Raw genomic sequence first — 130,071 nt, 5'->3', positions numbered from 1 at the left:
CATTAATTTTTAGTAATTTTCATTCATGTGGGGATTGTTAGAAATTTAATAATTTAAATATTAGTATTATTAATATTTAAAATATTAAATATTCAAGTGAATGAAAATTAAAGTGGAAAAGTGGTTTAGTCATGAACTGCCTATATGTTGCAGTTTGCAATTGTACCGACTGCCTATATAAATTGCAGTCAACAATTGTACCTTTTAATTTTATTTTATTATGAAAATGGTCATGGAAAGGTGTGACTGGCAGATTTCACAAAGGTTATGTATGTTTGAACAAAGGTTGCATTCTTTCTGCCTTGGAAACAGACGCATCCTTTGTGCAGACGGATCCTTTGTCTTTTGGAAAGCAGACGCAATCTTTGAAAATGGGACATGTCAATGCCTATAAATAGACCACCAAGTCAAGCATTTTAGATATAATTTTGCATCCAGAAATCATATAGAAATTAGAGTAGTTTAGTGTTCAATAAAGAGAGAGTTTTAAACACTTTTGGTTCGCTATTCTTTGTGGATTGGAGTGCTACTTCCGCGAAGAGAAAGATCGTTGTATCCTAGGAGACATTTGCCAACGCAAACCTCGAGGCACCACTGAGGGGCAATCTTGTCTTAAGGCTATAGAATCAAATTCTAGCCTCGATCTCTTAAGGTTATTCTATTCCTTGTTTTTCTTGCATTTATAGAGATTCTATTGTGTGTTATTTAATAGTTTATAATAAAATATATAGCAGTTTTTTCATAGCTTTTTCCAACACAATATACCGTTAAGGACCTACAAAAGTTTCCCTCTAACCAGGAGGCCAATCATAACGAGAAATGTGTCGATATCAGAGGCCAATCACAGTACGACACGTGTCAATGTCAGAACAAAGCTAGAAACTTTCTTCTATAAAAGGGGATCATTCTCCCACAATAATCCCTAATGTCATTTGTACTAAACTATTCACTAGAACTCACTAAAGGAGAGCTTGAACCTATGTATTTATGTAAACCTTTCACAACTAATGAGAACTCCTCTATTCCATGGATATAGCCAATCTAGGTGAACCACATACATCTTGTGTTGTTTACTTCCCTGTCTCTATCCATTTACATACTTATCCACACTGATGACCAGACAATCTAGCGAATGTCACAAACTTGACACTTTCTGTTGTACCAAAGTCCTCGCTAATTTTGTGTATCAACATTTGGCGCTGTCTGTAGGAATCGCACTTATTCTTACTCTCTTCAGCTTTGTCAAGCTGGTTTCCACCATTCGTACATTTTCTTTTAACCAGGCACCCCTCTCCAACATGGGGAGTGAAGGGAGCCACAACACGCAGAACGACACCCCCCTCGCACTTAGTGCGAAACAATGAAAGAAGGAACGAAAGAAGTTTGCTCTTCAGGCTAAAGTCGATGAGCTAGAGGCTCAGAACAACAAGATAGCGATAAAGAATAAGATCCTCTATGAGTAGTATGAGAAGCTTTTCGAGATGCTTCATGAAGCTAGGCATACTCAAACACACGAACTCAGCGCCCCCGTGGAAGTCAACCACCACTTGGATGCCCCTTAACACGAGGGATCACATGCCTTCAACATGGATATCCCTAATGGGGAGCGAGCTACTCATCAAGGTGTTGATCAACATGAGACCTTTCTTGACCCCGCTGCTTCGACCCGAAGCAGGAGAAGTGGAGGAAGGCACCTTCTTGCAGAATGAGCGAAAGGATCGAAAGCCGTTTATCCCGACTGTCGGGACTTCCTGAGGCAACGTCGAAAGAACCCCATCCACATAAGCTCAAAGGTCAATGACCCAAGGGTTTCTGAAAGATTCGGTCCCCTCCCATGTCCCAATCTAGCTGCCAATCTAGAGAATGAGTGACAGGTCCTAGAGGAATATGAGGGTACGGAGGACTCAGGGGTGTTTTGACGGGCTCGCCCTGGAAGTTAGTACGGTGAGTCCAAAGAAAAATCTAATGCTCTTGATCAAGCTTTCCTACTTCCAAGAGGTGATGGAGACTTACGGAAGAAGGATCTAGCAGTACCTGACTCTACTCAAGACCCTCTTGTCTTACAGCTCCTTGAGGAAGTAAACAAGTTGAAGGCCGAACGTCAGGCTGAAATACTTGACTGGAACCAACCCAGGCCTGGCCCTCTTACAAGGAGGATCCTCGACACCCTCTCCAAGCAAAGACAAAGCAGAAGCTTGGCTTACAACTCTACACTAGAAGGGAGGACCCGGTTAAACACTTTAACCTCTTTGAGTCCACCATGGTATACCGGATGCACATTGACGAAGAGCGATGTCTTCTTTTCCCCTCTTCCCTCTTTGGCATAGCTTTGAATTGGTATTGCCGTTTTCCACCTGAGATGGTAGACTCATTTAAGGAACTGAGGAAACTGTTTGTCTATCAACACATCTTCTAGACATATTTCTTGCATTCTGCAGATGACTTGTACACTATTCGCCAGAAGCCAAATGAGTCACTACGAAAGTATGTCGGTCGCTTCAGCCATGAGTATTCTTGCTGCGTTGAGGTAGATGACAAGACCGTCCTTAAAGTCTTCACGGCAGGCCTACGCGACTGTTTCTTCAAGTACATGATCAATGCTAACACTTAGAAGACTTACTCTGAAGTGATGGCACAGGCTTACAACCATGCCTCCGCCGAGGCAAGGACATATCAAGGGAAACTCCCTATAACTATCCCTTATTAACAATTGGGAAGTGGAAGCCAGATCCAACCGAATGAGAATACCTCAACCTTCCAAACGACAACGACGCTTCCCTTTGCCCTACCTAATACCTCGCCAAGTCAACAAGCGTATCATTCTCAGAGCAAGAGGAAAGACTTCCATCCTCACCAGTCTTATTTTAGTAAAAAGAGTAAAGGGCATTATCGCAATAACCAAGGGTATCGCCATGCTAATGCCTGCCCCCAGGCAGTCAACACAGTGGGCCAAACAAGTATTAAGATGGGTCATACCCCGAGGTATGAGACATACACACCTTTGAACGCCACATGCATGGCCATTTACCCCAGTATAACTCACTTGATACCGAAGCCAAGGCCGAGGGAGCTAGATTACAAGTCCACGAAGAACACATGCATGTTTTGTGGTAACCACGAGTATAATGGCCATGACAACAAGAAGTGTGTTACCCTTCGTGATCATATTGAAGCTTTGGCACGTGAAGGAAAAATTGACTAGTTCTTCCCCCACCCTTCAAGGGATAACCGCAACCAACGCCACGTGAATGTGATATATTCCATAAACAGTAGCACACCCATATCTGAATCTTCCAACAGGGCCATGAAAAACAATGAACAAACGTTGAAGCCTGGCCACCAAGTGTTTCACGTGGAAGACATTAGGGGAGGCAAGTATCAAAAGCCTAACTGGGATCCAATATGTTTCTACCCTAAGGAAGAAAGAGGTATCATCTATCTTCACAATGACCCACTGATTGTGGAGGCTCAAATAGCCAACTTTGACGTACGACGGATCCTGGTAGACACAAGGGCGTCGGTCAATATCATGTTTGCTGAAGGTTTCAAAACACTTAATGTAGCTGAACACTTGCTTGATCACTCGATTTCTCCTCTGATAAGCTTCTCTGGTGATGTCGTGCAACCTTTAGGGAGCGTACATTTACCCTTTACCATCGGTGCAGGCTTGTACACAGCCACCATCACCACTAACTTCTTGGTGGTTGACTGCCCAACGGCATACAATGTCATCTTTGGGCGCACAGGCATCAATGATCTCAAGGCCATGGTATCCACACATATGTTGTTGATGAAATTTCCAACCCCCTATGGAAATGGTTACATCAGAGGAGATCAACTTAGTGCAGGATCATGTTACAACACTTCAGTCAAGCAACAACACTTGCATGTGCCCAAAGAAACACTTTCTATACATGACCAAGTTATAAATACCAGCTTGAACAAAGCCAACTTGGATTTTCACGGTGGTAACAGTTAACCCGACGATCCCCGAGATGATTCTTTCACCCAACAAGCACAACCTGCTGAAGAGTTGGAGAAGGTCTCTATCTCAAAAGATTATCCAGACCGCATAGTGAAAATTGGCACCACTTTGTCACCACCCATTCGGTTGGCATTGATCTCTTTTTTGCAAAAGAACACTGAAGTCTTCGCCTGGTCATACGAGGACATGTCAAGCATCTATCCCGATATCATCTGTCATCACTTGAGTATTGATCCCAAGACCAAGTCAGTGAGACAGAAGCGAAGATCTTATAACGCTGAACGATACGAAGCAATAAAGGCAGAAGTTGAAAAACAAAAGCATAGGCTTCGTCTGTGAAGTCAATTATCCAACGTGGATAGCAAATGTGGTCCTTACTAAGAAAAATCTGACCAAGGAAAGTCTCTTGCTTCAAAAGATCTTGTGGAAAATGTGTGTTGACTACATCGACTTAAACAAAGGATGCTCGAAGGATAGTTTTCCTCTTCCTCTCATTGATAGACTTATAGACACTACAACAGGGTGCGAATTCTTGAGCTTCATGGATGCTTACTCAGGGTACAACCAAATCCTCATGAACCCTTCGGACCAAGAACACACGGCCTTCACTACTGACAGAGGACTATATTGTTATAAAGTCATGCCATTCGACCTAAAAAATGCAAGGGCGACTTACCAAAGATTAGTCAATTTGATGTTCGCTGAACAGATTGGGAAGAACATGGAAGTTTATGTCGATGATATGTTAGTAAAAAGCAAACATGCTGACCAACATATCACCAACTTGTCTGAAACCTTCTCTATCCTGAAGAAGTACCGAATGAGGTTAAACCCCAACAAATGCACCTTCGGCGTGGGCTCTGGAAAATTCTTGGGCCTTATGATTAGCCAACGAGGCATTGAAGCTAACCCCGAGAAGATCAAAGCAATCATTGACATGAAAGAACCGGTAACTTTAAAAGACATCCAAAACCTTATTGGCAAAGTGGCAGCCTTGACTAGGTTCATCTCTAAGGCCACAGACAAATACGCTCCCTTTTTCAAAGCACTAAGGGAAGTAAGAAGTACATTACGTGGACTGATGAATGTGCTGAAGCATTTAAGAACCTCAAGGAGTACATGAGTAAAGCCCATCTGCTCTCCAAACCTGAAGTTGGTGACACCCTAATTGTCCATCTGTCTGTCTCAGCTTCAGCCGTTAGTTCTGTCTTCATTCGAAGGGATGTAGTATTGAACGACCTGTCTACTATGCTAGCAAAGCTCTACAAGATGCGGAGACACGATACTCTAACATTGAGAAATTAGCTCTAGCATTAGTCATGTCTGCTTGGAAACTTCGCCCCTACTTCTAAGCACACTTCATCATCGTGCTTACCAATCACCCCATTCGACAAATACTTCAAAGTCCTGACACTTCGGGGTGAATGATCAAATAGGCGATAGCACTGGGTGAGCTTGATATCTCCTACCACCCAAAACCAGCTGAGAAGGGCCAAGCAGTTGTAGATTTCATCGTCGAATTCACTTATCCTGTTGACATTTCTCCTACACTTAAGGCGGTGGCTTCATTACCTCCGGAAACTCGAAAGGTAGAACCAACACTCCTAGTATGGACTCTATATGTTGATGGCTCATCCAACCAACAGGGCTATGGAGCAGGACTACTCCTGACTACCCTCGACAAAGTGGTAATGGAGTATGCTCTTCGCTTCAAATTCAAGGCGTCAAATAATGAGGCCGAGTATGAGGCCCTTTTAGCAGGCTTACGTTTGGCCAAACACATTGGAGTTAAACAAATTAATATCTTAAATGACTCCCGATTGGTGGTTAACTAGGTCATGAACAACTTTGACGCTAAGGATAACTCTATGGCAGTATATCTTGCGCAAACGCAGCTTTTGCTCAAACACTTCCATTACCAGATCACCCAAGTCCCTTGATCGGCAAACAGTCATGTAGATGCTTTGGCTCGCCTCACCTCAGCAATGGAAGACAAGATTGGGAGAAAAATTCATGTCGAATTGTTGGCAGCACCAAGCACTATGGTCGCAGAAGTGTGCAACTTGCAACATGGGGGTAGTTGGATCACCTCGATTTATAAATTCTTTGCTCATGGCACCCTCCCAAATGATAAAGTCTAAGCTAAGCAGATTCGATATAAGTCTACCCGCTACTTAATCATTAATGACCAACTTTACAAGCGAGGTTTTAACCTACCATACTTATGGTGCCTCACACCTGCGGAAGCTGAAATTGTCTTTCGAGAAATACATGAAGAAGTCTGCAGAGATCATGCTGCATCTCGATCCCTAGCACATAAGGTTTTTCGCCCAAGATATTACTGGCCAACACTCCACCAAGATGCCATCAGAATATCCTGCTTATGTGATAAGTGTCAACGCTATGCAAATATTCATTATTCCCCTCCCAAGCCTTTTATTCCTATGATCAGCCCTTGGCCCTTCGCTCAATAGGGACTTGATTTGGTCGGCCTAATGCCTGCAGGGAAGGGCAAGGTCTGCTATGCAATCGTTGCAGTTGACTACTTCACAAAGTGGGCCAAAGTAGAACCCTTGGCAACCATTACCGAGGAAAAAATAGAAGACTTCGTATGGAAGAACATCCTTTGCAGATTTGGCATTCTCAATGCGATAGTCACTGATAATGGGCGACAGTTTGACAACAAGAAGTTCAGGATGTTCTGCTCTAAGTTCAACATCAACTTATGTTTCGCCTCCCCAGCTCATCCTCAATCTAATGGACAAGTCGAGGCCATCAACAAAATAATCAAGCGCACTTTGAAAACCAGCTTGGATAAGGCTAAAGGTTGTTGGCCAAAATTTGTACCCCAGGTTCTTTGGTCATACCGCACTTCATATCGGACTTCAACAGGAGAAACTCCATTGCCTTTGGTACAGAGGCTGTTGTCCCAGTTAAGCTTGAGCAAGCAACGTTTCGAGTCCAGAACTACATGCAAAGTGAAAATGACAAACAACTCACCCTCAACTTGGATCTAGTCGAGGAACACAGAAACCAGGCTCACTTGAGGCATGTCGCCTACAAGCAGCGCATCTCCAACTACTATGACTCAAGAGTCAAACCTCGCTCTTTCAAAGTAGGGCACTGGGTATTGAAGAAAAGACTACTCTGCGATAAAGTCCCGAGCGAAGGCACGCTCAGCCCAAATTAGGATAGACCGTTTGAAGTTATTGGCATCAGTCGCCCTGGCTCCTACAAGCTCAGGAGCTCCGATGGCAAGATCCTTGGCTATCTATGGAACGTTGATCACTTGAAGTACTATTACAAGTAGACTTACACTGTACAAGTGTTGGGCTACGGCCATTCGGCATCCTATGTAATGAAGGCCATTTGGTTTCAATTCAATAAAGAGGTGATTTAGACAACTTGGTCCTAACTCCCTTACATCCCTATCACTGAAACGCTCAGGTTTGAAGCTTCAACACGAATGCTTACAACATGAAATAAAGTCTAAGTATATGTCAACATGACTTATATCCAAACAAGGGCTCTATTCAAACATAGCCAAACATTCATCAATGATAGTGCAAATACTTGGCAATTAACATCAAAACGCACAGTACAAGGTTGTAAACATACACAAACAAGAAAACTCTTAGGCTTATAACATGGCACATGCCATACAAACAACAAACTAGTACATCCAGAGTACATGGCACATGCTATACAAACAACAAACTAGTACATCCAGAGTACATGTCACATGCCACATAAACAACAAACTAGTACATTTAGAGTACATGCAGAAAAAAGGGCACTATGAGTCATCCTCATATGAAGCCAAACCCCTGACAATATCACTCTGCGTTTCAACTGCATCGCCATTACCACCATCCTCGGTGATAGGAGCATATTTAGGCGACTTAACTAGCTTATTCTTGTGCATTTGTGCTATTATTTCTTAGTTAATGTCGTATTACAACTCAATTTCGTGTGTTTGTAGGTCCTATGGGTTAAAGTATCAAGAAAGTGCATTTTGGTGCATTTTGGAGCAATTTTGGACACTATGTGGATAACTTGCATATGGGCCAATATGGATGGACGAATTTGGACTTCAAGAGGCTAGAAATGTGATAAGAAGAGGAAGGAACTAAGCTAAGGACAAAGTGGATAAGGAAGTAGCTCAAAAGAGGAAACCATATCCAAAACCTTATCTAAAACCTTATCCAACATTATCCAAAACCTTATCTAAAACCTTATCCAACATTATCCAAAACTTTATCTCATCCTATCTTATCCTAACCTAATCTTGTTCCACCTTAATCCTAGCTGCAAGTGGACCCAAAAACATGATTTCTAGAAGCCTTATCTAACCCTAAAAGTGTGCCACACCCTTCCCCCTTTTATCTCTTCTACAAAACCCAAAATCAGCCACAAAACACCTAGTTTCTAGAAGGCCCAATTTTGGACAAATTTCCTAAACCTTTTTCCTTTTGGATTCTGATTTGTTAGGCTTCATTCCTTGTGGATTTGGGTTACACAAATCCTTTTATGAAACTAATTGGGCCAAACCCTCTCCTAAGTGGATTTAACTTACTTGTGCCAAACCCTAGGGCCCTAATCCATAAAATCTGCTAAGTGTAACCCTAATCTAATTAACCCTAGGACTATATAAACATATTTTCAGCCACAAATTCGTAACACCCCCTTATGCTATTCAGAAACCCTTGTGCCGCACCTCCATTCTCCATTCTAAACCTCCATACACCTCCCTACACATTCCTACACATCTGCCGCACCTTCCCCACCATAATCAACCATCCTCCATCCCTCTAAACAAGGAAACACCATCCAAAACCCCCAATTCCATCACCCACACTTTGTGCCGCAGCAAGGAGGAGGAAGAGGAGCCAATCTGTGCTTCGAATCCATCTTGGAATTGCTGAACGTTTAGGTGTAATCTTTCTTATGATTTCAATGTTTAAATTCAATACTTTTTGTTGTGCAAGCATGAAGAACTAATCCCCTCTTGGCTAGGGGGGAATTTCGAAACCATGGTTATATTTGCATGATGATTTGATTACTTTTAGTTGTGATTTCATGAATGATGAATTCAATTTGCTTATCTGTTTTAATTAAAACTTGCTTATGTATATGAATTGAGAGTGCACGCTTAATTTGCATGCATAAACTTGATGCTAGGGTATGAGGGAACTTCACCTAATCGTTGGGAACTTATATTCATGAGTAGTTAAGATTGTTGGTCACAATTATGATAAGTGAATTCTTGGCATAAGTATCATGCGCTTTCATAGTTACGAATGCCTCGTCAACACCTATGATTTCCATAGAATCTAATGATCTTTGATTGTCTTTCTTTTATGCGCGTTCATATAGAAAACTTTTAAGGAATAATTTGATTGCAATGCGCTAATTCCATTCAATTCAATGGCCTAAGGGAAATCTGAGAGTTAATTTAAGCGTACCTAATTAACTTGGGGTGTTGAGGTTCATAATTCATTGAATAAGCAACTGAAAATTGTGTTATGTGCAAGTATGCCATGTGTGGAGAAAAACCTCCTAGCCATCTCACCATCCACTTAATTCTACCAGTTTCGCCTAAATCTGCCTAGTTTACATATTTGTTTTATTTGTTTGATTTTCGTCAAAAACCAAATCCCCAATTGTCTTAGAGTGTCTAATTGGTCCAAATATGTTTTAGATTGTGTTTTTAAGAGTTTTGAGTCAAGTTAGAACCAATTTTCGTCCAAGTTTGTGTTTAGGCTCAAAACTGCCCAGATTGTGTTTTTAAGGCAGTTTTGAGTGTTTTTAGCCTATTTTGAGTCTTGTGAACGTGTTTGAGTCTTTTTAAGTGAGTCTAAGTGTTTTAAAGGTTAGTTTTATTTATTTGAGTCAGTTTAGAGTGTTTAGCAATCCCTCCTAATCCCCGGTGTAAGAACGATCCCTACTTATTTATATGCTACAATTGTCAAAAGAGGGTTAATTTGTGTGTTAAGTTAATTTTCGCATCACTCGGGATCTCCAGAACCATCCTTACTCTCTCGAGACTGCTCACCAACACTAGCCTCATTATCAAAGTCATCCTCACTACTAGGATCAACTGCGAGGACGAAGGCTTCACCTCTTTGTCAGTACTCATCCATCTTCCATCATCGTAACGTTCAAAGACGGCCATCCATTTCCTTTTCTCAAAATTAGCCGCCCGGATGCAGTGAGGTTTAAAGGCATCATGAAAAGCCTAAGAACCTAAAAACTCCTGCACGGCAGCGTTCTCTTAGTTGGGATATTACTCTTCAGCCCAGAAACCTCAACCAAGGCACTATCCAACTCCCTTTTAACCTTGGAAACGTCGAGGATATTTGTCTCCAACTGTTTCTCAGTCGCCTCTAATTGTTTCTTAAGCCTCATGTTCTCACCATTCCGCCTCTTCAAATTCTCGAAGTTTTGATCCTTAAGGCGGATGGCCTCAGCCAAAGCTTTGCTTGTTTTTCTGGCGTCATTCACAAGCTACTTATTCTCTTTAAACTTTGCCTTATACCGCTCGACCTCTCGTAATCTATCATCGTACTCGGTTATGACCTACATGACAAGATGATCGTCACTACTAGGAAAAAGAGGGGATAAAGTAAAGAAATAATAGAGTAACACCTAGATAAGAAGATAGCCTCATCATCTGGTCACGATCTGATTCGTTCTCATCTAGCGGCTTGCCAAGCTCGTCAACAATGGATCGACGTCCTGCTAGGCAATTATTGACATACCTAAAACTACTTGGCTGCATGACAACCTTTAAATCCTTCCAATGGATGTTGCCAACCTTTTCCTTATACTTCCTCTTATGGCTGGAACTAGGGCCACCTTCTTGGTCAATGTCCTCCATGGTTGGAGGAAAGATGGGATCAATGGTAGGAAGACCCCTGCAACTATGGCAGCAGCACACCCGATGGCCTCAGCTTCAGCCTTCTTTGAGGCAGTAATCTTGAGGACCTCCTCTTGCGACTTAGGTCTAGGGGCTGGCCTCACCCGGTGCTTACGATCTCCCTTGTGAAACAAAATGTCGTCTACGGGAACTAACATGGGTGCTTTCCCTTTCTTGGTGCTAGTCCCCCATTTCTTACTCACTTTCTCCACTGAACAAGAAAAGTCAGAGTAAGGAATGCAACTTTGTAAAAAAAAGAGAGGGCAAAATGAAGGATACAACTTGCTTGTCTTTGGCACTCCGACACTAGGGGTTGGAAACCGTAGTTTCGAAACAAAAGTTGTAGCTTGCCCAAATGTCTATCCTCCTTAGGCATCCTTAACACCTTCTCTACATCAGCCAGCTTCCGTCTGGATAATGTGATGGTGCCTCGCGTCACTGCATGAAGGAAAATGTTAGACACAAGAAGAAATCACAACAAATAGCAAACAATGCGAATAATGGATACATTACAACCTACAATCTGGAAGTGAGTAGGAACACGTCGCTTAGGTGTGACACCCCTAACATGCTCCCAATCATTATAAAGAAAGCACCAACGATTTTTCCAAGTGCAGTACGCCTTTTGCTTACCAAAGACAATACGTTCTCTCTCACTCCGACATGCACACTCGGCATACCCAGGGCTTGCTTTCACCGGGCGCATCTTATAGCAGTAGCGCCATTGATGGAAGAAAGGCTTACCTAACCCATATACCATCCAAATAATCAAGGTATCCCAAAAACCAGGATTGAGTTGCCCAGGCGCATATCCAATGAAAGATAGCATCCGTTGTAACCACAGGTGCAAATGCAGCTTCACCCCTAAGGTTAATAAAATTTGGGTATAGAACACAACATGACCTTTGGGTGGTACAGAGGGCAATTCTTCATGATGTACCAAACGCATTCCTACACTGTGGGGGATACTACATGACTGTCTTAGGGCCTCAAGCTGCTTTTCACTATCTAACAAATTTTTCTCTAAATGGTCCGCTACGAACTCAGAGCGAAATATGGGTATAGCGTAAAAAACAACCCTCTCACCCACTGACATGGAGGAGCAAGAACCAATATTGGCTAAGGTTTGACAATTGTGAAGATCATCCAACGTTTCTCTTGTACAAGAATCCAACAAAGGCCCTGAAGACTCCAACATTGCTAGCTTAAACCTAGAGCTAGAGGAGCCCTCATCACTAGGACTTCCAGACTCTGACATCTACAACAAACAGAAACAAACTCTATCACTACATGAAATATCGAAACATAAGGAAGTTCCTAGGGCATGAAGAAAAGCTCAACCAGTTCATCATGTTCTCAACCAAATACATGAACACTCAAACAATTCAACAAAGAATGAAAACATGCGATCTAGTGGAGAAGACTACCAACCTGAAGATGGTGCAAAGCAATGCCGGAATCCTTTTCAACTAGAGAATACTCTGTCTTCAAAAATTACTACAAATGAGTAAATAAAGGCAAGGTAAAGAGTGGAAACTTATCCTTCTTATATAAGTTCAACAGGACCAAAGAAATTCAAAATTCAAATTCAAACCATGAGAAAGCCCCACATGGAAAGTCTTCAAACTTCCACACAAGCTAGGGAGTTTCAAACTTCAAATTTTCAATTCCCCAACTCCAAAAAAAAAAAAAAAAAAAAAAAAAAAAAAAAAAAAAAAAAAAAAAAAAAAGAGGAGGGGGAACACAACAACTTCATCAATGGAAGACAACTACAATTCTCAAAAGCTTCACACACTCTTGATCAAGATAGTGTGAAGCAAAACCAATTTATGGTGACCAACACAAAGCTTCAACACAAAAGCTTCACCTATGAAGCTTCAACAACAAAGCTTCAACATCAAACAAAGCTTCATCGATGGAGAGCAACTACAATTCTCAAAAGCTTCACACAATCTTGATCAAGATAGTGTGAAGCAAATCAATTTATGGTGACCAACACAAAGCTTCAACACAAAAACTTCACCTACAAAGCTTCAACATCAAACAAAGCTTCACCAATGGAGAGCAACTACAATTCTCAAAAGCTTCACACACTCTTGATCAAGATAGTGTGAAGCAAAATCAATTTACGGTGCCCAACAAAGGCTTCACCTACAAAGCTTCAAGACAAAAGCTTCACCTACAAAGCTTCAACACAAAAGTTTCACCTACAAAGCTTCAACAAAAAGCTTCACCTACAAAGTTTCAATACAAAAGCTTCACCTATTAATTTTTTTTTTTTTTTTGAAAATTCAAAAATTCGAATAAATAAATAAATTCAAAAATTCAATTCAAAAATTCAAAAAAAAAAAAAAAAAAAAAAAAAAAGAAGGAAAGAAAGAAAGGGGCCTAGGCCTCCCCTTATTTAGGCCTAACAACTTTCATACCAAATACATATGAAGGAGGAGTTTTGGGAAACCACTTAGAAAGGAAAATGGTGAAGTTTTGTTTGGAAAATTGGCTACTAGAAAGACACCTCCTTCGTCAACTCCCTCGACCGAGGACTTGGGGGACTCCTACCATATGCTACTGTACCTCGGTACTTGAAAGGTTCACGACTACTCAGTGACTTAGATCTTTCAAGTCCCCAACCAAGAAGCTTTCCTCACTCGGGAAATTAGGGGAACACTGTTTCAACCTACATGATCCACCCACGAAGTTTCAACATGCAAACTTCAACAAAAGAAAAAATTCAAAGAACTTAGTGAAGGATGCCTTAGTGTATTTAACACAACACGTTGAATGAAGTAAAGCTTATTTATTGATATCCTCGATAAATAACAAATATACGTGCATACACATGAATCAAAACAAACAAACAAACAAGAGGGGGCCTTCACAAAGGTTGCTCAGGAGAAGTCTCAGCACTTGGCAAAGCCTCAGAAATAGAAGGCACCGGAGGGTGGTCTTTGGAGCCTCAGTACTGGGTAGAACCCCAGAAAGAGGAGGCACCGGAGGTTGATCGTTTGGAGCTTTAATACGTGGTACAACCCCAGAGGATGAAGGCAATAAATGCCTTTCGAACAAACTCACAAACCTTTGATGATCACTTAAAATCTGACCCTTGGATTCCTGTAACTGGTCAAGCTTTCTCTTCATGTTTGTAGCATAGCTATATGCGATCATGTGCAACTGTTTATTCTCGTGCTTAAGCCCTCTGATCTCTTGTTTGAGACGTATCATTTCAGCTGCCAACGATTCAACTTGGCAGGTTTGAGCAAATAGGCATTAGGCCATATTAGACACTGAACCCGCACGTTGAACATTGAGAGCCAGAGAATCCTTAACAGCTAACTCATCGGACCGTTTGGAAAATAGTCTGTTATCTTTGGAAGTGAGAAGATTCTTGGCCACCACCGCAGCGGTCATGTCATTCTTCATCACATAGTCCCCAATGGTAAGGGGACCAGTAGGAGATAAGAAGGATATGCGCCATATGTTATCTTGAGGAGACATGGCTACCTCTTCCACATCATTCATCCAAATGACGGTCGAACGGGCTAGACATTTTCAGAAAGGATGAAGAAAAAATGAGGTACAGTAAATCTCAGAAGTATGAAAATAAGGGAGGAATTCCTAGAAGCAGTAACTCTCTGAACGTACTTCTTAAATACAATTGGTGCCCCTATAAAAGAAAGGGCCATAGGGCCGTTTGTTCAAAAATCAAAGAAACACCACTCTACGAATTTCGAGAAGCAGATTTTCCTGAGTAAGATTTATTAGTAATCTTCACACACGAAAATCAGTTCCTCGGATACCAAGAATAATTTTGCCAAAGAACTCTGACAAAGTTAAGACACGTAAATTTTGAAGGTCCAGCTACCATACTATTACCTATAAGGGTAAAGAAACAACACCAATGCTTAATAACTGGAAAATCCTTATGTGTGTCAACTTCCATGCTCCGTGGCAAAGTAGACTTGCAAAAATGCCCAACCTTTCTTCACATCCGAGAAAGCACTCCCAACAAGATTGCTTGATCAGAGATCGAAGAGGCATCGCTCTCCGAATCTCGAGAACCAGATCCCCAACAAGATTGCTTGCTCAAAAATCGAAAAGGCATCGCTATCCGAATCTCGAGAACCAGATCCCCAACAAGATTGTTTGTTCCTAAAATCGAAGAGGCACCGCTCTCCAAACTTCGAGAGCTAGATTTCCTTGGATAAAAGTGCTCTAACAAAGTTAAAACACGTGAATCTTGCAGCAGCCACTACATTGCTCTGACCGAGAAGGGTAAAGGAACAGCATCACTACTCACTGTTGGAAAAATTCCTATATATGTCAACCTTCATCCTCAACAGCCAGGTAGACCTGCAAAAAATGCTCAACCCTTCCTCACATCCGAAAGGGCACTCCTAATATGGCCTCTCGAAATACTCCGTTTGCTTCCCGCTCGATAATACCCCTGTCAACCAGCCATATTAGAGCAAGAATATCTCATATCATCAGGGTTGAAAGTAAGAGTATCCCATATCAGGCTTTTTCCCTGTCTTTTTCTTTGCCCTTACTCTTACCTGCAGTACAAGGAGAAAGAATGCAATCAGTCAGAACCTGAAATCAAACTTCTAATCTAGAACTGATTGCCTGGAACCTTTGCCTAGTTTCTTGCCTAGCATTGCTCTCGAGTACTCATCCTCAACTATTGTCAAGGTCACGAATTCCTTCGACAAATACCTCAAAACAGTTGGTACGATATTGGCTCTTTACACTAAAGCTGCCAAGTATGGATGAGTCGCTGAGAAGTAGTGCTTTGAAGAACCATTTAAATACAAAGGTTGCGCACCATTTTTGCTATACAAAAGATTGAAGCAGAAGGTTCAACGACGAGCTGGAATAGATCACTACACCACAACCCCCTTCCTGTAGAACCGCACAATCCAGACGGAAGAGTCTAAGTCAAATCCAAGCTCAGCATCATTGCTCTAATAGAAGAGATCGAGAAGGCTAAATAGCCTTTTGCTAGCACCGTCGTCGAAGAACAAAGCCTCGCCATACCACATCCACTACTTTGTCAAACAGCAGAAGTATCCCATATCATCAGGATCGAACATACTCCAAATTTGACGGACTTGTTTTGACCCTCAAATTCTAGAGTCGGCTCGCTCCTTTGGAGGAAACTAGAAAACCCTCCAGCTCAGTTCAAGAATACACCTGTGGAAAGTCAACAAGTACAATAAAACACGTGTCGATTCACCCGTTACTTCTCCAAAAACAAGAGTATCTCATATCATCTCTTTTCCCTGTCTTTTTCTTTGTCCTTAGTGCTGAATGAGAGACAAGAAGAAGGAGAACAGTCAGCCAGAACCCGAGATCAAGCTTCCGATCTAAGGCTGATTACTTGGAACTCTGATTGTTTACCTTGTCTATCACTTTTTTTGGTAAATCTCCTCACTCAGAGACTTGGGGGACTCCTACTATAGGGTTTGTATCACACTTAACCAAGCCTAAAACTACAAGTAAACTTCAAATGAAAATGATACATTACCTTGTCTTTGTCGTAATAATATCCTGTATTTGTCTTTGGTTACCATTATCTTAACCCGAATCAAGTTGAAATTCCACTTCTTTTGTTGATTTTAAACTTGTCTTGCTGACTTTGAATCATATAATCCAAACGTTAAGTCATGTTGCTTAGTAGGTAAGGATTCTATTGATATGTGAAATCTAGCTGCCAGCCTTGGTGTCTTAATTATGCTTCAAGCATGATTTCTAGCAAATGTTATTATATGTATGTATGTATGTATGTATGTATGTATGTATGTATGTATGTATGTATGTATGTATGTATTTATGTATGTATGTATGTATGGAGGCCTTTAATGGAAGGGATGGGATTAGTTATGGTGCTCACACCACATCTAACTTTAACAATTCAAATCGCCTATTTTTCAAGTTGGACCTTATAGATCATCCTTGCAAAATATTAGCCAAATCGGAAACAATTGAGATATCTAATTGAGTTCAAATAAATTGACGAACACTTTGTTCTACAAGAAACAATGAAATTTTTTCGTGATAATTAAATAGGCAAATAATTTCGGATTAAATTGAATTTTTGCAAGGATGATTTATGAATCAAGACTTACAAAATAGATGTTCAGCTTGTTAAAGTTTGATGTGGAGTGGGTTCTACAACTAGTCCTCATTTTTACTCAAAAATGGGGATCCCTTTGGATAAAATGCTTGTATGTGTGTGTGTGTGTGCGCGCTCATATATATAGGTGTAGAATTTGGGGATACACATTTTTGACACACCTTTTGTGAAGCCCACTTTGGGAGACTTTTAGGTTGAGTTGGACTTGAGCTTTGGTGGATACCCTTTTGTTTATCCTGGTTTGTTTATGTACCAAGTCTCGAGATACTTCAAAAGAATTAGCATGTCTTAGGAAGTATCTCGGTTAGATCAAAGACTCAAAGATGGCGTGATTAGACAAATAAAAACTTGCCTAAGCGAGGTGTGGCGTGGAAGTTAGAAGTTTATCAATTTATCAGTTTAGCATGACAAAAATTTGCACGGGTGCATGGTTATGGAGGGTGGATAATCTACGTTTCCTGAGAATCTAAGGATGCTTTTATTGACTGAGGAAATTTAGAAGAAACCTAAAGGAACCTTTAACATCCTAGAAGGATGATTTCCCTAAGGATTCAAGATTGCCTGCACTTGAAGAAAAACTTCCTTGCTTGGTGCGATACAATCCTGAGTCCTTCCCTTTCTCTCTCTATTTTTACATTCCGTTGTCTCCTTATGTTGTGCCATTTCTTCCCTTTTATAGGTGAAGGGTATCTTTCCTAGGTTTCCCCGTTTCCTCTTGTTTTGGCTATGTCTTCCTTTGTCTTTTTCTTAGCGCAACTACAACTTTTCTTTTAGTGTAACATTGAACGTCATTGCTTCGGTGAAGACTGCATCGTGCACTCTTTCCAAAGCGCCTTCTTCCCTGGTCAGCTTTTCATATGCGCTAGTTCTGGTAATGTGCTTCTTTGTTTTCTTCATCATTCTTTTGTGTTCTTTCTTCATGCCCTTGACTAGGCTTTGAGATGAACATGAGGCTTTGGATTCTAGTTTCTTCCTAACTGGGTTAGTTGGTTTGCTAAGGAAAAGAGAAATTAAGTTTGTTCTCCCTCAAACTTACCTACATGGGATTCAAGGATTGTGGGCCTGAATCTTTGGTGCTCCCAAGAAGCTCAGTGTCTTCCATAATCTTGATTTCACGTATGCCTGATAAACTTCCGTAACCGTCCACACCACGATCCACTTGATAACCTTCGACACGTGGCTTGGGCTTACGTGAGCATGTACCGTAATCAACATAATTTGTACACGACAACAACGTCATATCAAAGCTTGGCGTGGGGATTATGCATGGGCTTGACGTGATTATACAAATACTTATTCCATAATTGAATATTTTATTAGCATGGCGTGATTGTAAATATTCTCAGTTCCGCACCTTTGCATGTGTTTAAGTTTGGCTTGGGGTATTGTGCGACAATCGAGCTTTAAGACGTAATTGGGCTTGCATGTGCAATTTTGGACCTTAACAACGTTCGTTTGTATTGAAGAAAACAGACGAATACGGTTTTACAAAGAAACATTAAATTTGACCCAACCATCATATTGTTTTGAATTTGAGTGATTTTTGGTAGACATGATCTTTGAGGGAAGATCTTTGAGGGAAGATCTAAAAGATAAATAGTGCGGGTCGTTGAAATACATAACGAAGTGGCCTCATAAACACGTGTGTCCCCGATCATAACCCATATATATTAATGTAGATAAGGAATGGATTGGATATAAAGTTGAAAGGCAAACTCTACAAGCAAGAATAAAGTTTTGCGTATTTGGCCTTTAGTGTCCACTTTGAGTTCATGACCTGTCGATTCAAAGAGAACAACAATGCGTATCAAACTTACTGCTTCGCCATGACATGTTGGCTTTTGGCCGAATTCCATAGTTTACAATGTATTATTAGGTATTTAAGTTTATAAGGACATTGGTATTTTACTATTTGTTTAATTCTTTTCTTATTTGGATTTTTAGATCATCTCAAACCCTTAGGTTAAATCTAAAATTTTTAACCTCGAGTATTCAAATTTTAACTTAGAAACAATTTTTCTCCTCCAACCAAAATTTTAGCCCTCACATTAGTAAAGAATGAATTTAGCATAAATTTTTTCTTAAAGTAACTTTAAAAAAAAAAAAAAAAGTAAAATATGTAGACTATTCTAATTTAATTTTATGAACATTTTAACCGAAAAATATTTAGATTCTTGTAAATGAAAAATCATTAAACCGACACCATGAAACTCGTGGAACACCATGAAAGAATATGAAACACAATTTTTTTGGGGGTGTGCTATCCACACACCCCATTTTACTTCTCACACACCCCTTGATAATTTCAGTCTGTTGATCTTCTTCAATTCATCTGATCCGACGGTCGAAAATTAATGTGAAAAGTAAAATGGAGAGTGTGGATATCACATCCCCTTTTTTTTAATTACTTTAGCCGTTGGACTAAAACTTGGACAGTTAGATCTTTTTTTTTTTTTTTTTAATTGTTGGATTTGATCATATTATATCTTAGCAGTTGGTTTCAATAAATTTATAAATATAAAACTAAAAAAACACACATATATGATGGGTCAACCCTACTAACCCAAGGAACATCCTGGCTTAAATTTGCCCCAGAAATGAGTTTTGGATTAAAATTCATATTTACCCCAAGGATTGGAGTAAGTTGGAGTAAGTTTAGAACCTAAATTTTGAGTTTTAATTTAAGGGATGGAGATTTTAAAGCTTTTAGGAAGAGGCATCATACATAAGATGTTTAGGCGTTATGTTTGTTTTCTATCTTATTTTACTCAAATTTTGAGACTCTCTCATACTTGCTGCGGATTCTAATTTTCTTGTCAAAATTAAGGTTCTCGTTTGATGTCCTTTTGTTTGTCATGCCGCATCAGGTTCATGAAAATGGGAGATGCAGCCTCCAAATTTTGGGTTTGCAAGGGAGGACACCTAAAATGTTATCCGTCAACTTAAGAAAGTTAAAAAATTCAATTTGTGGATTAATTCTACCGTGTAACCAATGATTTATTTCCTTTTTTTCTCTCGCATCACATGACCGATTACCCCAATTCATGGATTAATTCTACCGTGTAACGGGTAATTTGCAACCCTTTTTACCCGTTTGGTCTCTCGGTCCTTGGCAAGTAGGCTGTAGATAGCATGACAATTATTAAAGTTGTTTGGAAGATTATATCCATCACAATGGACATTGGCACTAACTTGATCGTTGGCCTTATATACAAGATGGGAATCTTGTTAGTTACAGCCTAATTATTGTAATTAAGAATTGATTGTGTGAAAACGAATAGTAGTTTGTCCTCCATTTCTGGCCAAACATTGTATTTGTTAAGAGACAAATCAAAGATTCCTTTTCCTTTGAAGGATTGATCACCGTCTTGGATATTATATAGAGACTGAAAAGTGAAATCTGGATTTGATTTAATTGTTTAATGATTCTTTTCTCAGAACTGTCAAAGTTGGGGTTGGCACCATTAACTTGCTCTTCCATTTGCCCACACATAACAAAGACAATCTGGAATCCTGCAAAGCTTTCCAGCCTATGGATGGTTTGTCTCTTAGCAGAAAGCACAACCATGTGTACATTTTAAGGCCTCTAAATTAGTTTAGTTTATGCATGGAAGTATTATTACCAGATGTAGTGAGGTGTTCTGAGTAAACTTGTGTACCCTCGTTATATGAATTGACGCGACAAGAAAATCGAACAATAATAAGTAACATCAGTTGTACCATAAATAAATTTGATAAAGGTTGTCCATGGCTTCGCCTCTTATAATCAAACAACTTAAATTACTAAGCACCTATAAGTTTTTTTTTTTTCTATTTTATCTTGCGTGAATAATGTTGGTGTATAGTTGTCAATTTTTTTAGCGGTGACATTTGTAATTATAGACATTGGTGTATAACATCATTGGAAGGAGATGACAAGGCAAAGCATGTGGGGATGCTCTCACGGAAGCCTACCCCCCTGTTAATGACTTCTTTTCAATCTTACCCACTCCATCCATGTGATTATCAACTTTGCATTAAATTTTTAGAGCTTTGACTGGATTCTCTCCTATTATATATATATATATATATATATATATATATATATATATATATACATATCCAATCAATTGGTATACATATTCATGGGCAGATCTATACGATGGTAATCTATTCCTACTCCATAACATATATATATATATATACCATGTGACTTAAAGCTTTCCATGCAGAAAGCGTTTTGAATCATTGACCAAGTTCTCTTAAACTTTAACCGATCAACCGAGATATATTCATAACCCGGTTGATGACCTGAAGGTGATCTCTCTCTCTCTCTCTCTCTCTCTCTCTCTCTCATACTGTTATATCATGATCTGATTGAAGGTTCTTTGATGATCATCTCCTAGCTCGACGCTCGTTTCTCTTAGAAAGGGCTGGCAGGATCAAGATGTTTCTCTGGATTAATGACATGTATAAGGTAAGTTTATCTCCAATAATCTCTTGAAGTCTGATCCATAGACGTATAATATAATATAAGTTATCTTGATCCCAGTGCTACTAAACTTAAGAGCTTAGAATGTTAGGAGTTTGTTTTCATAGCTATCTTTCTGGAGTTTGTTTTCATAGCTATCTTTCTGGTTTTTTTTTTCACGTTACACTTGTTTGGTGAATTTAGGGCATGTTTTGTAGGCTATTTAGGAAGAGCATAAGCGTCTCTATAAGAAGCATTTACAAAGAATGCTTCTATAACCTAGAAACACTTGTAATTATATTTGCCAAATACTGTTAGAAACGGTATTGATTATTTGAAAGCTTCTCATCCCTTTCATAAAGCACGAGAAAACATGCATTTAGAGCTTCAAGCAAATGCTACATACATGCAGAACATACGATGACAGTAAGTTTAGTACAAACGAAACGACAATAAAGGATAGAAAATTAGTTCCATTCATTCTAACTAACCGGCATAACTTATAGTACTGCTTCTGAATTTGTTCTATTTATTTGTTCTGGCCCCTGGGTTGTGCCTCAATCATAGTAATGGGCCGTAAACACTAAGAACCTGACATTTCCTTGTTGGTTTCAATCTGTCCATGCATACAATTGATTGATTGACTTGGCTACTCTAACATGGAATGATATGGACCATTAAACGGACGGCAGAATAGGTCGGATTAGGGTTAAGAATTTAAGATCCGTCCACGACTCTGCAGGCTGACTAGTCATCCAAGTGGAATTTACAGACATCGTCTATTAGTTGGATGCTAATACATTCGGTGCCTTAGCATTTCTGACCTAGGGTTTAGTTTTCGGTCATGTTACCTAGGGTTTATATGTTTCCTAAATGGGCTATAAATGAACTCTTCAACGAACTTTTCTGCTTTGGTTTTTTATTTTTGAACAAATAATATTATCTACATTAAAGAGGAGAGCAACGGGCTTAGTCTCATAATAAGCTAATAATAATGTGGTTCAAATTCGCCTTTGACAAAAACTGAACCTAAAACTCACTTACAAATAAAAAAGAATACTACTAGATCATAGTACTAAATAATTTTTCTGCTTTGGTCTTTAACTTTGCATAATAAAGTTGAAATTATACCTTAACACGTGGTCTTAAACCTTGGTTTTATTCAAAATAAGAAGGATATGGAACTCATCATTCTAGTCTTCTTGGTTTTGGGATCGTTTCACCTGTTAGGCTATCTCCAATAAGGGGTTGGGGTTTTCGGGATGGGGAGAAACAAAAATAACCCAAAATTTAGGCCCAAAACCACTTCAAGGGGCGTACTTGGGTGGGAAAAATGAGATTTTGGGTTTGTAACATTTGGGATTGGTTCCCCCCAGGTGGATAAGGAAGCAAGTGGGCCGAGGGCCCCAGCTTGCAGCAGAAGACGGGCCATGGCGTCAGCAGGAACAGGGAAGAAAGATCTAGTGTGGGTGAGCACACAGCAAGCACCCTCTCTGTGGCCTAGATGCGCGTGTTATTCAGATATAGGGTGGCGCGTTCTGCTACATTTATTTTTAAATCGACTCAAATTCAATTTAATCAATTTTAATGATAATAAAAAATATCGAACTGTTCACGTTTAAATTCAATGGTCAAAATAATATAATTAATTAACCCACATAAGATCCAACACCAAAAATCTATAAATGCACATCTATTTGTTCATAATCCATAAAAAAAAAATCAATTTTATCAACAATTTAGTTTTGGATTTGAATTTTTTTTTTTACATCAAAATGTTCGTAAAGATAAAACAAGATTGATCATACAAAAACTAATTTCAGAATTACTAGCAAAAATAAAAAATTCATTGAAACACAGAAGTTTAGCAAATTATAATGTGGAAGGGGGCGGGGCGGGGGTGAGAATTATAAGTTTCTAATTGTTGAAGGAAAAAATTATCTAACCTCATACGTATAAGTGAATAGTTAAAAATACAGGACTGATCTGAAATATTAGTCCCTTGCATTAGAGATAGCCTTAAGGGCTGGCATTGGGCGGTGCAGAGTTGAATTATCATCATCATTCATTGGTTTCTGGGCTCAATAAGAAGCTTATAAGATGGAGTTCATTTGAATTTTCCGAGCCTACTATGAACGTATGGTAATATGTGGAGTTGCTCAACCTCTCATAAGAGTTTGTAAGGTTTTTTTTTTTTTTTGATGTTAGATTCTTTTATCTTCATATCCTCACGCTTTTCCATAGGTGATGAATTTTTAAACCATATTTGCGGACAATATAATTGGGTACATTTGGGTGATGTGGAGCACTTATGGTCATTGGGCTTCACATATGAGCTAACTTGTTCTGACAGCATGAAGAATGTTGAAGTTCTACCATAAAACTAATTGATGATAACGGAAGTAGCTTAGCGTCTGGTAAGTCCTTGCAATGTTTATTCTTTCACTGATGTAGATACCCTCACATCCTCACATCTATCTCTCCATTGTTCTTGGTGGCACACTACGTAGTGTAAGAAGCGAGCTTCATCTTGGTAACATAAAAGACGCTGAGAGTAGGCTACTATACGAAGACGGTGGCATAATAAGGCATGAGTCTCGGGGGTTGGGCATTGATCATCCATGGTATGCCAGGGGGGATAAGGCTCTATCCACGATCAAACTTGCTGCTCCTTCCGCTCTATTGTCTAGCCACTTGTTATTCTCTTGCTTTTTTATAACCAATATCCACGTATGGACTGAGATATGAGTACGAATTCATATTCAAAATTCTTAATAACCGATTCACAAAATTTCTGTAGAAAATAAACAGTTCATATAGTGAATCAACTATAGTATTTTGCACCAACCTCTATTGATAACAGATGTCTCCTGCCAATAGTTAAGTTTTTATGTGGTAAAAGGCATATTGGCTTTTCACCGTTGCCGATGACCAAAATTTGGATAGTGCAACTTCAAAAGTAAAAATTAATTCTAGATTGATTTATTCAGATTATCTCACCTAACAACCGAATGAGGTTGAGCTTATTTTTTCTTTTCGTGCACGAGTCATTGAATTGGGTTATCCTATTGCCATAAAAGATGTCATCAACTCTGGTACTAAAGCTCCTTGATCTAAGTATCTACGTATATCTTTTTACCCTTCTCATCTACTATCCTCCATCCCATCCTTGCCTCTAGGAGTTGTATTTGTTCTTTTCCATATCAATAAAGAAACACATGCGTATTTAATACGGAGTAAACCAGTCCTTTGCGCTCTCCCTACTTCTTGTTTCATGATCTAAGTTGTTCAGTCTTTTAAGTCCCTCTTGGAATATCATTCGTGCCAAAAATTAACTAATTAAAAATACTTTAGTCATATATTACGGTCTAGTAGTATTGCTCTTTACTTATAAGTGAGAGGTTTTAGGTTTAATTCTTGCCAAAAGCAAACTCAAACCAAACTATTATGGCTTGCCCATTATAAGATTTAGCCAACTTTTCACCTGAATGAGTTAAAAATATACATTAGCCATACATAAATGGGGATCTAATCATTAAGTCCCTCTTCAAATTCATCTTAGCGTTCATATGAATTTTTGAAAATTAAAAACAATATGTTCAGGTTATATATTTCATGCAGTAAGATGAGTAAATGTTATCGGCACTATATAAAAATTATTTTGCACTCCTCCAAGTGTATTTCATCCTTTTTACATGTTTGGAGCTTATGATGAATTTTTTGGAGTGCTAATAACAACTCTCATAAATATATGTTTAGCTTTAAGCTCTTGTTAGATTTCTTCTTTCACCAAGGTGAGACTCCTGTACTTTCACATCATCACACGCCCCTTCACTTGTGACAATTTTTTTCAAGCCAAACACGTGGACAATATGAATTGGGTGATGTGGAGCATGTGTGGTTGTTGGGCTTCGCACGTGGACCAACATGCTTTGGAGAAAATTTTTATTGTGATCAGAACACAGGTCGTACACCACATGTTTTTATATATAAGTGGTGGGAAATTTTATTTTTTAAGTTATTAACTTTGTAACACACATATCCCACCATTTGTATAGTGACACGTGGTGTACCATCCCGTGTACCGGTCACACTGAAAACTCTCTCCCTGCTTTGATACCATGAAGAAAGGGTTAAAATCAATTGACAATATAAAGAAAAATACAGTCTCTTATAAGCCCATACTAAATTTCTCTTTCACCGATGTGAGACTCTTTTATCTTCAAATCCTCACAAATTCTCCATGGACACTACAAGTCTACAATCATTTGGAAAGTTAAAAGGATTAAAAGTTAGTGAGGAAATTTGGTTACATAAGATACTCATACAAATTTTCTGATATTATCAAGTCCCCAAATTCTATGAGTTTGTCAATTTCAGAGTTATCATCCCTAAAGAATTAACTGTCACTACCCTAGTTTTGAAAACAAAATAAACAAAAACCAGAAACAAACAACGTGCATGAGAACGGTGTAGAATGATTTTAATTGTACTCTTTGAAAAATCCCTACAAAACCTTCTTCACAAAGCAAAAAATAAGCCCACTGCCCAGATATATGGTAGTCGATCAATAATCATCATCACTTTACCCTTCAAAGCCCATTTCAAGTGATACATACTGCATAATCATATGTCATGATGCCCTCCTAGGTATATCTAGCGGCACTTCTTTAATGATGGAGATCAGATGGCGGAATGGATAGAAAATGAAATTGAAAAGGCACAAATTTGGCAAGAAAATGAATCCTTTCCATACTAGACTCCAATGTCCAATTTGGGCCCACAAGCTGCTCTTTTGTAGGAAATGGCGTCACTAGTCCAACTCTTGCCGTAATACAAGGGATTTTTCAGTCGAATTGTATCGTTTCTTTTCCAATTTAAGGCTTCATGTGGGCAAGTTTAGTGGGAATATAATGTTTTACTGGTAATAGTGATTAACCCTGTGAATGGAGTAGAAGTTTTATATCATTTTATAGAGGCAAAGTTGAAGAAGATTTCTTGACTTAGACAATGTGGGATGAAATGCATTTAATGTAGTATTGCTACTTGTCACATTGTAATTGGCCTTCAAATTGGAGAGAAGTCTCCCATTAATTATAGGAGTCTCCACGTTGTGGTCCTCACTTTTTGAGAGGTTATTTTGTGTGCTTCGGTAAGGCTGCTGAAGCAAAGACTTTTTAGAGGGTTCCTAAGACTTCCTAGTTGGCTGATACTCGATGGTTTTAGTGTTGATATAATATGGTACAAACAATATATATTTTAACATATCATGCATATTGTTAGATTGTTAATCAAACTTGCACATTTAGACGTATTTTGCCCACTTAATAGTCATGATTAATAGTTTGATAGCATAACACTATCTTATTTGCATGAAAGAGAAAATTTATGTTATACATATAGCGTTAAGATCTGAAGATACTTTTTTGACACACCTTTTTGTGAAACTTACTTTGTAATGTATTTCAATGATCTAACCATCTATCATTTATATCTTATCTCTAATATCATGTCTATAAAAAAATCACCCAAATTCAAAACCATATGACTGTTGGATTAACTTTAGTGATTATTTGTAGAACTGTATTCATCCTTTTTTTTTCTTTACAAATAGATATCTTAATGATTTTGGATTGGCTAAATATCCAAAATGGTCATTGAGATTTGCATAATCAATAGAAATGGTCCTTAAGATTGTCCACCCTCTATGATTTTGGTCATTCCGTTAAAAGCTCTTTGGGCAATTTTTAAAGCTTCGTAACTCAATCGATTCTTAACCAAATTCGACCCATAATATATCAAAATGAAGATAGGAAAGTGTAGAACAAGATTATACCACTTGGAATCCCAATGGTCGCTGGAGATGGCCGGAAAATAGCCTAAAAGTTGACTGGTTCGTGGGAAAACTGGAAAACTGGAAAACTCGCTGGAAATTAGGTAAATTTTAAACGTTCATAACTTCTTCAATACTCAACGAAATCGAGTGATTTAAAAACGAAAATCATACTTCTCGATGAGATGAAGATAATGGTACTTTCTCGAAGGCTAACTCGCCTTGGTTTGTTCGGAAAATGACTCGAAAGTGGCTAACCATTTTCAAGTTAGCCACTTTTGAGCCTTTTTTGGCCAAAACACGATGATTTAGCCATGGAGAAAGGTACCATTATCTTCGTCTCATCAAGAAGTATGATTTTCATTTTTTTAATCACTCAATTTCGTTGAGTATTGAAGAAGTTATGAACGTTTAAAGTTTACCTAGTTTCCAGCAAGTTTTCCAGTTTTCTAGTTTTCCCACGAACCAGTCACCTTTTAGGCTATTTTCGGCTATTTTTGGCGACCATTGGGCTTCCAAATAGGTATAATCTTGCTCTACACTTTCCTATCTTCATTTTGATATATTATGGGTCGAATTTGGTTAATAATCGATTGAGTTATGAAGCTTTGAAAATTGCCGAAAGAGTTTTTAATGGAAGAACCAAAATCATGGACAGTGAACAATCTCAGGAACCATTTTTATTGATTATACAAATCTCAAGGACCATTTTGGATATTTAGCCTTTTGGATTTGTCTAACTTTTTGTAAAGTTGATCTATGAATGATGTACTAAGATATAGATAATTCAGATCATTAAAATACATTAAGAAGTGTGCCCTACAAAATAAAATATGTATTAAATGCGTGTGCCCATGATCCTAAACCCTATATTCATCCAAACCTCCAGATGGATTAATTCTTCGTATTGTTATATATAGTATGGCAACATATATACCATATCGAGTGCAATAATATTTTCACACATGCACATACATTTTCAATTGAGGCCATTGAGTATATGGAAACCATGGCTGGATAACTATATTTGATCAACAGTGATAATAAATAAGAAAATGTTGGAGATATCATATTTTTGTGTAGTACATTGTGATTGTAGAGCTCTAATAGAAGTTATCCTACTTGTATTATTGGTAGACTTGACAATTTCTTACAAGACCTGTTAACACAACACGAAAATAACGAGTTTCGAGTCAATACAATAACTAATCGGGTTGTTATTAGGTCACCCATTAAAAACTCGTTAATAACGGGTCCTTAATGAGTTTAAGAAAAAATTATTTTGATAATTTAAAGTTAAACTACTAAAAAAACTTACTATAAAATACAAAGAGCCATATTGACACACCCCGACCAAGATCGGAGCGTGCTGGCCGTCACACTAAGGTGACGTAGCCATGTGCACGTGCGGAAGCTAATAAAGTAATAAAGTAAGTACGAATAGTTAAAAACTAAACTAACATACAAAGTACTAAATAAGTGCTAGCGTGTGAGTCACAATTTCAGAGCCAGACAACAGCAGTCCAAAAGAAAAGTTAGCGACAATAGTTCACCCGAAGGTGACCCTACAATGATAGGTGTCTGTCAGAAGTGCCGAACAAGCCCTCTGGGAAACCACCGGAACTGCTACTCAACTAGAACCTGGAGGGGCGCAAAACAAAAGTGTGAGTGGGCAAAAACAAAGCTTTCGAAAACCATTTATAAAATACTTTCTAACCCCTCGCCGTAAAACCTGTATACATCCCAGAAAATAAACATATGTAAGTAAGTGTAGATATGCCAATCATGCTCAAGAATATGCCATGCCAAAATCTCATAACGATATGCAAGTGCCCAGGTATAAACATATCAATATCATGTAATCTGGCAGCCGGAGTCACCTAACGTGACCTGTACGGCTGCATCTAGAGCTCAAATCTCAATCTCAATATCTAAACCTGCCCACGAGTCGGAACCACCTAAAGTGGTCTGTACGACAGGCCTGGGTGTAAACAAGTGCTACGATCACGTGAAGACTGGACGAATAATCGCGAGTCACCTACGAGTCGGAACCACCTAAAGTGGTCTGTATGACAGGACTGTGCACCTACCTTGAATCCAAGGTAAGCATAAAGTGCGGGAGGTGAACATCACGTGAAGGACTGTGCCCTGGCCACGGGCGGGAGCACTAACACCGGGGGTGCAGGTTATGAGCTCTCTAACTATCTCAAACCATTATTGAAACATAAACATGCACAACGCTTACCTGGCACTTACCTGTGCGTCCACAGCACCCAATATGCATATGTATAAATATATGCAACTAATAACGTACCCAACGATGCACGAAAAACGATAATGTAATGCATGGCATAATGAATAAACATTTATTCAAGTTCTGGGAAAATATAGTATATAGGTATATACGGAAAACTAAAAGCCCACTCACTGGTATGTAGAAGGGTCGTAGCCCCCCTGCCTCGCATGTGCACGCTCGTCCTCGGGGTACGTATCACCTATATGCGAAAAAGCTATAAAAACGTTAACTTTAAAGCACATAACCAACTCCTCGTAATAAGTCCTCATACATTGCTCAAATTGGACAAATGAATAAACCAACGTGCTCTACACAACCTCAGGATCACAACTATATTTTTAAAATAATTTTTGGACCCCTCACGCGCCCCCACGCGCCGAAATAGGCACGGACCTACGCGCCCCCCACGCGCGGCCACGTGCCATGCACACTGACGGCGCCAATTGACGCCGTCAGGAATATTTCGTTAGAATTAACCGGATACCGTTAACGGCGTCAGGAATATTCCGCCAGAATTGACGGAATATTCCGTCACCTTCTTCGTTCAATCTCCGGCGACGGAAACTGGGAAAACCTGCAACTTGGGTTTTCTCGCTCATTTTTCCACCATTCTTCACGTTTCTTGCACCAAATTAAAGCCCTAAACTAGTAGAACACAACCATACACGTTTTAAGGTCTAAAACTCACTAGATTATACCTGTGCAAACTCTCCAAAACCGGCCAACTTAGAACAGGACGATCCCGACGTCCAAATTTGTCCAACGAAGCACTCCGGGGCTCCTTGGGACCTCACGAACACAACTACAAGCTTCAAAAGTCCAAAAACACGCTAGAATAAGTTTGCATGAATAGTAACTAAAACGGACCTCGTCGAATCGACGTGAAAACGGTTACAACCTTACCTGAAAATGGTACCACTGGACTCCTCTCAACCTCACGATCACTACAGTACCCTTGGTTTCCTCGATCTACTAGGATTTGGTGGGTTTGGCGTGTGTCCGTACGTTTTCAAAATGAAGAAGAAGGAATGGGGTTCTCGGGGGAAAGAAAGAGAGAGAGAGAGAGACAGTGAGAGTGAGATAGTGTGTGTGTGTGTGGCCCTAAGCTTGCCAACACCACACAAAACAACCAAAAACATAACGAAAACAAACTAGGGGTAAAATTGTAATTTCACACGTGCGTTCCAATAATCCCGGGACGGGATGTCACAACCTTCCCACCTTAATAGAATTTCGTCCCGAAATTCAAAACAACAAGCAGCAACCCCTAGTGGCCAAAGAACAAACGAGGATACAAATCCCTCATCCGGTCTTCTGTCTCCCATGTAGCTACCTCAACTGAATGGTTCATCCACAAAACCTTCACTAAGTTCACCGTCTTGTTCCTCAGAACCTTCTCTTTCCAATCGATGATCGTCACCGGTTCCTCGTCATACGTCAAATCTGGATTAATCTCTAACGGTTGAGGAGGTATCACATGAGATGGATCAGCAACATAGTGTCGGAGCATAGACACGTGAAAAACATTATGCACTCTAGCCAACTCCGGAGGTAACTCCAACCTGTAAGCTACCTCACCAACTCGTTCTGTGACCATGTATGGTCCGATGTACCTGGGGCTCAACTTCCCCTTCTTTCCGAATCGCACAACACCTCTCCACGGTGAAAGCTTCAAAAATACCCAATCTCCAACCTCATACACTCTGTCCGTAGCATGCCGATCCGCTAGACTCTTTTGCCTGTCTTGAGCTGCTTTCAGGTTTGACTTAATTACCTGAACATTCTGAGTAGTCTCCTCGACAATCTCCGGACCCACTAAAACTCTTTCTCCAACCTCTGACCAACACAACAGTGTACGACAAGCTCTGCCATACAAGGCCTCAAATGGCGCCATGCCAATGCTCGAATGAAAACTGTTGTTGTAGGCAAATTCCATCAAATCCAACCGCTGGTGCCAAGCGTCACCAAACTGCAACACCGAAGCTCGCAGCATATCCTCCAAAGTCTGAATAGTTCTCTCTGACTGTCCGTCTGTCTGTGGATGATATGCCGTACTGTAAAGTAATCTCGTGCCCAAAGCTTCCTGGAAAGCCACCCAAAACTTCGATGTAAATCGTGGATCTCGATCCGAAACAATACTCATCGGGACACCGTGGTACTTCACAACCTTCGAGATAAACAACTCCGCTAACCGGCTCAAAGAATACTTCTCTCTCACTGGAATAAAATGTGCCGATTTAGTGAGCCGATCGACGATCACCCAAATGCCGTCAAAGCCATTATGTGTACGCGGGAGCTTGTACACAAAATCCATAGTGATATTTTCCCATTTCCACTCTGGAACGGGAAGCGGCTGCAACAACCCAAATGGCTTCTTTCTTTCTGCTTTAACTTGCTGACAAACAGCACATCTGCTCACATACTCGGCTATCTCCCTCTTCATACCCGGCCAATAATAAAATGGTCGAATGGTATGATACATTTTGGTAGCTCCTGGATGCATGGCGTAAGCCGAGATATGTGCTTCATCAAGAATTTCTTTCTTCAACTCCACACTATTAGGCACGAACATTCTACCCTCTAGCATCAACATGCCATCCGAATCACGAACTCTGAGGTCTCGCCTCCTTCCTTGCTCTCGAGCTTGAATAAATTCTTGAGTCTCCTGATCGGCTACCTGCACTTCAAGCACCCGATCAATAAGAATTGGCCTAACTTGGAAATTAGCAAGTAGCGCCACTTCTCGATCTTCGGCTTCTAGCCTTACTCCCGTAGCACGCAAGTCCACCAAAAGAGGAACATGACTCGCATACAACGCATTGATACGACCATGAGACTTCCTGCTAAGTGCATCAGCCACTACGTTCGCACGACCAGGATGATAATCAATCGTGCAATCGTAATCGCTGAGCAACTCCAACCACCTCCGCTGACGAAGATTAAGCTCCCTCTGAGTAAAAATATATTGGAGGCTCTTGTGATCTGTAAAGATCCTGCACTTCTCTCCGTAAAGATAGTGTCTCCACAACTTCAACGCAAAAATGATAGCAGCCAACTCCAAATCATGTGTAGGGTAATTCAACTCATGAGATTTCAACTGCCGCGAAGCATAAGTAATCACCCTACCATGCTGCATCAATACACATCCCAGACCATTCAAGGAAGCATCGCTATAAACCTCGAAATCACCACTATCGTCTGGGAGTGCCAAAACAGGTGCATGAGTGAGACAATGCTTCAACTGCTGGAAACTCTGCTCACACCTATCATCCCACTCAAATTTAACATCCTTCCTCGTTAATCTCGTCAGTGGCAAGGCAATCACCGAAAAATCCTTAACGAATCTCCGATAATACCCTGCCAAACTAAGGAAACTTCTCACCTCGGTGACGGTTCGTGGTTGCTCCCAACTCTCCACAGCTGCCACCTTCTGAGGGTCAACCAGAATACCCTGAGCAGAAATGATGTGTCCCAAGAAAGCGACTTGATCTAACCAGAACTGGCACTTGCTAAACTTAGCATATAGCTGTTGTTCCCTCAACCTCTTCAACACCAAAGTAAGATGTCGAACATGCTCGGCTTTCGACTTAGAATACACCAGAATATCGTCAATGAAGACAATAACAAATCTATCCAGATAAGGCTGAAACACCCGGTTCATTAAATCCATAAAGGCGGCTGGTGCATTCGTCAACCCAAATGGCATAACTAGAAACTCGTAATGACCGTAACGAGTCCTGAACGCCGTCTTAGGGACATCATCCCTACTAATCTTCAACTGATAGTAACCAGACCTCAGGTCAATCTTAGAGAACACACAAGCACCTCTCAGCTGATCGAACAAATCATCGATACGAGGCAATGGATAACGGTTTTTAATCGTCACCCGATTCAGTTGCCTGTATTCGATGCACAGCCTCAAAGTTCCATCCTTCTTCCTCACAAACAACACTGGAGCGCCCCAAGGCGAAGTACTAGGCTGGATAAATCCCTTATCCACTAACTCCTGCAGCTGAACTTTCAATTCCCTTAACTCCGCGGGAGCCATACGATAAGGAGTTAAAGAAATAGGATTAGTACCTGGAATCAACTCAATAGTGAACTCCACATCTCGATCTGGGGGTAAACCAGGTAAATCCTCGGGAAAAACATCAGGGAAGTGTCTGACCACTCTCACATCCTCCACTCTGCTAGGAACAGCCTCATCTAACACCACATGAGCTAGGTACCCCTGACAACCTTTAGACAACAACTTTTTCGCTAGCAGAGCCGAAATAATGCCATATCTCACCCCACTCTGCTCACCAACAAAAGTAACCACAGTTAGTCCAGGTCGGTGAAACGTAACTACTTTCCCGTAACAGTCAATGTTGGCACGATAGAAATGTAACCAATCCGTGCCCAGAATCACATCAAAGTCCACAATATCTAACGGGATAAGATCGGCTGACAAAGCAACACCCTCTACGATCACTGGACATCCTGGGTACACACAATCTACAACGCAACTCTCTCCTCTAGGCATAACAAACTCTAAATCATACCCTAGAGGTGTCGGGCGAGGTTGCGTCACTTGAGCAAATGTATGAGAAATTACGGAATGTGTAGCTCCACAATCAATTAAGACTCTAGCAAAACAACCAAGAATGTTCAACGTACCCATAATCAAGTCTGGGTTGTTCTGAGCGTCCTGCAGAGAAATATTGTGAAGACGCCCCTGTCCCTACTGACGCCCGCCGCGGCCTTTGCTCGCCTGAACGCCGCGTCCCTGAGCACCACGCCCCTGACTGGGCTGACCCGACTGTCTCGAAGACCCTGCACTGCTAGTGGCAATCTCCCCCTGCTGATACTGTCCTCCCTGATACCACTGAGAACCACCCGCTGGAGCTGGAGGATACGGCATATAGCCGCCCGAATACTGAGGATAGCCACCCTGGGAATAAGGATCCTGGGGATACTGATACTGCCCCGGAGCATAAGGGACAGCATCACCTTGATAGTGGTATGCACCACCTCGACCCGTCTGGCCGTAGCTACTAGGACCCTGGATCTGCTGGAGTGGTGCAGGTGGTGGCATAAAGGTCTGCTGTGGTTTCTGCTGCTGCTGACCCTGGGGACAATTCGCCGCTCTATGTCCCACCTGTCCACATGTGAAGCAACCGTTGCTACCACGTCTACACTCACCGAAATGCCGGTTGTTACACCTGCGGCAAATAGGGGCTCTGCCTCGACCACCATCGCCCTGCCTCTGGCCTCTAGCGCCACCAGAAAATCTACCTCCACGACCCTGTCCAGTGGCACTGAAGCCGCCACTTGAAGAACTCGAGCTAGCACCACCCCTCTTGAAGTTCTGAGTTTGACGAGGCCCGAGCGATGCGTGACCTTTGCCTTTGTCATCTTTCTTCTGGTTGCTGTCCTTCTCTTCATCAGTGTCGCTCGACATATTCTCAGAGTCCTCGATCCTCAACAGTATCTCATAGAAGTCCCGGTAAGTCTCGCAGTGGACAGTGGTCGCCATAGAACGCCACTTCTTCCTGGTGCCCAAACGGAAAAGACGCAGCATCTCCGCCGGATTACCAGCGACATCAGGATGGTAACGAGACAAGTCCGTAAACTTACGGTAGTACTCATTCGCTGACATCTTCCGCTGTTTTAGCTCGGTAAACTCCTGCTTCTTACGGTCAATGTACTCAGGGGGCACATACCTTCTCTTGAACAAATCCGTAAAAACATTCCAATCAGTCCTCTGATCTGGAGTCAACCTACGAAGCTCCTGCTCCCACCAAGCTGCCGACTCCGTATCCAGAAACCATGAGGTCGTCTCGACCCACCTCTCCATAGGCAAGTTCCCCAGATTATGCAGCACACGGAAAGTCTTCTCTATGTGTTCTAGCCAGCGCTCTGCGCCCTCGTGCCCCTCACTACCCTTAAATTAATCCAACTTCAGATTGTACATAGTCTCCAGAGGAGTCCTCTGGGGAAGGCGCAACACAGACTGAAGGGCTGTAGCAAAAACTTCCCCCAACTGAGCAACATCGGGGAAGTTAGACTCAGAAGTACGACGGGGTTCCCGACGAGGCGGCATAATTCTGACAGAAGACACCAAAACCATTAGAATACTCACAAGGACACAGGACTGCCAAACCTAGGCTCTGATACCAAACTGACACACTCCGACCGAGATTGGAGCGTGCTGGCCGTCACACTAAGGTGACGTAGCCATGTGCACGTGCGGAAGCTAATAAAGTAATAACGTAAGTACGAATAGTTAAAAACTAAACTAACATACAAAGTACTAAATAAGTGCTAGCGTGTGAGTCACAATTTCAGAGCCAGACAACAGCAGTCCAAAAGAAAAGTTAGCGACAATAGTTCACCCGAAGGTGACCCTACAATGATAGGTGTCTGTCAGAAGTGCCGAACAAGCCCTCTGGGAAACCACCGGAACTGCTACTCAACTAGAACCTGGAGGGGCGCAAAACAAAAGTGTGAGTGGGCAAAAACAAAGCTTTCGAAAACCATTTATAAAATACTTTCTAACCCCTCGCCGTAAAACCTGTATACATCCCAGAAAATAAACATATGTAAGTAAGTGTAGATATGCCAATCATGCTCAAGAATATGCCATGCCAAAATCTCATAACGATATGCAAGTGCCCAGGTATAAACATATCAATATCATGTAATCTGGCAGCCGGAGTCACCTAAACCTGCCCACGAGTCAATCTCAATCTCAATATCTAAACCTGCCCACGAGTCGGAACCACCTAAAGTGGTCTGTACGACAGGCCTGGGTGTAAACAAGTGCTACGATCACGTGAAGACTGGGCGAATAATCGCGGGTCACCTACGAGTCGGAACCACCTAAAGTGGTATGTATGACAGGACTGTGCACCTACCTTGAATCCAAGGTAAGCATAAGGTGCGGGAGGTGAACATCACGTGAAGGACTGTGCCCTGGCCACGGGCGGGAGCACTAACACCGGGGGTGCAGGTTATGAGCTCTCTAACTATCTCAAACCATTACTGAAACATAAACATGCACAACGCTTACCTGGCACTTACCTGTGCGTCCACAGCACCCAATATGCATATGTATAAATATATGCAACTAATAACGTACCCAACGATGCACGAAAAACGATAATGTAATGCATGGCATAATGAATAAACATTTATTCAAGTTCTGGGAAAATATAGTATATAGGTATATACGGAAAACTAAAAGCCCACTCACTGGTATGTAGAAGGGTCGTAGCCCCCCTGCCTCGCGTGTGCACGCTCGTCCTCGGGGTACGTGTCACCTATATGCGAAAAAGCTATAAAAACGTTAACTTTAAAGCACATAACCAACTCCTCGTAATAAGTCCTCATACATTGCTCAAATTGGATAAATGAATAAACCAACGTGCTCTACACAACCTCAGGATCACAACTATATTTTTAAAATAATTTTTGGACCCCTCACGCGCCCCCACGCGCCGAAATAGGCACGGACCTACGCGCCCCCCACGCGCGGCCACGTGCCATGCACACTGACGGCGTCAATTGACGCCGTTAGGAATATTCCGTTAGAATTAACCGGATACCGTTAACGGCGTCAGGAATATTCCGTCAGAATTGACGGAATATTCCGTCACCTTCTTCGTTCAATCTCCAAACCTGCAACTTGGGTTTTCTCGCTCATTTTTCCACCATTCTTCACGTTTCTTGCACCAAATTAAAGCCCTAAACTAGTAGAACACAACCATACACGTTTTAAGGTCTAAAACTCACTAGATTATACCTGTGCAAACTCTCCAAAACCGGCCAACTTAGAACAGGACGATCCCGACGTCCAAATTTGTCCAACGAAGCACTCCGGGGCTCCTTGGGACCTCACGAACACAACTACAAGCTTCAAAAGTCCAAAAACACGCTAGAATAAGTTTGCATGAATAGTAACTAAAACGGACCTCGTCGAATCGACGTGAAAACGGCTACAACCTTACCTGAAAATGGTACCACTAGACTCCTCTCAACCTCACGATCACTACAGTACCCTTGGTTTCCTCGATCTACTAGGATTTGGTGGGTTTGGCGTGTGTCCGTACGTTTTCAAAATGAAGAAGAAGGAATGGGGTTCTCGGGGGAAAGAAAGAGAGAGAGAGAGAGACAGTGAGAGTGAGATAGTGTGTGTGTGTGTGGCCCTAAGCTTGCCAACACCACACAAAACAACCAAAAACATAACGAAAACAAACTAGGGGTAAAATTGTAATTTCACACGTGCGTTCCAATAATCTCGGGACGGGATGTCACATATGGTATATTAAATATGTATTATGGTATTGAAACTGCGAATTAAGTCCCTAAAATATCACCTGAGTGAAAATTAGGTTCCTAAACTATATTTTCAGAAAAATTAGTCTTTGAATTATAAAAACCTGCCAATTACATCGTTAATATTATATTTGAATCTACTATATTCAAATTTTCCTCAATTTATGTCATGTTACTTGCATGTGATACACATTGAAAGGTAGATTGATAATTTTTCATAAAGAAATAGTGTATGGAGTTAACTTTGGAGGGTAAATTAGATGTTAGATTTGCAACCTATATGAAATGTTAAGGGTTTATAGGTCAGAAAATGACGGTATTACACTCTAAAGTGTGTCAAGTAACTTAAGTTGACAAAAAATTGAATAAAATAGCTTTGAATATAATAGTAGGGATGAAATTAACAATTTTTATTGAATTTAGGGACTTATTTTACCCAAAAACATTATTCAGGGACCTAATTTTCACTGATGTGATAATTCAAGGACTAAATCGGCACTATTATTTTTTTTAAGTTTTATTTTTATTATGAGAGTGTTTTATTATTATTACTGGGGTAATTTTACTTGATTTGTTATCCAAAATTCAAATCAACTAGATAATATATGTGACATCCCACATCGTCCAGGGGAGTGATCCTTAAATGTATATTCCCATCTCTACCTAGCACGAGGCCTTTTGGGAGCTCACTGGCTTCGGGTTCCATCGGAACTCCGAAGTTAAGCGAGTAGCGCGCGAGAGCACTCCCAGGATGGGTGACCCACTGGGAAGTTGCTTGTGAGTTCCTAAAAACAAAACCGTGAGGGAATGGTAAGCCCAAAGCGGACAATATCGTGCTATGGTGGTGGAGCGGGCCCGGGAAGTGATTCGCCCCGGGCCGGGATGTGACAATTTGGTATCATAGCCTAACCCTGGCCGTGGTGTGCCGACGAGGACGTCGGGCCCCTAAAGGGGGTGGATTGTGACATCCCACATCGTCCAGGGGAGTGATCCTTAAATGTATATTCCCATCCCTACCTAGCACGAGGCCTTTTGGGAGCTCACTGGCTTCGGGTTCCATCGGAACTCTGAAGTTAAGCGAGTAGCGCGCGAAAGCACTCCTAGGATGGGTGACCCACTGGGAAGTTGCTCGTGAGTTCCCAAAAACAAAACCGTGAGAGAATGGTAAGCCCAAAGCAGACAATATCGTGCTACGGTGGTGGAGCGGGCCCGGGAAGTGATTCCGTCCCGGGCCGGGATGTGACAATATCAGTATAGGCAAAAAGACAGACTTTCAACTTTAGAGTCAATGACCTAACAAAGTTCTCTCATACAGTTACTCATAAATGTTTTATCCTCTTAAAAGTGAGATTAAAACATTATAAAACACATTAAAAAAATATATAATCACTCGTAATGATAAGTTTTACAACTTTCGTGAAGGGAACAACTTCGAAATTTGACACCAAAATCCATAAACTTTAGATTTATATTTGACCATCGATTGTCGATTATGCTTTTTTCTCTCACCGAATTTCCTTTTTCAGATTTTCTTTTTTGAAGACATGATCTTTTAGCGGATATAGACGGTTCAAATCGTTGATATCACGTTTCGATATTAATGGTTATAGTGGCGAATTTCGAAGTTGAGCCCTTCACGAAAGTTTTAAAGCTTGTCATTACGAGCGTTTATATATATATATATATATATATATATATATATATCAATATAAATATACCCATATATGTATTTTATATTTTTCACACTTATACATTAATTAATATTTATGTGATACTTGAAAGACAAATGTGTTTTTATGTTTTCAAGTAATATTTATATGACAACGTGATATGCATATACTAATTTAGTATTATGTTTTTCAATTGATTATTTATTGATTTAAAATATATTTTCTTTAAGGGGTAATGGGTCGGGTCATATTACCCGTTAATATTAATGGGTCGAGTTCGGTTTGGTTCATATTACTCGTTCATTTTAACTGTGTTACATGACATGACACATTAAGATATGGGGTATGTCACGAAAACGACACGAATATGGAAACACAACACAAATGACAAGTCTTATTATTGGTTAATTGATGCGAACTAAATAAGCACACAAATTAAAACCCTCTTGTGACAATTGTAGTATATGTATAAGTAGGGATCGTTCTAAACCGGGGATTAGGAGGGATTACTAAATCACTTGGAAACTGACTCAACAACTTAAAACAAAGGTTAAAACACTAAACTAGACTCAAAGAATGCAAAACTAAACACTTAAAACACTAAAACAAATCAAAAGACTCAAAACAGCACCAAAACACTCAAAACTGCCTTAAAAACACTTTCTGGGCAGTTTTGAGCACTTTGACTACTTTGGACGAATTTGGGAAATAAATTGATTCAAAACACTTAGAAACACAAACTAAGACACTTTCTAACTAAATTGGACACTAAAGTAAAGGGGGATTGAGTTTTTGACGAAATTAAATAAAATGCACAGATTGTAATTAAGGGCAGATTGTAAAGATGAATTTGATGAAAATATGGATGAAATGCTAGCTAGAAGGTTCTTCTCCACACATGTCACACTTGCATACAAGATGATTTTCAGTTGGTCTTTCGATGAATTATGAAACTCAACACCCTGAGTTAATTAGGTCCGCTTAAATTAACCTTCAGATTTCCCTAGAATCATTGAATTGGATGAATATGCATCGCAAACAAATTATTCCTAACAAGTTCTCTATATGAACAGCATGATAAAGATACAAGTTAGAATCATTACGTTCTTTGGAAATCATAAGTGTTGACGAGGCATTCGTTACTATGATGAGCATGAAACTAGTGCCAAGAATTCATTTAACGCGATTTTTTATAAGCAACCTCCACTATTTGTGAATATAAGTTCATAACTATTAGGTGAAATTCACTTATATTCTAGCGTCATATTCATGCATGAAAATTAAGCGTGCACTCTCAATAAACATACACAAATAAGTTATCAATCAAGCAGTTAAACAAATTGAATCCACAATTCATGAAATTCCAACCAAAGGTAATCAATTCATATTGCAAGCATAAACATGGTTTCGAATCACCCCCTAGCTAACTAGGGATTTAGCCTCTCATGTTTACAGAAAGAGAAATAAAATTGAATTTAAACATAAAGATTAAAAGATTGATTACACCTAGAATGCCCAACGAATCCACTTGAATTTCTGCGCGTCTAAGTCCCTCTTTCTTCTTCTCCTTGCTGCGGCAGAGAGGTTTTATGGTGTTTTTGGATGATTTTCTGGTTTAGGGATGGGGTTATGGTGATATGGTGGTGCGGCAAGGTGGTGGAGTGATGGAGGAAGGTTTGTATGGTGGCTGAATGGGTGGGGATGGCTGCGGATTAGAGAGGAGAGTGAATGGTGGCTGCGGCTTAGGGGGAAATTAGGGCGAATGATGAATGGGAGCTACGGCTTAGGGGGAAAATAGGGTTATGGTGGCTGAATGATGTGTAGAATGAAAAGTTGAATCAATGAGAGAAGAGAGTTAGGGTTTTAGAATAAAGGGTATGGCTCAGATTAGAAGGCTTAGGGTTTTTGGATGGGAATTGCGGCTGAGATGAGTTTGTGGCTGAAAACTAAAAAGAATGGATCAAAGAAGAGAATATAGGGTGCGGCTAGGTTGTAAAATGTGTAGGGTTTCAGAAAATAAACCCTAGCTTATTAAAATTAAATCAAAGGCTTTTAAAATTAGGAAATAAAATCAGAATTTAAAAGGGATGGCTGCAAGGTGCGGCTAGGGTTTAGGTTAGGAGAGGGAAATAGGTTTAATTCAGAAATAAAAGGACAAGGTGCGGCTAGGGTTTAGAAGCATGTGTTTTAAGTGCAAACCTAGGACAAAATTGCCCTCCCTTGCACGGCAAGGGAAGGGGAGAAGATAAAAGGGCACGGCAAGGGTGTTTAAGGGGCCTAGGGCCTTCGTTTTGTGTCCTAAAGTGCCTACAAGGCCTTCAAAGTGGCTAGAAAATACGAACGTTTAAGATTAGGAAAGGTTACCAAAACAGGAAACCTAGGGTTAACTTTCCTACTTCAAGTAGGAATCCTTGTTTGAGTAGGAATCCTCGTTTTGGTAGGAATTCATCGTTGGAGTAGGAATTCATCGTTTCTTCAAGTCTTCAACTCATTCATTCCTCTTTTGCTCCATAAAGCTCCAATTTGCATCTTCTTGCACACTTTGGCCTTATAATCTGAAAATACACAAAAGTGACTTTAAACCCTAAAATAACTAAGGAAACACAACATAAATGCACGAGAACAAGCTAATTAAGTTACATGAATATGCTCCTATCATTAATCTTACTTCTATTGAAGAAGTGGTACAATGTGGACAGGAATATGTCTCGTACCAGTACTTGATAATATGGAAACATATATCGTTCATGTTTATTTAGTAAATATGTATATAATATATATTCCATAATGTTAGGCATAATGGTTGAGAAAATTGGATGCCTTGGTACGTAGTATGTTAGTAAGGATTGATAAAGAAGGCTTGAGCAATGGTTGATCGATAGTGATTATAAATTTGAATGCACGATTTGGAGTCCTAGTCTGAGACTAGCTATCAGTTAGGAAGAAACTATATTCTATGTTGAGTCTCTTATTAAATAATGCAAGCATCTTATAATTAAAAAGGTGATATACCCTCTCTCCGTGCTTGAGTCAAAACCAATAGGGTTCAAAGGTATACGAGAACAATAATGAAGTAAATTAAGAAATGCTTTCGATGGACACGTAAACTTTCATTCAAACGGTAAAGATATATGATGAAATTAGCATAGATTTCTGTGACCCCACAACTTTTTTGCTTTGTATTAGGGTTGTTGGGGTATGAATGGTTGAAAAGAGTGAAGTTGTTGTTCGATGAATGCTCAATTACCATTCACGTGTACGGGACGTAATGGAGGTTGCTCTCATATATAAACCAATCTCGGTTGCTTCTCTGCTGCAGTCTCTATTTGTTAATTCAAGCGCTTAACAAAACATATTCAAACTGTCATTGTCGCTAGTAGAGAGAGAGAGAGAGAGAGAGAGAGATCAAAACCCCACCTAGGTCAGGTGGCCAATGTCAGTTTGTTTTGAAAAAGATTTCATACACCATAGGAAGGAGATCAACCACAACTAATACAATTAGATGACGTTATATATTTAAATATACTGAAATCCTACTAATAATGGTAAGTGTTCGATAAAGCTGTGCGCAGCGGAAGCGGCTACGGTTTCCGGAGCCGATGGTTGTCGAAGAAATAAAATCAGATTTGAGTCTATCTGAAACAGCTGAGTTGAGTCGTCTTGCAGTCAAGTTTTTTTCCTGTCTTAATTCACCATTGACATGAACAAATAAAATTAATAGAACCAAATGCATGCATGATACGTTCTTGAAAAAGAAGTACGTAATTTGTAATTTCAGCAGTTTGCCTCTGTTTATTTGTTTATTATTCTAATTAAGTACGTAATTATTATATGTACTGTCACTATAATATTGCAAGATGTGTTCAACAGATCTGCTTCATAATCTAATTTTCATTGGTTTTAAAAAAACCTATATAACTATACTATATATGGGCGAAAGGGAAAGGAAATGCATATGAAAACTAACCAATTGTTTCAAGTAGGTCAATTGCTCTTCTTTTCTGGATCTTTCGAAAAATCAAACAAACAATCGTCAATGTTTCATAATAATATCTTGCATGCGACTTGAAATTACCATTAATGCTTGTGATTTTTAAATGGGAGGTGTTTTCTGATTATGTTGTGTGGTCCTTGGAGAAGGAGTAGTGATGAAGAGACAGATGGAACATAATATACGTGGCCTGAGAGAGGGCATAGAAAGTCCGAGTTTAGATGTATCGGGTAGAAACTTGAGGGAGCAAGCAATTCAATTGTTTAGCTGACATTACAGCTATATGATCTTTTCTAATGAAAATTACTCCCAGTAGTCTGTTTTAGTGACATCATTAGAGACCTATGTATACATTAATATTTATTAAATTAATTGACTAAACCAGCTGCCTCGTTTCTAATTACTTTCTTTTGATGTGAGATATATGATGGTCCACCCGACAAGGAACCTTAGTTGAACTCAAGAAGCAATCGTTTTATTGTATGTGTAAAAAATCGCATTAATTCATTGCTAGCGAGGTATCCTGTTCAATATATTGCTTGGTCTTATAAGGTTAATTAATATATAGGGTTATTAATTTTCTCTCTAAATTCATCTTTGAGAACACGTTAAGAGTTAAACTTGTACGGACAGCAAAATGAGGTCAGAGGGGAAGAAAAACGAAGGAAATGAATGGCACTCTCTCACTTCTCGCGCGTCCTGTTGCTTTGACCTATGTACGTGCTCATGGTATATATGTATGCATGTACATATATGTATACTGTAAGTTAGGTTTAACATAGCTCGATCGCTTTACTAATAAGACAATATAATATAATATCCTTTTGCCATCGAAAAATACTTCAAAGGTATGAATTGCCATCGATTCCCAGATACATTCATTTACATATACATATATACATGCGGGTACATAATTCGGAACATTTTATTTTTCTCCTGACAAAGAATTTGATAGATCTATAGGCACATGCATGAAGTGTAATGAGAAGATATTTATAGAACTTATTGCCCGTTCTCAAGTGTAGTTTTTGATAAAATAGGATAAATGCCGGCCATCTTATTATGTATATTGTAGTGGGTTGGTTATGTTTTCTTCTTTTAGAAATTCTATATGCATATTATGATCAGTAGCGCTTGGATAAGTTAAATCATTTAATGGACACAGGACATTCCAACTGAGTTCCTCTCCGAAATTCAACTAAAAATCGTCGGCTCCTATTGAAATTACTTGTAGATTGCAATTCTATTGAGGCTGGCAGAGAATCATAATCTTCTCATGCATGCATGTTTCTCCGTGTTGGGTGAAAATTAAATGAAATCTCTTTGTTTTCTTAACAGGACAAAGGATAAACGGACGAAGGCATTAAGAAATGCCCGTTGACGCATTCTCGAGGTTAATTGTAAAAGAAGGATGTCTTTGGCGTTTCAAAGTGGTGGAATTTAGGGCACTTGCCGCACCAACTTCTTGGCTAACCAACTCAATGGTCAAATGGGTCCCTATCTTTGTGTAAGTACTGAAAACAAAGATGATTTTTACAGCATATGTAGATATTACTAATATGACTTTACATCAAGAGATCGCTTTATGATTGTTCATCCGTGTCTAGGGTTAGGGAAAATATGCTTCATTGCTTCATGGTTGCGTCCTTGTTTTTTGGTTAAGTGTTTTTTTTGGTCAAACACCGTTTTTGTTTCCTCTTTAGATCACTAGAAAATTGGGAAGTTTCTCTAGGGTTGTCAAAGACAAAGATATTTGTGAATTATTCATTTCAAACTCCTCAGAAAACCGTATTTTCCTCTTAAGTTCGATAAGGTTTAAACTTTTGTGTTTTTTTTTAAAATACAAGCTGCCGTCGTTTTGTGGCGGGCTGAAGCTCATATATTAGTTTTTATTTTTATTTTTATATTTTATATTTTTTAATCAATGAAGCTCATATGTTATAAGAACAATTGAAAGAAACTACGTATTTTGAATTTCTCCTTGTAATATAAGTAAAGCTTTTTCTCCCTGATACCAAATTGTCACATCCCCGCTCGGGCCCCCACCACATCCCGGGCTCGACTCCATCATAGCACGATATTGCCTGCTTTGGGCCCCGACCACACTCTCACGGTTTTGTTTCTGGGAACTCATACGAGAACTTCCCAGTGGGTCACCCATCATGGGATTGCTCTCGTGCGAACTCGCTTAATTTCGGAGTTTCTATGAACTCCGAAGCCAGTGAGTTCCCAAAAGGCCTCGTGCTAGGTAGAGATAAGAATATATATATATATATATATATATATATATATATATATATATATATATATATATATATATAAGGCTTACAGGATCCACTCTCTTGAGCGATGTGAGATGTCACATCTAACATAGGAAAATAATTAAGCATGCTTATTATCTACTTTTTGGAATTTTATTTTTGTTACTACATACCATATATAGGACATTATTGGTTGGTCGTATGGGAATACCATTGTTGGAATGACCTTAATTTGTAAGGAATGACCTTAATTTTACCAGATATCGTATATGTCACAAGACAGATACAACATGTACATTTCAAAAAAAAAAAAAAAAAAAAAAAAAAAAGAACCACCACTTGGCCGCTTATCGAAAATGAAAATATTAAATTTAACTAATCATCACAAATAAAATAAAAAGTATTTAAAAAAAAAAAAAAGAATAATGTTTACAAAGAAGATCCTTGACGAATCTTTAAACCATACATATTAAAATGTAACTTATATATGAATCATAATAAGAGGACAACTACTAAACCAAATACAAGCATGATCGTACTGATATTCTAAGTTTTATTTATTTATTTATTTTTATTTATTTTTATTTTTTTGAACAAACGATATTATCTACACTAAGGAGGAGGGGGTCGGCTAAGCAATAATGTGGTTCAAATTCGCCTTTGGCGAGAGTGAAACCTAAGACCTCTCACTTACAAGTGAAGAAAAATACCAATAGACCGTAGTATTGACTAAGCTATTTGGTTGTATGTTTGCTTTTATGTTGGAATATAAGACTGGCAATTTGTAATTGTTTGTGTGCAAGTTACTATTGAATGCGATTCTAAGATTTTAAGTGATATTTTATAAAATATAACTTAGGGATTTAATTACATCTATAGAAAGTCTTTATTTTATTTATTGTAAATGGAAATGATTTTTGCATGCCAATTTTAGCGTCTAATACACACCTTTTTTATTTTTAACCATTAAATTAAATAAATTAAACGAAATCAACTATTGTGATTAAATAGGAGTGTGTGAGATACTAAAAAAAAAAATGTGTGTTTATCATTTCCTGCTTACAAATTCTATCTAGTTTTTTTCTTTTGTGCATTCTATTATCCATCCTACTTCATTCTTTGACCATTAATAGCCAACATTAATTTTTATCTCATAAACAGACTTTCACTTTTTTTAATCCATATTTGGCAATTGTCATCACTGTATCGTGTGCATGCAATGCACAACCTAGCTAGAGCTTCCAAGCCATAATTCTTGGAGAAATAAAAATGGACGGGATTAATGACACAAAATATTAATATATGTAAATTCGTAATATGGGCCAATGTGATCGAAGTGGGACTAGGTAGTACTAAAACCTATTTCTTAATTAGCTTTGGTTTTTTCTTCTTTTCCGGAGAGAAAGTGAGAAAGGTGCAATGGTGAAGGCAAATTGAGACGAGAATAGTGGGTATTTATATTGAGTTCATGCGTAAGCTGGCCAAATATTTCAGAAATGAGAGGACCCATTCCTTCATTTTTATACGTGACTAATATTATGAGAACCATGCAATCAATGACGAAATAAGGGCCTTCGTTGCGTGCATGGAATGAGTTCCTCCAACCACCGATGACGTGCCACCTGTTCCTGTTTGCTGACTTCTAGCCACTAATCTACTTATATATATATATATATATTCACAATTTTTTTGGTTGGTTTTTTGGTAACGCTAGACAGATTAAATTTATAAACTAAATTTTCTAAATTAAAAAACATGAAAGTTTACAATTGGATTATTACTTACGTGTTAATTAACGTACTTATTTCTTATTGGTGAGACATCATTTAGTTTATAAATTTAGTCTATAAATTTACTACCTAGTATTACTCTTCAGAATTTTCCTATGTTTTTGTTTTGGGTGATTTTTTTCTTTCCTCCTTCCACACTTTATTTCAGGTCCGTTTGAAACTGCTTTTAGTTGTGTTCGAAGAGTTTCATAACCAAAAAAATCGATTAGACTACCGTTTAAAAGAAATTTTTTTAATGAAATTTGTAGGTGTATTTTCATAAGAAGCACTTGAAATTTTTGATAAAATTTTGGATGAATTTCATCTGTTGGCTAGTCAATTTATTTTATTATTGTGTAAGAGTAGTTTAGTATTTTAATGAGTTTTCTTGTGGGCTTAAGTTTGCATCCCTTAGCCATTAGAATTAGGGTTTTGCTTATTTGCCCATTAGGAATTAGGGTTAGCTCTTTATATACGGCCTTTTGTTATTCCGTAAAAGTCAATTAAGATGTAGCCCTCAATTTATAACTGTCTTGACATCTCGTTTATTTGGTTACCGTTTGATAAAATGCTTATGAGTAGAAAGACTTACTATAACTTACAGAGAAAGATCATAACTCTTCACAGATAAGGAGGCCAATAATGTTGTTAACATTGTAGTCAAATAATGAACATTTTGCCACTTTTCGGCATATGGCTAATGCCATAACAATAAAAGAGGCAATAATGACTACATAATTTATGCAAAATATCTGATCAAATAGCAGAAAAGTGTGTGTATATGAGAACTGCTGCATTGCATTTTCTTAATGCTGATCTATAGATTAATACATACATGCATACATGCACACATATATACATATACCTTACTCTTGATCAAAATATTGCAAGATTAATGGAGCTAATTAAAGCTATAACCTGCTTGTGTGACATTTTCCAATTTGTCGTAGCCCAAACACTATCACAGCAAAGCTTTGGTGAATTGAGCACACTAGCTATGAAATTATGAATTATAAAATCCCTTGATCGGGACGAGTAAGATTTTTGAGGCAACTCAATCACACTGTTTTAGTCGCTATATATGTCTGCAGAGTGGGCCATTTATTCACTACCCAAAAAACCATGGTCCACTTATGATTAATAATCAAGACCCACACATTGTCAAAACCAACATAATCATATATCTAATGTTTAGAACTGGAGAATGCAGACAGCGTAGTCATAGGAATAGAGGGTGTATTTGTCATTTCCACAAGAAAAAGGTTGTAGTTGTTTAGCTAGCAAATAGGAGAGTAGCACGTCAGTCAGCCCTCGATGTGATTGGAGGCGACAAGAACATGGTGTATATAAATAGAGGGGTGTGTGAATTATTGATGGTAGGATTGGAGGAGGCAAACCAAATCTTCTTAGGTAAAGAAAAATGGGAAGATCTCCTTGTTGTGATGAGAGTGGCCTCAAGAAAGGCCCTTGGACTCCTGAAGAAGATCAGAAACTTATGAAATACATTCAGAAAAATGGCCATGGAAGCTGGAGAGCCCTTCCAAAACTTGCAGGTACGTACTAAACCACATAAAAATATAAACACTTCACTCTCTCTCTCTCTCTCTCTCTCTCTCTCTCTCTCTCTCTCTCTCTCTCAAGGAGTCTAGTGGTTGATGTTCTTTTCTTTCTGTTATTGTATGTGCAGGGTTGAATAGATGCGGCAAGAGTTGCAGGTTAAGATGGACAAACTATCTTAGGCCGGATATAAAGAGAGGGAAGTTTTCTCAAGAAGAAGAACAAACAATTCTGAATCTCCATTCCATTCTCGGCAACAAGTAATTTCCATTTTGTTTTACAAATTTAATTAATTATTCTATATAGGAAAAATATCCTAATGTCACACTGTTAGTCAATCAAGATCACTATTAGGTAGATTATTGTTTTAGTATATATCTAGCAAGATAATTTTCAAATTTATACATATGTTTTCTTGATGTATAAACCAGAAACTTACCCTTTTATTTCTTTTGGTTCTTGACAAGATGGTCAGCAATTGCAGGCCACCTACCAGGTCGGACGGACAATGAAATAAAAAATTTCTGGAATACCCATTTGAAGAAAAAGCTGATTCAGATGGGTTTTGATCCGATGACTCACCGGCCCCGGAGTGATATCTTCTCTAGCTTGCCTCATCTTCTAGCTCTTGTCAATTTGAAAGAGCTTTTAGACCATGGAAGCAGTCACCAGTCCTGCTGGGATGAACAAGCTTTGAGATTACAAGCAGAAGCTTCTCAAATGGCTAGGCTTCAATATCTACAATGTCTCCTCCAACCTAATTACAATTCCTTTGGAGCTGCTACCGCAAACAACCTAAATGACTTCACTGACATGGAGACCATTAATCTTTTGAATTCACTCTGTTCATCTCAACTGGATATTCAAGACCCTACTGCACAATACCCAGTTGGTAATTTTCAACCAGTAGTCCAAGATAATTCAGTCCCTTTCTCTCATTTGCCTGACTTGCAAACATACCCAACACCACCAAACAAGGACATGGTTAATGATCAAGCTCCAGATCCATTTACTGCTTTAAGCCAAGGTGAAAACTCTCCAAATAATCCATGGAATATTCCTTCGTCTTCAAATACTACTCTATCTCCTACTTCTGTGACTCCTCCCGTGACAGTGACAGAGATTTCAGTAAGCAACAACTTGGGTGATGCTTGCAGCACTTCAAGCTATGCAGGAGTGGCTACTTCAGCTTGGTCTGACCTTCTTTTTGAGGACCCCTTTTTTCAGTGAGATCGCTTAATTAGGTGTATGTGTGCTAAACGCTTCGAATTGCATGATCATCAGACCTTTTTTTATTTCTTCTTATTATCACCACTTTACTCTGTACTTTCTGATTATATATATACTCCAGTTTATGTATAATTGCAAGAGGAGTTTCGTTTTAGCTAGTAGCTAATTAAATAATTAGTTAACTAAAGTAGTTACATGTTTACATGCAAGATCCCTGGAGATTCATCTAAAAATATGCATGAGTATGCAGAAATATTCGCTTGGATCCTTTTCAAATTGGAGAAAGAAACTTCTTCAGCAAGAATATAATATACGGATAACCGAACCATACCAACATTCTTACATATTGAAATATACTACATCGATCATTAAGACCATATATAGAATGATGTTCCTGTGCTACATAAACAAAATTATTATTACTATACTATATCATCATCAACATCATTGCTCATTACTATTTTTATCATTATTTGCATTACTATTATCATTATTATCGTCAGCTTTATTATTACCTAATACTTTGAAATCTGCGTGATACCCACTGAGCCATTGCATGCATATACATGGCACATATATATACATATATATATATATATGTGTATATATATATAACTGGGGATCATGTGCAGGCATAATAAGTGAACATGGATTAGTTTTATTTTATTTTATTTATTAAGATCAATGCTATTTAGAGACACAAACCATGATATACTTATTGATACAATTTTTATAATAGCTGGATATCCCACATATAATTTGTAAGATCCATGTCTACTAGATAATGTATCAGTAAATGTATTAGTTTTTTTGTGTCCAAATAGATTATTGCATAATTAAATGTTTCAAGTTTGTCAACAATAATTTTTTTTTTTTTTTAACAAATAATATTATCTACATTAGGATGGTGGGAGACTGGGTTAAACCTCACAATAGGCTAGCAATAATGTGATTCAAATTCGCCTTTGACAAGAATCAAACGTAAGACTTCTCACTTACAAGTGAAGAGGAATGCTGCTAGAATATAGTACTAAATGGCAACAACAAAATCATTTACAAACACAAAATGAGCACTCTGTCTAATACAGGTTGACCCTAACTATATACGTGAGGCTCATCTAAATAAGAGAATGCGTCACCATGTATATTAGTTGTGTGTGTCTAATTAAATAGCATCACTCTGTAAAATAGTACTAATCTCATATATGAGTTTGTACTGATGTGAATCTCTATTTATGTTAGTTAATTATGTTAGTTAAGAAAAAAACCAATACGACACTAATGCCTGCTAGAAATCACTCCATAGTGGCACCATGTGATACATATCCAAGGGTATTCAATCAAAATTTTAAAGGGATGTACAGAAATACATAAAAATTTGGATGCATTCAATTAAAATTTTATGGAGTCTCTAACAATGTACTGATAAAATAAATAAATAAATAAAATCATTGCGTTGAAAAGATTTTAAATAAAATCAATGAATCTTTCCCACACTCGTCTTATCATATAATCCACTACGTTGTTGTCACCACCACCTAGCGATCACCATTAACAACACCACTTCTACCACCATATAGTCGCCGCAACCAACGTCACCACCATTGTATTCATTGTAACTACAACCACTGCCACCGTAACAACACCTTGCCATAGCTGGCCATAACCACCAGCAATGCAACCACCTTGGCTACCAGTACCGCCACCCCTCACTATCACTACCTTGTCACATCCATCACCACCATATACTACAACGGCTTTGTTGGCCATTGCCATCTCTTCTACAACCAACATGGCCACCAGCCCCCGCTGCCAATTGTACCACCATTACCACGTACCCATACTATAATCGTTGTCAAGGACACCACCTCTACTACCACCATCTTACCATAACCATGATTACCACACTACCATCAACAACCACAACACCATTGCTGCCACTATTTCAAAGGTAGCACATAGTGTGGTACAATAATGTGCACTACTAAGCATAGCTGTTTGGGCAACGAAGCGACAGCCGTAGTGCAAATGCGAATACGGTCGCCTAAAACATTGGGCAGATAAATAGACGTTGAGCAAAGCTCGTGACGTCAAACATTGCCCAACAGAGGAAAGTTCTTCGTTGGGCAGAATGAATATTACGCGATGGAATTGGTTGTCGTTGCACGAAACAAAAATCGACGAATGAGTGTTCATTGCGCGTGGGGTTCGACGTGCTGACCTTTGCGCGACGGACATAGAGGCTGTCGCAGTAAGATTTTAAAATTAATTTTTTAAAATAATTTTTATTTATTATTTCCTTTTAAATGTTGATAATATTGTTTTATGTATAAATTAATTTAATGAAAAAAAAATTGTAAAGAAAAATATTGAATTAAAAAATTATTGAAAGATTACATACAATGAAAAGAAATATTTTAAAATTTGAAAAGGATTAAAAACAAAACTACAATATGTAGTCATCCACGTCACAATCACCTGCTGGTGGTGTTGCTACTGTGTTGGGGGGCTGGGAGGTCGTAGCTGCTGCGACGGGGGGTTGAGAGGTCGTTGCTGGAAGTGGTTCAACGTCGGGGAATAGAATGCCAAAGATTTGAAGGGCGAGACGAAGTTGGTTCATCAAACTGCTTTGGGTTGTAAGCTAAGACTGTTGGGCAGCAATCTGCTCCTTTAGGTCCACCACTTCAGATGTCAGCAACTAAACCTCTTCTGTTCTCTGCCTGGAGGAAGAGGCAAACTGGTCCCTAAGGCGGGCTTTCCTAAGCCCCCGTGAATATTCCCCTGCTTACGATTGAAGGTCTAATTGAGTGTGTCCATCATGATCTGAAAACCAGCATCCTCAGGGGAAACACCTCCTCGATCGGGGTCTTTGGGGGAAGCTGGGAAGCCATCTCCTCCAGAACGGTTTGGCCCTTCTCCACTATGGTGGACTAGAAAAATGAAAGCAAACAAATTAATTTTAATATACATGTAATTAATATTAATACTAATTGAATATTAAAAAATTGAAATAACTTACATGAGGTTGCTCCGTTAGCTCATCCCCGGGCCAAACGTATACCTCCTTGAACATGTCAATCTCATGAAACTTTGACCCCCCTGAATAAAAAAAATTATTAACACATAGATTACCAATTGTGTAAAAAAGAGTAAAAAGAATCAAAACTTAAAATAAATATACTGTTACCTTACGTCGTTCCTCCAATCTATAAGAGAAGCGTCGTGAGCCAGAACAGTGAAGAAGTTTCTTCTTCGACCGATTGATTGAGTTTGCCTTTACTTTTTTCTGTTGAATTAAAAAATGTATTAATTTAGATATTTATAACAAACTAATAAAAAAACTAAAATATTATTTAAAAATATAAAAATTTGATTAAATATTATTGAAATATATATTATACTTACGAGGTATTTCTTGTCTTGAAAATGACCACAGAGCCATTCCCATTCATCTTGGAGGTCCACCAACTCTTTAGGGCACCCAACTGCTAAAGCGACCTCCAGACTGTCATAATTATCATAATTCTTGTGGAGGTCGCTCTTCCACTGAGTGAACCTACTGATGCAAAGGTCGTTGATGTACTGGTTTTGATTAACATTGAGGTTTGTGAGCTCATAGTGATGCTGCAAAACTAAACAAATAAATAGTAGTTAAAATTTATAATATTTGTATGCGAGTGGTTTGTGACATCTTCAGAAGTCTGCATGGGCCCTTGGTTTTTTTTTTTTTTTTTTTTTTGAACTACAAAATAAACAAAGTAAACATTAGACAAATTCTATTTTGTACCGAAAATTCAGCAGAACCTCCCCTAAAACTATAACATTTCCTAAAACCTACAGACAATATAACAACAAAAACAACACATCCACCCAACAATTAAAACACTTTATACCAATTGGGGACTTTAAAACAATTATAATCTAAATTCCAAATTGTTAAATTGAAAATACTATGAGAAAGATGCATTACCTGTCTAGGATCCTTCTCCATGAATAGAGGAAGCCTCACCAGACTGCTTAGCCTCCTCAGAACTCTGGGGCTGTCGATGAGTTCGCCGAGCGTTTAGTACATGATGCGTCACTGAAGAATTCGATGATGTAGGAGCCGGAGACACTGTTGGATTGACAGGTGTGACTAGAGACACACCCGTCATACCCAAATCAGGTAGGGAGGTGGCAGCAACACTACCTGCTGGAAAATGTGTCTTATTGTCCCTACTAATTGCCCGATAGTTAGAAATTAAGTTCGACATCTACAAAAATAATAAATAAAAAAGGTACATTCCACTAGTTTTAGTCAATTTATTAGAGTATATTACATGGCACATAATATACATAATCCACCAACACCAACAAGTTTTTGTTTATGTTTTGCATATAAAAGCTATCAAATGTTTATAAAAAAACATAAGCAATGAATCATAAGTAGCTGATCCGGCAGTAGATTAGTAATAGACAAAGAATAGTCAAATATATAACATTTACCTTGATATATATATATATATATATATATATATATGTGTGTGTGTGTGTGTGTGTGTGTGTGCGCGCGCGCGCGAGCGCGCGCGTGCGCCAATAGATCAGTAATAGACAAAGAATAGTCAAATATATAACATTTACCTTGATATATATATATATATATATATATGTGTGTGTGTGTGTGTGTGTGTGTGTGTGTGTGTGCGCGCGCGCACGCGCACGCTAATAGATCAGTAATAGACAAAGAATAGTCAAATATATAACATTTACCTTGATATATATATATATATATATATATATATATATATATGTATATGTATGTGTGTGTGTGTGTGTGTGTGTGTGTGTGTGTGTGTGTGTGTGTGTGTGCGTGTGTGTGTGTACACATACACAGATAAATTAAGTTTATCTAGTTTTGGGAAAAAGATCCAAAACCAAACTAAAACATCAAATCTAGTGAACTTATTTGAAAATATACAGCTAGGGCAAAGCATTCGAGACAATAGCATATATGGTTGGTGTAGGGAAACAAATAGCAAAATAGCAAAAATATAGGTATTAGCTATAGGCAACATGGTTTCATCGCATAATCCAGAGTGTTGGGGGCATGGTTTATAGCCATATATTGGTAGGGAATGGGAAGAGAAATAGCATATAATAGTTATAACAAGATCTACATTGCAGGATTACATATAGAAGAAAACCGTTCATACTATTGCAGAGGTGGAAAACTGTGGCATAAAATCAATCCAAATCCAAATCCAATTATTGAATACCAAACACAACATTACGAAACTCAAATTATAAATTCACAATACGGCAAACAAGTAAAAGTTTCCCTTCACCACGTCCTGATTATAAAGTTTCCCTTCAAACAAGTAAAAGTTTCCTTTTCCCTTCACAATAAAGTTAAGAATCTAAATTCAAATAGTGAAAAAAAGAAATATTCTCAGGAGTATGAGCAATAACATGATTCCACACACTGCAATATGACAAAAGAATCAAATATTTTGGTGCCTTAGCGAGCAAGATAAATAACATGATTCCACACACTGCAATATGACAAAAGAATCAAATATTTTGGTGCCTTAGCGAACAAGATAAAGGTAAAGCTTAAAGGGACCACTGCAGCATTGGTAAATTGTGAAGCATGATGAGATGGTGTGGCGTCAGAGTGCGACGCGAACGTCAGGTGTGGAGGAAAGAGTGACAACGAGACAGAGAAATAGAAAGAGAGCGAGATAGGGAGAGACTTAGATAGTGAGTGATGAGAGCGAGAGATGGAGAGAATCGAGAGAGATATGAGAGTGAGATTTGGACATAATCGAGAGGGAGAGAGAGAGATTGGTGAGCTTCGCATGCAAAGAATGAAAGAGAGAGAGTGAGTTTGAGGGAAAAGGATCCTCGCCAGATCCTTTTCCTAGGGATCCCATCATCTCACCTGTTCATCATATATCATGCGGTCAGTTTTCGTTAGGTTCTATTCATATTTATTTTAAATTTTAAATTTTAAAATGATTTTGGACCACATGATGTACGATGAACGGGTGAGATTCTGGGATCCCTAGAAAAAGGATCCAATGAGGATCCTTTTCCGAGTTTGAGCTTCAACAAAATAAAAACGCACCCAAAAAAAAAAAAGTGCGCCCAATTTTGTCCAAAAAAATCAAAATTTTATATGTTTGCGCGACGACGGTGTTCTAATTTTCGTCATGCGTCTAGTTTTTAAATTAAAAAATGAATTTTTAAATATTTGCACGACAAACATTTCCCAAACGTTGTCGTGCATCTTTGTAAATTTAAGTTATTTTTTTGTCTAAATAAATATTTTTTTGTTTAATTAATTTTTTACAAATTTTAAAGGAAACTTTTGTTTGTATGCAAAATAAATACCATTCAATAAATATCATTACATTTACATCACAAGTTTTCATTAATCCTCGTCTGAACTAGAATAAATATCATCACTTTCATCAGATTCATACTCCTATTCCTCATCGTCTGTAGGCACGTCAACATCGTTGTTCGCACACTTAGGTGCATTGTATCGCGGTAGATCTTCGAGGTCAATCATAATGGAGTCGATCAGTATTTCGATTTAAGGACCTGCGACTACTTGATATGGTTCTTGTACAATAGTCATATCCCGCAGTGTATTTGCACCAAGTTCTGTTGAAGTCTCCAGTTGTTGATCAGCAACGTCATCATAATTGTCATCGTTAACAGGATCTCAGTTTGGAATATCACATAGCCATCTGTGCTTGATCTTCTGAACTACTTTCCATTGTCTCCCGCCCTTAGGGTCATCTATATAGGAAATTTGTTTGGCCATCGTTGCCAAAATGTAGGGTCGTCGTTATACCAACATCTATTAGTGTTGACCGATAAAAAACCATCATCTCTTTTAACACCTCCAACCTTACATGGGTTTGTATCAAATTAGCGACACTTAAACATGATAACTTGATAGCGGTCATTGTAAAGCAATCTCACAACACTTGTAAGTTTTCCATATAAATCAATGTCTGCAATGTCGCCTGCAGCTAGGACATGTACCCCACTGATTTGCATACATAGCTTGTCATCGCGATCAGCTGCCAAAAATTTGATGCCGTTTACATGACAACCAGAGTATAATTTTGCGCTTAGGGGCCTAATAGCCAAGTTTTACAATTCTTAAGTGTAAGCAGGCGAATTCATGTCCATTAATTTCTTAACCTAAATTAATGACAAAAAGTTGACATGTTAGTTTACCATTTACAGTTATGCAAATAACCCAAAACATGAACAAATTACATTGTCACGAAACTAATGAGGAAACAATTCATAATGCTTCTTCGCATATAAATGTGAAGGATGTTCCCGCTTCATGAACTCTTCATGCTAATCTACACAGGTAATTATCTCGTCACAATTGTTAAGTACAAACCAATGTGCTACCTCCATGTCCATTTTGTTAAATGACTCCCTTCTGGGCAAAAATAGAAAGTTTTTCACTTCTCTCACCATCGTCATTATTGTGTTGCTATTGATTGAACGTAATCTCAACATCTTGTAGGTACATTGCACAAAATGTAAGTGACTTCAATGTGACCCATGCCTCCACGATTGACCCTTTGGGCTTTGCCCTGTTCTGTACATTATTTTTTAATTCACCCAACAGTCTGCATCAATAAACAAAATAATGTGTAAAATTAGTCAAATCGTACATACATCAAGACCTAAAGTATTTATGGCGATTAAATAACTTTCTATCAGATACATCCATCGATAGTTGATGGGTCCGGCTGGAAGTGCCTCATTCGACAAGTGAATCATGACATGGAGCATGCTTGTGAAGAAAGCTGGAGGAAATATTTGTTTAAACTTGCAAAGCAATTCAATAATATCGTCGCACAACTATTTAACATTAGACTTGTGCAAAGATATTGTGGATAATTGAGAAAAATATCTCGCCAACAACAAAATTGGCTTCACCACATCTTTGAGCAAGAGGTGTCGAATTCCTATTGGGAAAAGGCGTTGAAGTTTCACATGACAATCATGACACTTGAGGCCTGAAAATTTGCCTTCATCCACGTTTGTGCAACGATCGATATTTGAAGCATACCCATTTGGAAACTGTACAGCAGATAAAAACTACAATCTTTTTCCTTTTATCTGGTTTCATCCATAAACTTGGCCTAATGCCTATTTTTTTTCAAATCAATCCTAGCTTTTATTATGTCTTTTGTTTTTCCCTCGATGTCTAGTATAGTTCGGACCAATGTATCAAACATATTTTTCTCAACATGCATTACATCGATGTTGTGTCTCAATTTTAATTCGACCAGTACTGGAGCTTGAACAACCTCGTCTTATGTGTCTAGTTCAGATGTATGTCTAGTCTTGTCTTATTTACGGATTTGCCCAACAGAGCAAAATCCAAACGATTCAACTGAGAAATTTCATCTCCGAACATTCTCTGGGTCTCAGCCGAATCTCTGTGCTGTTGAAGAAGGATGTCTCGTTCTGACGCCCACTCGTGGTCCCACGGTAACCATCTATGATGCCTTAGGTAATAAACTTTTTTTGTGTGCCAACCAAACGTTGTGTTCTCTTTGCAAACTGGGCATGCATAATAACCCTAAGTGCTTCACCTAGACATCATAGCATACGCAAGAAAATAATTTATAGGCCACATCATTGCTGCTCGCAAAATGAACATCTTCCCGGTAGATTTATCATACGTGGGAACACATTTTCCCATAATTCTTCTAGTTCATTGACCAAAGGTTGTAAATAAAGATCAATAGATGTTCCCGGATCTTCGGTTATCAACAATGTCATCATCATATATTATTTTTCATGCACTTCCAAGGTGGCAAATTATACGAAATTACGACGATTAGCCAAGTGCTGTGGTTTTGGCTTAGAACCCTGAACAAATTAAACCCGTCTGTTGCAAGTCCCAAGCTAACGTTCCGGGACTTATGTGCAAAATTGGAGTACAACTGATCAAACTCTTTCCATGCCTCTCCATATGCAGGATGCCTCATAACATTGTCATCCACCTATTTATCCTTATGCCATCTTATGTCGCTTGCAATGTGCGTCGGTATATACAATCGCTGCAACTTGGGCTTTAATGGGAAATAACGCATAACTTTTTGTGGAATCTTTGTTTTCTATTCTAAAAGGTCATTTTAAAGCGCAACTCATTGCATATAGGGCATTTATCCAACGCTTTATTCTCTTTGTAGAACAAAATGTAATTATTTTTACACGCATGAATTTTTTCATATCCCAATCCAAGACCACTCAGCACCTTCTTTTCACTTTTATGATCTTTAGGCAGACAATTGTCCTTTGGAAGCATCCTCTCGAAAACCTCCAAAAACTAATCAAAACACTGGTTCGACATACAAAACTTTATTTTGCCATGCATCAACTCAACAATGGCCGTGAGCATTGAAAATCCTTCGCAACCGAGGTATAATTCTTGCTTGGCACTTTTTAATTGTTTTTCATATTTTTCAAATGCTTCACTGTCCATGGTGGGAGGGACCTCATCTTCTACTTCCTCATTTGTATTTAAACTAGTGTTTGGAAAACCATCATTGATAATGTCCATAATTTGTTCATTTGGGTCATTAACAGATTCAATTGGCTCCACTACTCGGGTAATGTGTGAGGATGGAGCATGTTGTATTTGTTCTCCATGATGATTCCACGTAGTATAGGTCTCTATCATCCCATTTCTAACTAAATGGTATCGAACAGTTTCAAAATATTCAATCATTGAGTTGTTACACTTCCTACAAGGACACTGAATTTGAGTTGAACCCTGGTTGTTTGCAATTGCAAAATCAATAACTGATTTATTCCATCCAAATAATCATCAGCACATCTATTAGGATTATGACATGCCACCTTATGCCTTCAGTATGGGTCCTATCTCATTCAAGAATGCACAATTGCGTGCTGTAATTTACGGTTCCAACACATTAGAGTTCTATCGTAGGAAAATTTCGGGAGCATCTCCCTGATATTCTTCAAGTGCACAACATAGATACAAAAAACTACGATGCACCCGAAGAACACAAAGAGATGCTACCAAATTTCTTGCGTTCAAACTCTAATGCGTGAACCGCATAATACAACATCTAACTATGCATTCTCAAACTGTCCAAAATTTTGGGACAATTCAAGAATTAATTGGATCGCAATCATGCTTTCACATCCATTTGTGAATCCAACTAATTCTCAAACGAGAAACTAAGTTCATATGAACATTGCAAACCATTTTTTGTACATCCATACAAAAATGTTTGCATACAATTACATAAACTCACAACAATTATAAACTACATACAAAACAACCTAAATGAATGGAAATTAAATAAGTTAGTTAAGAAAATATACCTCCGAGATTAACGGCAACACAACTACAACTACTGGAAATTCCAGGAGGAAGGCATCGACTACAATTGTTTTGCAGCTTATGCCTTCCTACATTCTGGTTAAATTCAATAAAGCGAAAAGACTTTGCTCGATGAAAGAACCATTGTGCAAAACATGGTGCTTCCACTTTTGGCGTCATCCAACTATGCTTTGCCGCATTTTTAGAACACTTTGCGCGATGAACCACATTTCGTAGCGCATTACCCTTTTTTTTTCTTTTTTTTTTAATTTCGTTTTTTGAAAAAAAAAAATTTTGAATTTTTCCATTCAGTCTTTAATTTTTTTTTCCAGACCACATAAATACTTAATAAATCAAGAACTTATTTCATTAAACCATTCATGCATAATTAATTAATATAAATATTTATTAAAATGTATTAATTTTATTCAAAATAAACATTAAGTACATATTTAATTAAACTATTCATAATAAAAAACTTCTACTTCAAATCTTATTATTAAATAAGAAATAAAATTATATATAAAAAAAACCCTATTATACTCCTCCACTGGTAGTTCTAGTTCTCGCAGTAGTTCTACCACACGTTGATTATCAAACTTCCACTCCGGAAACGAGATTTGAAGATGTCGATAGCCTTCATCAGATTTGGGTTAATTTTGTCAATGTCCCAATTAGGCTGTCATGAAAAAAATTAATAAATTAAAATCTCACTATTATATTAAATTTAACAAACATAATAATTATTTGACTAATAACTTAACACATACAGCTAACTCATCAATCAAATGCATCTTCAGCTCCTCAGAAATGGCTCTCCAAGACTCCCAATTCGCACCACATTTGTCACGCACCAATACTCCAACGTCGAACTAAAAGCTAGCACGAATATCTGACTTCACAACCCCTATTAATTAGTTAGCAGTGATTTGGTAATGGCTCTTACCATAAGTGTGTCGGACCCATACCGCAGCTCTTTTCTTCTTGTCTATTAACAAAATATATATTCATAATATTGAAGCAAACTAAAAACTTTATAAAAAATGAAAAATTTAAAATACAAACGTTTTACGGAACCTTCGCCATCCATTGTCTTTGATGAACATGCACCACAGTCGGCCATTGTACCAACAATCAAAGAACAAATTGATTATAATATGCAAAATAGTAAAGTGTTTCCGAACCGAATTGTGAAGAATAAAGAGAGCAGAAGAGCATATTTATAGGAGGGTTAGGGACTTTGTCCAACGAAACCTTTGTCGTGAAAACATTTGCACTAAATACGGTATTGCTTCCTTTGATTCACATGCACTGAATGCTCTGACTCAAGACTTTGCACGACGAAGCTTGTGTCGCCCAAGGTTTTCGTGAAAAAACTTCATCATTTCGTTGATTTGCATGCACTGAATGCTCTGACAAAAAAACTGAACAACCTTTGTGCAACAAAGCATTTGTCACACAAAACATATATATTCGAAATATGGCGGTAAACTTAACCGCGTTTTTTACACCCTTTGCGAGACGAACCATTCGTCATGCAAAACGTAATTGATTGTAATTATGAAGTTTATGTAAATATAGGTCTTTAGTATCTATATTTACGTAAACTTCATAATTACAAACAAATATTCAGTTATAATATTTATTTTCAAAATAATTGAAAACTGAAAGAAATTAAATTAATCCATTCAATTATGTAAACAACAAAACATGAATTAAAGCCTAATTAAGTCCAAATACATAACCTAGAAGAAAACCTTAAAAATTAATTATTGTCCTCAAGAACATAAATTTAAAACTAATGCTTCGCTGGTCCTCTATTCCTCTCCACGTCATAACGCCACTGCTTGTAACCCCTCTTCAACGCCACCATCAACTTCATCAACTATTTGTTCGTATCATCAAGAGTATAGTTACACTATTACACATATATGCAAATAATTAATTACAACATATAACAACACAATTTCACAAAATTAATTATTTTCAACCTTTGTCACACTTACTAATAATTGATCCACCACCACCTTCTTCACATCCTCGGGCACATATTTCTAAGAACGCCACTCAGCAGTAGGACAATTGTTCCGCATTGCTACACTAATTGCATGCGCAAACTCCACATATTAAGTCATATCATGGGGCCCAGGGGGCATGCTCTCCTGCCGGTTTCTTTCCTCCGCTCTCCTACATACTATCCTTATTATCTGCCATTAGGTGACAAAATAATGTGAATAAAACTGCAACACAATCTGTGCTTATATAGAATAGTAACACTTTACGAGACGAATTGTTGGTCCCGCCTTCAGGATTACAACCTTTGCGCTACAAAAGGTTTGTCGCGCAAATTGCGAAATAAATACGCAATAAATGACATGACTTCAACGCCACTGACCATGGCTTTGCGCGACAAAATTTCATCCCACAAAGTTTTGTGCAACCAAACTTTCGTCGCGCAATACATTCGCAGTAAATTCGATGACTTAAACGCTAACCGACCTTTTTACAGTGTTTTGTGCAATGAAGTCTCGTCTTGCAAAGGTTTTAGTGACAAACATTTTGTCGCTTAAACCTTTGCGCGATAATTAAAAATATTTATTTGATTCTGTCTCGAAAACAGTTTCTCAAAATACTAGTGTCAATATTATAGTATTTTAGAAATATGCTCTTGAGACGTAACAAAATAAATACAGCCCATATAAATTTATTCTTCCAATTTATTAATAATTCAGTGTCATTATTTAATAAACCGTAAATAGACTAACAAAAATAAAAACTATTCTAATCATCCGCTGGTCCAGCCATTCCATGTTGCTCTGCGTCACGTTGAACATCAAACTTCAACTCCCGGAAATGATACTTGAACACAACGTGGATGTACTTCATCAGATTTGAGTCACTTTTGTCAATGTTCCAATCAGGCTGATATGCAAAAAAAAAAATAAATAAATTATACATATTACCATTATATTTTATCTAAAGAACTAAATTATTATTTAACTAATTAATAATTTACATATACTGCTAAAGCATCGATCATGACCGTCTTTATCTCCTCGAGGATGTCTCTCCAATACTCCTAATTCACTCTGCATCTATCACACGCCAATACCCCGACGTCGCCCCTAAACTTGTTCGCCATATCTGACTTTTCATATCCTGCTAATTCTGCGTAAGTGATTTAGTAGCGGCTCTTAGCAGAAGAAGTGTATCAAATGAATGTTGCAGCTCTCTTCTTTTTCTTGTCTACCAACAAAATAAAAACTTATATTCGTCTACTTAAATATTTAATTAATTTGCACAACCAACAAAATTTAGTACATATTACCTTTCTCAGAACCTTCACCTTGAATTGTCTTTGACGAAGGACCACCAGAGTCTGCCATCGCGTATGAAAAAACAAACAAAAAAATGAAATAATAATTCGGGAAAGGAATTCTGGCTTCTTTGCATTTCCGAAACGAATTGTGAAGAATAAGGAGAGAAGAAGCGCATATTTATAGGAAGGTTAGAAACTTTGTGTGATGAAGCCTTTGTTGCGCAAACATCTACAATAAATACGGTATTGACTCTTTGATTCACATGCACTGAATACTTTGACTAAAAAACTGAATGGACTGTGCATGATGAAGCCTGTGTCGTGCAAGGTTTCCATGAGAAAAACTTCATCGCACAATTTTTTTTCGCCAAAAACAAAATTACCCGTGGTTTTCTTACTGACTTTGCACGATGTGTATCAATTTTTCGTCATGCAAACTGTATTGCATGACAAAGATGTGCGTCGTGCAAAGTAGCACAATTCTTGCGTGACGAAGCTATTGTTTCGTTGCGCAAAACGTACTTGCGTGATGAATTTTGCTTTGTCGCCCAAACATTTGTCGTGCTAATAGTTTTTCATACTAGTGGTTGTTTTCTTGCCATTACCCAAAGAAGAAAATATTCACATTCTCGCTTGTTTATACATGTATCATAGATATGAAAATATAGGATTCCCCACTCTTTTCTAATTGTTATTTATAACAAAAAAAAAAAAAAAAGAAAAAAAAACTAAGAGTAAGAAAAAGAATAACACTGTAAATTAAATTTGTAACATAAAGGAGTAAGTATATTTCAAAACTGGTGTGAGGCTACTACGTACATTACCAACGTGGCCAAATTGATTATCTACCCTATATAAAGGGATAAATTATGCACTTTTTGACTATTTTTGTTCTTGTTGTTATACAAATAAAAGTAAGAAAGGGAATGTTAATGTGAATTATGATTTGGATTTTGTTGCTAGCATTTCAAAATTCTTATTTAGCATTTTAAACTTTCTATGTTTAGAAAGAAAAATACACTTTTAAAGAGTGCACAATCAGATTTTTGAAGTGTCAATAACAATTTCATATGACTTTAGGTTTTTGATTCCTTATACGTTAATAAACACATGAAACCATATGAGTGAAATAATATTTTAATAAATGCAGAGTACTCAAAAAGAAAAGAAAAATTCCATTTCTCATTAGTCAAATGGATTCTAATTCTAACTCATCACACATCCTTCTACCACTTGAAATAACACAAAGAGTTGCTTGTGATCAATTTGGACCTAAAATCTACATTTATTTTTATTTTTTTTTGTGTCATGTGCCATCCTGCTATTTAACAGATAGGGTACTGCTATTCACAGACCCTTTTTTACTTCCTAAACCCCCTTATTAGTTTTTATTCATTGATCTTTTTCAATTGTTTCGATCCAACTGCTGAAAATTAAAAGAGGTTTGTAAGAAGAAAAAAATAGGTGTGTGAATAGCACCACCCAACATATATATGTATGTACACACACATAATGTGTGTATGGACACACATTAGTGTTATAGTATTTGGAGGAGAAGTATTGGACTTAACCCTTTCTCTTTTCGGTTTCTAGTTTCTATTTTTTTTCGTTGTTTAAAAATCTTTGCCAAACCCTGCCTAAATGCTAGACGTCTAGCCACTGCCCCAATTAATCCCTTGACGTTTGAAAATTAAGAAAGGATTCTTAGACTTGCCTAAGCACCTGCCTAGCTACCTAGACCTGTTTAGGCACCTGCCTAAGTTGCGGCTCACACTTAGACAACAAATAGATTACTTTCATTTGCATTTTATTTTTTCAGTAAATTGTAAGAGACTCATTGAATACTTGGATGAACACTTATTATATTCTTGTCTACCATTTTTAATATTATATAATGTACATGTCATTATGTTTTACTATTTATATATAGCAATACAATTATGTATTTTTTTAGGTATAAGCAGACATTTATATATATGTTATATTATAAATTTAACTAAAACTTAAAAAACTATCTAGATCCTGTCTAGGCCCGCCTATGCCTAGGCGTTAGGCCCTTGCCCTTGCCCGGCTAGCACCCACACATTAGTGTTATAGTATTTGGAGGAGAAGTATTGGACTTAACCCTTTCTCTTTTTGGTTTCTAGTTTCTATTTTTTTTCGCTGTTTAAAAATCTTTGCCAAACCCTGCCTAGATGTTAGACGGCTGACCACTGCACCAATTAATCCCTTGACATTTGAAAATTAAGAAAGGGTGCCTAGACTTGCCTAAGCACATGCCTAGTTGCCTAGACCTATTTAGGCACCTGCCTCAGTTGCGGCTCTCACTTAGACAACAAATAGATTACTTTCATTTGCATTTTATTTTTTCAGTAAATTGTAGGAGACTCATTGAATACTTGGATGAACACTTATTATATTCTTGTCTACCATTTTTAATATTATATAATGTATATGTTATTACGTTTTGCTATTTATATATGGCAATATAATTATGTATTTTTTTTAAGTATAAGCAGACATTTATATTTATGTTATATTATAAATTTAACTAAAATTTAAAAAACCTATCTAGATCCTGTCTAGGCCCGTCTATGCCTAGGCGTTAGGCCTCTGCCCATAATGAGGGAAAATATATGACTATAATGAGGGATATGAAATGGGGTGGAGGGATGGGAGAGAAATAATATGTAGGGGTGAATTTTATAACCAAATTCCCATGCCAACTGAATTGTTAACTGTACTATACCGATTTTGTGCCAATCCGTAATAGCACGGTATTGTACCGAACCGAAATTTTATGGTACGATTTTGGTATCCAATACCATTACCACGATTTTGGTATTCAATATCATTACCACGGCACTACCATACCGTACCGAAATATAATAATATAGAATTTATAAATTAAATAACATATAATTATATAATATATGTTTATAATATTATCTATAATATTGTTTGGTTCAATCCCTCCACCTGAACTAAGGACAGCCCCCCCCCCCCAAAAAAAAAAAAAAAAAAAAAAAAAAAAAAAAAAAAAAAGGAAAGAAAAGAAAACCCTTTAGTAACTTAGGTTCTCTCTCTTTGAACACTTTCCCATTCCGCCAACGACTCCACACTCATCGATCTCTGTAACCTTCTTGTAATATGAAAGAAGTAGGTGCGATCTGGATATTGTAAGTAAAAAATAGTTGGGTTCACCATTGCCAAGTGCCATAAACATGTCTTCAAATAAGATGATGTTGTTAGTTACTATGCCATAACTATGTTTAACGTGCTATAAATATATATGTTTAACAAAGTGGCAATTACCATTACCATACTATGCCAATTGAACTATTTGGCATATCGAATTACGATATACTGAAAGTTTGGAACGGTAATATTAATGGATTTTGCCAAACCGAAAGTTTGATTCTGTAATAGGTAGAGAGGGTTCGGTATGGTAATTGTACCAAACCCACCCCTAGTAATATGGGTAATGTACCATTCCATATTACAGTCTACTATCTTTCCACCTCACTCCATCCTTCTTCATGCATTCTCTTATCTTCGATTTAATACTCTTTAACAGAAAATGAAAACAACCGAAAAGAAAATGTTTCATGTTCAACCTCTAATTGTAAAAGACCGAGTCAACATAATGACCATGAATCTAACAGTAAATAAAGTAATTCAGATACATTCATGATTTTCAAAATTTAAGTTTTTGTATTCCTCTTGGATTTAAGTTTTTGTTTTTGAAACTAATGAGTGTTAAAGTAATTCAGATACATTCATGATTTTCAAAATTTATTAACTAATTTCAAACTCAATATCAAACAACCCTAGATGTTAAAAAGATATAAAAATGAGAAAAACTCAGAATATAGTTCTTTCTTAGAAAGAAAAATAATAATAACAATTCCAAGTTCTCTGCCAGGAAACAGTCGTTTGTTTTGGTTATTACTAGGAAACAGCAGTGAAAGTAAGAGATGGACTCTGCAAAAACATACATTTTATATCTTAATTCTTGGAATCATTTGAAGAGCTTAATTACTAAACTCTAATTCACCTAAATCACTCTACTTGATCAAGATGTTATCCATTAATTTATTGTTTAATTCATCTCTTTGAGTACACTAAGGTCAAGGTAGCTAGACCTAGCATTCGTGTCGTGTTTTTCATGTTCGTGTCGTTTTCGTGTCATACCCAATATTTTAATAGGTCATTTCATTTAACATCCATTAAAATAAACGGGTAAAATGACCCAACCCGAAGTCTACTCAATCATATGAAAAGGTAATATGACCCGACCCGTTATCCATTAAGTGTCACATCCTGGCTCGGGCTCCACCACATCCTGGGCTCGACTTTGCCGTAGCACGATATTATCCGCTTTGGGCCTCAACCATGCCCTCACGATTTTGTTTCTGGGAACTTACACAAAAACTTCCCAGTGGGTCACCCATCCTAGGATTGCTCTCGTGCGAACTAGCTTAACTTCGAAGTTCCGATGGAATCTGAAGCCAATGAGTTCCCAAAAGGCCTCATGCTATATGGAGGTGGGCATGTACATATAAGGCATAGAGAATCCTCTCCCCTGGGCGATGTGGGATCTAACAATCCACCCCCCTTAAGGGCCTGATTCCCTCGTCGACACACTTCCGGCTAGGGATTGGCTTTAGTACCAAATTGTCACATCTCGACCCGGGCTCGACTCCGCTGTAGCACGATATTATCCGCTTTGGGCCCCGACCACACCCTCACGGTTTTGTTTCTGGGAACTCACACGAGAACTTCCCAGTGGGTCACCCATCCTAAGATTGCTCTTGTACGAACTCGCTTAACTTCGGAGTTCCAATGGAATCGGAAACCAATACGTTCCCAAAAAGCCTCGTGCTATATGGAGGTGGGCATGTATATATAAGGCATAGAGAATCCTCTCCCTTGGGTGATGTGGGATCTAACAATCCACCCCCCTTAAGGGCCCGATGCCCTCGTCGACACACTTCTGGCCAGGGATTGGCTCCGGTACCAAATTGTCACATCTCGACTCGGGCTCGACTCCGCTGTAGTACGATATTGTCCGCTTTGAGCCCCTACCATGCCCTCACGATTTTTTTTCTGGGAACTCACACGAGAACTTCCCAATGGGTCACCCATCTTGAGATTGCTCTCGTATGAACTCGCTTAACTTCGGAGTTCCAATGGAATCTGAAACCAGTGAGTTCCCAAAAGGCCTCGTGCTATATGGAGGTGGGCATGTACATATAAGTCATATAGGATCCTCTCCCCTGAGCGATGTGGGATCTATCATTAAGAAAATATATTTTAAACCAATAAATAATCAAATGAAAAACATAATACTAAATAAGTATATACATACCATATTGTCACATCCAAAACATAAAAACGCAATTTTCTTTTACGTATATTTTCGCTTACCTAAATTGATCAAATGGTAAAATTGGGAAATATTGGAATAGAGAAAGGGTTTCTTCGTCCAAAAAAGTTCTAATAATATAAATGAAATAGAATCCAGCGGTACAAATTTACTTTCATTTATCTTACGGCTGTTATTTAAGTAAAGTCTTTAATAGTTTTTTTAATTAATGTAGAAGTGTAAAAAATATAGAAAAAATATATATAAATGCTCGTAATGACAAGCTTTACAACTTTGATGAAGAACTTAACTTTGAAATTCACCACTATAATCATATAAATCATAGATCAAAATTTAATCATAAAGTGACACACCCCGACCGAGATCGGAGCGTGCTGGCCGTCACACAAAGGTGACGTAGCCATGTGCACGTGCGGAAGCTAGTAAGTAGTAATATAAAAGTATGAATAATAAAAAAAAACTAGTATACAAGTACTAGAATAAGTGCTAGTCAGTGCGATACAAATTCAGAGCAGGTCTATAGCAGTCCAAATAAAATAACAACAGTAGTACGCCCGAAGGCGACCCTACAATGGGGAGTGTCTGTCAGAACGCCGAAAAGCTCTCAAGGGAAACCACCGCAACGGCTAAGCAACTAGAACCTGGAGGGGCGCAAAACAAAAGCGTGAGTGGGCAAAAACAAAGTTCTTTGAAAACTCTTTAGCAAAATACATTCTAACCCCTCGCCGTAAAACCTGTATACTTCCCAGAAAATGAACATATATACGTATGTATAGATATGCCAATCATGCTCAAGGGTATACCAATCATGCTCAAGATATGCCATGTCAAAACCTCGTAATGAAATGTATGTGCTCAGGTATGTATTATATCAATAATATAACATCTGGCAGCCGGAGTCACCTAACGTGACCTGTACGGCTGCATATAGAGCTCAATCTTAAACTCAACAACTGAACCTGCCCACGAGTCGGAACCACTCTAGGTGGTCTGTACGACAGGCCTGGGTGTAATACATATATACGCTCTAGTGCTACGATCACGTGAAGGCTGTGCGAATAATCGCGGGTCATCTACGAGTCGGAACCACCTAATGTGGTCTGTACGACAGGCCTATGCACCTAGCTTGGACCCAAGCTGAGCGTATGGTGCGGGAGGTGAACAACACGTGAAGGACTGTGCCCTACTCTGGGCGGGAGCACTAACACCGGGGGTGCAGGTTATGAGCTCTCTAAGCATCTCTAACCACTATTTAATGCAATCGTTAATTAACGCTTACCTGGCACTTACCTATGCCTCCACAGCACCCACATATAAATATATGACATATGCATGTGTATATGTATGCCACAAATAATGCATGCAATGATGCATAAACGATAATAATAAAGTGCATGGCATAATGTAAATAACCCTTTTTACTCAAATTCTGGGAATATAAATGTATATAGGTATATACGGAAAACAAAAGCCCACTCACTGGTAAGTAGAAGGGTCGTAGCCCCCCTGTCTCGCGTGTGCACGCTCGTCCTCTGGGTACGTGTCACCTAAATGCGAAACAACTATAAAAACGTTAACTTTAAAGCACATAACCCGTTTCTCGTAATAACTTCTCATACATTGCTCAAAATGGACAAATGAATATACCCACGTGCTCTACACAACCTCAGGGTCACAACCATATTTTTAAAATAATTTTTGGACCCCGCACGCGCCCCCACGCGCCAGCACAGGCACGGACCTACGCGCCCCCCACGCGCGGCCACGTGCCAGGCACACTGACGGTGTCAACAGACGCCGTCAGGAATATTCCGTTAAACTGACGGAATATTCCGTCAAATCTAACCGGATACCGTCACTGCCGTTAGGAATATTCCGTCAAACTTGACGGAATATTCCCCTTTCTTCTCCGGCCTACCCTCGCCGGACTCCGGTCGCCGGAAACTGGGAAAAACTTTAAACTAACTATTCTCCTTCGTTTCTCAACCGTTTTCTATGATTCTTGGACCAAAAGAAAGCCCTAAACTAGTAGAATCACGTTGGACCACTTTTAAAGGCTAAAAGTTACGCGATCATACCTGTCTCAAAACTCAAAAACCGGCCAACTTCGAACTAGGCCTTCCCGACGTCCAAATTCGTCCAACGAGCTACTCCGACGCTCCTTAGGACCTCACCAACACACCTACAAGCTTCAAATGTCCAAAAACTAAGTAAATTAATGTTGCATGAACAGTGCTCAAAACGGACCTCGCGATATCGACGTGAAAACGTCGAAGTTCTTACCTGAAAATGCTATGGTCGTGCTCCCCTTGACCTCACGAGTTGAATGGTGTCCTTGGTTTCCTCGATCCGTGATGGTTTGGGTGGTTTTGGTGTTTGTCCGTACGTATGGCGATAACGGGAAGGAAGAGAGAGGCACGGGGGAGAGAGACAGAGGGAGGGTGAAGAGAGACAGTGTATGTGCAGGTGTGTGTGTGTGGCCCAAAGCTTGCCAACACCACACAAGGTAACCAAAAACAATAATACGAAAACCAACTAGGGGTAAAAAGGTCATTTCCTAAGCACGTTTCCGACATTTTCGGGACGGGATGTCACAACCTTCCCACCTTAAAAGAATTTCGTCCCGAAATTCAAAACAACAACGCAGCAACCCCCTAGTAGTCAAAGAACAATCGAGGGTACAAATCCCTCATCCGATTCTCTGTCTCCCACGTAGCTTCTTCGACTGAATGGTTCCTCCACAAAACCTTCACCAATTTCACTGTCTTGTTCCTCAAAACCTTCTCTTTCCAATCAATGATCGTCACCGGTTCCTCATCATACGTCAGATCTGGGTTAATCTCAAGCGGTTGAGGAGGTATCACGTGAGATGGATCAGCAACATAGTGTCGGAGCATAGACACGTGAAAAACATTATGCACTCTAGCCAACTCCGGAGGCAACTCCAACCTGTAAGCTACCTCACCAACTCGTTCAGTGACCACGTATGGTCCGATGTACCTGGGACTCAACTTCCCTTTCTTTCCGAACCGCACAACACCCCTCCACGGTGAAAGCTTCAGAAATACCCAATCTCTGACCTCATATGTTCTGTCCGTAGCACGCCGATCCGCTAGACTCTTCTGCCTGTCCTGAGCTGCTTTCAGGTTAGACTTAATCACCTGAACATTCTGAGTAGTCTCCTCGACAATCTCTGGACCCACTAAAACTCTTTCTCCAACCTCTGACCAACATAACGGTGTGCGACAAGCTCTGCCGTACAAGGCCTCAAATGGCGCCATGCCAATGCTCGAATGAAAACTGTTGTTGTAAGCAAATTCCATCAAATCCAACCGTTGGTGCCAAGCGTCACCAAACTGCAACACCGAAGCTCGCAGCATATCCTCCAAAGTCTGAATAGTTCTCTCTGACTGCCCGTCGGTCTGTGGATGATATGCCGTACTATAAAGTAATCTCGTGCCTAAAGCTTCCTGGAAAGCTACCCAAAACTTCGATGTGAATCGTGGATCACGATCCGAGACAATACTCACTGGGACACCGTGGTACTTTACAACCTTCGAAATGAACAACTCCGCTAAACGGCTCAGAGAATACTTCTCTCTCACAGGAATAAAATGAGCCGACTTAGTGAGTCGATCGACGATCACCCAAATGCCGTCAAAGCCATTATGCGTACGCGGGAGCTTGTACACAAAATCCATAGTAATATTTTCCCATTTCCACTCTGGAACGGGAAGCGGCTGCAACAACCCAAACGGCTTCTTCCTTTCTGCTTTAACTTGCTGACAAACAGCACATCTGCTCACATACTCGGCTATCTCCCTCTTCATACCCGGCCAATAATAAAACGGTCGAATGGTATGATACATTTTAGTAGCTCCTGGGTGCATGGCATAAGCCGAGATATGTGCTTCATCGAGAATTTCTTTCTTCAACTCCACACTCTTAGACACGAACATTCTACCTTCTAGCATCAACATGCCATCCGAATCACGAACTCTGAGGTCTCGCCTCCTTCCTTGCTCTCGAGCTTGAATAAGTTCTTGAGTCTCCTGATCAGTTACTTGGGCTTCAAGCACCCGATCAACAAGTATCGGCCTAACTTGGAAATTAGCAAGTAATGCCACATCTCGATCTTCGGCTTCTAGCCTTACCCCCGTAGTACGCAAGTCCACCAAAAGAGGAGCACGACTAGCGTACAACGCATTAATACGGCCCTGTGACTTCCTGCTAAGTGCATCAGCCACTACGTTCGCACGACCAGGATGATAATCAATCGTGCAATCGTAATCGCTGAGCAACTCCAACCACCTCCGCTGACGAAGATTGAGTTCCTTCTGAGTAAAGAGATACTGGAGACTCTTGTGATCCGTAAAGATCCTGCACTTTTCTCCGTAAAGATAGTGCCTCCACAACTTTAACACAAAAATGATAGCGGCCAACTCCAAATCATGTGTAGGGTAATTCCTCTCATGAGGTTTCAACTGCCGCGAAGCATAAGCAATCACCCTACCATGCTGCATCAATACACATCCCAAACCATTCAAGGAAGCATCGCTGTAAACCTCGAAATCACCACTATCGTCTGGGAGTGCCAAAACAGGTGCATGAGTGAGACAATGCTTCAACTGTTGGAAACTCCGCTCCCACCTATCATCCCACTCAAATTTGACATCCTTCCTCGTTAACCTCGTCAACGGCAAGGCAATCACCGAAAAATCCTTAACGAACCTCCGATAATACCCTGCCAAACCAAGGAAGCTTCTCACTTCGGTGACGGTTCGCGGTTGCTCCCAACTCTCTACCGCTGCAACCTTCTGAGGGTCAACCAAAATACCCTGAGCAGAAATGACGTGCCCCAAGAACGCAACTTGGTCTAACCAGAACTGGCACTTGCTAAACTTAGCATATAACTGGTGTTCCCTCAACCTTTTCAACACCAAAGTAAGATGTCCAACATGCTCCGCTTTCGACTTAGAATACACCAGAATATCGTCAATGAAGACAATGACGAATCTATCCAAGTAAGGCTGGAATACTCGGTTCATCAAATCCATAAAGGCGGCTGGTGCATTCGTCAATCCAAATGGCATAACCAGAAACTCGTAATGACCGTAACGAGTCCTGAACGCCGTCTTAGGGACATCATCCCTACTGATCTTCAGCTGATAGTAACCAGACCTCAAGTCTATCTTAGAGAACACGCAAGCACCTCTCAGCTGATCAAACAAATCATCGATACGAGGCAAGGGATAACGGTTTTTAATCGTCACCCGATTGAGTTGCCTGTAGTCGATGCACAGCCTCAAAGTTCCATCCTTCTTCCTCACAAACAACACTGGAGCACCCCAAGGCGAAGTACTAGGCTGGATAAATCCCTTATCTACTAACTCTTGCAGCTGAACTTTCAATTCCCTTAACTCCGCAGGAGCCATACGATAAGGAGTTAAAGAAATAGGATTGGTACCTGGAATCAACTCAATGGTGAACTCTACGTTTCGATCTGGGGGTAACCCAGGCAAATCCTCAGGAAATACATCAGGGAAGTGTCTGACCACTCTCACATCCTCTATTCTGCTAGTAACAACCTCACCCAGCACCACATGAGCCAGATACCCCTGACAACCCTTAGTTAACAACTTTTTCGCTCGTAGCGCCGAAATAACGCCATATCTCACCCCACTCTGCTCACCCACGAAGGTAACCACATGTAGTCCAGGTCGGTGAAACGTAACCACTTTCCCATAACAGTCAATGTTGGCACGATAGAAGTGCAACCAATCCGTGCCCAGAATCACATCAAAGTCCACAATATCTAACGGGATAAGATCGGCTGACAAAGCAACACCCTCTACGATCACTGGACACCCCGGGTACACACAATCTACAACGCAACTCTCTCCCCTAGGCATAACAAACTCTAAATCATACCCTAGGGGTGTGGGGCGAGGTTGCGTCGTTTGAGCAAATGTATGAGAAATTACGGAATGTGTAGCTCCACAATCAATTAAGACTCTAGCAAAACAACCAAGAATGTTCAACGTACCCATAATCAAGTCTGGGTTGTTCTGAGCGTCCTGCAGAGAAATATTGTGAAGACACCCCTGTCCCTGCTGACGCCCACCGCGGCCTCGGCTCGCCTGAACACCGCGTCCCTGAGCACCACGCCCCTGACTGGGCTGGCCTGACTGTCTCGAAGATCCTGCACTGCTAGTGGCAATCTCCCCCTGCTGATACTGTCCTCCCTGATACCACTGTGAACCACCCGTTGGGGCTGGAGGATACGGCATATAGCCGCCCGAATACTGGGGATAGCCACCCTGGGAATAGGGATCCTGAGGGTACTGATACTGCCCCGGAGCATAAGGGACAGCATCACCCTGATAGTGGTAAGCACCACCTCGACCCGTCTGGCCGTAACTACTAGGACCCTGGATCTGCTGGAGTGGTGCAGGCGGTGGCATAAAGGTCTGCTGCGGTTTCTGCTGCTGCTGACCCTGGGGACAATTTGCCGCTCTATGTCCCACCTGTCCACATGTGAAACAACCGTTGCTACCACGTCTACACTCACCGAAATGTCGGTTGTTACACCTGCGGCAAATAGGGGCTCTGCCTCGCCCACCATCGCCCTGCCTCTGGCCTCTAGCGCCACCAGAAAATCTACCTCCACGACCCTGCCCAGTGGCACTGAAGCCACCACTCGAAGAACTAGAACTAGCTCCACCTCTCTTGAAGTTCTGAGTCTGTCGGGCCCCGAGCGATGCCTGACCTTTGCCTTTGTCATCTTTCTTCTGGTTGCCGTCCTTCTCTTCCTCCGTATCACTCGACATATTCTCGGAATCCTCGATCCTCAACAGTATCTCATAGAAGTCCCGATAAGTCTCGCTGTGGACCGTAGACGCCATAGAACGCCACTTCTTCCTGGTGCCCAGACGGAAAAGACGGAGCATCTCCGCCGGATTACCAGCGACATCAGGGTGATAACGGGACAAGTCCGTAAACTTACGGTAGTACTCATTCGCTGACATCTTCCGCTGTTTCAGTTCGGAAAACTCCTGCTTCTTGCGGTCAATGTACTCAGGGGGTACATATCTTCTCCTAAACAACCCTGTAAACACGTTCCAATCAATCTTCTGATCCGGAGTCAACCTACGAAGCTCCTGCTCCCACCAAGCTGCCGACTCCGTATCCAGAAACCAAGCGGTCGTCTCGACCCACCTCTCCATAGGCAAGTTCCCCTGATTATGTAGCACCCGGAAAGTCTTCTCTATGTGTTCTAACCAGCGCTCTGCGCTCTCGGGTCCCTCACTGCCCTTAAATTTATCCAGTTTCAAGTTGTACATAGTCTCCAGAGGAGTCCTCTGGGGAGGGCGCATCACTGCCTGAAGGGCTGTAGCAAAAGCTTCCCCCAACTGAGTAATATCGGGGAACATAGGCTCAGAAGAGCGACGGGGTTCCCGACGAGGCGGCATAGTTCTGACAGAAGACACCAAAATTATTAGAATACTCACAAGGACACAGGACTGCCAAACCTAGGCTCTGATACCAAACTGACACACCCCGACCGAGATCGGAGCGTGCTGGCCGTCACACAAAGGTGACGTAGCCATGTGCACGTGCGGAAGCTAGTAAGTAGTAATATAAAAGTATGAATAATAAAAAAAAACTAGTATACAAGTACTAGAATAAGTGCTAGTCAGTGCGATACAAATTCAGAGCAGGTCTATAGCAGTCCAAATAAAATAACAACAGTAGTACGCCCGAAGGCGACCCTACAATGGGGAGTGTCTGTCAGAACGCCGAAAAGCTCTCAAGGGAAACCACCGCAACGGCTAAGCAACTAGAACCTGGAGGGGCGCAAAACAAAAGCGTGAGTGGGCAAAAACAAAGTTCTTTGAAAACTCTTTAGCAAAATACATTCTAACCCCTCGCCGTAAAACCTGTATACTTCCCAGAAAATGAACATATATACGTATGTATAGATATGCCAATCATGCTCAAGGGTATACCAATCATGCTCAAGATATGCCATGTCAAAACCTCGTAATGAAATGTATGTGCTCAGGTATGTATTATATCAATAATATAACATCTGGCAGCCGGAGTCACCTAACGTGACCTGTACGGCTGCATATAGAGCTCAATCTTAAACTCAACAACTGAACCTGCCCACGAGTCGGAACCACTCTAGGTGGTCTGTACGACAGGCCTGGGTGTAATACATATATACGCTCTAGTGCTACGATCACGTGAAGGCTGTGCGAATAATCGCGGGTCACCTACGAGTCGGAACCACCTAATGTGGTCTGTACGACAGGCCTATGCACCTAGCTTGGACCCAAGCTGAGCGTATGGTGCGGGAGGTGAACAACACGTGAAGGACTGTGCCCTACTCTGGGCGGGAGCACTAACACCGGGGGTGCAGGTTATGAGCTCTCTAAGCATCTCTAACCACTATTTAATGCAATCGTTAATTAACGCTTACCTGGCACTTACCTATGCCTCCACAGCACCCACATATAAATATATGACATATGCATGTGTATATGTATGCCACAAATAATGCATGCAATGATGCATAAACGATAATAATAAAGTGCATGGCATAATGTAAATAACCCTTTTTACTCAAATTCTGGGAATATAAATGTATATAGGTATATACGGAAAACAAAAGCCCACTCACTGGTAAGTAGAAGGGTCGTAGCCCCCCTGTCTCGCGTGTGCACGCTCGTCCTCTGGGTACGTGTCACCTAAATGCGAAACAACTATAAAAACGTTAACTTTAAAGCACATAACCCGTTTCTCGTAATAACTTCTCATACATTGCTCAAAATGGACAAATGAATATACCCACGTGCTCTACACAACCTCAGGGTCACAACCATATTTTTAAAATAATTTTTGGACCCCGCACGCGCCCCCACGCGCCAGCACAGGCACGGACCTACGCGCCCCCCACGCGCGGCCACGTGCCAGGCACACTGACGGTGTCAACAGACGCCGTCAGGAATATTCCGTTAAACTGACGGAATATTCCGTCAAATCTAACCGGATACCGTCACTGCCGTTAGGAATATTCCGTCAAACTTGACGGAATATTCCCCTTTCTTCTCCGGCCTACCCTCGCCGGACTCCGGTCGCCGGAAACTGGGAAAAACTTTAAACTAACTATTCTCCTTCGTTTCTCAACCGTTTTCTATGATTCTTGGACCAAAAGAAAGCCCTAAACTAGTAGAATCACGTTGGACCACTTTTAAAGGCTAAAAGTTACGCGATCATACCTGTCTCAAAACTCAAAAACCGGCCAACTTCGAACTAGGCCTTCCCGACGTCCAAATTCGTCCAACGAGCTACTCCGACGCTCCTTAGGACCTCACCAACACACCTACAAGCTTCAAATGTCCAAAAACTAAGTAAATTAATGTTGCATGAACAGTGCTCAAAACGGACCTCGCGATATCGACGTGAAAACGTCGAAGTTCTTACCTGAAAATGCTATGGTCGTGCTCCCCTTGACCTCACGAGTTGAATGGTGTCCTTGGTTTCCTCGATCCGTGATGGTTTGGGTGGTTTTGGTGTTTGTCCGAACGTATGGCGATAACGGGAAGGAAGAGAGAGGCACGGGGGAGAGAGACAGAGGGAGGGTGAAGAGAGACAGTGTATGTGCAGGTGTGTGTGTGTGGCCCAAAGCTTGCCAACACCACACAAGGTAACCAAAAACAATAATACGAAAACCAACTAGGGGTAAAAAGGTCATTTCCTAAGCACGTTTCCGACATTTTCGGGACGGGATGTCACATAAAGCGTCAATGACAATCGACGGTTAAATATAAATTTAAGGTTAATGAATTATAGTGTTGGATTTCGAAGCCCACCCCTTCATGAAAGTTGTAAAGTTTGTCACTATGAGTGATTGTGTGTGTATATATATATATATATTTTTTTTTTATTTACATTTTTTACACTTCTACAATAATTATTATTAATTTCTCCCTCAAATAAAAAACATTATTCATAAGGGTTTGGAGGATTTTAAAAATCTAAATGATAATGTAAGTGTCACCATTATCTACTTGTGGAGGAATAATGATGAATCACGAGTGTTTATATATTCTTTCACATTTTTCATACTTATATGTATGTCTTTTTAGTTCTTGCCTATACAAATACTATACTAGTTTATTTTAATTTTGGACAACAACATCTTAAGTAAAATTTATCCTAGTAATGATAATAAGGAACTCTCATAATAAAAATAAAAAATGACTAAAACTTTTTGTTTTTTTTTAAACTTATATAGAATAATAATACAAACTATATAGTTAATATAGAATATATTATATATATTAATATGACTATTGTATTTTATAATAAATCTTTTAGTAATTAAACTTCAAAATTATCAAAATAATTGTTTTCTTAACGGGTCAAAACAGGTTACCCGCGTGTATATTAGTTATTAACGGGTTACTCAATAATGATCCGATTAGTTATTGTGTTGACCCGAAACCCGTTATTTTCGTGTCGTATCAGAAACTACCGGTTCTAAAGAGTTTCTGTTGTCTCAGTAGGGAACTGTACGATCTTTCCCCTATGCGCTTTGTAAGTGAAGTGAGTTGAAGCAAGCATTGTTATGATATCTTTCCCCTATTACGTCCGTACCGCTCCTCGTGGAGTAGATCCCGCATCCAACCAAGTCTTTGACTAGGGAACAGGAGAATTCCCACTATCGCTAGCAGGCCAACCAGGCCGTGAGCGCGTTCGCCCATTCTACGAAGCTACTGGCATCTATTCTAATAAAATAGTTGGCAAATCAAGATTCGACAGAGAGAAAGGAACCTCAAGGTTGAGATGTCGGAGGTTGACAAAGAAGAACAGCCGGTTAAAAGACAACGAATCTTTTTTTTTATATTATATATATTATTTAATATAAAGATATATATAGGCCAGCTTGACAAGCTACCCTTCCTCTTGATCTGAGGTGCGAAGAGAAGCATCTCTTTTGGGGGTTTTAGATCCTCGGGAAATCCCTTTTCTTAATACCCCTATTCTCCTTTCATCCAGAGCTGCCATAACTTGGGCTCATCATGCTATACTTGTGAGGAAGGAAAAACGAGCAGTTTATGCTTTAATAGCTACCGTAGCTAGCCGTTGGAAAGAGATCATCTCTAGACCTCTTCCTTCAAAACCTATGGATCAAGTGATTCGTACTCTTGAAATTTAATCTAATGGCTAAAAACAGAGAAGTTAGTAAAAACTTTTAAAAGTTATAATAATTTTTTACCATTGGATTAAATTTTAAGGGTCCGAATTATTTGATCCGTGGACTTTGAAGAAAGAGATATGGAGATGATCTTGACTTAATATTTCGTCTGGCAGCAGCCGCCAACGACTATTATACCTAGGAATCTGCTCTAAGTTTCCCTCTTCCCTTCATCACAGAACTTCCATTAGCCGCCTTAATTTTAACAGAATGTCAAAGAGAGAAAAGTTGACCAAAGCATTTAGTCAAGAGAATGACGAAAACGATTCTCAATGATATGAGGAGACTACCCCATACAATACATGCAGTTTGGACTACGGGAGCAGAAAACAGTTTTTTAGAATGATATATTGGACAAATTGCTGCCACAAGTCTACTGCGTGAAGTTTTCTGGCAACTAAGACATGACTGGAGCAAGAAATTAATTTTGTATGTGTTTGTAACACTAAAACATTTGTTAAATTATGTTACTAATCAGGTGGGAAGCAGTTATACCTGTGGAGTAAAAAATAATCAAGAAAATTATAGAGATGATATGTGGATTTTTGGGTAAAAAAGACAAAATTACCTTCGAGGCACACCGGGATTCCTACGAGAATGCAACAGACAATAATGGCTCAATCAAGGAAGAGTCAAAGGTGATCAAAGTGGTATTTATTCAAATCTCTCTCATCACTCCTCATCAAATCCTCATTCAAAAGGTAACTTTCAATTTTCTTATTTAATTTAGGATTAATTGCCATGTTAATTACAAATAGGGCCGGCCACTCTCCTATAAATAGCCTTATTATCCCACTAAAAGGCTAAGCCATTTGATACTGACAAACTCCAAAACACATTATTTTCAAAATTCAAACTTTGGCATCAAAGGTTCTTCAGCCAAAGCCCCCTATTCATCGTGGGCGCGTGAGGCTTTTGACCTTAATCTTAGGTGTTACTATTTTGCAGGTGCATTTTTGTCAAAGGAGAAGATGGCAAAAATTTGTATCCACAAATTGGTGCTTTCATTGAGAGTCTTGATTGGCAAATTCGAAGAAAACTCGCATTCAAAGTTTCTCATTTCTCGTTCATTTGTAGATTTTTCGTACGTTCTTATTTCTATAGTTTTTTTTTTTCATAAAGTTCTTTGAATAAACGTAAAAGAAAAGTACAATGACTAGAAATTCGAAAACCACAACGAACGAAACTTCCTACATTCAAGGATTTGGACCAAATGAATGAGATCGAGGCATAGTCCCACCGCAACGATCTATGAGGCTTAACACGACGACTAGTGGAGCGGCACCACCCCCACGGGGCACCACTATGGTAGCCACCATGGTAGCAACCATGGCAGCAGCCTTTGGTGAGCCCACTGCCTATGGTGAACAGGTTACCATGCAGTAGTAGACCCAAGCCCGTGCCACAAGGTAGCTAACTCAGTGCGAAGTAGCCCATATCCAACAGGCCCACGATGATGCAATGGCAACTAAGGCCCAGGAAGCTGAATCAATTGGAGCAGCCCAGCACTCGAGGGCTCAAGGCCAACACGAGCCCAGCGTACTCCACAGCCAAGCTCAAGGCCTGCAGGCCCAAGGTGCAACGCAGGCCTGAGGTACATCAAAGTGAGCCCATCACACGCGCGCTCCTGCGGCCCAGCCTAAGCTAGTGGTCTGACTCGCTCTTGCGATCTAACTCATGGTCTAGCCTACTCCCGTGGCCCTCATAGCAGCCCAAATCAGTCCAAGACCTGTTTAATTGTCTAAGCTTCAGATTTTTGGACCGATGATTGAACTGGGGTATTTTCACCCCATATCTCCATAGATTTTACATTTCTCAACTCAAATCTCACACCAGGAACCCATTACACTTTCACTACAAAAGAAGACGTATACCGTCCAAGATTTTTCGACCCAAATGGCGAACAACACTTGTCCCAACAAGTCATAGAATTGACAAGCGCCATCGCGCAGCAGACGACCTTGGTAAATCAGCTATTGCAGCATACTAAGATGTAATGTGCCCTAGACGAGATGTCCTGAATTAGGACAAGGGCAGATGATGAACCTATCCAGCAATGTCCCAACAAGCAGCCCCTCGACCAACCACAAACTGAGCGTTCGGGCAGTGTACACTCCCGTCTGGGTCCTCGAGATAGTGTATAGTTTCGTCTTAGCGCATTGAGGAGTGTGTGCTATCGGTTAGGCCCACGGATGAGAATACATTCACGGTTAAGGCCATACTCCGATAATCGACATGAGTAACCATCCAGGCAAAATGTTCATTCACGACTAGGCCTGCAAGGAGCATCATTCACCTCATATCGGAGTAGGCAGCATGACGGATGGAGAAAAACAATCACTCAATTCGGCTCAAGTTCAACTGCCATCCTGCGAGAAATTCGCTCGCCTGCTAAGAACGTACCACATGCATCACAACCACAACATAGATGAGCCGAACACATGGAAGAGCAGCATAGACCAGCAAGTCACAACCAAGGGCATCTGAGAGCTTTGCCACCCCAACAAAGACAAATTTAGGAAAATGTAAAGAGGCTCCTAACCAAGCAATTGCGTGATTTCCAATGCAACGAGGTCACTGATGAGGTAATACGACGGAACATGACCAACATAAACAAGTTAGCCTTTATAGACAAGATCGAGCAGACAGAGCCTCCATGGAAATTTAGCATGCCATATTTTACATCCTTTAAAAAAGATGGAGACTCGAAGCGCAATGATCCTCTATCGGAACAACGACACTCTCATGTGCAAAATATTTGCCACCACTTTATAAGGCGAGGCGCAAGATTGGTTCCATAACCTGTCGTCACAATCCATCTGGAGTTTTGATGAGCTTTATTTGGTTTTCACCATGAAGTATTCATTATATTGCTCGATCAAGAAGACGTTCGGCCATTAGTTTAACGTCAAAAAGAACCTAAATGAGTCGTTTCGCCACTATGTGAAGAGGTTCAAAGTAGATAAGGCAAAGATAGTCGAATGCAACGACTTAATAGCTAGTGCAGCCTTCTAAAAAGGACTCCTAGCAGACCACCCGTTATTTGGAGAATTAATCATGAAAAAAGATCTAACTCTGGCAAACTTTTTTGCTCTGGCAGAGAAGCATGCACTTTGGGAGAGGCTCAGTGAGCAGAAAAGGCACCCCAGCAACCTCAAAAAGAATTGGCAGTAGCCTAAAAGAAGGAGGATGAGAAGTAGTGCAACAACAAAAACAGGTAGGAGGCCAAGCGCAGGGACCGATCCCCTACTAATGAAGACTTGACACCCAAGAAATACTCCAAGTTCTCGATCCCAATCCACTAAATCTTTCGCAACATCAAGAGCGAACCTTGGTTCAACTTGCCAAAGCAATCAAAATGAGATACTTCCAAGTTGGACCATACCAAATATTGCACATTCCATCAAGGTCACGGTCGCACAACTGATGACTGCTACACTTGGAGGAATTACCTAAAGAAGCTGGTGAAAGAAGGCAAGGTCGATAGATACTTGGACAAGCCAACTGCATATCCTAGAAGAAATGCAAACACCGACAAAGACAATCTGTATCAATGGCATATGCGCTGAATCTGAGCAGTTGGGGGCCACCAACAACTTTAAGAAAAGGAAGATCCAACAAGCTCTATTAGTATCTCAAGTCCAGGCAGTTAACACCCAATTTAGACCCATTGTTGGCTTCACCGAGCAGGGTGCTGAAAGCGTCGACTTCTCATATGACGATGCACTAGTAATATCTATCCAACTAGCCTACACTATAATCAATAGAATAATGGTTGACAATGGAAGTGCGGTCAATCTACTTCATCTCTTAGTACTTCAGAAGATGGACTTGGAAAGATGGTGTCTAGATCAATACGCCAGCAAACGAGACGTGATGGAAACCCCAAGAAGACATCGAGCACAACATCTACTTGGCAGTCTTGGAAGTAGCGATGAGCTTTTCCCTCATGCGAGAAGTACTTGGACCATGTATTTTGGCTCTAGTTATTGTGGCTCGAAAGCTCAAACATATTTTCAAGCTCATACAATTATCATCATGACTCAGTATCCTTTACGATCAATCCTACATGGTCCAAATGCTTCTCAACGAGTAATGAAATGGGTGTTGGAACTTGGCCAATACTTCTTAGTTTTCTGACTCTACACGGCAGTAAATGCCCAAGCCTTGGCTGACTTCATAGTAGAATTCACGCCTAACCTAGGCGACGCAACAAAGCGACCCAATGATGCTCCGGAGGCAGCCGAGCATGCCCTAACTCGCCTGCTTCACCCGATAGAGATTTCTGGCATTTGCACGTCGACGGTGCATCTAACTACAAGGGCTAAGGGGCAGGCGCGATCCTTGTCACCTTGACAGTTTGATGCTTCAACAGACAATCACTTTAGGCTTCAAAGCATCCAACAACGAAGCAGTGTACGAAGCCTTACTAGCAAGCCTCCAAATGGCAAAAGACTTGGTGGTGAAAAAGTTTGCAATTCATTCTGATTCCTAGCTAATCACCAGCTAGACTACTGAGGAGTACATGAAAAAACATCCAAAAATGGCGCAATACCTAGAGAAGGTACGAAACTAGCTTGAGGCGTTTCAGACTTACACCTTCACTCAAGTTCCGCAGGCAGACAATGCTCACATGGATGCGCTAGCTGTTCTAGGCTCAGTCCTCGACCACCAACTCAAATGCTCTATTTTGGTGGAGTATCTGGATAAACTAAGCATAGAGGTAGAGCCAATAGCTGAGGTGTCACAGGTTAGTACAACTCCAAACTGGCAAGATTCCATTATAGACTACCTGGTCAATGGTATATTCCCCATGGAAAGATTGGAGTCTAGAAAGCTCCAAACAAAGGCAGTATGCTAGTACATGTGGAACGACATTCTCGTCCGAAGATCATACCCACATCTCCTCTGCCTAACGCTTCCCGATGACCTAAAAATTCTAAGTTCAATCCATGAAGGCATTTGTGGAAATCACTCTGAAGGTCGATTCTTAGCACAAAAGGCTTCTAACACAAGTTATTACTGGCCTACTATGCATCAAAACGTTAAGGAATTAGTATATAGGTGTGACCGCTGCCAATGTTACAAGCCTGCACCAGTATTGCCTATGAGCAAACTACACCCGTAAACAAGTCCTTAGTAGTTCATATAGTGGGCAATTGACCTGGTAAGGCCAATGTCACCCCGTATCAGGGGCAAATGCATAATGATCGTGACAATTGACTATTTCACCAAATGGGTGGAAGCAGAGCCCATGACAACCACAACTCAGACGGATATAGAACGCTTCATATGGAGGAACATCATCTGTTGATTTAGCATCCCTCAGTCCATCTTCACAGACAACGACCCGCAATTCACAGGTAAAGATTTGGTGAAGTTCTTCTAGAAATATGGCATCAAACAACATATATCCACGCCGAGGTATCCCCAAGGAAATGGGTAGGCTGAAGAATCAAACAAGACGATTCTCGACTACCTTAAGAACTTCTTGGATGTCTATGGGAGTATCGCACAACAAAACGACGAGTAACCGGTGAGACTCATTTCTCTTTGGCATTTCGTTCAAAAGCAATCATTTTTCCCAATGTTATCATGCCAAGTATCAGCACTCTACTGCCAAGCATCGAGCAGAACAAAAAGAAGATGGCCACAAACTTAGATCTGGCAGAGGAGAAACGCGAGAAAGTCACTACCCGCATCGCAATTTACCAGCAGCAGCTCCTCTCTAGCTACAACAAAAAGGCCAAGATCGGCAGTTTTAACCTGGAAATTTAGTCCTAAGAAAAACCTTAATCATTGCCCACAGAGAAGACTCCAAACAGATGGATTCCATTTAGGAAGGTTCGTACAAAATCAGTAAAGTAGGTGGCAAGAGTAATTACTCCCTCCCCACCATGAACGACAAGGAGATTGAAAAGTAATGGAATGCCTACAATCTAAGGAAGAACCATGCGTGACCTCCCGCTATATCAAAGCCACAGCTCGACGAGCACCACCTTGTTAGCCGAGGACTATCCAGTTATTATGTAGTTCCTATCTTACAACTAAGTTTCATTCATTTCACTCATTTTTCAATGAGGAATTCATAAGTAATTTAAAACTTGGCTCGGCTGTATGCTTACAATAACTGGTCACTCCTGCACTTCAAAAGAAGATCGCGCCTTTCTTAGCGACTTAACGTAGGAGTTGCACCCTTTGGAGACTAACCATAATGTCTAGTGCAATAGGGTAAACCAATTCCTCGACATCCGCATGGGTTTGCTCTCCGATGCGGGAGGATAAACTGTACACTTCGAATATCCAAACGTGGATGAGTCGGGCTGCCTTGGTGTAACTAGGTGCACAATTGTTTGCACTGTGATTCCTAGAAGTAGCCACAATGGTCTTTTTAAGGCTTAGCTAACTGATGGATTTTTGGTCTCTTGGCCTAATCCATGGGGAACCGGGCCTTAGAGAGAGAGAGGTGACACATTACGCAGTACACCCTATGGATGGCTAACCTGGAACCCTAAAGTTGTTATTGAGTGCACTAAGGTAGCCTACGACTTCCAGAAGACTGCCTATAGATTGCCATTCAAGCAATAAGCCACGCTAAACTTATACAACCACACATTTTTGTGAAAAGTTAAACAGTAAGCGTGCATACACGAAGCTCTATTCACTGCCGACATGTTACGTAGTCGATAAATTTCACTTTGCCAAGCGTGGAATGATCGTTCAGATCTACACTAATTCCTACATTGTCATGATACTTGCTACGCAACCCACGTAATTGGTTACATAAAGAGCAAGGAGTTCTCTCGAACCTTTACTTATGAAATGTCATACAACCGCGTACTTATGATACGAAAGGTAAGAGAATTTCATAACCCAAAAATCTTTAGTATGTTATGATGCAGGCCACACAACTCGAAGGATTGAAAAAAGCTAAGGTTAACAGCCAAGTGGTTACGCGGACTCGTCTACTTCTGTAGGTAAGGCGTATGGCTGTTGACCCTATGTTTAACAATTTTGCAAAAGTTCAACACCAATACCTATAGCTACCTAGAAGACAAAGAAAAAAAGCAACAAGGAAAACAAAGAAAATCCTAAAGGCTACCTAGAAGATTACTGTTTAGCAGCTTGGACATCCCATGACTACTCGGTCACCACACCTTCAGCAGCTGCAACGCTCTCAGTAACAACTTTATCCAGTGCTTCACCCCGGGCTGCCCCAGCCTGGGCACCAACTTCTCTAATTACTTCACCAATGGAAGCCTCAAAAGTAAAGGCAAGCAAGTTTTTCGGAGAAATAGAGAAGGTTTCAAAGTCTTTCCTAGCAAACTCAAAGTTAGACAGCTTACCAAAGAGATGTTCTACATAACCTAGCTTGTAGAAATCGACATGACTCTAAACAAGCGAAGCCTCGAGCCCAACTTTCTCACCCTTTATCTACTCGTTCTCCTCAAGTAGACCAACACGGACGCGTTACAACTCATCCATTTCGTTCTTCAAATTTTCGTTGATCTCTAGTGCACCTTAGAGTTCTAACACTTGGGGTTCAACCCTATCAACGACCTTTTTGAAATGTATCATTTGATTATAAGCTACAATCAACTTTTCATCCTTTGCATAAGTAGTAGAATGAAGCTCAGAAATAGCACGCTTAAGATCTTGAATATGAGTTATGTAACATCTAATCTTCTTCTTTGCTCTTTCATACTTAACTTGGATTAGGTTAAGCCTAGTCTTCAAGTCAACGATCTCCTGGCTAGCGGTCTTAAGTTGCAGAGAAGTGGGGGCAGAGATATTGGACCCCTTCAAAGCGACGAGCTCACACTCTAACCTCTTGATCTTCTAGCAGAAGAATAAGCTTCAGCTACCATAGTCTTTGTTATTCCTTGGCAGCCTTGGTATCCTCTTGGTCAAGGAGGATAGACTCGACTGCTAGAATTGTCGTTTTCTGTATCCTAGTAAACAGAGCTATCATTCTATATCGGGTTGTATGCTTTGCAAATGAACTTGGGCAAATAATCCCTATAACACCATCAACAAGTTTGGCACACGCGTCCATGTCTTTAAGAAAATCTAGCTTCAAAAGCGCACAGAGCAATTTTCTCACAACTGCCCACTCGAGCAATTTTCTCTTTTTCAGCAGGCGAACTAGTTTTAGCAGCATGTGGAATAGGCCTTGGTGCCACTTTAGCAGCAAAGTCCACCTTATTGCTCTTCATAGTAGCAAGCATTTCCAAAGGTGAACCAGACTTAGTTCTCAACAAATGTTTTGGCACAGATTTCGACACTAAGGGCATGATAGAACCTCTACGCTGAGTAATCCTATCAGCAATCGTACTAGTTACCTTCGGCATAGTAGACGTCACTGGTTCATACCTAGCAGCCTCACATTTCTTCCCCATGGAATAAGTCAAGTAAATCACAAGCCAATCGGCAACGGGTGGACCTTCACGAGCAATGGAAGAAGCCTTCAGCTTTTTCTCAATTAGCATCTCTAGAGTAAGTGGGGAAGATCTCTTCTTTCCACCTTGATTCACAACAAGCTCCACGAAAGCAATTTGACGAGCCAAAGCATTTGCCTTGATCTGTTTTATTTCCTCTCTCAGGGGTAACCCACCTATCTCCTCGTGAAGAGGACTAAGTAGCCAACGTCATTCATGATACTCAGCAAGGGTACCTAAAGCAACATACACCTTCTTCATATCTGGAGAAGTCTTGGGAGTTGTACCAAATTTCAAATCTACATAAACAGAGGATGATAGTCAACAAAAAATTGAAAACGGCTTAACAAAAAGCACAAAGCAGCCTAGAGACTAAGTAGTCTACTTACCGAAGATGAAAATTGTATGAACGCGTAGCTCAGGGGAAGAATCAAACTCCTACTCTTTAATTATCTCCAAAGTCTCCTTAGCCTAGTCAAATGATCGAAAAGGTTATGGGGGATCGTAGCTACCCCAACTCCATCAATATGGCCTATATCAAAGAAGTACCAGAATTCGTTGATGGTCAAATCCAAGTCAAAGAATTGGGTTAGATTGAGGAATCCTACCATCACACAGATCGCATTTGGAGAACATTGAGCGGGGGCACATTTCATTGAGCAAAACACTTCTTAGAAGAAACACGGCATGGGAAAAGTAAATCCCAACACAAAGTAGTAGGGGTGAAACTTGATGGCTTTCCAAGCCCCACTACATGACTCACGGCTGCTATTCTCCTTGGAATGCTTCGCATGTACCCCAGACAGAATGGCGTACTTATATGCTTCTGGGAAGTCTCTAAATAAGTCATCATAGCTAATTTGGAAGTGAGTAGCCTTGAAGTAACCCACTTTACTCAAAGATCCGCCTTGGCGATACAACGAAGGCATACCATCATCACTCTTATGGCTTGAAAAAGACATACTTGAAGAAATTCTACAAAGATACAAGGAAGAATCATTAGACGGCTGCACAAAAAAAATTGCATCAGGCTCCACGGCCTAAGGATAGTAGTCAAGGGAGCCCAGCCTATGCTGGCTCTCATCTCTCTCTCAGCCTTACACTCTAAGAAACCTAGAGCACCAGGAGACCCAACTCGCAAAGTACTGCCATTCTCTCAGCCCAAAGGCCTCGCGACCTAATCCAAAAAGAAGAGGCTGGCGCCTCCACGTCTCTCTTATTCTCTTCCCTCCTGCATCGGCCCTAGCCTAGCGGCCCAAAGATCAACGCCCCACAGCCTCGGCCCAAGCTGAGAAGTTCCTGACCTGAGCCGAGCCCCAACTCGCCTTTGCTGCCCACGCCACTACACCCAGACCTCGGCCCACACCGAGCCGCCGTTGCACCAAGCCACCCACGGCAACAATGCCATAACTCCTCTAAGCCACTTTTTGACACATCCTCGACCCCCGTTGAGCCAAATTTCAAGCCCCGAGGCTCCAAAAAATTACGAAGGTAAGAATATAGTAACGAAAGATGGTCATTTGCATGGCTAAGCGTAGAAGATTGCTAGGGGAGGGATAACAAATATCTTCTAGCTTTCTCTCTCTTGTAGGGTAGAATAAATTGCTCTCAGAAGTTGTTTTATCATCTACTTAAGGTAGACTTTAATAGACTTTAGAAGTGATTTATTTCCCTTTCCTAGAAGGATCTAATTTCTAATTAATGTGGGAATCTACATCCGAATAGGAAACAATCTTATGTTTCCTAAAGCAAGGGAAAGTCTCTACACCTGTTGCCCTTTCCTGCGAGCAGCCCAACAGGTGTGGGGGCATTTGTGGAGCCAAAAATAATCAAGAAAATTATGAAAGTGACATGTGGACTTTTGGGTGAAAAGGAAAAAATTACCCTCGAGGCACACCGGGCTTCCCACATGCATGCAACGGACAATAACGGCTCAATCAAGGAAGAGACAAAGGTGATCAAAATGGTATTTATTCAAATCCCTTTCATCACTCCTCATCAAATCATTATTCAAAAGGTAACTCTCAATTTTCTTATTTAATTTAGGATTAATTGCCAAGTTAATTGCAAGGTATTATTTCACATAATATCTTGCAATTATTCACATAATTCCACCATATATGGCCAGCAACTATTCTCCAAGTATGGCTTGTCACTTCCCTATAAATAGCCCTATTATCCCACTAAAAAGCTAAGCCATTTGATACCTACAAACTGCAAAACACATTCTTTTCAAAATTCTAACTTTGGCATCAGAGATTCTTCAGCCAAAGCCCCCTATTGATCGTGGGCGCGTGAAGCTTTTGGCCTTAATCTTAGGTGTTATTATTTTACAGGTTCATTTTCGTCAAAGAAAAAAAAGGCGGAAATTTACATCCATAATACCTTTGAGTATAATATTAAGAAATATATTGTTAGATAGGTATAGCAGTGTTACAACATTATTGTTGAGCCTAAAATAATCCCAAAAATTCTAAAGGCGACACGTGGACTTTTATTCAAGAAGGACAAGATTGCCCTCAAGAAATGGGCAGGCTTCTCAAATGCATCCACGCGCAGCTCACATCCCTAAAAGATTCAGTAGTTGAACCCAACTGCCCACAGCTCACCTGCCCTTGGGAAGGAATTAAAGAAAAACATTAATTATCCAAATCCTATCTTTAATACATTCCGAATTGAAGATTGACTCCAATCAAGTAAGTAATCCTAATTTAATTCAATTAAGGATTATTACCCTATTATCTCAAGATATTATCTCCTATTAAATATCTTGGGAATATTTGGAGAATATTTCTCCATTAAACCCTATATGGTCGGCCCTAGCAGTATAAATACCTGACATTCTACCAAATTGAAAAGGCTTTTGCAACCCTAAAAAGCCTTAAACACTTTACTCTCTCAGAGAAACTAACTTAGGCATCGAAGCTTTGTTGACCTAACCCCCCCCCCCACCTCGTGGGCGCGTGAGGCTTAGATCTTTGATCAAAGGTGTTGATTGTTTTGCAGGTCCATTTTCGTCAAAACTGAAGACGACGGAAATTTGCATCCACAAATTGGTGCTTCCATTAAAAGCTGAATCAAAATACTCGAAAAAGCCTCTCGCTTTAGTTTCTTGAATTTTCTATTACGTTGAATTTCTCACACGTCATATCAATTAATTTTTCCTATAAAAGTTTCTTGAACAATTCCGGAGAAAGGATACAATGGTACGAAATTTAGAAACTACGACGAATGGAACCCCATACGTGGAAGGATTTGGATTAGAGAGTGGAGACAAAGACATAGCCCCACGACGAAGATCCTCAAGGCTCAACACGACGGCATGAGGAGCCCTACCGCAGCAGAGCGCCACCTTTGCCGTGACCCAGCCGCCGCGGCAATGCCATCAGGCCACGATACCACTCCCACCAAACTCTAGGCAACTAAACCCTAGGCAAGAGACCCAGGTCCACTTCCAAGTCCCTGGGCAGGAGGCCCAGCCCAATGTTGTAACAGGTCTTTTTGCACAGCAAGCCCGAATCCGATCCGAGAATTCGGCAACTGTTGCTAGCCAAACAGCTCAGCGACCCCAAGGCCAAGACACTCAGCTAATAGGCCAAAATGTGGCAACCTAATAGCTAGGAGAACCCACAGCCATGCAGATCCAAGGCGAGCAGGCGTCAGTCCAACACACCGCGTGGCCCACTCCGATAACCCGACCTGCAGCCCAACCTATACCGAGGCCACCTCCAGCGATCCAGATTCTAACCACAGGTCCTATGATAGAATCAAGGTTACTTACACCCCAAGAAAGCACCACTTGCCTCAGCAGGTCGCCAATTTGACGAACCCCATCACGCAGCAGACCATTTTGGTGTACCAACTCCTTGAGAGTATCGAGATGAGGTGTCCCGAAGCAGGACAAGGGCGGAAGAATGTGACTCATTCCAATGACGTCTTGGCAAAGAGCCACTCAGCCCGCTATGAACCAAGCGTTGAGGTAGTGCAACTCTTGTTTGGGTCCTCGGGGAAACATCTTTGCCCACCTAGATACACAGAGAAGCATTCATTCCTGACTTAGCTCATAAGTCAGTGTGCATTCGAGGTTGGGTCTAAACTTCGACAAACACTCAAAACCTTCCGGGAGAAGCGTCCACACAAGGCTAGGCCCACAAGGAGATTCTTCTACGAGGCAATGAAGTAGGCAGCCGCATGACGCACAGAAAAGAGCACGTGAACAGTCCAACTCATGTTCTATTGGTAGCCCCCACCAGAAGCGGCGGCGAGCAGCACAGCTAGAACCACGTGCACTACGACCGCAGTACAAATAAGCAAGACATGCCGAAGAGCAACATAGACCAGTAGGTTAGCACCGGGGGCAGCTGGATGCTTCGCTGCCTCACCAGGCGTAAATCCAAAAGGAAGTAGAAATGACAGATACTTGATGCACTATTGAAGTGCCATGACCCTCTACGCCAATAATGACGCTCTCAAGTGCAAGATCTTTGCCACGACTCTACAAGGCGAGGCACAAGACTATTTCCACACCCTGTTACCACGTTTAATCCAGAACTTCGATGAACTTTCCTTGGTTTTCACTAAGGAATATTCGTCTTACCGCTCGATCAAGAAGAGGTCTGACCACTTTTTCACTAAGGACTCTTAGCAGATCACCTACTTTTCAGAGAATTAATTATGAGAGAGAACCTGTCCTTGGCAAATTCTTATGCTTTGGCAGAAAAACACTCCCTCTGGGATGAAGAAAAACGTTCTCAGAAGCCACGTAAAGACGTGAAATCGACTCAAAAGAAGGGTGAGCAACAAACTGCTTGATAACAAAAGCAAGCTAGGTGAGAAACGCAAGGATCGAACCCAAGCTAAAAGGGGCGCAACACCCAAGAGGTGCACCAGGTTCTCAGTCCTAGTCAGCCAAATCCTTCGCGACCTCAAGGATAAGCCATGGTTCAAGCCGCCGCTACCTTTAACGGACGACACCTCTAAGATAAACCAGACCAAATACTGCGCATTCTACAGAGGTCCTGGGCACACAGCCAATGATTGCATCACATGGATAAGGTACCTTGAGTAACTTATAAAGGAAGGCAAGTGCGACCAGTATGTTGACAGACCAAATGCCCCACCAATGAGGGAAGCAGATGCCGATGCTGAACCCCCAACCAAGACAATCCGAATCAACGGAATCTTTGCCATAGATGTTGTACTTGGACAAATCTGGTTCACGAAGAGGAAGCTCTAGCAGGCGAGATTGGTCAATCTGGTTCAAACCATAGATGTTGTACCTGGACCAATCGTTGGCTTCACTGAGCAGGACGCTGAGGGAGTAGACTTTCCCCACGACAATGTCGTGGTGATTTCTGTACAACTGGCCCATGCCATCGTTGACAGAGTCATGGGGACAACGGTAGCTCAATCAACCTCTTACAACTAACAGTCATCCAGAAGATGGACATGGAAAGCACGATCCAACGTAAAGCAGAAGTCTTGACCGGATTCAATGGACTAACCTCAACTGCCATTGGCACTGTCACACTCGATGTAACCAACCTACCAATTGTTTCATCGCAGATCTTCATGATCGTCAGCGACCTATCTCCCCATAATGGGATATTGGGCCGACCATGGCTAATGAAGATTGGAGCTATAACCTCAATCGAGTAGTAAAAAATCTGATTTCGCATCCTAGAAGGAACAGTCAGAGAAATCAAGGACAACCAGGCCACGTCCAGGCGATGCACTGTACAAGTTCTCAAGAAGTTAAAGGAGAAATCTTTCGTCTTAGAAGTAATAGCTGAAGTGCAGAAAGGCGACTCGACCTCCTCCAAATAGCAATTACAGCAGGCAGGTCAAGAAAATGTCATCAAGGTCAACAATGCACTGGAAGATGAATCAGGATGGAAACCCAAAAAAGAAGGAAAAGCTCACGGCTTTCCTTAGGGAAAATCGCGATGTCTTCGCATGGTCACTCTTTGACATGCCCGGTATTGATCCAGCGATAACTTGTCACAAGCTGCACGTCAATTCCGCTGCCAAACCTATGATCCTAAAAAGGCGACATTTCGCACTCAAGTGAGTAGCGATTATTGAGGCGGAGATCAACAAGTTACTAAAGGTTGGATTTATTAGGGAAGTGGCGCACTTAGCATGGCTGGCCAACGTCATTCTAGTAATTAAAAAGGAAAAGGGCAAATGGAAAGTATGCGTGGATTACACCGACCTCAACAAGGCATGCCCTAAAAACTACTATTTGGTTCCTCGAATTGACCTGCTCGTTGACTCAACATCTGGGAACCAGCTGTTCAGCTTCTTGGACGCATACTTAGGCTACAACCAGATTGCCATACACAAGCCTGATAAAGAAACGATCGTATTTATGATCGAGCGAGGCACATACTGCTATAAGGTCATACCTTTTGGCCTTAAGAATGCAGGAGCAACCTACCAGCAACTCGTAAACACAATGTTCAAGAATCAGATCGGAGCCACCATGGAAGTTTACATCGACGACATCATGGTGAAGGGCAAACAGCATTCTGACCACATTTACAACTTAGCAGAAACTTTTGCTATTCTCCGAGAATACAACATGAAGCTCAACCCAGCCAAGTGCACATTTGACGTATCCTCAGGCCGATTCTTAGGGTACCTTGTAACCCAACGAGGAATTGAGGCTCATTCAAGGTAGATCAAAGCGATCCTGGACATGAAATCACCCATAACTCTGAAGGAGATCCAAGGTCTGACAGGACGAGCGGCCACACTCAATCGCTTTCTTTCGCGATCTATCGACCGATGCAAGTCTTTCTTCAAAGCAATCAAAAAGGCGCAGAATGACAAGTGGGATGATGAGTGCAACAAAGCATTTCAGGACCTGAAGAAATATCTGACATCACCTTTACTACTATCCAAACCGGAAGCAGCGGAGAATCTATACATATATCTGGTCGTATTAGAAGTAGCAGTGAGCTCTACCCTCATACGAGAAGAGTTGAGGGCCCAATTTCCTGTATTCTACACATCCAAAGCTCCCCTCGATCGAAAACCAGATACCCGAAGACTGAAAAACTAATTTTGGTGCTAGTTGTTACAGCTCGGAAACTCAGACCCTACTTTTAAGAGCATCCGGTCATCGTCATGACCTATTACCCATTACGATCAGTCTTCACAGCCTAGGCACTTCTCAACGAGTCATAAAGTGGGTGTTGGAATTTGGTCAATACAGCCTCGCATACGAACCCCGCACGGCGATAAAAGCCTAGGCATTGTCGGACTTCATAGTAGAATTCACCCCAAGCTTGAAAGATGTAGTAACATAGCCTGAAAGCACCCAGAGGTAGCCGAGCACTCCATAGCAGTACCTGCCTCACTGGGTAGAGATTTTTGGCGTTTGTAAGTCAATGGATCATCCAACCATCAAGGATCAGGAGCAGGTCTAGTTCTTACTACCCCAGACGGCTCGATGCTCGAGTAAGCGATCATTTTAAGCTTCAAAGCATCAAACAATGAAGTGGAGTATGAAGCCCTACTAGTAGGTCTTCGAATGGCAAAAGACCTAGTGGTGAAAAAACTTACGATATATTTCGATTCCCAACTGATCACCAATCAAACCTTAGGGAGGTACACAGCAAAGCATCCAAGGATGGCCTAATACCTCGAAAAGGTGTGAGAGCAGCTAGTGATGTTCCAGACATACACATTGACTTAGGTTCCACAAAGAAAATACCCACGTAGACGCACTGGCAAGCTTAGGCTCTGTGTTAGACCATCAGCTCAGGCTCCATCCCAGTCTAGTAATTGGAAAAGCTGAGCATAGATGAGGAACCAGCAGTCGAGATGGTGCAGATTAGCATAGTCCGAGTTGGCAAGATCCCATCATCGACTACATAGTCAATGGAACACTTCCCGCAGATAGATTGGAGTCTAGGAAGCTCCAGATGAAGGCAGCACATTACTACAAGTGGAATGGCATCCTTGTTCGAAGATCCTTTTCAAGACCACATCTTCACTGCTTATCGCCTCCCAACAACTTGAAGATTCTTAGCTCAATCCATGAAGGCGCTTGTGGAAACCACTTGGCCGTTCCTTGGCACGAAAAACTCTTAACGCTAGCTATTATTAGCCAACCATGCATCAAGACGCCAAAGAGTATGCATAAAGGTGCGACAGTTGCCAGCGTTTTAAGCCTGTGACCGCATTACCTGCCAATGAACTTCACCCACAGACGAGCCCATGGCTATTCATGCAGTGGACGATCAACTTGGTAGGACCAATGCCACCTGCTACTGGGGGCAGAGGCATGATGATCGTAGCAGCCGACTACTTCACAAAATGGGTCTAAGCTGAAACCATGACCACAACTACCCAGATGGACGTAAAGTGCTTCATATGGAAGAACATCATCTGCCACTTCATCATCCCACACTTCATTGTCACTGACAATGGTCCACAGTTTATGGGTAAAGATTTGGCATAGTTCTTCGAAAAGTATGGCATCAAGCAGCGCATGTCCATGCCTCGATATCCATAGGGTAATGGGCAGGCTGAGGCATCTAACAAGACCATCTTCGACTGCCTCAAGAAAACCCTTTCAGAAAAGAGAAAAAAAAAAAAAAAAAAAAAAGGGAAGTGGCCAGATGAGTTCCCCAATGTTCTATGGGTATATTGCACCACCAAAAAGTGAGCATTCAGGGAAACTCCATTTTCCCTAGCGTATGGTTCTGAGGCAATCATTCCTCCCAACGTCATAGTACCAAGTATTAACATTGTACTGTCAAACCTTGAGCAGAACGAAAAGGAGATGGCCACCAACTTAGACCTGGCAGAGGAGGAGCGCGAGAAGGTTATCACTCGCATTGCAGCCTATCAGCAACATCTCTTCTCCAGCTACAACAAAAAGGCAAAAATCTGGCAGTTCCAGCCAGGAGACTTAGTCATCAGAAAAGCCTTCATCACTGCCCGACGGGAAAGCTCCCATATAGAAGGTCCATACAAAATCAGTTCGACGGACAGAGACCTCGCATACCAAGGATTATTAGTTGTTATGACATTATTGCATATAAGAAAAGTCAATAAGAGCCTCCATTTTTCAATGAAGATCGAATGAACTATTCACAAGCCTGGGCCAAATGCATAAACAAACTGACCATCTCCTACAATAAGCAGAAAACACCCGCTGCTTTGCAGATATGGTGTAGGACACCCTCTGCTCGGTGAACATAGTGCAAGACACTCGCTGCCCAGCAGACATAGTGTAAAACGCCCGCTGCCCTGCAGACATGGCGTAAAATACCCTCTGCCCTACAAATATGGCACGACCACCCTTATGACAAGTAGAAGATGCCCTTTGCACGTTTAGACACAACGTATCTGGAATATCCAGACGTGGATGGATAGTACGATTGCTCAGTTTCCCCTGATGTCAGTGACTACCCGTGCTGGACGACTCTCAGAATTGGCCAAAATAGTCCTTCCACGAAAATAGACTTAACTAACTGAAGGATTCAATTTCGCGGGACCCGAGTCTCTAACTGAAAGAGACGATTAAGTGCAAGACCCCTACCTATGAAAGATGTCACGTGAACAAGATGGTTCGTCCTTGACATGCAAATCTTCATAAAGTGGCTTGACTTTAAAGTGTTGCAATACTAGTTAAGCGACCTGCAGAATCAAAGCTGCGACTCGGAAAGATCTGGTCTCTGAAGAGCGACTTCACATACACCTCACGCCAAAAAATGCCTCCAAGAGCCAGGGATGACACCCAAAGTGGTCACGCGAGACATCTACTCTGTAAGTAAAACGCATGGCCGACGACCTTACGGCTGCAAGCCCAAGGCAGCCCATAAGCCAAGACCTACACTTGCTATGACTACGCGGACTTGCCTGCTTACTTGCAAGCAGCACTTCTAGCTAACAGTGTATGGTTTAAGTTTTACTGGGACAAAGTTGTGTGTCACGACTATAGTAGCTACGCGGACCTCCTCTGCTCCCAAAAAGAAGCACGAATCCGATCGACGGCTCTATAAGTCAAAAATCTCGCAACATGCCCTGGGAAGGCCAAGGCTCAAGAAGCCACAAAGTCGAGTGTCATGACTATAAAAGCTACGCGGACCTCTTCTGCTTCCAAAAAGAAGCACGAGTCCGGCTAACGGCTCTGTAAGTAAAAAATCTCACAGCATGCCCCTGGAAAGCCAAGGCTCAAGAAGCCACAAAGTCGAGTGTCATGACTATAGTAGCTATGTGGACCTCCTCTGCTTCCTACAAGAGGCACGAGTCCGGCCAACGACTTTATAAGTCAAAAATCTCACAACATGCCCCGGGAGGGCTAGAAGCTCAAGAAGCCACTAAAGTCGAATGTCACGACTATAGTAGCTACTTGGACTTCCTCTGCTTCCTACAAGAGGCACGAGTCCAGCCGATGGCTCTATAAGTAAAAAATCTCACAACATGCCCCGGGAGGGCTAGAAGCTCAAGAAGCCGCTAAAGTCGAGTGTCACGACTATAACAGCTACGTGGACCTCCTTTGCTTCCTACGAAACGCACGAGTCCGACCGACGACTCTATAACTCAAAAATCTCGCAACATGCCCTGGGAGGGCTAAAGCTCACAAAGCTAACTAAAGTGGAGATTCACAACTATAGTAGCTACACGAGCTCGCCTACCTCTTATGAAGACAACGAGTTTAGCCGCCGGCTCTATAAGTTGGAAATCCCGCATTTCTTCCTTTTGCAGGTCTCTAGAAGCCCTAAAGCCAAAACTAAAGCCTAAAGTGACTGCGCGAGTCAACTGCTCCATTGGAGTAGCCCACTCAACTGCTCATCTTACGGCAAAGTTTTGCAAGACGCCTCAAGCAAGCAAGGCTCCCGAAGCCCCAAAGCTGAAACTAAAAGCTAAGTGACAACATAGGATGAACTGCTTCATTGAAGTAAGTTCACTCAGCCGCCTGTCATATGGTAAAGTTTTGCAAAAGACATGGCGAAATAGGACGATGAAGCAAATGAAGTAAGTTCACTTAGCCGCCTGTCATATGGTAAAGTTTTGCAAAAGACATGGCGAAATAGGAGGATGAAGCAAAAACAAGGAAAACTGTTTATTAAATTTCTAACAAATTGATAAACCAGCTTGAAGGCCAACAAAGTCCAAGCAAAACAGAACAAAAAAGAAAATAAGAAAACTCCTCAGTCTAAGAAAAAAGACTACTCATTGGCAGCCTGTGCAACCATTGGTTCCTCGACTGCTATGCCTTCAGTAGCTATGCCATTCCTAGCAGCTAAAGCTTCCATCAGCTCATCCTCAGTCGCGTCTGCCTGACCTTTAGCTGCTCCACCAAAGGCAGCCTCAAATGAGAAATCAAGCAAATCAACTAGAGAAATTGAGAAAGTCTCGAAGTCCTTCTCGAAAAACTCATAATCCGACGACCTTCCTTGAAGATGGTCTACATAGCCAAGCTCGTAGAAATTAACCTGATAAGAAGCAAGCGCCACTTCGTAACCAACTTTCTCATTTGTCAGCTACGCATACGCTAGCAGACAACACACCTTGCATATCCACTTCCTTGGACACAAGCTTACTGGCAATCTCCTTGAGAGGAGACACTTCAATATGTATAAAGATAAGCTCATCATCCTTGGCAAAACAAGTAGATCGTAGCTCCAAATTGACATGGTCAAAGTCCTCGACCATCGGAGAAACACAACTGATTTCCTTCTCTGCAGCTTCCAACATCGCCTGAGTCGTACTAAGCTTAGCATTCAAATGGGTGGCCTCCTCACGAGCGATCTCCAACTGAAAAGAAGTGGGGACAGAGACATCAAACCCTTTCAAAATTGTGACTTCAGATTCGATCTTCTTGATCTTTTCAGCAGCCGAGCGAAGCTGAGCCACCAATGCCACTTTGGCCTCCTTAGCACATTCAGCATCCTGATCAACGCGCATAGACTCAGCTACCAGGATCAAAGTCTTATGCATTGTAGCAATTAGGGAGAACCTCCTTGAGTTGGCAGGACCCTTCGCAAAAGAGTCTGAACAGACAAAAATTTTCCCAACACTATCAACAAACTTGGCGCATGCATAAACGTCAACAAGCCGATCAGCTTTTAGCAGTGCACAAACTTTGGGAAACTCTCTAACCTCAGACTTAGTAGATCTCTCACAACTGCCTGTGCGAGCAGATTTCCCCTTCTCAGTAGATGAGTTAGTCACGACAAAAGGAGGAGCAAGCGCAGACGCCACTTTAGCAACAGAATCCACGTTCTCGCTCTTTATAGCGGCGAGCCCTTCGGAAGCAGAGCCAGACTTAGCCCCCGACGAATGCTTCGATACAAACCTGGACACTGGAGACACCACCGAACTCTTCCGATGGGCAAGTCTCTTAGCAATGAATGTGGTCACCTTTGGAACAGCAGGTTTCACAAGCTCGGGTTCAACGGTCTTCTTCGCCCCATTGGGGGAAGTTAGATCAATAACAAGCTTCTTGGTAGCAGATGAGCTCCCACGAGCCGCAGAAGAAGTCTTTGGCTTCTTCTTAACCGAAGGCTCACAAGCAGGTAAGGAGGACCTCTTCTTTCCACCACTATTGGCAGCAAACTTTACAGCAGTGATCGAGTAAGCTAATGCCTCGTCCTTTATCCACTTTATCTCTTCCCTCGGGGGTAGGCCACCTTTCTCCCGGCGAAGAAGGCTAAGCAGCCAGTGCCACTCACGGTACTCAACTGGAATGCCCAAGGCAACGTGCACTTTTTTCATATCCATCGAAGTCTTTGGAGTTGAGCCCAACTCCGAATCTACACAAAGAAAGAAATACGATCAATAAATTGAAGTGATCGAGCAGCTCAACGAAAATTCAAGCAGGATAAGAATAAAGCAGTTCACTTACCACTAATAAAGGTAGTCGGAACACACATCTCAAGAGAAGAGTCAGACTCCCACTCTCCGCTCACCTCTAAGGTATCTATCGCCCACTCATGGTCACCTTAGCTAGATGCATCGAATGGCTTATGGCGAGATCTCAGATGCCCTATGTCTTCTTTGTGGCTGATATAAAAAAAGTACCAAAACTCATTTATGGTCAAGCCAAGCTTAAAGAACCTGCTTAAGTTTGAGAATCCCATCATTGCACGAACTGCATTTGAGGAGCACTGAGTAGGTGCTCATTTCATGGAACAAATCACCTTCTAAAAAAGACACTGCATGGGAAAAGTAAATCCCAACACAAAGTAATATAGATGGAATTTGATAGCTTTCTTCCTGGCAGAGGCACCCTCTCCACATAGTTCATGGTCGCTATCATCCTTCACCCGCTTAACGCAAACCCCAGAGGGAATCATATGCTTGTATGCCTCAAGAAAATCCCGAAACAGCTCATCGGAATTAATCTTGACATGCGTAGCCTTGAAGCAACCTACCTTGCCGGAAGAACCACCTTAACGATACAAAAGTGGAGGATATTCGTCACTTTTGCGATCGGAGGAAGACATCTCAGAGTCTCTACAAAAAGCACAAAGAAAAAAATATATATTTAGAAGGCAGTTCGGAAAAAAATATGTATGCATATGTATATGTGCATATATATATATATATATATATATATATATATATATATATGCCCAAGAAAAATAGCACGGATCCGGCCCAACAGGAAGGGAGGCCCGCGCCTCCTTCCTCTCCTCTCCTCCACGTGCAAGGCGCCCCAAGAAGAAAACCCAGGCCTCACAGCCCAAGTCCCGCATACAGGAAGGCCGGCCCACGCCAATTCTTCTTCTTCTCTTCCCACTGCCTAGGCACCAACACAGCAACCATGGAGACCCAGCCCTAGCCGGTCCCCTCACGCCAGCCAACACCCTTGCCGCACCACCTGCAGCCCGTGGCCTCGCCACTAAGCCAATTTTTCAAGCCCCAAGGCTCCCAAAAATTCAAATTTTTCTTACCTTGGTGCAGCACGGAAAAGAAGAAGAACAATGAGAAATGACTCTTCACAAGGGCAAGAAAAGAAAAACGCTAGGGGAGGGGGAAGAAAAAATATCTTCTGGCTTCTCTTTCTTGTTGGAATAATGATTGTTCTCCAAATTTATTTAATCCCCTGCTTAAGGCAGAATTAAATAGGTATTGGGGGCAATTATTTTCCTTTTCCTAGAAGAAGTCTATCTCCAAATCAAGGAAGAATATCAAGTTCAAATTGGGTAACAACTCTACAAACCCAAGTAGCTTGGGATTTCTACATCTACTGCTCTTTCCATACGAGCAGCACAGTATGTGTGGGGGCATTTGTGGATCCTAAAATAATCCCAAAAATTCTAGAGTTGACACGTGGACTTTTATTCAAGAAGGACAAGATTGCCCTCAATAAATGGGCAGGCTTCTTAGATGCACCCACGCGCAGCTCACATCCCTAAAAGATTCAGCAGCTGAACACAACTGCCCACAGCTCACTTGCCCTTGTCAAGGAATTAAAGATAAGGATTAATTATCCAAATTCTATCTTTAATACATTCCTAGTTGAAGATTGACTCCAATCAAGTAAGTAATCCTAATTTAATTCAATTAAGGATTATTACCCTATTATCTCAAGATATTATCTCCTATTAATTATCTTGGGAATATTTAGAGAATATTTCTCCATTAAACCCTATATGGCCGGCCCTAGCCCTATAAATACCTGACATTCTACCAAATTGAAAAGGCTTTTGCAACCCTAAAAAGCCTTAAACACTTTACTCTCTCAGAGAAACTAGCTTAGGCATTGGAGATCCATTGACCTAACACCCCCCTCCCCCACCTCGTGGGCGCGTGAGGCTTAGGTCTTTGATCAAAAGTGTTGATTGTTTTGCAGATGCCTTTTCGTCAAGACTAAAAACGGTGGAAATTTGCATCCACAATTATCAAACACTGGATTGTGTGTGTGTGTGTGTGTGTACTATGTTGCGAGCTTAAAGCTTAGTTGGTTTGCATTCACTCATGCACCTCATATCTTTTGTTCGAATTCCTTCTTGTCGAGTATTACTTGTATAACAATATTTAAAAAAATATATATTATTAAGAAGAGAGAAAAGAGTTCGCAACCATTACAATAATTTAAAAGAAAGAAATTTTGTACCCAAGACACGTGTGAAAGAGAAATATCATTCAACTGTAGGGCTATGGATATCAATGTCTTAGAAGAAGAACACGAAACTGTCTTTCCCTTTTCCAATTTTCAGAAAGATTATTGTTGAGTTCAATTATGTAGAGTGGTTCACCGATCTCCGGATTCTAAACATTCCATTTCATTTGTATCCTACTTTAAGGATCCTCCTATAAAGAAACAACAAATTTGAAAATCATTTAATTGTATAACATTTTTAACAAACAATATTATTTAGATTAAGGAGTGAGAACTTTAGGTTAAGTCACATAATGAGACAATCCAACTATTTGATATCAAACTTAGAGATCAACATAAGGCCTTCAATTTACAAGTAAAGAAGAATATCAGCACAAATAAAACATATACAACCTGATGGTTAAGTGCCGACAGACAAAAGTATGAACTTCTTTGTGAGTAGGTTCCCACATAAATTTCTTTCTTTTCCTAAAAACAGGTATTTATGTCACAATAATAACAACAACAATTGACAATAACTATCACTATAATCTGTTTAGGTGAGAATTTGAATTAAATATGTCCGTAAAATACACACATCGTGTAAAAGAAGGCAAAGTATAGAAGCTTGATGCGTAATTTCCTTGTTGATTTTAGACTTTGTTACTTTTCTAAGGGTTTGACTGCAATGCTTAACTGATCCATTAACATCACTAATCAAATTAAGCCATTTCATTTTATCCACTGCTACAAGATTAATGGGTGCCGTGTCGGCACAATCAACATCATATGCTGTTTAGTTCATCTGTAAGGTAAACTTTTAGCTGTTGTGGAAATTAAAATGCTTGCAAGCCATTAAAGTCAAGGAGGTTATCCTTGTCAAAAGCAACATCTCTGAAAGGCTAATTAGATATAATATATATGTTTGCATGAATCGCATGTTGTACTATAAAAATTAAAAAGAAAAAAAAAAAACCAAAAGCTTTCAACCTAATCCTACATAATTTCTTGGTTGCGACTAAGTGTTTCGTTTTCTATATCACCAATGTATTGTTTAACATTGTCTTTTTAAGAATAATGGAGCAAAAATCTCTAAAATTCATTTTTGTAATCAATTGTGTTATGAAGGAAATGCAACTTCGATTGTCTTTATCCGCAAAACTGAAATCATTGACTTCATAGAAATTTAATATTTAAATTTGACACTATAATCTTCAGTTTCTTATAAAACTTTTCCAATTGACCTTGCATTAAAACTCCTCCAAAAAGAGGATTTTATCAAGAACTGTTTAAATGCACAGAAGAATTGAAAACAAGAAAAGGAAAGTTATAAGTATCTTTTTAATCAAATTGCCTTGCGAATGTTAATGATAAATGATATAAAAACATAAGAAGCAATGAACCTATCAATCTTATACAAATAAAATAAAAATTATTGGTGATGCATAAGCCATTTATTCCGTAAATAAATAGGTCATTCATTTCTCAATTAACTGTTGTAACCGTTAGGCTATTGATTCCTTAAACGGATAGGATATTCATTTCTCAATTAATTAGGCAATTGATTCTTCCTATTGAATTAGGGTATTTGTATAATTTGCCAGGATAGTCACACCACTATATAAAGGTGGCTATGTCTCACATTACAAAACAATACAATAATTCTCTAACACTATGTTTGTATGTTTGGATGAGGGAAATAAACATAGAATTTTGGTAAAAATCAGAATTTATAAATTGACAGCACCAATTCTCTTGTTTGGATTCATAAACATAGAAATTTAGAATTTCCGCGTGGAAAAAAAACTTGGAATTTGGGACCTCCAAACCCCGAGTTCAAATTCCATGTAAATATGTGTCATTTCTCAATTTCTATTATTGATAGTTTAAAAATAACAAATTCCATATTCAATTCCATTGTTCTTTTAGGTTAACCAAACAAGAAAATTTACAAATTCTAGAAAATAAAATCTCGTCATTTCAATTTCCGTCATTTTTAAATTCCTTAATAATCTTAAATTTTTTCACCCAAACATAGTGTAAATAGAATTCTCTCACTCTCTTTCAAATAATTTTCCTCTACAACATGTTATTAGCACTTTTTCTCTGTAATACCCCGTCTTTAAAAAAAAAAAAAAAAAGGTTATATATATGTATAATATTATTTTGTTAGGCCTTAAACTTATTCTTTTTACTTATTGATGGAAAATCACCATTTCTAGCTTCATTGATCTTTAATTTGAAGCATAATTATGAACAAAGAGCTGAGAGCTTGAAGTGGGGATTATCTAACTAGAATTGGTGTGATAATTTTTTTTGACAAATGGTGGGTTGGCAATATTTTGTGGTTTTAGAGTGTTGTTTCACAAGGCTAAGAGGAATCTTAATCATTTGGCTACAATATTCTCTATTCAATTTGTTCCATATCTTCCAATGAGGTGAGAACGGATGGGATTCATATTCCTTAGAGTTTGGACGTGGCTTTTGAGCATTTGTCCACATGCATGGTAATGATTATAACATGATTAGATATTATTGCTTCCAATTACAAGATGTCCAGGTGTAGCAAAGAATTTGGGACATGTCATTGAAGGTTTAATTGTGGATTCCATTTCTTCATCCATAAAAGCAAAGGGAGAAGAGAAACGAGAGGAAGAACAACAACACTACCACACCAGCAAGAAGAATGTCTTCTTCCTCAAACTACTCCCTCCTTCACTATCCATTTCTTTCATATTATGTAAAGGCTCAAAGCCATCTTCATTGTACTTTGTAAATCTTCTTACATAGGGAAAACAAAAATGCATATGCAACTCTAGTGGGCGTAGCTGATTTGGTGAACCACTTAAATCTATGTGTTCATTATTACAAGCTATAAGAAGAAAGGAAAGGAAAGAAAAAGAGTGTGAAGCAAAAGCAAGAGTGAAAAGGAAGGAAAGAATGAGTAAGGGGAACTGGGGGTCGGTTTATAGAAAATAGAGGAGAAGAATTTCAAAGGAAAAATGTTAAGCTAACAATGGTTATTGAGGGAAATGAAAAGGAGCAAAAAGATGACAAAAATACATTAAAAGGATAAAGTGTTGTGTGGAAGGAAAAGGAGAGTCGGGTGAAAGAAAGTGATCAAGTTTGTGAGTGAGAACATAAGGGAAGTAAGATGAGAAGAAGTAGAAGTGGTGGGCTAAAATAAAAATAAAAGATGTTGTTTGGAAAGGGAAAAGCTAGAGACATGATTTCATGCTTTTTGGCCTTCGAGACATATATTTCACTCTAACGATTCTCTTCTCTAACATGGATGTCTATTCGTTTCTAATAAAAACAGGTTGCTCGACCAAGATGGATGAGACGATGGAAAAATATATAGAGTGGTCAATGAGCAACACTTTATATGGTGGATTATAAATTATTACCTTGCTTGTTAACTAGTTTGAATTATATGTTGATTTAATGGGCACATGATTTTTATGTCTACATTGCGTTATATATATATATATATATATATGCATTGCAAAGCAAGAAAAAGAGTTGTGTTGTGTCAAGTGCTCACTTGTGTAAAGTGTTTGAGTTGTGAGGATATTCAAGGGCTGAAATTTGCCTTGAATATAAAATAATGAATCTTGTATATGTCAGGCGTCGGGGGAAAGGCTTGACTATACAATTGGGTGTCGGGGGAAGTGCCTATATAATAAAGTGGAAATTGAGAGTTTAATTACAAAAATTGGGCTTAAGGGATGAACGAGAGTTAACTCATATTCTAAGGTATTTGTATAAGCATGGTATGGGACGTGCATGCTTGGGTGTCTTAGGTATGTGTTAGTGGGATTAGAAGGGAGTGAGTTCATTCATGCATCTCATTGCATACATTTTATGTTTTTGCAAGAGCTACTTATTTCTATTATTATTTTAGTTGGCACTTTTGTTATGAATTAAGATTGTATAACAATATTTTATTTCCCCTGCGTATTCAGTAAATTATATGTGGTAACCTCAAGCTTTTATTATGTAAGATTTGTTATGTGATGTATTGTGTAATCATGTCAAATTATTTTAATTTTTCCACAGTATCTTGGTTGTAGAATTTATTTCTATAGCTAAGATATGGCTCACACCCTAACTCGTGAGTAATCTTTATTCGCGGGTTGGGGTGTGACATTCTCTTAACCAGTGGTGCAGAGAGGTGCGGCTGCCCCTCCTCTCGCCGAAAAATCCCCCCAAAAATCTTAGTTTGATGTGCTACCACCCCTCTGCTCTGGTCTCGCCAGAATCTGCAAACTACAAATGTCGTTCTCCATTGCTACTACTGCGTGCAGCTTTATTTATTTATTTTTAAATCCAGGCCGAAAATACATCGCTTCGGTCTTGGTAAAACAAAAACAAAATGCACTGTTTAACTTTAAAAAAAAAAATATATATATATATATATATATTATTTGTTTTTTTTTTGGTTTTTGGGGGGGTGGTGACCATTGCTCAAACATGAATGCTTAAATGCTAATTATTTAGTAATTTAATACGGTGCTAGTAATATGTTTGGGCCTAGTCCACATACTTTTTCATGATTTGAACTGCTCATTTTTTAGACCAACATTCATGATCTTCCTTACAAAATTTCATAAAGTGTTTCATTATCTAATTACAACAGAGAAAGATAGACTGACACATTGTCACCCAAAAACAATGAATTTTTTACGGTAAGAATGAAAGGGCTAATGACTTCTCATTTGAACAAAATTTTCTAAGGATGATTTATGAATGTTGATCTAAAAAATGAACGGATTATTTAATGAAAAAAAAGTATTGTTGAGTGAGCCCGAACACATGTTTAACTCCATATTAAGTTATTACAGTCACCCTTGATAAATAAATAAAAGGGTTTTTTTTTTTTGGACAAACGATACGATCAGTGAGTTAAGTTGTTAGTTGTTAGGGAGAAGGGGGATCAATGGGAGGATTGAACCCTCATCAAGGTGCATAGGTATAATTGCTTTCTGTCACTACGATAAAGCGCCATCTACAAAATGATTGTTTTGACTACACCCCACATATTTAAAACAGTTCACATCTACTTTTTAAGTTAAAATTTATCTTCATATATCCACGTAGGTTCCCATACTACCTTCAGACCCCCATGGGCTTTACATACACCCCATACTCGGTACTTAAATGGTTAAACCAACATCAAACTCTTTGTTTGTTTGAAAAATAACTAGTGTGTCTGTCTTCTTGACTACGAACAAAAGGCGCGAAGAAGTATAGGAACCTGATTTTTTTTTTTTTTTTTTTTTTTAACAAACGATATTATCTACATTCAAGGGGTGGGGGAGTGTGCTAAGCCTCACAATAGGCTTGCTATAATAATGTGGTTCAACTTCACCTTTAGCAAGAATCAAATCCATGATCTCGCACTTAACCAACCCAATTTTTATAACAAAGAGTGACCACATCTATCACTTTGTTTATCCTGGAATGAATTTAACCGTATTTTGATCTGAATAGGTAATTAGTCGTTCACTTGTTTATCATGGATTGTTTCTACATATTTTAGATCAATTGGATGAATTTCTAACCAAAAATTAAATCCGACCATGAAAGAAAACCGTAATTTTAAAGTAACTAGTCATCCCCTTGTTTATCGGTACGTTTTGAAGATATTTTTAAATAATTCATTGTCATCTTGATTTTTTTTTCGTCAAAGGTACCTTACTAATATACAAAGTACAAACATTTGATGTGAATATCATTCATTTTTCAAATGTTACATGCTCGTTACAACTTTTCAGTAGATTGGGAGTGAAATGTTCAAATTGGTAAACTGGTCCGTGTTATGATTTGAGGTGTATTAAAAAAAATTTTAAAAATATATATATATTTTTTTTTTTAATACCAAAGTTCTAAAAGGCACTAGTTGGGCGCCTGGTAGGAACCTACTGGCTAGGTGTCTAAGCAGAAGCCTAGAAGGTTTTATTCATTTTAACTAGACATATGTAACATATAAATAAAGAGCCGGATTCGTTGCACCACTTTTTCTATACAACTTTTGGCACAAGCATTTGTGGAGCCCACTCCACATGTATTTAACATTCTGAACCGTCTATTTTATAAGTTTTCCCTCAAAGATCATGTCTACCAAAAATCACTCCAATCTAAAACCATGATCCTTGGATTAAGGGTTTAAGGTTTCTTTGTTTAGAACCATATTAGTCCATTTTCTTCATTACAAATGAATGTCTTAATGATTTTGGATTTGTCTAATTCTTTGCAAAGATGACCTATGAATGATGTTCTAAAAAAATAAGGGATTTGAATCGTTGAAATACATTACAAAGTGGGTCCACAAAACATGTGTCAAAATTTATGTAAAAAGGTGGTGCCATAGATCATCCCCCATAAATAAATATGTACGTATAATTTAAAAAAAAAAAAAAGGAAAACTAATGAAAATGACTTGAAAATTTTGAGTTTTAACAATAACGACAAAATAAAGGGTAAAGTGAATAGTACCAGAATTGACTTTTAAGTGTAAAAATGTGGTTTTTCGTTGAAGTGAATAGTACCAGGAGCTTTAACAAGCATACAATGAGTGTTCATCCAAATATCCGACAAGTCTCTTACAATTTATTATAAAAACAAAATGTAAAATAGAAGTTAAGCTCACCCCCTTCCCTTAGTATAGATAATAGCGTTTGTTGAAACAAAAATGTGAACTAGAAGTTATCTATTTTCTATCTATGTGAGAGTAGCAACTTAGAAGGGTGCCTAGGTGGGTCTAGGCAGGTGCCTAGATGGGCCTAGGCGGGTTAGGTGCCCTTTCTTATTTTTTTTTAAACGCCTAGAGATAAATCGTGGTGGTGTCCAACCGCCCAGCGCCTAGCTAAAACCTAAACGGCCCTAGGCAAAAACTTTAGAACAGTGTATAATACGAGCATATAAGTTATTTAATATTAAAAAATTTATAAATACATTCAACAATGCGTAAAGTGTTATAAACATTGTATTTAAGTGTGATTCTATAAATCCCAGATTAGATTTGATACTAGTTATTATTCCCTAATAGGACTTGTATTCCTTGGAGGAAAAGGATTCTTCCATCCCTTATTACTATAAATTAAGGCCCTGCGTAGGGGGAATAACACATCCTCTATACAACCCTACAAACAAATCTCTCTCTCCCTGTCAGATTAAAATAAGCGACAACACATTAACAGCATGCTCCTACAGCTGCGCTTAGGAATCTGACCTGGAAGTTTTTTGCATCAAACATGTTCATCAATATCATCACACAATCATGTTCTTCCAAAATAACAGTTTTCATCTCGATATTTTTGCAACCTTGATAGCATGAACATTCACCATAATGCATGACCCAACTTTACGTTTTTCGAATTTTAGATTCTACATAAATTGTCTATACATTATATCCATAATTGTTGAATTAGTGAATTGATATTACCATAAATTGCATCATATATCTGCTCATGCATTAAATTATATATTGAATATGCATTGAATTAATCTGGAAATTGAAAAGAAATTGAAAAAAAATTAAAAATAATTTTCTAGGTTTCTTTGAACCCTAACCCGAGCCCACGCCAGAGCCAGAAGCTCCAGGCCTTTGGAACCCAGTCCAAAATCCTGACACCCCGTCATAACGTCACATGCATGGCCTACAACCATGCCCAGCCACCACGGCTACCATCTCTGACGACCTGCAATTGTCACTGACCATGAATTAGGCCGAGATTCATTTGAATCTCCATGGATTTCAAAAACCCCAAATTCAAATCTTAGGGTTTTTGGTTTATGGACGTCGAGATTCCCTTTTCTCCATCCCACCATCGAGGTTCCATGTCAAATTCATGACTCGTTTCGAGTTTTTTTACCAGAACACGGCCACATAAGGCGATGGAGCCGGTTTTCATCCTCGGCGACCACACCCAACAAAGCTGGGGTGTTATTTAGCTGAAACCCTAGTGATGCGGAAATTAACTTAACACACAAATTAAACCCTCTTTTGACAATTGTAGTATATAAGTAAGTAGGGATCGTTCTTAAACCGGGGATTAGGAGGGATTGCTAAACACTTTAAACTGACTCAAATAACTAAAACTAAAGTTTAAAACACTTAACTCAACTTAAAAGACTCAAAACAAGTTCACAAGACTCAAAATAAGCTAAAAGCACTCAAAACTGCCTAAAAAACACAAACTGGGTAGATTTGACTCTAAACACAAAATTGGACGAATTTTGGTTTTAACTTGACTCAAAACACTTGAAAACACAATCTAAAACAGATTTTAACTAGTTAGACACTCTAAACTAAAGGGGGATTTGGTTTTGGACGAAAATAAAATAAACAAAACAAGAATTTAAACTAGGCAGATTTGCACGAATTTGGTGAAATTAGATGGATGATGGGCTAGTTAGGAGGTCTTTCTCCACACATGACATACTTGCATACAAAACAATCTCCAGTTGCTTTTTCGATGAATCATTAACCTCAACACCCCAAGTTAATTAGGTACGCTTAAATTAACTCTCAGATTTTCCTTAGGTCATTGAATTGAATGGAATTAGCGCATTGCAATCAAGTTATTCCTCAAAAGTTCTTTACATGAAAGTGCATAATAGAGAAGCAATCAAAGATCATTAAATTCTATGAAAATCATAAGTGTTGATGAGGCATTCGTAACTATGAAAGCGCATGATAATTATGCCAAGAATTTACTTAACATGATTGTGACTAACAACCTTTACTACTCATGAATATAAGTTCACAACGATTAGGTGAAGATTCCTTATATCCTAGCATCAGATTTATGCATGAAAATTACGTGTGCACTCTCAACCCACATACATAAACAAGTTTTGATTCAAATAGATAAGTAAATTGGATTCACAATTCACGAAATCACAACTGGAAGCAATCAAATCATAATGCAAATATAGCCATGGTTTCAAAATTCCCCCTAGCCAAGAGGGGATTAGTTCCTCATACTCACAAAGCAAAGATTCTTGAAATTAAACATTGAAAAATACAAGAAAGATTACACCTAAAATGTTCCAGCAATTCCAAGTCATATGGCATGCACGGCTAGGGCTTTCCTTCTTCTTCCTTGCTGCGGCACAAGATGTGGGTGATGGTTTTGGGGATTATGAAGGATGTATTCTTGCTTGGGATGATGAACGATGGCTGGTTATGGTGAAAGGTTGCGGCAGATGGTGTATGAAGGTGTTGGGATTGAATGGATGATGGAGAATGCAGGCTAGGGTTTGCGGCAAAGATTTTCTGAATGGAATAAGGGGTTGGTGCGAATTTGTGGCTGAAAATATGTATATATATAGTCCTAGGGTTAATTAGATTAGGGTTAGAACTTAGCAGATTTTATGGATTAGGGCCCTAGGGTTCGGCACAAGTAAGTTAAATCCACTTAGGAGAGGGTTTGGCCCAATTAGTTTCATAAAAGGATTTGTGTAACCCAAATCCACAAGGAATGAGGCCCTAAAAATCAGAATCCAAAAGGGATAGGGCCTAGAGAGGTGCAGCACATATTGGAGGGTAAGAGGGAATGGCTTGCAAGGCAAGGCAAGGCCTTCTAGAAGGGAATAGGTGCCACCTTTGTAGGGTTTCTAGAAATAATGTGCTCTGTGGCTGATTTGGGACTTCTAGAAGAGCATGCTTCTAGAAATAGGTTCTAGAAATATCTATTTAGGTCCCCTTGCAGCTAAGATTAAGGCATGAAAAGGTTAGGATAGGTTAGGATAGGATAAGATAAGATAAGGTTTCGGATAATGTTGGATAAGGTTGGATAATGTTTTGGATAATGTTTCCTCTTTTGAGCTAATTCCTTATCCACTTTGTCTTGAGTTTAATTTCTTCATCTTCTTATCAGATTTCTAGCCTTTTGAACTCCAAATTCGTCCATCCATGTTGGCCCATACATGTGATATCCATTTAGTGCCCAAAACTGCTCCTAAGTGTACCAAAATGCACTTTCTTGGTACTTTAACCCTTTGGACCTACAAACACACGAAAATGAGTTGAAATACTACATTAACTAAGAAATAATAACACAAATGCACAAGAATAAGCTAGCTAAGTCGCCTAAATATACTCCTATCACCTAGCCCAGTTGGGCCTTGGTTTCCTCTCAGCCTAAGAATTTTTTTTTTCTCTTTTTGGGCTCACCTACTATGGCCCAAATAGTGAGCTTCAGCCCAAACGTGATACCAACCTAAAGGCGATGGTGTCCCTCATGCCCATGTTGCACCAGATCCCAGTACACACGCTGGTGTATCTATGTCCGCGTTGCACCGGATCCCAACTCACGCGCTGGTGCATCCGTGTCTGCAGATCACCAGATCAGAGACATTTTTGGGCTTTTTTCATTAGGCTTGCACCTGCAGCCCATTTTTCTATGATGCTAGGCCTGGCTGCAGCTAGGCCCATGCCTACCCTGGCCTAGTTTTGGGACTGAACCTTACGGCACCAGTTCACTCAGCCCACATGTGCGCTATGCTCTATATTTTTAGGCCCTGAGTTTAATTGCCTACATTTTCTAGACCTTATGGGTTTTACAATTTTTCACCCATACTTTAATTTTGGCCCGAAGTCCAAATAGTTAATTCAATTATAATTTTTAGACCTAATGATCTATTTTCATATTTTCTTGTTGCATAATTCTGTATATATATATTTGTGTTTGTCAGTAGGAACATATGAAACTGAAGTTCATAATTCTTTCAAAACCTGAAGTTTCTAGAAACATGCCTTGTTAAAGCCTGAAGTTTTCCTTAAAAACATCACCCATGAAAAACCCGAAGTCTTTTCATGGAACTTTAAACCAATACATGTCTATTAGAACCTGAATGTTCTACTCCTATGTGAATGGATTGATATTTTCTTCATTACACTAACCACATTCTTGACCATTTATTTTTTGATAAGGACATGTCAAATTTGAACAAACTCGACTTCACCACTTTAGAAGTCTTTGGAAGAAACTACCTCAAGTGGGTCCAAGATGTGAAGCTCTACCTCACCGCAAAGAACATACGTCCCACTATTAAAGAAGAAACGAACAACCCGGTTGGCGAAGCTGAGAAAACTACTGCCATGATCTTCATCTGAAGACACATTCATGATGCATTGCAAACCGAGTACCTTGCTGAGGAAGATCCACTAGCACTTTAGGTCACTTTGGCTAATCGCTTCTATCACCAAAAGGATATCTTCTTGCCTGAAGCAAGAGATAACTGGCAGCATCTACGCTTCCATGACTTTAAGTTTATGAATGAATATAATTTTGAAGTTTGTCAAATCCGATCACTTCTCAAGTTCTATAACGAAAACTTAACTGAGAAGGATCTCCTGGAGAAGATCTATTTGACCTTCTTTGCTACCAATATTGTCCTACAGCGACAATATAGGGCTCAAAAGTTCACTAAGCTTTCGAATTTGATCTTTATTTTACTTCTTGCTGAAAAGCAGAATTAGCTATTGATGAAAATTCATCAAGCTCGACCTACTGGGCGACTATTGTGCCTAAAGGACACTATAGCACAAACCGACTACCAAAACGCCAACATAGGCATGGTAAAGGCAGCCAGAAGCCACCTCGTCAAGGTCAAAAGAGCTAAGGCTCATCTAAGGGAGGAAACCGAGTCCAGAAGCGCACTAACCTCACTCCCAAGGCCCCAAACTTCAATAATAAAGGCAAAGCACCTGACACCATGGATGTGGCCATGTGCTACCATTGTGGTTCAAAGGACCACTGGTCCATGATTTGTTGTGCTCCCTCAAAGGTTGTAGCTTAATATCTTTCTTGTCGTAAGAAGTTTGAATTAAACTTTATGTAAGTGAATGAACCGAAGATTACCAAAATGGAGGTTTCTGACTTTCAAAAGACTATTACCCTTATGGAAGATTAGAATCTTAGGCATGAACTATTTTCAGTTGACTTTTAGAACATTTGGGGCCAAATTCCACCTAGAGGCCGAATGCCCTTTGTTTTTTTTTTGTTTAAGTTTGAACAACTTTTTCTTTATGTTTGGATTATTTGTTGGTGATTTGTTTTTTGGATATTAAGTTTTTTTAATTACCCTCCTTGAATACTTAAATTGTTTTGAATGGATATTTGTGTTTAGAACTTTTATGCATGTAACAGATTCAAAATAAATTTTTATTTTTGGCAGATAGTGCAATCACGCACACAGTTTTGCATGAACACATCTTTTTCACTAACTTTGTACCTAAGAATGCACTTCGAACAACCCTCTTAGGCCCATCCAACCTAATCGAATGATACGGTAAAGCACGTATAATTTTGTCGAATTGTACAATCTTGACCATTGATGAGGCACTTTATTCTCCATGTTCCAGAAGAACATTGTTGAGTTTCAAGGACATTAAAGATAATAATTACCATGCTAAAACCTATGTAGAAAGTTGAGTTGAATTTAGGTGCATCACTTCTTACGAATATGGCCAGAAGTGTATTATAGAGAAGATGGAGTGTACCTTAAGCGGTCTGTGTACTGCAACCATACGCCCTATAGAGAGCCACTACCTGGCTAGCCCTACCTCAAGGACTGCGCATGAAATTACACTTTGGCATGATCGTTTGGGACACCCTGGACGAATAGCGATGCGCCGTATCCTTAAATCTTCACATGAGCATCCACTAACCTGAAGTTTAAGTTTGATTCAAGAATTGCAGGTCAAACCTGTTCTATGGGAAAGCTTATTATTAAGCCTTCTTATGACAAGATTCATCCTATTTTTCTACAAAGGATTTAAGGGGGACATTTGTGAACCGATTCACCCTCCACGCAGACCATTTAGATATTTTATGGTTTTGGTTGACATTTCCACACGTTGGTCACACGTGTGCTTGTTGTCCAAAAGGAATGCTGCATTCTCCAAACTATTGGCTCAGGTTATCAAGTTCAGGGTTCACCATCTTGATTATCTAATCAAATTTATTCAATTGGATAATGCTGGAGAATTCACATCTAAAACTTTTGATGACTATAGCATGTCGGTTGGGGTTGAAGTTGAACATCCAATACCCAATATTCACACCCAGAACAGCCTAGCAGAGGCATTCATTAAGCACTTATAAATGATTACTTGATCGTTGGTTATACGTACCAAGCTCCCAATCGATGCCTGGGGCCATGCAATGACCGCAGCCATGTTGGTCCACCTGAGGCCTGTTGCGACCCAACCATATAGCGTCCTTCAGTTGGTTACCATATACGAACTAGACATATCGCATCTGCACGTTTTTAGGTGTGCGGTCTATGTGCTAATTTTGCCACCCTTACATACAAATGTGGGGCCTTGGCGAAGGATGGGAATCTATGTCAGATATAATTCTCCTTTAATCATTCTTTACTTAGAACCTTTGACAGGCGATCTTTTTACCGCTTGTTTCACGGATTGTCACTTCCAAAGACAATCTTCCCATTGTTAGGGGGAGATAAGAACATCACCTTTCCAGAAGTTCAGCGCATATTAAATCTTCAAAGCATAGCTCAGAGCATGCCAGATGTTTTCACAGATCTAGCTCGAGTGACAAGATCACATATTATAGCTACAAATGTGCCTGTAAAGATGGATGTACGATGGACTTCCCTCCTGGAAGCCTGGGATGCCAATTTGGCCAATCCACGTACATTAGTGGTTAGCAAATCCTCTACCCGTACACAAAAGCATGGTAGACCTCTTGGTTCAAAGGATTCATACCCGCGAAAGAGGAAACCCACGACACAAGCTGTTGAGCCTACCATGAATCCGACTGTCGCTTACTTATTCTATCTAATTCATGAGGAAATTCTAGATTATGGAAGCATCCTTGAAGAGTTGAATATACCTTTCGAGAATCATGAGATTTCAGTCAATTATGCTAGCTTGGATGATGTTTGGTGTAGAAATGATATGATTATTAACGATGCATTAGCATATGCAGTAGCTACTAAGATCATGTTGAGCGATGACATTAGATCCTATTTCATGGATGAATGTCGATGTAAAACCAATTGGTCAAGCTAGAAACAAACAATCCAAGTCGAAATCGATTTGCTTGCGAAAAGTAAGGTGTTTAGACATATAGCTCATACTCTTCCACATGTGAAGCCCACTGGCTACAAGTGGGTTTTCATTCGGAAACGTAATGAAAAGAACGAACTTGTGCATTACGAAGCTCATCTTATTGCACAAGGCTTCTTCCAACGCCCCGGTATTGACTATGACGAAGCTTATTCACCCGTTATGAATGTGATTACTTTTCGCTACCTTATCAGTTTGGTAGTTTCCGAAAAATTGAGTATATAGTTGATGAACGTAGTAACTACGTATCTCTATGGAGATCTTGATACCAAAATTTATATGAAAGTCCCCTAATGACTTGGATTGACTGGATCAAATATTTTCAAACCTCGGAACACGCTCTCAATTCAGCTGAGGCTTTCACTCTACGGTTTAAAGCAATTCAAAAAAATATGGTGTAACCGTTTGAGTGAGTATTTGACTAGTCAGGGATATGTGAACAATGAACTATGCCTTTGCGTGTTCATTAGAAGTTACATTCATGTTTGCGGTTATTGCAGTTTATGTCGATGATATGAATCTAATCGGAATTCCTGAAAAGCTCACAAGAACTACCATGCACCTGAAGTCTGAATTTGAGATAAAAGATCTAGGAAATACTTGATGTTGTCTCAGTTTCGAGATAGAGCACCGTTTGAATGGAAACTTAGTACATCAATCGAACTACACCCAGAAGGTGTTGCACTGCTTTAACGAGGACTAAATGAAGCCTTCGAGTACTCCTATGGTCGTTCAATTGCTAGATGCAAAACGAGATCCCTTCTGACCAAAGGAGAATGATGACAAGATTTTGGAAGCCGAAGTTCCTTATCTAAGTGCGATAAGTGCTTTATTGTACTTAACTCAATGCACTAGACTTGACATCTCCTTCACTGTTAATCTTTTAACAAGATACAGTAATGTGCCAACATGTACACACTGGACTGGTGTTAACGGCATCTTTCGTTACCTTAAAGGTACTATGGATCTGGGCTTATTCTATCCCTACGGATCCTCAAATGATGCCACACCCCTTTATCTCGAGTCGGTTCTTGCCTTTTGGTTATGCCGACACATGATACTGATCTGATCCGAACAAGGCGCGCTCTCAAATGGGTTATGTCTTACCATTGAAGGCACCGCAATATCTTGGAGGTCAACTAAATAGACCTTAGTTGCCACTTCATCTAACCATACTGAAATTATAGCCTTAGATGAAGCTACTTGGGAATTCTTCTGCCTGAGAACAGTTGTAGGCCATATTCGAAGCTCATGTGATCTTTACCCCTTCATTGACATTATGACAACAATCTATGAAGATAACAAAGCAGGCATCAAACAGCTCAAGAAGGGTTACATTAAAGGAGACAACATCAAACACATTGCGCCGAAGTTCTTTTTCTCACATCAACAGCAAGAACATCAGAAGATTGAAGTTACGCATATCCGTTCACAAGACAATCTGGCTGACCTTTTCACCAACTCACTACCGAAGGCAACATTTCAGAAGCTTGTTCAAGGAATAGGTATGTGTAAACTTTATGAGCTGTAACATTGTTAGTTCTCTTTGGAATTATGTCAAACTTAGAAGGAGTATCCTGAAGTATACTTGCTTGATCTTAAGTTCTCTTTTTCCCTATGAATAGGAGCATTTTTCCCTTTGGGTTTTTACCCCCTAATGAGGTTGGCAAGGTTCCCATTAGACTGTGGGTTTTGTTCCTACTTGGGCTTTACCATAGCCATTGGTTTTTTTTGTGAGACTTAGTTCCTTATACAAGTTCCTACTTTACTTTGAGACTAGCGTGTTCCCATAATCAGTGCCGATGAGTCGACTTCCTCAACTCTACATGATGCTAAATCTACTTGAGTATTTACACACTCAAGGGGGAGTGTTATAAACATTGTATTTAAGTGTGATTTTATAAATCCTAGATTAGATTTGATACTAGTTATTATTTCGATTAGGACTTGTATTCCTTGGAGGAGAAGGATTCTTCCCTCCCTTATTACTATAAATAAAGGCATTGTGTAGTGGAAATAACACATCCTCTGCACAACCCTACAAACACATATCCCTCTCCTTACTCTCTCTCTCTCTGCCGTGTGCCCTCTCTCTGCCCTGTCAGATTAAAATAAACCACAACATAAACTACTAATAGAAAAACCTAAATAAAAAGCTCACGCACGTTAAAATTGGGTCAGTGGGATGAACAGTGGAAGATTAAATCCCCACAGTACAAGAGACTACTAGAGAATGGGGAATTAAAGCCCATTGAGTAAGAGGCTAAGTCAATGGTTGGACTGGACCATGAGGCCCAACTAAAGGCCTATAGATATGTTTTGTTCGGTTCTTTGGAAATGGTTCGTGATGGTATTACAGGATTATCTATATATGTATATACCAAAATACCCATATATGCTTTTTTTTTTTTTTTTTTTTTTTTCCTTTTGAACAAACGATATTATCTACACTTAGAGGGTGAGGAAATAGGCTAAATCTCACAAGGAACTAGCAATAATGTGGTTCAAATTCGCTTAAAATATCCCTCTATACTTCAAATGTTTTGAAATGAAAATAGCGAATTAAAAATTGTGAAAAATAAAAGATGTCCACGTAGTGCGCGGTTTTTATTGTTGATTTCTTTGAATCTTTAAAATAACTATAAAATCAATGTTTTAAATAAGTGTTACTTGGAAAATTAGCATCCAAAATTAGTAGACCATGAACATGATGCAGACATTTAACCACTAATTGAAACAATCACAAGATTAGTGCATTGTCTCTATAATAATAATATGGTTTTTTACTATTAAAGATCAATGTTTATGCTTTTTCCGCGCCAACTACTTCTTTGATTATGTAGTTTTTGTCTCAATATTGAAAGAGATTCAAAACTCGAATCTTAATGACCAGTAAATTATAATGTTAAAACATGTCACTAGGAAAGTGTGTGAAATCAACCATAAACGATTTGGTTCGCATGAAGAAATTTTTTGTTACTTGTGTGGTAGGTAGGAAGTAAAATATGAAATTTTTTTATGGTACTGTGTAGTATTTGATAATTTCAACTTTTAACCATTAGTTCTTTAGTCAAAAGCACATAAATAAATATAGGTTAATAAAATTTTGCACTCTCAAGTTTAGGTGCAATTGCAAACCCACAAATCATCTTTAAAAGATTGCACTTTCATACACAAAATTACAATTTCGTTGCAATATTATACATCCGTCTCAGTTTTTATTAGTTTCTCCATTTTCTGCATGTTGGAGCAATAACAGAAAATATGAGAATAATAAAAGGATTCTAGTGACAATAATCATAAAGAAAATAACAATATCAATTGTGTGCAAGATTAATTGAAAAATAACTAGAGAAAGTAAGAAATACTAACAAACTTAGAGATTGAGGCTTGCATAAATGCAATGCCCTAAAGATAGAACTTCACCCATACTCTTGTGCTTGTAGTTCAGTAGCTAGGTGTCCGTCTCTCAAGATTGAACAATCTATAATCTGAGCTCAAAGCATTGCAATCTTCGAACTTTAGCAAACTTTGAATGTTTTGTACTCTCAAGGCACAACTTAGATATGATACGGAAAAACACAGAGTGGAGTGTGCTTGAGTTTATATAAAACTCATTGCACCCTTTGACAAATTGTGTCCATTGATTTTAAACCAGCTGATTTAAAATATAGGAGGAGAGGAGTGACTTTCGAATCGTGGTTGATGCCTCGACTTTGGAGTTGTCGATGGACTTTGATATTTCGAATTGGAGTAAACTGGGAATCTGGTACTCGAGGGGTTGGCTTCCTTTTCTCTTTTGGATCGAACCCTAAGCCAATCCTTAATTCATATATTCATTTACGAGAAGATGAGGATGATGAAACCTGTCTGTACAAGAGCAAGATGATGAATGATGATAATGAAACCTCATGAATCCAATCCTTAATTGCCATATTTTGTTCTTCAAATAATTGTATTTGTAATTGAATTTTCTGTTTTTTTTCACATTTTTTAAGATTTAATTTGTTTTTCTTCGTATGGCGTAAATATGGCAACTACGTCAGCAAACATATGGAATTACATTTGCCATATCTTCACCGAACCGTCAATTGAACGAATTGACTAACGGATGTATATCGTTGTAATCAAAACACAATTTTGTATAGGAGATTGTAATTTTTTTTAAAGATTTTATATGAAGTTACAACCGCACTCAAATTTGAGAATGCAAACTATAATTCACCAATAAACATCTAACGATTAAAAAGTTCATAATATCTTGTATTATGGAGCATCCTATAATTTTTTGAAAAAATGGAGCTTATATTGTAGGGGACACACGCTTACATGAGCACACGACTATCATGTTTGACGACGAAAATCAAAGATAGACTTGTGGACTTGAGCACACGACTATCATGTGTTAGTTAAGCAAAACCATATTATCTCACTTTCTAGACATAAAATACACATTGGCTGCTTTACTATTTAAGCTAAATTGACCAATATGGTTTAAGTCAAAGTTATGAGAGCACATAATTAATCAACATTCTATCAGATAATTTTTTAATGGCTTTTTAACCAAAATGGTCCCTGAGATTTGCATAACATATCACTTTGGTCCTTAAGATTGTTCACCATCCATTATTTTGGTCATTCCGTTAAAAACTTTGTTAAGTGTCTCGAAGCTCTTGGCTGGAAGTTTGGGCAATTTTCAAAACTTCATAACTCAATTGTTTTTTAACCAAATTCGATCCATAGTATATCAAAATGAAGATAGGAAAGTGTAGAACAAGATTATACCTATTTGTGCCGGAGATGGCCGGAAAATAGCCTAAAAGGTGACTGGTCCTCGGGAAAATTGGGAAACTCGCCAGAAACTAAGTAAACTTTAAACGTTCATAGCTTCTTCAATACTCAACGAAATCGAGTGATTCAGAAACGACGAAATCGAGTGATTCCAAAATAAAAATCATACTTATCGACGAGTCGAAGAGAATGGTACCTTTATTGAAGGCAAACTCGTTGTGGTTTGGCCGAAAAACGGCTTGAAAGTAGCTAACTTGATCACCAAGACAGCCACTTTTGAGCTGTTTTCCGGCCAAACCACGATGATTTAGCCATCTAGAAAGATACCATTCTCTTCGTCTCTTTAAGAAGTATGATTGTCGTTATTGAATCACTTGATTTCGTTGATTATTGAAGAACTTATTAATGTTTAAAATTTACCTAATTTCTAGTAAGTTTTTCAGTTTTTCCACGGACCGGTCACTTTTTAGGCTATTTTCCGACCATCTCCTGCAACCATTGAGCTTCCAAATTGGTATAATCTTGTTCTACACTTTCCTATCTTCATTTTGATATATTATGAGTCGAATTTGGTTAAGAAACGATTGAATTACAAAGCTTTGAAAATTGTTCAAACTTTCGGTTAAGAGCTCTGGGACACTTAACGGAGTTTTTAATGGAAGAACCAAAATAATGGATGATCGACAATCTTAGTGACAATTTCTATTGATTTTCAATCTCAAAGACCAAAGTGATGTGTTATGCAAATCTCAAGGATCATTTTGGATAAAAAGTATTTTTTAATTAATGTAACTTGTACACATCACTTGACACACAACAGGACAAATGAGACACCAATTTGATATGAAAATGTAATCTCTTAGCATTTAGCGTTTAGCAATTTTTCGTTTTTAAATTAGAAATTAGATAGTTTTTGTCGGTGGAATCATTGACCACCGTCTATTTGGAAAGTGTCACTCAATATTTATAAGCAAGAATTGACGTTATCTATGAATAGTCCCTCTGCTCCGTTACACAGTACCCTCGACTTTGAATATAAAGCACCTGGTAATTATTGAAAGCTTCAAGAATCCAGAGGGTTTCTGGTTTGGATGTGGCTTGCGCAATGAAGCACTTCACCTGATGCAATGAACTGGTAACATATAAAATTGGAACTGAAGCTTCTTTGCTTGCACCTTCCTTTATATACTACAAACAGTAATTGAAGAACCAAAACCAAAACCTATAGTAATACACAGTATTACGGATTACTTTTTTTTTTTTTTTTTTTAACAAACGATATTATTTATACTAAAATGAGGAATGTGAGTTTAGTCTCACAATGAACTAGCAATAATATGGTTCAAATTCGCATTTAGCGAGAATCGAATCTAAGACCTCTTACTACCACTATACCTTAATAGTAAATTGCAGTATTATTTACTATTAAATCTAAAACCATTGGATAATAAAAAGACCTAAAATTATTGGATAAAATAAAGACCTAAAACTATTGCAGAGAAGTTGTGCTGGTTGGATGTATTTTTAAAATGACTGAAAGCGTTTTAAAAAAAAAATTATTTTTGGATTCTAAAAGCATTTTAAGTGTTTTCTACAAGAAGCACCAGATATATGTTTCTTCTAGGAAGCACTTTAAGTTCTTTTTTGAGGATTTACTAACATTTTACTAAGGATTGTTTCCAAAAATATTTATACCAAAAGCGCTTTCAGTCATTTTAAAAGCACATCTAAACGAAATTGTATCTATTTCTGTAACTTGCGATCAACCCACTTTGGGGTGCACACGACCTATTATTCGAGGGCCACTGTTGCTTTTTGGCCCACATATCTCCGCCTCATTCAATGGTTATAAAAAAAAATATTATTAAACTGTAATACCAAATTGCAGGATTATTTCCTATTAGACCTAAATCTATTGGATAATAAAAAGACGTAAAACTATTGGTTAAAAAAAAGACCTAAAGGCTAAAACTATTGCGGAGCAGATGTATCTGTTTCTGTTATTTGCTATCAACCCACTTCGAGAGATTATTAAGTGTGATTGAAATATAGAGTCCTACGTGTTACTATACAATTAGTAAGATATGTGTGTGCAAAAGTTAGTAACTTAAAAAATAAAAAAATTTATCATATAAAAACATCTGATGTAGCACTCGTGTTCCGATCATACTAGTAAATTTCTCCTATTATTCGCCGGCCACTGTTGCCTTTGGCCCACGTATCCCCGCCTCATTCAACGGTTCCAGATGAACTACCTACCTTTGGCCCACTTGTTCGGTGGCCCCCATCTTTGTGGTAGTTTCTTCTCATTTGTGTCGCAAACCTTTCATAATGAAGTATTGACCAAAAGAACTCTGTTGGAGTCTTGAGATTGTGTCCGCACGATGTCGTTTCCAGGTCAACCGTTTCTTACTCCGCCGGAGAACCTCGTCCAGTCTACGAATGAGGGTCCAGCAGCCCCGCTCCGCAATCTCTCGATGGTCCGAACAAGAATGGATTCGCTGCAAAGCTTCCTCACCGAATCAATCCACGTATTAAGTTTAATATTTCTGTTGTATTATTCTTGGTAACTGCTGTAATAGCAGTTGATGTTTTTATATACATCTTACATACACGCATGCATTTAAACAATTGCATGTAATAAACAAATATTGTAAAAGGTGGCGCTGCCCATGCTGCAACACATCAGAGCATGGGTTCTTTCTGCTGTAAAGGTGGCGTGCTGTCTGACAAGGAATAATGCAGTATTCCTTCTGTCCAAGTCACATGGCAAGTTCTCTCAACACTCCCCCTCAAGTTTGGAATGAATGTTGATTATTCCTAACTTGCAAAGCAAAGTCGTAAACTGGTATAAGCTCAGTGGCTTTGTGAAGATGTCGGCTGGTTGTTTCATGGTTGAGATGTGAGATGTCTCGATCATTCCACTTTGAACCCTTTCTCGTACAAGGTGGCAGTCAATCTCTATGTGTTTGGTTCTTTCGTGAAAGACCGGATTCGAAGCGATGTGAAGTGCCGCTTGATTATCACAATATAGCTTGACTGGACGTTTATGTTTGATACCCAAGTCTTGTAGAACAGATTTCAACCAAGTGACTTCACAACAAGTTGCTGCCATTGAACGATACTCTGCCTCTGCACTAGAACGTGACACGGTATTTTGTTTCTTGCTTTTCCAAGAGATCAAAGATTCTCCAAGAAATACACAGTATCCGGTGGTAGAACGTCGTGTGTCTCGACATCTGGCCCAATCCGCATCACAAAAAGCATTCAATTGAATTGGACTTCTTGCAGAAAGAAAAATACCTTGCCCTGGTGTGTGCTTAACGTATCGTAAGACTCGCTGGGCTGCTTCCAAGTGTGGAGTTCGAGGCTTCTCCATAAATTGACTAAGAGTATGGACAGCATACACCAAATCAGGGCGCGTGATTGTCAGGTAGATTAGTCTCCCAACAAGTCGTCGATAAGAGGAAGGATCAGTAATACATTGTCCTTCGTCCTTTCTGAGTGATAAGTTTTGCTCCATAGGAGAGGTGGCTGGTTTTGCGCCAAGATGACCTGCATCCTCAAGTATTTCAAGGGCATATTTTCGCTGTGAGAGGGTGATCCCCTTGCTAGAGCGAGCAATTTCAATGCCCAAGAAATATCTTAATTGGCCAAGGTCTTTCAACTTGAATTGCTTCATAAGAAAAGACTTGGTATCTTCAATTGCTTGTATGTTATTTCCTGCCAAGATAATATCATCAACATAGACAAGGAGGGCAGTGAATTTACCATCATGGTTTCGGACGAACAATGAATAATCTGCCTTGGATTGTTGATAACCGGCCTTTCGAAGAGCACAAGAGAGTTTGATAAACCATTGACGAGAGGCTTGCTTAAGCCCATACAAAGATTTATGAAGTTTACAAACTCGTGTCTCCCCCTTTCGTCCGAAACCAGGAGGCAAGGACATGTAGACATCTTCTTCAAGATCACCATGGAGGAAAGCGTTATTAACATCAAGCTGGTGAAGGTGCCATTGTTGGACCGAGGCAACAGCAAGGAGTAGACGAACTGTAGTCAATTTTGCAACCGGAGCAAAGGTCTCTCGATAGTCTAAGCCTTCAATTTGGCTATAACCTTTGGCAACCAAGCGTGCTTTATATCGCTCAATGGATCCATCGGAGCGAAATTTGATTTTGTAAACCCATTTACATCCAACTGGCTTCTTGCCAGGGGGCAGTGGTTGCAGAGACCATGTCCTATTCGCAGCAAGGGCTGCCAGTTCTTCTTCCATAGCGAAACGCCAGTGAGGGTCGCGTATAGCCTGTGAGAATGAGCTGGGTTCTGTGGCAGCTGAAATGGAAGTGGTGAAAGCACGATGTCGAGCAGATAAACGATCGTATGTGAGGACATCAGACAAAGGGTAAGGAGTACCTGGTACTTTGGTCAACGCCGAGTGAGATGAAGGGACGGACCGAGAAGGGAGGTTGATGTCGATGTGATATTGTTGAAGATAACCAGGTGCATGAGTGGGTCGTTTAAGCCGAGGTGGTGAGGTGGAAAGAAAAGGAGATGAAACCGAAACAGGACTCACCGGCGAAGAAGAGGATGGATCGATGGAATCCTGCTCCGGTAGAATGGACGGATGAATGATGGGATCATCATAGGCAGTATCTTGAGTATGTGGAAACACAAGTGGTGAAACTGCAGCAGAAGATGAAAAAGGGAACACATGTTCATGGAAAATAACATCACGGGAGATAAAGATTTTACCCGTGTGAAGGTCGTAAACTCGATATCCCTTTGTGCCATATGGATACCCAAGAAAAAGACACTGTGTGGCTCTTGCATCAAATTTTGTGGGACGATGGTGGTGGGTGGAAGAAAAACATAAGCAACCAAACACTCGTAAATGGGCATACGCTGGCTGTTTGTGGTGAAGTATTTCATAGGGTGATTTGCTTTGAAGAAGAGGAGTGGGAGTCCGATTTATGAGATAAGTGGCAGTGAGGATAGCATCACCCCAAAATTTCTTAGGAAGATGAGATTGAAAAAGTAAGGCTCTAGCAACATTGAGTAAGTGGCGGTGTTTGCGCTCTGCTACCCCATTTTGTTGGGGAGTAGAGACACAACTTGTTTGATGGAGAATCCCCTTATCTGAAAAAAATTGGGTCATAAAAAATTCTGGACCGTTATCACTACGAAGAACCTTGACTCGTGTGGAAAATTGTGTTTCAACAAGGTGGATGAAAGTGATGAGATAAGATCGTGCATCTGATTTGTGATTCATTAAATAAACCCATGTGCATCTTGAGAAATCATCCACAATAGTTAAGAAATATTGTGCCCCTGTGATAGTGGGAACATGGTAACCTCCCCAAATGTCAACATGAATTAACTCAAAAGGAGCTTTTGTGGTGATAGAACTCAAAGGAAAAGGAGCACGTGTTTGTTTGGCTAATGGACAGATCAAACAATCATCAATGCTACAAAAATTCAAATTTTTAATGCAAGTAGAGAGATGCCGTAAGGTCTTGTTGGAAAGATGGCCAAGGCGTTGATGCCAAAGCTGGGAAGGAGAGGCAAAAATTGACGCTGAATTGCACCTGGTTTTCATCACATTATCAAGGTAGTAGAGTCCTTCTCGTTCAGTTCCCATCCCAATCATCTTCCCCGATCGTTGGCCCTGAAGTAGACACATTTTATCAGTGAAGATGACAAAGCAAGATGAGGTATTAGTAAGTTTGCTGACAGAAATTAAATTCAGTTTAAATGATGGAACACAAAGCACGTTGTGAAGGGTGAGATCATTCGAGAGATGAACTGTGCCAATATGTGTGACATCGGCAAGTGCATGATTGGGTAAGTGCACTTGTCGATTGTATACCGGAACACTTGTGGTCATTAAGCTTGGTGAGCAGACCATGTGATCTGTGGCGCCTGTATCGAAAATCCAGTCCATTCCCTTATTGAGAGCAGAAGCACAAAAAACTCTACCTGACAAGTTATTCATAGTAGAGGTGGTACCGACATGATTAGATGTGGAGTTGGATTGACTCTTATCAAGGAGTGCAAGCAGATTGTGATATTGCTCGGAAGTGAGGCTGTAGGACGAAGAAAATGTTGCTGGAGGCGTTGGCTGGGTATCAACATGATTAGCCTTGGAATTGGAACCCCTGCGATCCTGATAATCTCCCCTATTGCTGTTGTCTTTCGCCTTTTTCATTTTGCGGCATTGATCAATGGTGTGACCTTTCCAATTACAATAGTCGCACTTGAGGTGTGCACGACAGGTATCTGAAGTGTGTCCAGTTGCATCACAACGACCACATTTTAGATGGGAATTTCTTGGAGAAAAATTCCTACCAAAGTTGCGCATGTTATCCCGCACGGCGAAAGCTGCAGTGTCGGTGACTGAGGACCTTCCAGGAGCATGTATTGAAACTGTTCTTTGCTTCTCATCTTGAATAATAAGTGAGAAAGCTTTGTTGACAACAGGGAGGGGATCCATAAGTAAAAGTTGCCCACGAACCGCAGCGTAGGATTCATTGAGGCCCATGAGAAACTTCATGGTTTTCTGACTTTGCTGAAACTGCATTAATTCTTTTGCAGCTCCACATGTACAGGTTGGGAGAGTGCACATGGCATCACGTTCATCCCAAAAACTTTTCAGTTTGGTATAATATGCACCAATGTTCAAATTTCCTTGAACACTTCCATGTATCTCTTGTTCAATATGGAAGAGATGTACACTGTTTGTGTGAGAGAAACGTTCCTTCAACTCATTCCAAATATCAGCTGCAACATTGTTGTAGATGACACTTGCTCCGATATCTTTCGAGACAGAGTTGAGCAGCCAGGATTTCACGAGGTTGTTGCAACGAGTCCACTGTTGGAATTCACTTGTGGATGCAG

The 130,071-nt window shown here is 39.7% G+C and overlaps 7 protein-coding genes, 4 long non-coding RNA genes and 1 pseudogene across 11 annotated transcripts in view; 6 read left to right on the top strand and 6 right to left on the bottom strand.

Moving 5' to 3' along the window:
* The first annotated feature begins 3,304 nt into the window (after positions 1 to 3,304).
* On the top strand, positions 3,305 to 3,979 carry LOC148699248 (uncharacterized). The gene has a single exon (XM_088693983.1). The coding sequence runs from the start codon at positions 3,305 to 3,307 to the stop codon at positions 3,977 to 3,979; it is 675 nt and encodes a 224-aa protein (XP_088550109.1).
* Positions 3,980 to 6,480: 2,501 nt separating this feature from the next.
* LOC148699247 (uncharacterized) lies at positions 6,481 to 7,175 on the top strand. Its single transcript, XM_088693948.1, has 2 exons — positions 6,481 to 6,811; positions 6,904 to 7,175. The coding sequence occupies exons 1-2, from the start codon at positions 6,481 to 6,483 to the stop codon at positions 7,173 to 7,175; spliced, it is 603 nt and encodes a 200-aa protein (XP_088550074.1).
* Positions 7,176 to 21,250: 14,075 nt separating this feature from the next.
* On the top strand, positions 21,251 to 45,192 carry LOC148699244 (uncharacterized). The gene is made up of 3 exons (XR_015955150.1): positions 21,251 to 21,333; positions 21,423 to 21,493; positions 44,935 to 45,192. It is a non-coding gene; the product is annotated as an uncharacterized LOC148699244 (long non-coding RNA).
* LOC148699246 (uncharacterized) lies at positions 28,762 to 29,783 on the bottom strand. The gene is made up of 2 exons (XR_015955135.1): positions 29,749 to 29,783; positions 28,762 to 28,961 (listed from the first exon to the last, which is right to left on the bottom strand). It is a non-coding gene; the product is annotated as an uncharacterized LOC148699246 (long non-coding RNA).
* On the bottom strand, positions 35,882 to 36,935 carry LOC148699245 (uncharacterized). The gene is made up of 2 exons (XR_015955098.1): positions 36,854 to 36,935; positions 35,882 to 36,081 (listed from the first exon to the last, which is right to left on the bottom strand). It is a non-coding gene; the product is annotated as an uncharacterized LOC148699245 (long non-coding RNA).
* A 3,417-nt stretch (positions 45,193 to 48,609) lies between the features above and the next one.
* LOC137721364 (transcription factor MYB92-like) lies at positions 48,610 to 50,678 on the top strand. The gene is made up of 3 exons (XM_068460460.2): positions 48,610 to 49,179; positions 49,314 to 49,443; positions 49,651 to 50,678. The coding sequence occupies exons 1-3, from the start codon at positions 49,047 to 49,049 to the stop codon at positions 50,411 to 50,413; spliced, it is 1,026 nt and encodes a 341-aa protein (XP_068316561.2). The 5' UTR covers positions 48,610 to 49,046; the 3' UTR covers positions 50,414 to 50,678.
* A 2,768-nt stretch (positions 50,679 to 53,446) lies between these two features.
* On the bottom strand, positions 53,447 to 61,917 carry LOC148699242 (uncharacterized). The gene is made up of 6 exons (XM_088693905.1): positions 61,872 to 61,917; positions 61,763 to 61,782; positions 61,565 to 61,666; positions 53,819 to 53,995; positions 53,601 to 53,699; positions 53,447 to 53,512 (listed from the first exon to the last, which is right to left on the bottom strand). Exons 1-6 carry the CDS (start codon positions 61,915 to 61,917, stop codon positions 53,447 to 53,449), a joined length of 510 nt encoding a protein of 169 aa, XP_088550031.1.
* LOC148699243 (uncharacterized) lies at positions 56,761 to 60,924 on the bottom strand. The gene is made up of 2 exons (XR_015965610.1): positions 60,797 to 60,924; positions 56,761 to 58,056 (listed from the first exon to the last, which is right to left on the bottom strand). It is a non-coding gene; the product is annotated as an uncharacterized LOC148699243 (long non-coding RNA).
* Positions 61,918 to 88,238: 26,321 nt separating the features above from the next.
* On the bottom strand, positions 88,239 to 88,824 carry LOC148699241 (uncharacterized; annotated as a pseudogene).
* A 7,082-nt stretch (positions 88,825 to 95,906) lies between these two features.
* On the top strand, positions 95,907 to 96,272 carry LOC148699240 (uncharacterized). Its single transcript, XM_088693870.1, has one exon. The coding sequence runs from the start codon at positions 95,907 to 95,909 to the stop codon at positions 96,270 to 96,272; it is 366 nt and encodes a 121-aa protein (XP_088549996.1).
* A 29,226-nt stretch (positions 96,273 to 125,498) lies between these two features.
* LOC137721353 (protein SENSITIVE TO PROTON RHIZOTOXICITY 1) overlaps positions 125,499 to 130,071 on the top strand; it is a 6,305-nt gene continuing 1,732 nt past the window's right edge. The window contains exon 1 of the mRNA XM_088698954.1: positions 125,499 to 125,703. Coding sequence (XP_088555080.1) covers positions 125,559 to 125,703 — 145 coding nt within the window. The 5' untranslated portion in view covers positions 125,499 to 125,558. The remainder of the gene's footprint in view (positions 125,704 to 130,071) is intronic.
* Positions 125,954 to 130,071, bottom strand: part of LOC148699239 (uncharacterized) — a 4,326-nt gene continuing 208 nt past the window's right edge. Inside the window, exons 1-2 of the mRNA XM_088686184.1 lie at positions 129,044 to 130,071; positions 125,954 to 127,957 (exon numbers count right to left, since the gene is read on the bottom strand). The exon at positions 129,044 to 130,071 is cut by the window's right edge and continues 208 nt beyond it. Of these exons, the coding sequence (XP_088542310.1) occupies positions 125,954 to 127,957; positions 129,044 to 130,071 (3,032 nt within the window). The remainder of the gene's footprint in view (positions 127,958 to 129,043) is intronic.

Source organism: Pyrus communis, chromosome 1 (genome assembly GCF_041283825.1).
Source record: "Pyrus communis isolate YQ-2024b chromosome 1, ASM4128382v1, whole genome shotgun sequence".
NCBI lineage: Eukaryota > Viridiplantae > Streptophyta > Magnoliopsida > Rosales > Rosaceae > Pyrus > Pyrus communis.
This window is presented reverse-complemented; position numbering and strand designations above follow the sequence as displayed.

What these genes read in the sequence shown, in the direction of transcription:
- LOC148699248 (XM_088693983.1), top strand. Translation starts at nt 3,305, where the DNA reads ATGAAAAACAATGAACAAACGTTGAAGCCTGGCCACCAAGTGTTTCAC.
- LOC148699247 (XM_088693948.1), top strand. Translation starts at nt 6,481, where the DNA reads ATGCCTGCAGGGAAGGGCAAGGTCTGCTATGCAATCGTTGCAGTTGAC. An exon ending in CAGCTTGGATAAGGCTAAAG is followed by an intron (nt 6,812 to 6,903) that starts GTTGTTGGCCAA and finishes CCTTTGGTACAG; the next exon opens with AGGCTGTTGTCCCAGTTAAG.
- LOC137721364 (XM_068460460.2), top strand. Translation starts at nt 49,047, where the DNA reads ATGGGAAGATCTCCTTGTTGTGATGAGAGTGGCCTCAAGAAAGGCCCT. An exon ending in AGCCCTTCCAAAACTTGCAG is followed by an intron (nt 49,180 to 49,313) that starts GTACGTACTAAA and finishes TTGTATGTGCAG; the next exon opens with GGTTGAATAGATGCGGCAAG. An exon ending in CATTCCATTCTCGGCAACAA is followed by an intron (nt 49,444 to 49,650) that starts GTAATTTCCATT and finishes GTTCTTGACAAG; the next exon opens with ATGGTCAGCAATTGCAGGCC.
- LOC148699242 (XM_088693905.1), bottom strand. Translation starts at nt 61,917, where the DNA reads ATGGCCGACTGTGGTGCATGTTCATCAAAGACAATGGATGGCGAAG. An exon ending in AAAGACAATGGATGGCGAAG is followed by an intron (nt 61,783 to 61,871) that starts GTTCCGTAAAAC and finishes TTTTGTTAATAG; the next exon opens with ACAAGAAGAAAAGAGCTGCG. An exon ending in ACAAGAAGAAAAGAGCTGCG is followed by an intron (nt 61,667 to 61,762) that starts GTATGGGTCCGA and finishes GCTAGCTTTTAG; the next exon opens with TTCGACGTTGGAGTATTGGT.
- LOC148699240 (XM_088693870.1), top strand. Translation starts at nt 95,907, where the DNA reads ATGAAATCACCCATAACTCTGAAGGAGATCCAAGGTCTGACAGGACGA.